Genomic DNA, 143,698 nt, shown 5'->3' with positions numbered 1-143,698 from the left:
TAAGACTCCAGGGCTAGCACAATGCCTCTAATGCAGGCTCATGAACAAGCACGACATGAAGTTACAGGTCACAAAAAACCTAACCAGAAGCTTGAAATTTATATACAAGCCTACTACCCCCTCTCAGCCTTGTGCTCCATGCGCCAGCTTAGAAGAAACCAGCATCACCACCCAGAGACCCCAGAGCTAATTTTCTCCAGCATAACAGTGCTGCAGCTTCAGCCCATGAGGGGTTGGTTAAATTACACAAAACCTCCGGCCATCCCACCCAGCTAAAGCTGTTAAGTTCCCTCGGGGTAAAGTTATTACCCCCTGCCCCGGGCTGCCTGCATTAACACTAGGTGTTCACTGCGCTGCTGAGGGTTGTACCCACAAACTCCCTCTTACCCAGCACCCTGGTGCTGTCTCAGGAGGGTGCTGGGCTTCTGCTTCCCACGCAGGCGCCTGACCTTCCCAAACACCACCCACCACCCCCCCCCAGAAATCGGGTATCCCTCGGGTAGGGCCAGCCTTTTGCCCTCGCACCCACCCGAGCGCAGGGGAACGCCGGGCGCTGCCAGCTGCGGTCCTGCTGCGGGGCTGGTGCCACCGGCGCGGGGAGCGGCGCGGGGACCCGCCGCGGGTGGCTGCAAAGCGGTCACACAGTACCACCTGCGGGGAGGAGGGGGAGTTGCAATAGGTGCCTGGTGGCCAGGAACACTGCTACTGCAACCCGAGGGGGCTTTGGTGGGCTTTAGCTCGCACAGCTGGGTTACCAGCTGCCTTTGCTCACTTGACAAGAAGTCAATGAGAAGGACTTTTTTTTCCTTAAAAAAAAAAGTGTGCTAGTATTAGCGCACTGACGGGAGAGTCAGCCCAAACACCACTCTTCCTGCAAAAGTGGAAAAGGACACACATGCTTAATTTTCAAAGGTGAGAAGAAATAGCCGCAGGTACCGTAGTGGTAGCTTGCAGCATGTGAAACGTGTTTAGGGACAGGGCAGCTCAAGCAAAAGGGACGCGTTTCTTTAGCTGTTAATTTGTGGTGCTTCCCCTAAAACCACCACCACAGTAAACCTAAATAGCTGCAGCCACAGCATTTACTGCGCATTATGGCATCTGCGAAAGTGCTGACAGGGACAGCTGACAACCGCTCTGCAATGTAATTCACACCATAACATCATCTCCCAGGCACTTGGATTTCTCATTGAAAAATTATGTGATGCTTTTTTTGGAAATCCAATGCCAATTTATTGATACACAGTCTGCAGCAAATAATGAGGCCTCAAATTAGCTTAATTTTTAAAAATATTTTCTTCATGCAAGGTCTGTCTCAATTCTTTCACTCGCCATGTTAAAAGTCAATGAATCCTTCAGCTGCAAGAAATGTGTTTGTTTTATCATTTACCTCTGTCTCCCCATGTGAGGAACTCACTCTCTGTGTAACATTCCTCTGACTCCAGCCTGCTCACTTTCAGATTTCTGTCCTGAGCAATTTTATTTGCTAAACCCTACACCAAGCCATAGCAGTCAAAAATTCTAACACTCAATAAACTCTTTTTACTTTTTTCCACAATACACAATGCATCTACAGGTCAAAGCCTAGCAATATGCCCTCTCTACAGCAAATATTTTACTTTACCTGGTCTGCAACCTCTTTGAGTCATGGACCATTCAGTTGCAAAACACAAGCCTTGTTCCCGGCTTAAGGTCATAAACACCACCGATTTCGCTATATCAAGCCCTATATAGGATGTGTCACATCAAATCAGACTTTTGCCTCACTAGATTTTAAATCCAATATAGGTGACAAAAATAATCCACGATACACAGAAGGCCTTCAAAGCCTAGGCTTTGCTACCGGCTAGCCAAGGCTGGGTTAGTCGCAGCTGTATCTGGTACCCACCGTCAAGGAGGCAGAGTGAAGCCCAGGTGCTATAACGTCACCAGGCAGCACAGGACACCGGTGCTGCAGGAGCCAGGGACCTCCTTGTCCAGCTGTAAATCGAGTGCTGGGGTTGACCCAGCTCTGGAATCGCAAGCTATAAACATGGTGATGGTCATTACATTATCTAGCCAGCTCCATTTAAAAAATAAAATAAAATTAATCTGTTAAATTTGTGACCTGGGCACATTTCTCTGTGCTGTTTAGATTACAGGGCACAGGAAAACAGTGCACAAGGTCAGTTCTTTTTGTCTCTGCCACTGCTCAAACACAGTCTTAGTATTGAAAAAAATTGAAAAATCCTCATTTTCACTCACTTGCCTGGACCGTACTTTGGGTTTCAGCAAGCAATGAGCATGCAATAAGCCACTAGAAACCTTGTGGGAGATTTGGTCTTTGGCTTGATGCTTTGTTCCCGCCATGCTCCTCTCTCTAAGGTGGCATCTTATGTCTGTAAACTGAAAAGAGTAAGAACAACACAGAGCTCATCTGCTTGAGGCTGGCTGGGGAAAGCTGGAGTGAGGATGTGTTGGCTGGGATGGTTCAAAATCCACCCACTGGGTCTGAAGCTCAGGCTGAATAACATGTGGGAACAGAGCTGGGCCAGAGGGGGAAGGGAAAGGATCAGTGAAACCTGCCCAAGCAGTGACCCGACCTGAGTATTCTATCTGTGTGCTTACAGAATGACCAGGAACTTGGACAGTGGTGTCTTTGTTAGACCCAAACTGGTTCACATTTCCTTTTACTAAACCTCACGTAAACAGCAAAGGGCATCCCTCAAGGAGCGCCGTGCCAGAGTTTACGAGAGTGCTTCCCTCTTGCTTGTCACGGGAGCCATCTCCTGTGGGAAATCATGCACCAGAGTCAGGAAACAATGAAAAATGGATGGTTAATTCACCCGCAAATGAACAGACTTCTCCTCCTTCCACAGCTTTGTACCAAAATCTACTTCTTCTACCCCTCACCGCCAGCTCAGTGCTTAAGGCGAAACCTCACCTTTTTGTGTCCTGGTCTGGTCCGCTTTCAGCATCACCCAAATCCCAGCAGAGCTGGCAGCAGGAGCGTGCGGCCAGCAGTGGGGGAGCAGGGTGCACCCCTTTAGCCAGTCTTGTCCCTATTACAGAATTGCATTTTTAGGAGGTTTTAAAATCTGTGACAAATCTGCCCGTGTTCACTTCGCAAGAGCACATGTAATACAAGAACTTTGCAAAACAGATGAAAATCATGATGCAAAATGGATAAAGAGGGTTTTAATGTTCTAATCACAAAAAACAGAGGTCCGGACATTTCCCTGCCACAGAACCAGAGCAGAACCTGCGCTTTGCAATCTGTCAGCACCCGGTAAAACACACTGCTGGGGCATCTGGGGCTCCTCCCAGCCCTTGCTCCCAAGTTACTGAAGTCAACTATGCTCTGAGAAAGCGGGTAAGGACTTTCCCCCGACCCCCGACCCACCAAGAGCAGCTCTTGGGAAGGAGCATGTGCTCAGTGCTGACTTTAGTCCATGTTATTTTGACACAGTTTGCTTTTTGCTGCCGAACATGACAGCTCCCTATATTGACACTGTATAGTATATTTATTCTAGTTCAGCGCAGTCGCTGGTCCATAGCATTTAAAGCTACAGTCCGTGTTCAATCTGTATCAGTTTAACATGCCAGCACCATATGGCATTCTGTAATCAGCTGCAGCATTGTACTTCAAACCCACTGCTGCATTTATAATATTATTGTATGCTGCACAAACACCAATATTTAGAAAGAAAAATGTCCTTTTTATTGGACTCCTGCTGATACCCCAGCTGTTAGCCAAAGCACGCAAAGAGTTTCTCTTTTTTGCATTCGAAAAAAGAGCCCGAAGCGTTTTTTTTAAATCTTACATCTGAAAGGTACATTTTGCCCTGCCCCAGTAGGTCTGTATGACTGAGTTAAAATGCGTTTTTTTATTAGATGAATTGCATCATTAAATTACATTATAAAAACTAAAAATGCACCATTAATTTTCAAAAACAATAGTAAATACATCTCATTTCTGATACACGATTCTGCATTTAATTTTTGCCCTGGGCCACATTTTTCTAACAGGCTCACTGTCTTCCATTATGCAGACTATACAAATGGAGCTAAATTGCTGAAGTTGGGGGGGATCGGTTCGTTGGGAGGAGGGAGATATTGGTCAAATGTCTAATGTGAAAATAAATGAATTTCTAATCGGCTGTTGCAAAAAGAAAAATTACTTTTTGATCTCGGCTCAGCCAAGCAAGAATCTACCTAGCTCGAGTAATAAGATACAATGGCATCGTATAGGATGCAGAGAGAGACAAAAGGCTAGGCAGAGAGACAGACAGACATGGCAGTAAATTATGTTAGTGCATTCAGCTCTGTACGAGTAGCATTTCTTAATTAAACGGGCAGAAGTTCCACAAAACTCGAGCCTCATTGCTGCAGGGTCTGCGCCATTAATGTAGCTGCGTCTCTGAGCACCCATAGATCACTGTGGTTTGGAAGGGGAAGCGAGCATTAGAGGGAGCGCATCCGTCCGTGTGGCAGTGGGTGAGCGAGGGGATGGAAGCAGAGGAGAAACAACGGTCGCGAAACTTCTACCTGTGCCATGAACAGGTAAGCCAAACCTTGCAAAAAGTCTAGAAAGCCTGGCAAAGGCCGAGGCCGTGCCTGTGTGTTCGCTGGCTGTAGTCTGCTGGGACGCCACGCACATGTCTGTCTGCCGACAAAGCTGCTTGCCAGCGAGTGCTCGGGCTTTCCAAACCAGCCCACAGCAGAAAGCTATAAACACCTTCTGTTTAAAAATGTCCTTCACAATGGAGCCCTGCACCCCAAACATCACCAAATCAGGGTACGAGCAACTCCCAAGGTCAACAGGATAGCCCCATCATGTCTCCTGTCCAGGTCTGAACTCAGCAGGTGATGTCCCCCATCCCAAAGAGCCGTGTCTGCACTGCCAAGGAACACAGACCGAGAGAAGAGGAGCTGCAGAGCCAGTCTCCTGAGGACCCGACATCCCCACTCGCCACAGCCCAGAGGTTTTTCGCTCCAGATTGGTCCCAGCCTTGTCCCATGGCCTAAATGCCCCTTAGTGGCTGCAGTCACATGCTTGAAGAGCGTTTTCCATTTCACTGGGTTTTATAGGAATTTAGGTCAGACACTCCAAGACATGAAAGCAAACCAAAGTGCGGTAAGTGGAGACAGCCAAGAGATTTGCTTCAGAAGCTCCTTCCTGACTCAAAGTACACCCCAACTATATGTGCACCCAGAAAGCCCCTGCCAACATCTCTGAGCAACTGAACACAAAGGAGAGATTACTGAGAGTACAGAGAGATAGAATTTAATGTCCTTCAGAAGACAGGCAAGGAAGACTCGGGTCCCAGGTTTATACAGCCAAGTCCATCACAAGTGTTTTATGAGTCATTTTCTTCTGCCACCACCTACCCCTATTAAAAATTACTGTGGTTTTTTATGGTAAGTATGAAACCTACCCAGTAAAATTGACAAAAGCCGTGGCATTTAGGACTATAACTATAGAATAATGTAGCAATATTATAACGTAGTTAGGGTTCAGTATCATTTTACACATAAAGAGGTTGGATCCTGCTTTTTGTAGGACAAGCACAGCACAGAATAACCGCACAGAATTACAGTGCTTTATATTTAACACTATAGTAAATTGTTTATGATTTATACTATTAATCCTTTTTATTACAGTAATGATGAGAGGTCAATGTAGAATGAGGCCCTGTACAGCAAAAAATCCTTTTTGGTCTCAACAGGCAGGTCAGGCTGTGTGGGAGGAGGGAAGTGAGCATGCAGACCGAGCACTGATGCAGTCCATGGTGCTTCTAATATTTTCAGCTGGTTTTATGTAGCTGGGACAAATAAAAAAAATAAGGGAAACCCTCAGGAAGAGAGAATGAAAATCAGAAACAGAAAAGAAAATAAGAAAAGGGCATATATGGAAAAATCCAAAGAGATCTGCTGCTTTTTTTGATCTCAATAGTTAGCTTTAATACAAACACACATTCATGCACGAGTCGGATGTTACTGTGAGCCCTGTCTCCCGGATCAGCCAGATGAGTGATGGTACCTCACTCTCGTAAGTTAACAACCATGCTCCTGCTCTCCATTCCCCCTCGATGCCAAGCAGCAGCGTGATGCACTGTTTTTATAATCCGCTAATGGATGAAAAATATTTACCACGTTACCCTCGGATAACCTCTTCAAACTGCGACAGGAACCACTTTGCTCCACACATCCCTCTCTGAAATCTTCTGTGCCAAATTAATTAACGTGCAACAATTTCACACAATAAGTCAATGATAGGAGTAGAGTAGTGTAGAAACGTGTGCACTTACCCTGTGAAATTTTCAAGGTTAAAAGAAAGAAGTCTTTCCTGCACCTGGGTGAGAAATCTTTAAAAAAGAAAGAAAAAGCAATGTGTCACAACTTTCTGGCCTCAGGAGAGCGCGAGGAGGGAAGGACCTGCTGCTGCTGTGTGTGCACAGTCCAGAGAGGCTTCTCCCAGGTCTCAGCTCTACTCACTGCTATAAGTAATAAATAAGCTCAGAGTTTTAAACCATGAGCTACTTACCATAAAATTCAGAGAGAAGCAGAAACCAGTGCCATTGCCCTGAAATGGTCAACAGCCTCAGACAGCAGGACTCAACACTCCACCCGAGCATCTGAAACAGCCAAACCTCCTGCCCCAGCAGGGTTATGAAGTGCCTTTCTGGGTTAAGAGAGAAACCTAATTCAATGTCATCCTGTATCAAAGAAACTTTCTAATTAAAGGCATTATTCAAATTGATACATTCCTGGAAAAAATCCCTGTTATAAATTATCAGCTTTTTCCCAAAAATAATTTTTTTTGAGTAAAATGTTTCTAACTCTGGACACAGGAGAGGGTGATGGGCTGTCAAAGGCGTCTGTGCGTAATCCAACAGTTGGGACAAATGAAACAGGGAAATCCTTAGGCAACTTGGAAATTAGTGGCCAAGATCATCTCCTTCTCCTGCCCTGGCCCCTCTGTAGGTCACAGCAGCGGGCTGGGACCGAGGCACGCTGATGCTAGGACAAACCTGAATGCTCAGCTCTCGGTGGATGGGGGGACCTTAAACACAACGTCTAAGTCAAATGCAGATGAAAAGCAGCTTCATAAAATGGCTGTGAAGTCATCTCAACCTTTCTCTGCATCCTAGCTGTTACAGCAAAACACTCTCCAAACTGCGTAATTTAAAATCAAAGGCAGGAATTCGTAAGTCATTAGCGTGGCAGCATACATACTGCCCCGCTCATTTACTGAGTGTGGAAGAATATTAAAGATGCAGAAAAGTATTAAAAACATTAAAGAAAAACCTTTCTACTTGTACCGTACCATGGCCCTATGAGCCAGAAAAACACCATTGTAAGATGTGGCTGGCTTTAGCACAGCAACTAACTTGCAAGCCGCGGTGTCTGGAATTCACTAACACTCTTCGCATCCCTCTGCTAGAAATTCTTCTATTGCAAGAATAAAAACCACCCACAAATCTCCTCCAAAATGGCTGGTTTAATACACACAAAATTATTTGCATTGTCTTACCAGCTCGCCGCTGGCAAACCGGGGAACAGTAGAGTGAACGTGGGTAGTAAAAATACTGGCAGAAAGTTACGCTATCTACACGTTCGAGCTAAACAAGGAAAGAAACGACTCTGTGTAGACACTGGGATGCAATAGCAGATGCATGAGCTGAATTTTCTCTTCTTCAGCTGAGGAATCTCATTTTGAAGATTTTCCTCAGAACCGCAATAGTTGGAAAATAAAAGGGGGGGAAAAAAGCAGGGGGAGTTGGTGGTTTTAGTTTGGATAAGGCTGTAAAGGCACACAACCACCTCGTCTGAGCCCCCTCCAGAAGGGCCCACAGAGCAGCCACAAAACACTTGCCCACACCCTTAACAAGCTTAAAGAGCTCCCACACAAAGCTCCAAAGCCGCAAACTATTGAGCACTGCAGAGGGAAGAAGAAGAAAACAATGGCATTATAAATTGCAGGGACTCTGACAGGCAAAACCGCCCCACTAACGCTGGCAAACACACCCATCCCGTGCCACTGCAGCTGCATCCCCTAACATGATTCCTTCCCCATTCTTACCCAGCAAACAGTTTAACTTGGAGGATGAAGCAAAATCTATCAAGGAAGCCTCTCAGATGTTTTCAATACCAGCAGAAGTACCAGAATATGCTGCCAGGCTCCTATTTCTATTAGCTAACACTATCCTGATATTTAGCGCTATGTTGCTGTTAGCTTTTTCAACCAACCATGACTAATTTTCTACAGCTCTGTGTAGAGGAGGCTGAGGGCAGGGAAGAAGAGTCTCATTCAACACTAAAAGTGGGAGAACAAAACGATGAAATGAACCCAGGACAGCAGAAGACACTTATTCATTGATGATTCTTCATTCAGTTCCCGCAGCGATGGGAACAAGGTGGATACCCGTAAGATGATATCACTGGTCCTGTCCTACAGTCCCTTCTGTAGATTATCAAAGGTCTTCCGTGAACTAATACCCTTAATTCCGTGAATTAATACCGCAAAACCCTTTCTGGAAAAGACATCCCGAAGTTTTACCTTTGTGTAACTCCCCATCTGAGTAGATGGCCAACTTACACATTTTTGATCTTGACAGTTCGATTTTAGCTTTATCTTATCCTTATCTGTTCGTAATACCCATTGCTTTTCCTTTCCCAAAGGAACACAAAATTTTTTGATCTTTTTGACATACAAGACTTCCCATTCTTGTAACCTTCCTAGGCATTTTTCGATAAATTTTCTCCCATTCAACCTTTTTTTTTTTTTAAACGTAGGTAAACTAACATTGCCATTTCCTTTTATCCAAGCTGGCAATAGGGATAATTCAGGCTAGACTCTTGCTGAAACAAAAAGCTACTTTTCTTTGCGTGGAGCACACAAACCCTTTCCACAAGCAGCCCACTAGCAGCAAAACCTTCCCTGTAAATCCCCCCTAAGCTGGAACCGACACAGAAGCAGAGACAGGTCAACAACGAGACGTCCACAAGCCCTGCCAAATTTACTCTCAGCCTTCTCTAAGCACAGAGGGCTCACAGCAGCCGAGCACAGCCTCACCAAAGCAGCCCTAAGGCAGAGCCTGGTCCCCCGCGCCCATCCCAGCTGGGCACAGAACACGTGCATGAAGCAGACGTGACGCTGCCGCCTCTATACATCCTCTCCGGGGACGTATAGCTGGTACCCTCACACAGCCTAAACCCCACTGGGTCACTGGCCTCTTGCACAAGACAGGGCTACTCATGCAAGACAGCCTTTGCCCATGAAAGGGTTTGCAGAATCAGGCCCTTCCAGCTTGTATGTGAACAGAGCTCTTCCCAGGTTCACTGCATCGTCATCGCATGTTAGGATCTTTGTTGATGCCATCCGAACCTACACATGCAGTTAATTCTACGTGCAATTCCTGATCAGCAGCCTCTAGATCACTAAATGTATTTATTTTTTTTAAAGCAGACTCTCTGTTTTAGAGTGCATACTAATTTCCCTTAAGCAGGTGCAAACTCAACCTGTTTATTATTGTTTCTTCGAATCCTTGATGGTAGTTGCAAGCAAATAAATCCAGTTAATGCAATAAAAGGATTTATTGTCACACAAATTTATGCCAACAGTTTAATCATAACACCTTTTCATCTGACAGACTTTCTCGAGAACAATTTGCCCCACAATTTGTCAGCAAGAAAATAGCCTTGTATAAATGCTGGGAGAAAATAAATGCTAATGTGCAGCACAGTCTTTCATTCTTCTAATTGCCCAGGGAGTTTAAGGGAGACAGACTTATTTACTCACCAACGGAAGTGTGCTGTAATAAATTATTGCTATTATGGGCCTAAATAAGTCCCTGACAGTGACAGAACCGAAGGTGGAGGGGAAGCGAGAGGAGACGATGATATCCTGAAAATGTACATGCCGATAAGTGGGTGTGTGAGGGCACGTACATCCCTGGTCGCAAGAACGGCACCGAGGTATTAATATTCAGGATCCGTGTGGGAGCCCTGGAAGACATTCCTCGCATGTTAAAGGGCCTCTCAGTGCTCAGTCTCTAAAGAAAGACACAGCAGAGGCTGTAACAGGAGTACCCTCCTCCCTGCCTTGCTCTCTTGCTGGAGGATGCCTGACCTTCTCCGGATCCACGCACCGGGCTGTGGCAGCAGCATCTTGGCAGTCCCCTCGTCTGCGCTTGCTTTGGCCCAGCCTAGAGCTCACTGCTCTCGGGGACGAGGTGAACGTCACCCTCTATTCTGGACCACCTGCACCAGTGCCACATTTGCAGCATCCTCCTCCTGCCAGCCGGGGGGCAGCTGTGGAGGCAGGAGCTGGGGGGCGAAGCGCCGAGGGGAAGGGCTCTCCCTGAGGTCAGAGCCTCCAGAGCGGAGCCCAGCACAGAGCACACAGCCACCACAGGCTTCCAGAGATCAGCAGCCTCGTCACACGAATCCAGACCTGCGTATGAACTTCTCGACTAGCCGGTTTCAGTGAGGGGCTTGAAAAGTTTATCTGCCTGCCTGCGCCCAGCAGAGCCATTTGTTAGCGCGTTCAGACACCACCGAGATACCAGAAATACCAGGAGGTGCCGTTGGCAAGCCAGCGGAGAGGTGAGTGAAGCAGCAGAATCAAGCAAAGACAAACCCAGTGTTCCCAGCCCAGACAGCTCCTCCTGGGGTCCCTGGTTGTACACCAGGCACAGGCATGAGCCGAGGGCCCCAAGCCTGTCCTTGAAATGAGATTTGCCTATTGCCATAACAACGGGCTGGTGTTGCCACAATAAAGACAAGCTTCGGGTATTTCCCCCCTCCTGTTATTATTATTTCTTTATTTTCTCTCCTTTTTTTCTTCTTTTCCTTGTGTCCCTCTCTACAAAGAGTCCCTCATTTCTCTGAAACAAATTGCCCACAGCTTGCTTTCCCATACATCACAGAGTGAGGACCAGGCCTTATCAACATTGCTCTGCTTTTCCCATCTATTACCCGGTTTGTTTGCACTTTTATCCCATCGTCCTTGCACAAGGGAGAAAACATCCATCATCTGTACATCTGCCAGCTGTCACGGGGCTGTCAGCACGGTGACAGCCAACATGACAAAACTGTTGTAACACTGCACCAGCTCTGGGGCTCTGAGTTGAGATTAAACAGCATGAAAGAAAAAATAAAAGGAAAAAAAAAAAAAACAGAAGTAGATTTAGCTACAGAGAGTAAAGATAAAAAAATTAGGAACTGCACTTTGTGCAGAGAAGTGGGGAGGGAGGAGAAAGCAGTAAAGAGTGAGGTGCGGGTGAGGGTGGCATGGGGTTTGCTTTCAAAGAGGTGGTGTTAGAGAGCTGGTACAACAGAGAGAACCTCCAACATGTATTTGTCATCTGGCTCAGCTGAACGTTCCTGGAGCAAAGGGGGTGCACAGCGCTTCGCCCCGCGTTGCCAGAAGCCAGCAGGTCTCCTGCAGGAGCATGGCACTTCTCGATGGGGCATCACTGCACCCCTGGCAGCGATCAGACAGCACAGGCTGGGTCATGGCACCTCTGCTTGCACCAGCTGCCACGATGGGTTTGTGGGGTTTTTTCTGCTGCTTCCTTTTCCCAAAGCACTGTCAGTAGAGCTGCAAGCCCCTCTTTCATGGCCACTTTCTTCCTGCAAAATCCTTCCTCGCAATTCCCTTGCAGCGGGTCCTTCAGTGCATACCCCTTCTCAAAAGGTCTGAGCCAGACAACAGGAAGGCTGCAAACCAAACCCGAAGGAGTATTTTTTTTTCAGCAAAGTTGTTGAAAACAACTGATGTTGCTAGCACGGCTACAGCCCCAGTGACAGGAGGTTGCTTTAGAGGGCTAGAACTGACTCCCTTCCCACCAGAGGACAAGTCATACTGACGTAAAACCCTTTGCCCCAGTACAGCTACCCCCAAATTTCATTACTATTGTCCAGCCATGCCCTATTTTTAAACCAGTACTCCTGAAGGGATCAAGATGGTCTGAGAACATCTACTCACTCACTCCTCACTCGGCTTGTACCTTGTTCTCCTCTCTGCTTTTCTTCACAACCTTTCAAATTAAGAAGTCCTTCACCTCTATCACCTGTTTGGCCACTATTAGAATAAAAACCAGTTATAAATCCTCATAATGGAAAATGCTCTCGTGTTGGAGTCAGGAGAAAAATCACCATCCATGTGGGCAGGGTTATTAAAGGTATCTTCCCCTGAAACACACAAACAGCGACGTGTCAGAGACATGAAGCATCACTGCCCTGTTCTGAACAGACAAAATGCACGGCAGCTCCTAAACTCAGGCTGCAAATAGTCACAGTCAGTTTGCTTTCAAACCTATAGGACTTTCTTTTCAAGCAATATAAAAATAGAGCTGCAAAACTAGCCCCATGTTTATCTTTTGTTGATTTCTAGTCTGGGAATATTAACTTAACAAATAGAGTTTCTCAGCTTGTACTTACTTTTCAGAAAGTCTTGTTTTGCAACCAAAACACCATTTATTCAGGGACATATCTTTATTAGTTTCATTCCTTCAGGACTTTTAAGAGGAAGGGGTTGAAGCGGCCCCAGCCCACTCTTGATTTTTAGCCAGCACACAACGTTTGCTGTTACAGCCTCCCAAATCCGCAATGCATAAATCCAACCCCGCTCTGGGAGCAGCACTCACATTCCCTCAGGAAGGTTTTTTTTGTCCAAAAATTAGAAGTCAACCTGGGCTTCTCAGACTGGGAAAGGGATGGTCAGGTAAGACAAGGGAAGGAAAGTTTAAGCTTATGGAGATCACCAGGCAGGTAAACGGGTGGTGGTAGTTCAGAGATTCTTGCAAAGCAGAAAGTGTGGCATCAGATGCCAAGACAGCCAAGCAGGGAGTCTACAAGTGGAAAAACAGAGGCATTTTTTTTCCATCACACAACATGTTACAGGGTGGAATTCATTCCCACATTATACCGTCATGAGCGTACATATGTTCAACTCAATAAATTCACAGAGGAAAAATCCATCAAGGGCCATTAACAAATGTGTTCCCTTTGGCTCATAAGTTCCTACATAATAGACTGCTGGAAGGACATACCGAGAGAAATATTATATGCACATACAGTTATACTGTTCCGCTTCTTGCCACAGTGGACCACAGGTCTGACACAGAGCAGCCATTTTTATATTATTTTTCAAATTTCTTGTTTCCATGAGCTTTTTAAAAAATTTCTTAGAAACAAAAGGCCTTTCAGTTTGATCTAAAAACAATGTTTCATCCAGCTCACAAAACAAATACTTAATCTAAATATCTTCAGAGTCTTTAAAAATATTAAGAGGTGAATAAAAAAGGGAAAAGTAAAAAGGAGTAGTTCATTTGAGACTGCAATGTCCACATCAGAAGTGGGATGAGAACTTGTGCGTCTGCATCTGATTTACAGTTAAGAAAGTTCTTGTTCAGTGTTTCCACCTAAGCAAGACCATCTCATCTACTTTTACTTTTTTATATTCAGAGATATGCAAAGTGCATCAAGCAATCAAGTACAAAGACCTTATTTAAAAAAAATATATATATATAATCAGCTTTTATCATATCATGACTCAGTTTTGATTGAAGTTTTGGAAACCAAAACCCTCTGCTCCTCAGAAAGCCAAAGCCCAGTAACTTGTTTTGTAAGGACAGAAACGCTGCTGATGTCAGGCAGAGGCTGGACCACGGCAGCTTCCCAAGGTCTCTACCTGCCTTCCTAGGGCTGGGGGTTCGCACCAGGCTGACTGCAAGAGGGCGGCTTTGCAGGTCTCTGCCTCCCTTTTGCTGTCTGAAATTTCATGCAACTGGCAAAATTGTCTCAAAAGTCAGTCCAGATGGATTAGTGACAAAAAGCATCAGCAAAGGTTACAGACAAGAGGGGAGAACTTGGCCAATCCTTTTCCCCTGTGCCCAGGTGCCACCACTTCCTCAGCATCATGAGGACCATATTCAGCCAAGCGCTGTGTGCATTTGGGATAGAATTAGGGATTCTGCCAGGTTCCCACTGTTTTGGGACTACAACTAACTGCAGTTTAGCCAAGGCCGTGCCTGACACAGTGGCTCTGTAGGAAATAAGGATTGTTATGGTTAAGAAAGCATGGTAAAGCTTGTGTGTTCCTTTCCCCAACTACTTCAGTGTTTCTGCTAAATAAAAATCCATTTTTATTCTTAAGGGAGCTGAGCGGAGAGATGTTGTTTTACGTCCTGGTTTTCGCCAGTGATGATGTATGTCCCTTTTACAAACTTATCTCTGGGTTTTTGCTCAGTTTATAAGCTAGGAGCAATCTTTCTTTCCTAAAGCTTCCTTCTCTCACAGTCTGGAGGAACCTTGAGATTTCCTGCCGGTGATTTAAAGGGCTATAATACTCGCAGGCTAGATTTGTTTTAGTGTCCATAAAACTCAAAAATTTCATAAAACAATTGGTGAAAATAAAATTACCAAAAAATGATGTACTGCCAGCAGACTGTATAATAGTTACGGGGGAAATGGAGAATATGATTCACTGGGGTATAAAAATGACAATGTATTTATTGCAGCGCAGTGACAAGAAACTAATTTGTCCCTTTTACTTTTCAGACAGGGCTTGAATTCCGATTTTTCTCCTTTGCCTCTGCTGTTGCAGGGTAGCAATATACACATTGCAATAGTCAGCTGAAGGGTCAGCCGTGGCCACAATGCAAGTGACTGTACCACTGCAAGAAGAAATAGCAATAATAGTTGCCCGCTGTAGAGCTAAACACTTGCAAAAGCTACGGAAATACTAACTACAAGCAGACACCTTTGGCTAAAATAAGTAAGCATTCAGACATTAATCCAGAGATCGATCTATTTGGGTGGGTGAAAAAGAATTAATGCTCCCAAACCCATTTTCTCTTCTTGAAGCCAAACCCTGCATGTCCCAGATGTTTTCCTCCTTAGGCTTCTCCAGAAGCTCATGGGAAAACAGACCAGCCTCAAAGAAACCAAAGGTCCGGAGCAAAGACACAAGCAGTGAGTGAGGAATCTGGCTTGAGGAGACACAGCTTTTGCTCACCTCCAAGTGTGTGACGCTCGGCGTGTTCCCACTTTTCAGCCTTCGGACAGTCTGGCCCTTTTTGCTCAGGCTGCACACTCGACATGGGGAGCTGGAAAACAGTGAAAACACATATTCAGAATTAGATCAGGAAATGTGGGATTACTCCCTGAAAAATGAAGTTATGCAGCTGAAACTATTGCAGCTATAAAGCAATGAAAAGATGCATTTGTATTTCCAAATTAAATTTGGGGGCTGGGAATAGGGACACAATGAAACTCAAACTGCTACAGAAAATTCAACACCAGAAAGTGGCGATCCCTGGCAGAATTGAGTCAACTGTACAGGCCACATCAACTTCAAATTCCTTTTTTTGGGGTGTTTTGGGGAGTCTCTCTTGCTTGAGTTGTGCTACCTGGTGTAAATAAACTCAAAAGATCAGATCCTGGAGAACAGACAAGTGCCCTCAAACCTGGGACTGCAGAGAGAGGTTCTCCCCGTCCCACAGCAAGGGTTATTTATGTCTAAATATCTGCTTCCTATTGACCACGGAGGTGAACGCAATAGTTCTGGTCTATGTCCCTTTGACATGTTAGCTCTATGTCATAAAGTGCTTCCCTGGCTGTCCCGGCTCTGGAAAGCCCAAAACAGAACAGGATTGATTCCAGGACTGTATAAACTGGGTTTTATGAGGCAAGCAAAGCAGCTAAACACATTGCCCAGGTCATTGTCCTAAAATGCACCATAAAAATGCTCTAAATTCTCTGTGTTTTAGGGACGGAATGAAAAGCTTACTTTTTTCCCAGCTTGCACAGGTCTCTGAAGTTAATAAGTTTCTGTGGATTATAAAACCCTAGAATTGGATTTCAGCACAATTTCAATTTGTTGTTTCGTTCTATGCTATTAAATATATTTACTTTTATGAGCCCCCTTACTCTCCTCAGTCCCCAAAAATACAGGGCACATCCTGCAATTTACTCCTGGCCCATAATACTCTAAGTCCTCCTGGGCCCCACCAAAGCCTGCTGAGAGCTCCTGCGAAATCTAAGAGGCACTGGACCAGTACACAGGCTGACTTTACAGGCTGATGCTCTGGGGATAACTCTAAATGCAGGATTATAACCTAGGGAAAGACAATAACCATCTTCAACAGCACTGCCTTTGGAAAAGGCTCTCCCCATCAGCCTGTACACACGTTGTTCTTAAACTGTAATCAGTATTGCACATTTTTTAATATTATTCGAATTTCCATCTTAAACACACTGAGGACAGGGGAAGGAGTGCATTTTCTGGGTCCTCATCAACCAAAGCTAGTGCACTGCACCCCCTTGTCTCTTAAGCTATGTGATTTTGGTGATTGGATATGGTGATTTCAACATTGCCATGGGCAGCAGAACATTACAGCAAACTCCATTGAGGTCAGGGTGGCAGAGAGAGAGAGAGCAGAGAGAGAGATGGATCAGTCTTGACAAAACACATTCTGGTGTGCAAAGTTTTACATTACTTACACCAGGAACCTGCAAAACAGCAAAACCTCTCCGCTTGTTCAGTCTCAGCAGTTAAAGACTCCACACATGCTTTCCTCCTCACTATTTCTCCTTAAATGAGAGATGCCAGATTTTCCTCTTAGAAAACTGCTTAGCAGACGTGTTTATTCAGTTATTGTCCTTGAGATTTTATTCATTTATCTGCTAATTTTGATTCTATTTTCCACCATAGTCCTATGAGAGAAAAACTCAATTCAGGCTCCTTCCTAGGCTATATAACCTGATCAGAGAGCAGTTCACATTTGACATGGGTTGCTGTTGCCAAAAGTAACTTATACAATGGGGGAGGAGGGGAAGGCCAACAGCATTAGTTTGTGTGTTAACTGCCACCCACATTGCTAATTTACACTTGGCCTAAAATCTGGGGAGGAAAAGACAGAGAGTTTTAAATTAATTAATTCAGCTACAATACGCAGAAGGCAAGAGTCAAAAAGTTGAATATTACCCACAGAAAATGCATCCCAGTGAAGCTCACATCCTCCCAGGTACTCTGCAAACACTCTATGGCAATTACTAAAAGCATCTACTTTGTCTCTAGAAAACCAAGCTTCTGGCACTTTTAAATATTCAGTCCTATTCCACCTAGCAGAAATACAGGAACTATTTTGTGACTGTTTCTAAGCAAAGGAAAGATTTAGTCATATGTTGTTTTGCTTTTTCCCACGAAGATGTTAAGATGGTTTTGATTTTGGATTGAGGTTTATTATTTTTTTAAATACAGTTGCTAAACTACAGCTGAATCCCAATAAAGCTCGTCGTACAAGACCGTGAAGCATTCAATTAACTTTTCCCTGAGATAAGCATCCTGAACCTGGAGCATTTTAGAGGTAAATTCACTATTTCTGATCAGTAAAATCAAGTTTGTCTGTGCTAGCATATAACTTGCTCTCCAGAGCAATAAAAAATAAAATCTAAATTCATTTTCACAATTCTCAGTGAAACCAGGAGAGCTGCCTACAGCTGGCACCAGCCTGCGGAGGAGCCCTGGCAGGGCTGGCAGAGGCAGCAGCACTGAGCCCCCCTGCTCAGCAGCCCCAGCATGCTGCCTGCTCAGCCCACTCACCATTCTCTCCCTTTTCCTGCTGCTTCAGGCTCTGCAACAGCTTACGGGACAAAAGAAACCTTAAGAAGGGGCTGTTTCAAAACTATTTCTTTGCTCTGCTGGCCAAGGAGAAGGCTGGTGGAGAGCCAGATGTTATCAGATCAGTATAATGAGTAGACATACACCATTTCTATCCCTGATGGAGGAGCTGGTTATTAGTAACATAACAAGGAAAAGGGGTTCCATCACCAAAAATCACAGCAGCCCGTGCCTCAGTGCGGTCCAGAATACCTCAAGGTCTACAACTGCTTTCCCAGGGGTTTTAGCATTTCCTTGTGCCGGTTTTCAAGAAGTACTTTTCCACTGCAGTGGGATTTGGGATGTAGTCACACCATCCGAACATGCACGCGGGTAGCTCAGCACGAAGCAAATCATTGCAGCGAGACACGTGAAGGTGGCAGAACCAAGCACATGCAGTGACTGAGGCTTGTCTGACAGCGAGGAGCTCACTCAGCCCGTGTACCTTGATTGCTGTAACTGATGTGACCAGACAAACTGGTTCAGGCAGGTAACATACCCATTTCTCACCTCTTACTATCCCATATACACCCTTCGCAGTGCCATTTCAAAGGACTTGCACAGAAGATACAAGCAGCGTGTGGCAAGTACATGGTGGATGCACTCTCCGTGGGGGATTGCAATGATGAAGTTCTTCCCTGTGCTCTCGCACTTGGCTGCCCTTTCTTCCTCCCTCTTCTCCCCTCCAAGAAGTTTCTTTTCAAATGTTATTGTATTTATACCATTAATGCCACCACCTGAGTTCCTCAACCTGCTTGCAACAGCCCTTAGATCACGGATTTATTATCCAAATGCCAAGAGTCTCGTTATCACTAATGAACTTTGGGAAGCAGGAGAACTCATACATGATGGTCTGGGTTTATTTACTCAGCTGGCATCTTTTAACCACTGAAAAATGTTACTCCTTTAAATCATGTAGCCCCAGATACATCTGCTCAAGGCCTGGTAACTCTGCTGACAAAAGATGTTGTGACCCTTCCCCAACACAGCCGATGACCTTCAGATATTAAACAGTATCCATTTTCTTAGACTTTGTCTGAAATTGATTTCATGTCCAGAAATCTGAGTTATCACAGTCTAAAGAAAGGAAATCTGTGAATTTTTACACTGGGGATGATTTTTCTAAAAGAACAGGAATACATGCACGTGGATATTAAGGTAAGCAAGCCATGCCTCCTGCCATCATTTAATTTTGTTTAAAAAATAAATCAGCTAATCATTTATCGCAGACAAACTGCTTAATTAATTTAGCCTCTTTCCAGCAGCAAGTCTTGTTTGCCTAAAGATCATAATTCCACAACACATGAAGCAACTTTGTGATTAAACAGGTAAGTGACACACCGGTGGTGTCACGTAATAAACATTTGCTTTGGTCAAAAACTGTGAACTTAATACTTTGATTTGCACATGCAAACTATTAGTTTGGGATATGGAATGCTGCTGCACACAACTTTAAACTTTATAGAAAAAAAAGCTTTCATACCAGCAGGATTTTATAGTCCAAATTTTCATGAGAAGTACTTGACAAAAAGGCGTGAACACAGCTGAAACAAATTCACTTAAGATGTTATACACTTCCTTAAGATTGCACATGTGTTTAAGAGTTCTGCTGGGCTATGAACCAAAAAGACAGTCACAGAAATCCTTCTTATTCACTCTGAAATTTTGTTTTAGTACTTCTGGCCCATCCACACGCAGGCTGAAGTTTCTAACAGAGATCTGAAACAACAGAGCTAATGTCCACCACAGAACTTTCCCCTTCCATTTACACAGTCGGGCAAGGCCAACTGCTCTCAAACAGATAAAAGGTGATGTGAAATGTCCCATTTCAGTAATACCTCACAAATTCAGCCTGTTTCTCTTCAGAAATCAAAAACCTGTTTTTTAGAGATCGAAAACAGCTTTCAGCGGTCTCTTTTGATGAGACGACCCAAATGCACAGACAGCTCGGACTTCTGATGCGGTCCAAGGGCAGCGGTGATGCTCGCAGGCACACTGAGCAGGAGAGCAGGCACTGCAGCTTTCTCACTGAGTGGAAGAGGACAATGGCATTTCTGTGAACAGCAAAAGTTCCCAGAGAAGCTTCTGTCAACACTTAATTATACCAATTCCATTTTCTTCACAAGTGTTTACAGTCCAGCAGGCTGCTCTGACACACAGCAAATCTTCAGCTAGCTCTGATTGCCTGTATGAAGTGTAACATGTTGGCTTGACCAAAAAACATACAGAAATGAAAATTAATTTATACCATTTTCATGCCTTCTTTAAAAAAAAAAAAAAAAACCAAAAAAACCCACCAAAACCACAGACTCGGTTAAAACTTTTCTCATAATGGCAGTCATTTCCCCTCCTTTTTTGACCGATAAACCACCATCATCATCCAAACCACTCAGTGCCACATCACCTCTTGCCCATCCCTTTAGAACCTGAAGTGCATTTCCTTGATTCCAGTTGCAGAAGTTCCTACAGCCACCTCCAGCTTTTCAAAGTGGAAATAAATTTGCCATGAAAAGCCATTTCCACAGCCCAGCATTCTGCCGCTTCGGCTTGCCTTGGATTTGCAGCAAGTGAAGCAACACAGGAGGAGGAGAGCAGTTTCAAGTATTTTTGTTGTAGTTGATGGTAGCTGCTTCCCAACTCCTTACTTAGAACTGAGTTTCAAAATGATAAAAATACAAGTGAACATCTTCAAATACATAGATTCAGATATATAGACATTTATCGTGAGTACAAGTTGTCCACCCCACCCAAAAAAGCACAAGCAGCTCAAAAAATAATATGGGTTTTGGGGTTTTTAACTTAAGTTTTTATTTGCCTTCTAGTACCTGAGGCTTTACAGTGGAGCCAGATCACATTTTAAAGCCATTCTCTCAAACCACAATTACTAGAAATGATTTAAAACAAAAGCCAAGATTCTCCTGCAGTCATTTGCCTCCAGGAGCTGCGACTATAAACCCAAGACCAAATATCTCAAGACTCAGTAAAAGCACGAGAGCAGGCAACACTGTCTCTGTTTCAAAGCATTAAAAGGTATTAAAAGCTCTGGTCACTAGAAGGTATAAACCAAGCACTAAAGGATCTGTGACTAGAGATCCTGTTACACAAATTGATTTGCCCAGCTCTAATTTTATAGGTAAAGCTCAAAAAATAGGTATGCCACGTAAAAGGTTATTGATCGATTGACAGGGGGCAAGTAACCCTCACATCAATGGGCAGAGGCGGACACGGTACCAAAAGCCGTGTGCCAACTCAGTGTGAGCTCCAGCAGCTTGGCTTGGCTTTGAGGGTACAAGACCCAGGCAGGTCCCTTGTTGGACTTCGATGGCCAACCTCAAGAAATCTGTTTGGTTTTCTTCTAACTACTCAACTTCTCTTGGAAGATGAAAAGAAAGGGAGACAGAGAGAGGAGAAAAAAAAGAGGGGGAGGATTTAGGACAAGATGCGTGTCTGAGAAGGGTTTAAAGGCTTCAGTTAAGTACAGGGGGAGTTGGCACACTCGGGTTTTATCGTCAATTTTATATTCACATAAAATTTTACAGCTGCAGATGACCCGGCATGCTGCCGTGTGCCTGGCTGTGACTCTGGCTGCAGGCGTGCTGGTGGTGACCCTCCAGCTGCCCCTGCTCTGCTCCTTCATCTCCTCATCTCTCTCTATAATTGATTATTTATCTAATGCAAGACTGAAATTAAATTCTTGTGTCGGTTTACTGTAAAAGGAGAGCAGGGGGCAGCAGGGATTGGAACACAGCAAATGAAGTGTGGATCTCCCTGTTTGGCACGGGCTATAGGACTAATCTCTGAGCCCTGACACGACTGATAACAGCCCCTGCTCAGTTGGGGATGTGGGGATGTGCCAGGAGGCAGCCCTGGCTGCCACGCACAGGGGCCAGTCCCCCTCCACCGCCTCGGGACCCTTTCCTGGTGCATTTGAACAAAGTCTGAGAAACAGTGAGAAAGTTGAATTTTGGGAGATGCTGAAAGCTACAGAGCCCACTCCCCTGCTTGGGGAAGCCACTCTAGATGAAAGGGGAAGGCTTTGTTTGTTACACCAGCAGCAAGGGCAGAGCACTGGAGGCATGGGCTTGCACAGGAGCAAACTAAAGAAAAGGAACCAAACCTTTTTCTTTTGCTGTTTCCCTCTCTCTCTCTCTCTCTCTCAAAATAAACACAGATTCAGTGTTTTGTGAATTCATATTGTTTTCTCTTAATTGTTTCAATCAAAAAATCATACCAATAAATTGGAGCGGGGGGGGGGGGGGGGCGTGGGGACCAGTTTCATCTTGACATTTGCAGAACACTATTTTCATACAAAATGACAAAATATTTTGAAGATGACTTCAGATAGCGAGGCTTTAAAATGGTCAAAAATAAACTGCTCTTCTGCTCAGTTTGGCCAAGAATGTTGATTTTTTTTTTTTTTAAATCCTGAGTCCTTTAACTCCCAAAACTACCACAGTGAGTTGCAAAATTAACAGACAGCCATTCACACAGCTTTCACCCCTTCCCTGACACCTTGTGCACCCAGCTGCAGCAGGAGAAAGCTCTCCTTGCAGCTTGCTCTTTGAAGAAAAAAACATGAAAGACTGGAGGGTCTGGGACAAGAAAGGATGACGGAGCACGGAGCTGGGTAGCTGGGGCAGGGCGGCACTGAGATGACATCCACCTCCTGTGGCTGTGGAGAGGGGACAAGGTTCTGGCCGGCACCCTACAGGCCTTTAAAGTGAGGTAGATGAAGGAACACATTGCACAAGTACAGAGGCTTTTCTCCTTTCATCTCATCTCTTCCTGCATTTAAACAATATGCCACTTAAATTTGTCTAGTAAAGACAGCAACAAAACAAGCAGGAGATAAGAGCTGTTTCTACAGAATTTATCATGGACAAAAGCAGGGTAAAGTCATTTTATCTCAGTGTATCAAAGGTGTGTCCATAAGTCTAGTCTCTTGTCTTTGGTCTCTCCAAAGAATACAAACCTCCTCTCTCCATGGCCCCAAGTCTGCAGTGCTGTACAGAGGTCCCTTCCTCACCTTACACTGATACACAGAAATATCCCATTTAATTACCAGAATACTCGTTACTATTACAAACTTTAACACCAAGACACATCTCGTCCTTGAGCAAAGCCCTTTAAGCAACGATGCTCATGTTGGCGGTGGGGTTAATCCAAGTTGCAACATCAGTATCCCCAGCTCAAAAGGAGCAACGCAGGCTGCAGATCCACAGTTCTTCCCCAAACATCATTAAGCTAAATCAGAGATGGAAAAAAATGAGTCATGTTGTTAACCGACTAACCTCTGTTTCCAGCTGGGAGAGGTAGAGACATTACTTGTGAAGCAGCTGCCTTAGGCATAACTGAGGTGGGGGTGAGGATTCAAACCAACTAATTATGGAAGTTTGGGAAATCAACTAATACTTTCCAGCGTACCGTATTGCTGTTCTGCTAGTTGTCCTGAGAATCAGAGCAGAGTGAAGTCATTGACTAGTAAAATCTTAATTGGCTTTTGTTTTACGCTGATGGAATACTCAGTAGTATTAATCACATCCTGATTAATGATTGACTTCAAAGGAGGATGCTTACTTCACCAGAGGATCTCCAAGAGCTCTGCCACCATTAATGGATTTTACATGATTCTCTATTTTAAAAAGAGCAAAAACTAGTTAAAGAGATGCTAGTGCCGTAGCACGGTACAAGGGAAAGAGCTGTGAAGGAAAGACAAGAGCCTTGACTCCCAGCTCCATACTGCACATCAGAATTTCTGGAGCTCAGCTCGTGGCATTGGGAATAAACAGCCAACCATCCAGCTTGGGTTACCCCCTGTATGTACTCAAAGTGCTAAAAATAAATCTGCAAAATAAAAGCTGCCGCCTGGTGCACCAAAACACAATGGGCATCAAATTGCATTAGAATGTTTATATTGAGGAAAATTGCATCCTGCAAACTTAAATTATCTCTCTCCTCCCTCTCCCCTCCCACCTGCCACGGCCCATTTCCTATTATATTTTTCTAACAAACCAATAGATGCTTGAAATCACGGAAAGCCATAAAGAATTGGAATCAAATTAAGTCTACATTCTAACTGCATTAGGTGCTGTCAAGCATAGTTTACTCACTCTTCACAGTTCTATCTAGAGGCTAAACAATTTTGTACCCTTTCTCTACTAATCAAAACTGATTACTCTGATAATGGACCCCTGACGCTGAACACTTTATGAAGGTAAATTATGCCATATCGAACAGGAAGGGGAATGGAAAAATCACCCAGAGATAAATAGGTCTAAAGATGCATCTATTGATCTCGTGCTCATTCTTTCTCTCTCTTTCAATGTCTGCAATGGCTAAAGGTTCAATCAATACTTTCAGTGCTGTAATGCCATCTTTTATAATACCATCATAATTGGCCGTTACCACTGCGTGCCCTCAGATTGGCTTGTGCCGGGGGCCTTTTATAGCCGAGGTCTTTTGTTTCTTCCCTTCCCAGATCACATAACTGAAGAGGCAGGTTAAATGTGGCCCTGGCATTCTCCAAATCAGGCCCTGCTGGTGCGCCAGGGCAAGGGGAGGACAGGGATGCTTGGCCATGAGCTGAAACCACTGTGAAATTCAGCCAACCTTCTTCTAATTCATTTACCAAGAAAGATTCAAGCACGAGCCTATGGTCAAGCCCATTGATTTTTGATTGTGAGAGACAACATACCTTTACTGTTCTGGAGCTTCAAAACTCTTCCTGTCCCCAAAAGGTGGGATGGCTTTCATTTACAAGACTGTTAGCAGTTAAGAGACTAGGCTGCTCAAGGGAAAGAAATGCTGCTTTGGTGCCTTCCTAGCATGAATTTCAGTAATTTTGGACTATTTTGTCAAAGCATAAAGAACAAAACTTCTTTCCATCCCCACCCCAGCAAATTTCCAGCAGAGTGCCTCCGTGGCCTTCCCCAGGATGTATTTAGGGTCCTGAGAGCTCAGAGTATTACAGGGAATACGGTGTACACCTCCAGAAAAAAGGGGAGGCAGGGAAAGCTCTTTGAGGGGTTTTGTTTTCACTGTGGAAAACTTGTATTTGTCCACTGGGTTTTGGCTGCATTTGTTTCCAAACATCCTCCAAAGGGCCTACTTGAGATACCATCAGTTCCAGTAGAAAGCTGGTGTTACCCCTGGGTAGGAACTCCTCTATTTCCAGTCCAGGCCCAGCATCTTCCTTCTCATACAGCTCTTTATTTACTGAAAGGAGACACGCACTGCTTTTTCATAGAAACCAAGAGCATGCCGGTCTTGGTAACACATTAGCTGCTTTTTTCCCCCGCTGCTCTCTCTGGAGCAGAATCAGAAGTGTTTGATCGTCTTGCAAAGGCCCCACCTTGCTGAACATGGCTCTGTATCAATGGTGGAAGCCTTGGCTATCAGAACAGCCCAAAGATCTCCCACAGCCAGAGAGCGCAATATAAGCATGAAATTCTCTATAATCACAGGTTAGAGCATGATATGAGCTTGCGCAGGCTTCAAGAAACCTCCTCTGGGGAATCAGCTGGCAAAAAAACAGATAGAAAATAAAAACAAAACAAAAAATCAACATAGAGCTCTTTGCATGGCTACATAAAAGCATATGCTCCATGGAATAAAAGTGACCCTTGATAAAATTCCTGCGTTGCATCCATAATTATCCCATAGAATTCCTTCATTGCATCTATAAATATGCCACATGTAACTCACACCTGGGAAACAAGAGCCAGACAATATGTTGTTGAGCTTTCTTGGTTCTAGATGTTTAAGTATCACTCAAAACAAGCAGAAGATTTGTTACGTCGAATACAAGCTTTACTACAGAAGGTACAAGCTGTGCTTTGCTACATGGCTGTGGCCAAAGAAATCCAACCCACACATTGATATGGTGATTTAGACTACTTGTTGCAAGTGTGCAGTGTTTAAAGACATCACAGATGACCTGTGTGAAACACAAATAAAAATACTCAATTAACAACAGCTTAGACTAGCTGATACTGGACTATATCTTCTATTTTGACACATCCAGACTTCTCATTTATTCTTCTCTCTATGTTGTAGGAATTAATGCCCCATTCTCCACCCTGACAAAACATTCAGTTCTCTCCCCACCCCTGTAAACCTCCAGGAGGCCAAAATACTTTGCACTCCACTAAAACAGGATAACTGACTCCAAATTAGACCATAGAAAAACACAGACGGGATCCCTCTGGGAGGTCAGCAGCACTAATCTGGGAACTTATACATCAAGAGCAAAAAAACAAGCGAAAATACCAGGAGGCAGGTAAATGCATATACACACATACAAAAAAAAGATGCATCAGGGGTCTATTTCCCACCCATCATCACACACAGCCTAGACAAGACCATGAAATGGGCTAGCAAAATCATTGTGCCCCAGGGGGCAACTGTGCTTTACTGCAGTCACCATGATGCTCAGCCAAAGGAAGGCTTGTTATAAAGCTATGTCTGCTGTCCCAATTTGGATAAAGGTTTCTGCCCTGAGAAATCTGGAATTGTCTTTGGCTCTAGGAAAAGAAAGTGACGGTTTAATCTAGGTTAATTCATTTAACCAACTCTTATGCCAAGTGGGATATTTTAGTTACCAAGGATGAGCAAAAGAGCTTGGATCAAGATCTGAGAAGTCTTTTTCATATCTCTTCAGGTCTCATCAGGAGATGATTTGCTTTCAAATTAACTGGCTTGTTGGTGAACATTTAGAAATCAAAACACAAATAACTGGTGCTCACAGATCAAACCAACCTTAAATACCACGACAGTCCCCACCCAAACCCTGTCAGTCGCCGCAGCCTGACACCCACTACGTGCAAACGCCTCGTGCCAGCAGCTGGGTCTGCCCGCGGATGCTCAGCAAGATGAATGTCCTCCTCTCCGAGACGAGCTACCTATCCCACAAATCACTGCTCTCTTCCCCCCGCACCTTCCCTTCCCTCTAACCCTCTTCCATTACTCATCCACTGGAAGAAAATGCAAAGAGTAATAATAATTAGACAAGTACAAATAGCCGGATGGTGCTATGGATGGTGCCTTCCACTAAATAACAGGCCGTTACCATACCAACAGCAGGACGAGTGCTGGTCTAACGGCCCTCACAGGCGCTCCGGCACTGCCACATCATCCGTTACCCCATGGCCGGGCTGGCCTCGCCGAGGCACGAGCTGCTGCCCAGGTCCTCGTGCCCCATCGGTTTAGGACCCGAGGAACCGACGTTTCTCATGAGGGAGCGCTGGGAAATTCCTTGCGTTAGCAGCAAACTAGGCGGTGGCCCAGCTTTGCTTTGGGAGGGGGGACAGGGATGGAGTAAGCAGTTATTGAGAGGAGGTGGACTCCAGGTCTAGAAGGGTACATGCAACTTCCACACTCTCACCTGCGCTTCTCAGTACCAGCAGACAAACTGCCTAATTGGAGTGTCCTGTATGGAAAGCCAGAAATTACAGGAACACTGGTGAACTGGAAGGGAGAAGGCTGGAGAGGGTTTGATGGCCTTGGTCCTTGCAACAGCAGGAGAGCTACTGGGTTACTCGTGTTCAGTGACACAGATCCAGCAAGGGGATCTTGCTGAAAGCCTTAAAGTGCTTGGTTATGTCACAGGACACAGGTAAGAGAGATCACCGAAAGAGAGACACCAGTCAGGTGAGGCTGAGTCCTTGTAACACTCTTCCGATGCAACGCACTTACAGCAACAACCCAGCTGCACGAATATGTGCGGTGGGAAAGGAAAAGGGAGGGGGGAGAAAAAGGGGCGGGAAAAAGGGGGGGGGAAGGGGGGGGAAGGGGGGGGAAAGGGGGGAAAAGGGGGGGGAAAAGGGGGGGGAAAAGGGGGGGGAAAGGGGGGGGAAAGGGGGGGAAAAGGGGGGGAAAAGGGGGGGAAAAGGGGGGGAAAAGGGGGGGAAAAGGGGGGGGAAGGGGGGGAAGGGGGGGAAGGGGGGGGAAGGGGGGGGAAGGGGGGGAAAGGGGGGGGAAGGGGGGGAAAGGGGGGGGAAAGGGGGGGGAAGGGGGGGGAAAGGGGGGGGAAGGGGGGGGAAAACGAGGAAAAAAGGGGGGAAAAAGGGGGGGGAAAAGGGGGGGAAAAGGGGGGGAAAAAGGGGGGAAAAAGGGGGGAAAAAAGGGGGAAAAAAGGGGGAAAAAAGGGGGGGAAACGGGGGGGAAACGGGGGGAAACGGGGGGGAAACGGGGGGAAACGGGGGGAAACGGGGGGGAAACGGGGGGGAAACGGGGGGAAAAAGGGGGGAAAAAGGGGGGAAAAAGGGGGGGAAAAAGGGGGGGAAAAAGGGGGGGAAAAGGGGGAAAAAAGGGGGAAAAAAGGGGGAAAAAAGGGGGAAAAAGGGAAAGCCTCTTTTTTTTTAAGAGTAAACATAACAAACCCCCACTGTGATCCTGCTAGCAAAGTTAACAAGTCAAGTTCAGATATTTTTGGAAAACGCCCATTGCAGAGCAGCGATGCTCTTTGAAGGTCAGCAGCACGCACCTTCCCACACATGTGCTGCTGCAGGGTGATCCCGGCAGATGTTTGATCTCCTTCATAATTTTTCCTGTCTGCCCAAGCATCTCAGCTGATGATTTCCTAGGAAGTACAAGTATAAAACTAACAGGCTCAGCAGAGTATAAAAACCGGCAGGGTGTGCAAGAAATACTTGTGCACCCAATAGCTGCTTGTCCGAGGTTCACTGAGCTTTTAAAAATCTTGATCATTGCTCCTAATTTAGGTAATGAAATCTGGTTGAAAGAAAACATCTGGAAACTCAGAGAGGCACAACTGTACCTTTGTGAAGGGGCAGAAGTGCAAAGGGTTGCAGTGGGGTTTCCTCCTCTTGCTGCTACACGTTCAAGCCTTCAACACTGGAAGAGATAACAGCAAAAGAAAAAAACCTGGAACTCTGAAGTACTGGTTACCAGTTTTCCTATCATGTGATGGGATGGGGAAATGGGGAGAGGAAGAAGTCAAACATTTTTTAAACCATTGAAAAATTATTTAATGAACAAACAGTTGTTCCATCTCATACTCTGTAAAGGTAATTTTTTTTTCTCCCCAAAGATTTTATTTAAGGTTTTATTATGAGGCTTAGTGATCATATATTGATTTAATTAAGTTAATCTCTCTTTGCTTGCTGATCTGTCCTTGCTACATATAAAATGGTCAATGTCCCAGTCAAAATTTGCAATACATTTCCAACAGTAACCCTTATCCATCAAAGCAAACACCATCTTCTGGTTTTAGCGCCTTCAGATACAAATTTTAGGCACAGTTGTTCCTACTGTCATATCGAAACCTGACGAAGCCACCAACTACTTTAACCTCTCTTCCCTATAGCTGAGTTACATAAATTCCCTTCTCCTCTGTCAGCTTCCTTGTGTGGATTCCTCTCTTCCCCCCACCCCAAAAACCTCCTCAGGAGGACCTGTCAGTTCCTGTTCTGCAATTATTCACAGTACACTTGCTTTTAGGACGCTACTACATCATCATTACAACAGGGATCTCATGTATACCTTCAGTTAGTAAGTTTGTATTTATTTCATCTTCCTTTCCTTCTTTTCTCCACAAGGGAGGTGGGCAAATGCCAGAGGAAAGACAGGAGCCAGGGGAAGCTGTCTTTGGGGGAAAAGGGAAAACAAACAAACAAACTAACTAAAAAACTAACAAAAGGTGGGTGTTCTCCTTTTCTTTCTGAGCCAAAAGAACAAGTCCCATGCAACTCTGCTTTCCCAATATTCAGGATCTTAACAACCACAATAAAGGCAGGTAAAAGAAAGTGCACAACAGTTTGTGTGAACAGATAATGATGCAAGTGCTAGGGTAATTATAAAATAGCTCACCAAATTAGCCTGAACAGAACCCCTCTGCTATTTCTGGATAGTTCTGGGACACTCCTGTTCTTAGGCACACTAAGAACTGGAATAAAAGGGCATTTTAGCAACAAAGAGGTCAAGCAAATCATTTAGTCCCTGCCTAACACTAACTTCTAAAGTATGTGAAACAACAGGGATATTAACGAATATCAAACAGAAGGAGTTACTCTAATTTGCTGCTTTTTCACAGTACAGATGAACATATTATTCACTTAAAATCCACATATCTGCAAGGAACTAGCTGAACTTGAGTCTAACCTCATTTCAAGCACTTCACTTGCATTCTGCATTTTTCCCCCACTGTTTCTATTGCAAGATGAAGCAAAAGACTTCCTCCTACCTGTTGCTCCTTCCCCTTACTTGGGGAACTAGTTCAGTACCCAGCTTACTTCAGATATTACCAGAACACAAGATATTACAAGCATACAAGATATACAATTCTATATTACTGGAATACAAGCAGCGAATGAACTTAATGCTCTACTTGACCCTGCTCTGCAGAGGGTTGGACTAAGCTGATCTCCAGAGCTGCCTTCCAACCTCAACCCCTCTCTGAGTCTCTGGCAGCAGCAATATAGACAAGGATGGAAGGTGACAAACGTGACACTGTCTGCTAAGGTGCAAGACAATGTGACTCTGAGATGCAGCTGATGGCACTGGAGAATCTGGACAGCCACCAATTTGAATATTTTAACCACTCATCAGTTGTGCAGGGAGTGCATTGTGCTTTATAGCAGCCAAAAGCCTGAAATACCAGAATTCAAGTTTCCTGCTAGATTTTTACACTAGCAATTCAGCTAAAAAGCCTGCTCTAGAAGAACCTATAAATCAAACTAGGGAGGTTCGATTTCAGGTGATGCTGTGTGTAGGTCTAACCTGCTGAGGAAAATTATCCAGCCCAGCAATTCTCAAATAATTGCTCCAAATTATGTCTTTAATTCCATGACTCTACAAAAAAAATTCACCACGCAGTCTTATTTTTCAAATTGGGACAAAACAATTGCAGAGTACTTTATTCTAAAATAGCTGGGTTGATTTCAGATCACAGTAAAGGTCTTATTTAGGCTCATTTATTTTTTCTTAGCGCCTACGCCTCTTGACAGACAGCAGTTTCAGTGCTTGCTCAGACTGAAGACCCCTGAAATTTTTCCAGCAGAGGTGTGACCTGAGTTGTACCAGTGTCAGCCTTTTACAATGAGCTTGTTACAACGAGCTGCTTTCTCTCAGCAACCTTTGTGGGCCATTCAGCGGTGGCTGAGAGACCCTGGGAGGCTGCCTACAGGCTGGAAATGACTCCTAGAAACGTATGATGGATTTTTCCATTTGAGTTCAGACTAGATATTTCCCAGTACAGAACAATCATCCAGGAACATCTCTCATCAAAAAACAGAGGAGGTGAAAAGACTTTCCTGATCCCTTTAATTCTAAGAGGAGAGGGGTTTTTTCTTTTTTTTACACATACACATCATCAAGAACCAAAAATGGAGTTCCTCCGTTTCCACTAGCCTACCACACAGCCTTATTCCTCTCTCTACTGTTACCTTTTCCAGACAACACTTTAAAACACCTTTAGTCTCTTGGCTACTACTTTCCTCTCTCTTTTCCAATGGTCCACTCACCATAAAAAGTAATTTTGAAGTGACTGCGAGTTGGAACAGGGATCTTCACCCTGGGCAAGTATTGCTCCCAGCCCCACAGACCTCCTCTCCTGCGAGCCCCAGCTCCACAGCAGCAGGGATGGTTCTCGAGGCACAGCAGAGCTGTGAGCATGCTCTCATCCAGCTCTGGGGCAAGTTTTGGTACCTGGGGTGATCAAGGATAGCTGAGGGTTGTGGCTGCACCAACCCACCAAGATGACCAGAACCTGCTTCAAAAAGCAAAAGAAATGAGGGCATCAAATTCTCCAGGCACAATTTCAGGCACTTCAAGGGGAAGGAGGCAGGGAATAAACACCTGTTAATTGAATTATTCGTCCTATTTGAAATGTCTGCATCCTGTGAGAGACCTGCTATTACCTGCATCTCTCAGCCACGTGCAATTAAGGGAAACCAAGCAATACAAATCGCCCCATCTTCCCTACATAAACTGATTCAAGGCCAGACTTAAAGCTCTGTGGGACATTGCTAGTGGATGTGCAGCAGTATCACTGCAGGAGTTCAGACAGACAGGCGAAGACAGGAGCACCCATTTAGTTTTACAGCCTGAGCTTTGGGGCATGACTCCAGCCTGAGATTCCCGAGCCGAGGCAGGTTGGCTCCCGCAGGGGTCCTGGCAGAGCTATCAGCAGCAGCTTGCAGAATTGCTGTCCCTCCCCAGCATTACTAGCTCCTCTTTTCTCTCCACTAAAAATCCACTCAGTTTTCAAACCCCCTTTTAATAACACAGCAAACCTTCATGCATCTCAGTTCCCTGGCTATGCCTCTCCACAAAGCTGCTTTGTCCCCTTTGCACTTAACAAGACGAAGAAGGTGGTTAACAAGAATTTTTGCAGATACATTTTATTTTTATTTTTAAGACCTTCGGAAGCCAGCTCATCTGCTCTCATGGGCCTCTTGCTGATACGTCTCACTTTATTAGTGACTTTGGCCTTGAGTGTCTCAGCTGTTTGATCAATACTGCAGGGGGTCAGTGATATTTTCTCACTTTTAGTGTCTCGCTGCCTTTAACTTTGTCACCTGATGAACAGCACTACCCCTGGAACGCTTATCTCGTATCGATTTTCTCCAGACTCCTGCTGCATCTCCAGCAGTCCCACCATTTCCCCCACTGTCACCACATGCCCATTTAACGTTAACTTATCCCCTTTCTCCCAGGCTCCTCATTCTTTCTGGGTCTTCCCCCCCCTCCCCCCCAACAGTAGATTGTCAAAAGACCAATCTCTCTTTGTCAACTGACTCATTGTTATCCTTCAGTCATTTATTGTTTGTCAGCCGGGCACCCTCTGGCCACCACTCCCTGCTGGGACGGGTGGAGGAGAGGTGCTAAGTTGAAGCAGAGGTTCAAATGCCAGCTGCCCCCCAGCCATACCCCCCTACCCAGGATGGGTGGGCTCAGATTTACCACGGGAGAGATACGCACAGGTAACAGGGACCCTCAGCCCTCCACTGCTGCCATGCGTTTCATCCCAGCAAGTGACAGCCCGTTGTAGGCTCCAGAAAGCAGCTTCTCATGCTTTGCACCTCTTGATACCAGAGAAGTGACCAATGGCTACCGAACGCTCCATTTTAGAATGGAGTAATGGTTTTAATACCACTGCTCATAACTCAGTCATACCTGATAGATGCCTTTGCTAGTGGAAAGGGCCACAAATGGAGCTGACATCTCACCCCTGGGCTTGCGCCGGGCTGGGTGGAAGAGTAGAGAAATGAGTGCTGCAGGTTTTACACCAGTAAGAAAGAAGAAATGGTTTCTTTGTGGGTTCTTCCTGAGATAAAAACCTTTTCAAAAGATCCCTCTATGCAAACTCTGTCCCGTGGAGTCACAGGCCTTCCCACTAGTTGAGCAAAAAGGCTCATAAGCAGAAGGTCTACCTTCTGCACCAAAAGTAAAAACTTTCCTCCCATCTCAGTAGCTCAGAAAGAAAAACAAAATTATTTTCACGTGGCATGGGGAAGTGAACAGTGCTGTCAGCATCTTCCAAATGTCTCTCTTTAAAATGATGTCAACTTAAGGACCAAAGGTGTTTTTTGGGAACCCTGCAAAGCACAGCCTCTTCTGAAGGCACAGGGTGTTTAATAACACCATACCTTGCTCTGAAACAGCTGGAGGATGAAGAAGCCTTTCCAGCCACGTCAGTGGCAGTAAGTAGCCAGTTTGAAGACTAACAAGGTGCTGCCCAAGGACATACAACTTATTCTGTGCTCAACATCTGAGAAATATCCCCAGGTACAGAAACAGCTGCTCCTCCAACCAGACTCATTTCCAGAGCTTTGGGATCTCACAGAACTGTTCACAACTGTAGCTGAGAAGTATTTTCTAGTGAGACAATCTCCCAAATGTACCTAAATTTAAAATTAACTAAGAAAAAATATGAAATAATTTGGAATAAAAAATTTCGTAGGATCCAAAACAGCATTTCTGATTTTGCATTCCAACACAAAAATACCAAGTAAAAAAGATGTTTCATCTGATACTTGACATTTTAAATTCAAGTTTACCAAGGGAAAAAAAAAAACACATAAAAATATCAATGATTTACACAGTTCTATTTCCAGTTCTGTTAGAGCCACATAGGTGGGAGTCCATTGGTTTCAGTGGACAGATCTAACAGGTTTCCATATTATTGTCCTGTTAACAACCCTCATCTTCAGCTTCAGAAGTCCTGAGCTCAGAGTTGCAGAGATGGTGAAAGGCAATTGCTTAGCTGGTTCTACTTTTACTGTAGATTATTGATTTGAATTGCTTCATTTTTAGGCAAATGGTATGGTGAGTTTTGGGGAAATGACTCCACTGCCTGTATTAATATAGAAATAGTCATCTGCAGTACTTAGTCCAACATTTTCCTGGTTTATACCTTTTAAAATGTTTATTTTCAATAAACGCATCACCCTTTAGCAGTTGAGTCTCTTCCTACCTAAGCTAAGATGACACAGTTTTCATCTTGCAGCTATGTACTACAGGGCCTGTTCTCCATCCCACCACAGCAAGTGCTGCAGGTCATTTGTCAGCACTCAGAAGGTTGGCCCTTCTATCTGACAGATAACACCACGAGGGAAAAAAAAATTCTTAACAGAAAAAACCCACCAACTCCTCCCTTTATCAGGGAGGTCCTGCTTGTTCTAGGAAATTCTTTCTACCTTGGGAGTCAGAGTGAGCCAGTTCTCTCTGATTGACTTCCCATTGCGTTTTGGTGCTGTGAGCATTAATGCTGCTGTATGAGCTTCATTTGGGCAAACGCTGCTGTGCTGCTGTGTAGGGCGAAGGGGCTGAAAACTGGTTCAAATGCTGCAAAAGGAAGATGGTGCCGTGACTAGTGAGTGGGGCCAGATCATCACCACATCTGGGGGTAAACCAGGAGGGGGGATTTATTTGTAGACCATCCAGTTGAACTCTCCCTAAGTAAGCTGGGATTGAGGTGAACAAGGTGATCACCACTCTGTAGATGAAGCAGCAGGGCTTCCCCCAAAACAGCAAACATGCAGGAGGGCCAGGGAACAATTCTTAGCATTGAAGGGTTTCACACAAGCTTGTTTTCCCACCAGGACTAGTGGGAAAGGAATCAGAGGCAAACAACTGCTCCACCCAGGCAGAAAACCAGAGTCCTGGGGAGTGGAAGAAGAGTGCAACGGCAAGTGCTGCAGAAAGCACCTCTCCCCAGTGCAAGGATGCTCCATAGATCCTGCCTCCTAACTTGCTTCTGCTGAAGCCACTCAGTCCCAAACGAAGTTATGAACAGGTCTCACCCACTCCTTTGCTCCTGAAGCGGATGAGGACAATAGACATTTCTAGGCAGCTTGTCCCACTCCTGCCTGTGAGCAGCTTTCAAAACCCCTAGGTCTTACTGTGCCTTCCTCCAAGCCATCCTAGAGGATGGATCAAGAGGGCTGAAGGGCCCTCAGAAACTCCCCAGCCCTGCACATCCCTGCTGAACACCGAGCATTTCCCTCCAGCAGCTTCCCCATTCTCCCATTCCTCAGTGAGGTGCAGCACGAACGTTGCCTGGCCAGCGCTGCGCAGCCCTCTCTCATTCTCCTGCATTAGAATCTCTGATTTAATGTATATGTGCTCTTCATTTATCTAACAAGTTTATTCCTTTGTCAGATGCGGCCTCATATCAGAGGGCTGTGCTAAGACGGATACGCGGGGAATTTACTGCTATAACAGGTTTATTCTTACACCAGCTATTCATTTATGCAGACTCCCCTCTATTTGGCATCCCTGTGCCTGAGAGGCGGCAGGCAGGCGGGCTCCTGCACGGCACCCGCAGAGCGAGCCTGCATTGCCCTCCTGCGGCCGGCCGCTGGATCCGAGAGCCCGTACATTAATCATAGCAGCAGGAGTGTAAAATTCAATTTTACCTCTCCATTCATTCTGAGATGAGTTGAAGGCCGGCCTTGTACATATAAACCACACTTTACTTCATCAGAACCCTGGTAACAAATGGAGTGTCTTCTTCGGGGAGTTTAACCATCAAAAAACACCGCGCCATTTAATTCCACGCGTGCCTAGGGTCAAAGAAGGAGCTCTTGGCATCAGCAAATGCTTCAGCCCTCAGCTGCGCAGTAAACTATGTTTTAGAGATTGTTCCTCAATACGAAATGATCAGTCCATTTATCTGCTAAAGCAGCCTGTCTCTTTGTTCGGTCTCCCAATATTTTTTCCACTGACCTGATCTGGACAATAAACCAAAGTCATCTTAAGATATTCACCGTTCAATTTGTTACTTGAGTGCCTCCGAGCCCGGCTGTCCCTGCTGTCAGCATCGCAGACTCCCCAGCCTTTGCCGTTAACCCAACTGCCTGTGCCGGACTGCCCTAACCCCGGGCCTGGAGCAGTGCAGCAGCACTGCCCGCTCTGCCCGGCTCACAGCGATGGGCTCTCCACTGGCGATAACTGTATGGGCCCAGCTACTGCCACGTCCCAAAGCCCTGGCAAGGTGTTTTGCCCAACGTCCCTCTCACACCAAATACACAAACAGCACTTGTACAAGGATTTGTGCCCCCCTGCTCCCTGGGGAGCTGCTTTTGCAGAGCTGCAGCCACGCTCCTTCCCCCAAGCCAGTGCGATGCTGGTCACCTTTTACAAGAGGTAGCCGATCTCTGCTCAGAGGGTGCAGCATGCCCCCCCTTTTCACCCTCACTTTCTCGTGGTTGTGGTGAGTTTTACCAGCTTTGACTGAAGAGGGCTTAGAAGCCCCACCATAGTCTCCTAAGTGAACGTTATCAACCACTGAGCCATCACACAGAGTAGCAATTTACGGCTTATCTGTCTCATTCTATAGTTATAATGTTGACAGTCTTGCAGCAGAGTGTGGTGCTGACATCCCAAGAGCTAAAGTCAGGAACTCAACATCCTTGCAGCTCTTTGCATGCTTATTAGCAAAGGTCAACGAATGGTGTAGCCACGTCCATCTCCCTCAGAAGAGCATACAGCTCATGCACAGCTGAATCACTGTTGGCTGTCAGCATCCCACTGGCATCCGAGTTCTGGGTTTCCAGTTTTGGAACTGGTTCACATACATCTGCATCAGCTTATAGGAGCCTTTTAGAAACTCAGTTCTGTGAGAGTTTTCACAGTACCCCAAAGAGCTGAGGTCCCACCGGGACTATTACCTCAAACTCACTTTTCCTTGGCTATCTTAGCTGGGTTTCCCACTAATGCCGTGTGGGAATGCCACGAACCTTATCCTTTAGCACCAACAGTCCCTTTGCATTGCATGGAAGATTAGACACCTACACAAGGCTGTGGTGTCCACTATAGGAGCCAGAAGTCCAGAAGTTAGACCTTGCAGATCCCTGACTCATGTTCAGAGCCTTTTCATGCGTATAGCTGTAAATAACTAATGCAAGTTTACACTACAGCGATGGAGGGATTTAATCTTTAAAGATGTTAAAAGAACTTCCAAACCACCAAACCATTCTTGCTACTCAGACAAGAAGCTGCCTAGAAAAGCTGCTTCTTATAATCATTTAATTTGATCCACTTGCCAGTTTTTATTATGCATTTGCCACATGTCACTACATAAGAGTTCCATATTGCCTGTTCAGCAGCACGTAAGCACCAAGATCTTAACAGCAACCTGCTGACGGCAGGAGCTTTTGCAATAGTCCCCACCTTGATTGCGTCACACCAACACTTCAGCCAAAACAACACGGGCACGCAGAAGCAAACGAGAGATGTTGCAAAGTCTCAAGAACAGCACTTTCATTTCATGGTAAAGGCCCAGTGAGTTGGAGAGCTGTGAGTGTGCACGTGTGTGTGCAGAGCGCGGCTTGGAGAGGTGAAGCCTAGATAGGTGGGCAGTTGCAAAGGCAGCTATAACCTTGATTTTGTTTTTCCAGAAAACTTTTCATTAGAAAGGTTTTGATCTTTTTTTCCAAGGAAGATTCTAAAACTTTATCCAAGCTTTGAAGTTTCACCCTGCTTCTATTGCTTTTTTTTAAATAGAAAGTGAGGGCAAGCAACCCTCATTTGCAAGCCTGCATTTTTCTGCAGTAGAAAAGCATGGGGAGGAGATACGTGGCAAACTGCTTTCTGCCACTCAGCTACGTTAGGAGAGGGGAGAGATGGAGGACTCCCTTTCTCTACTAATTTTCCTCCAGTGACCACGAAGGGGGAATTAAAGGGAGACAAGTGACACAACTAAACCCAAAAATCTAAAAGAGCAATTGAAGCGAGCAAAAAAGTGCAACTCAAATCAAGCACAGTGTTTAAAGATCAGTCAGCACTGAGAAATATCAGATGTCAGCAATCTGCTAATTCCAGTTTTAGAAAGAAGAGTTTTCTCTCAAAATGTTTCAGCTAGCTTTGGCGAGAAAACTCCAAACACACAAACCCACTTGCCAAAAAACATTTTTGCCTTCCAGAAAGCATCATGTTTGTGGGTGTCAATATATCTGACAGACGTTACAGTCTCCTACTGCTGTAAGAAATAAAATTTCACCATATTTATCCTTCAGTAAAATGAACTACAAATGGATTTACTCAGTGAGAGACAAAGTCAACAGCAAAATTCAGATGTTCCAGTTCTTTCTGTCTTCAACCAAAAACTCATTCCAGAACAAAATTCTGGAGGGAGGAGGCAGATACACAATGTTTATCTTCTAACTTCTGTAAAAATACACAAACCAGTCCACTCCAAAGCGGTCTATAGTACCCCTGGACTCCTTGAAGGTGTTTCTCCCTGGAGAGCCCACCTTGGGAAGGCCTGTGGTGGTGACAGGTGCTCGTGCTGTGCCTACCTCCACGGCTCCGCCAGGTGCCATCATCATGGCTTTGCCCTGGTCAAAGCTCTGTTAGGCTCAGCTCAACTCTCTTCTCACTGCACCTAATGCAGGAATTCTGGTAAAGCCTGAAATACCTGTCTTGCCAGAAATTATTGCTTGCTTAGGCACAAGGGTTCCTGTAAAGCTTCCAAACCCTAATGGGAACTTCACTCAAATCACTGAGTAGTCGGTTCTTATATATTTCAGCTTTCCTAGTCCCTGGGATCTCCTCCTACAATATATTTTCCCTCTGTATTCCACTTCTCACACAGACAAGACAAACTTAGATAGACTAAAAAGGACTTGTTGAAAAAGGAACAAGAATTAGGAGGCATCTGCAAAAAGCTTTCAGATGGAAAACAGCAAGAGGCCCTAGCGCAGATCCAGAGCAGCAGCTGTTCTTACCAGCCATGTACCTGCAGCCCTGCTCTCACCATTGCTGCCTTCATTCATCATTTAATGACAAGCATTTTCCACTTGGACTTCCTCTCTCATCTTCATAAGTCTTCCTTGTGGTACAGGACATCCTCAGGAGGCCTCCAAATGGTGCTTAAACTGAAAGGTGCAAAGATGAATAGCAGTAATGATACCCACAGGGTAACCTGCAGAGCACGTGAGCACATGCCACAAATCCTACTTACAACATAGCACCAGCGGGGACATTTTGAACAGTAATATCCTAGGGGTTCTTGAGAGGATTGAGTGGTGCAATTTACCATTTAAAGAATTTACTTAAAATCGGCTTTTTCCATGGATGTTTTCTTGGCAGGATGAGAACCAGAGTATAACATGAGTCTGGACAGCTGCATGGAAGAAAACCCAACTCGTGCGTGCTCTCAAGGCTAGGGGACATGGACGCCTTACGACTTCACCATGGCCACGTGGGCACCCTTAGCCAAATCAAGGGGGAATGACAGCCTGTTTGCTTTCACCACAGCGAGAGCACTGTGCGCTGCTCCAAACAAGAAGCACATACACAAGCCCTAATAACTGGCTCCATCGCTATATGGTGAGCCCCACAAGCTAGATCGTGTGTCCAAACCCCAGGCTGACTCCCTCTCATGCAGGTGCTCAGACCGGCAAGCCAGTTGTGAAGGCAGATTTTGTAACAGAGCCAGGACCTCTGGAAATGCTCCAGTGCAGCGGGTCCCATGCAGGCAGCTGTGGGAGGAATCGCTTTCTGCTTCTCCATCTAAAGTGAGAGGCTCCAAGGCTTCTCCGATCAATCCCTTGGCACTGTAACACATCGCTTTCTCATCGGTGCCTCTTCCTGGAGTGCAAAGGGTTAAATCAGCATCAGCTGCAATTTCCAAGAAACCAGAGAGATTTTGAGCGCCTTGCTCAGCTCTGAACCCCCCCACCAGTGTGCTGGGCTGCCCACCAGCCCTCTAGGGAGCTGCAAAGAGCCCTTTTTGGTATCCTGACTGGTCTGACAGCTCCTAATGGCCATCGGTATTTCATACTGTCTCAGCCTGTATTCACAGGTCAGAGCAGGACTGTGATCAATGCCTCACACAAGCGCTACCCCAGCCCGTGCCCGCACAGCAGCAGGGCCAGGTCTGTGTGCGGGACCCACCTCCCCTGCCAACGGCCGCCTCTGAAATTACAGCGGGCGTCTGGGCTCCAGCAGAGGAAGGACATTCCTTTCGGTGACAAGCAGCTTTTGGGACACAGTTTTGCTGATCTGTTTTTCTAGATAAAGTGCATCTCTTGCTTCTCTGCTCCTCTTCTAAGTCCTGACATGTTCCCGTCCCTGAAGGCATCTGCTAAGGTCTGTGCCCTGTCGTCCCAGGTAGCGAACACCCACGTGTATACCCACACGCTTGAAAACAGCCTTCGGCCTCCCAAAACGTTAATAGGCAAGGGGAAGAACAGGAGGGAGGCAGGATTAACTCTGCCTTACAAACAGATCTTGCTCTCAGCAGCAGGACTGAACACAAGCCCGGCTCTTTCAGGTCCTAACTCATCTGACAGGGTTCCTTCCCTGCTCTCGCTTGAGCAGGGCTGTCGCACGGCTCGTGGGTCGCTTACAAAACCCTGATATCTCACCAGATACCGAAAAGAGAAACAGCCGTTCTGTAAAACGTGGCTCATGGAAGATGTTTCCTGGCATCAAAACATTCTCTGTCTGATGGGATTATCTTTCTGCCAAGAGGCATCTGCAATAAACAACCTATTTCTTGGCCTGAAGGGAGCCAAGAAGCTGTTGTGATTTTTTGTCCTGCTCTTTTCTCCTGCAAGTTTTGACTTTGCCCAGCAAAGTAGTACGGGATGCAAAGTGTACAGGGAACCAGTGGGTGATCCCTGGGTCAGGTCTGAGACCCGCTGACCTTGCAGGGACCCTTGCAGGCAAAGGCTCCGCAAGCAAAGCAGGACTCATGCCTCTGCCCTGCAGGGAAACCTGCCCGCTGCCAGGGCATCTGCGAGAGACAATGGGAAACTGTGCTGGCCATCACTCACCCCCAGCATAGGAATCATCCTCCTCCAATTTCTTCCTGCAAAGCTCCTCCATCTAAGCCCTGTCCCCCTCCTGCCTCTCCCTGCAGCACCCAGCTTGGCAGGAGGAGAGCACAGGGAGCAACCTTCGGACCTGGAAGCCACCATGGGAACAGCGAGGGCGAGATCTGCAGCTGCACCCAGCTGCAACCATCTCCTGCGCTTACACTGTCAATAGCAATCAGGGTTTCCTCGCACGGTGCTCCTGTGCTGCTGTGCTCGCCGGGAACTGCTAAGGAGGACTAAAATAAAATCGAAATACAAATTAAATATATTTATTTCTTTTAAATTATAATTACGATTCTAGAAAGGAGGAAGAAGGGAGTTTTCCCAGGCAATTCTTGATATCTCATAATTGGTAACACAGCTAAATATAACCTCCGCATCTCAGAGCCTCGCAAAACTGCAGCCCTGCAAGACGACTGTGGAACGGAGCAGGCAGCCATTTTTCCATCCTCTAAGAGAAATCACATCTACCACGCTGCCATGAACAGAACGGGATTTTTTTTTTGCCCTAAACTGTCGATTTTGTTTATCACAATAGGAGCTAGAATCCAACACGGATCAGAAATTCCTTTGTACTGGATATGACAGCTGCTGCTCCGAAGCATGGACAAACTGGGAAGGAGATAAGAGCCAAGCGGGAGGAGGGTGGTCTGGATCCACCTACCTCCAGGGAAGCACACACCTAAGGACTGCCACACCAGGGCACCTCACCGCCTTCACCCTGTCTGAGCAAAGCCAGCAGCAGACGCTTACAGGAAGAAACACAGCACGTCCCTACCCCACACACGTGTCCCTTCACACGCTCCACAGGGCTGGACTGTATTTTGGACACAGACTGCTATTTTCAAAATACAGGTCATGGACTTCTGGTCCTTGTGCTGTTCTGAGCCTTGTTCACGTCTCCAGAGCTCCCCAGGTACTCCTGCAAGCAGAACTGGCCCCAGTGCATGGGTCACTTCCCTCCAGGGTTTTCAATTTTACCAAGTTTTGCTGGAAGGAGGCACTTTGCCAGTTTACCAGTATTTCAGAGAGGAAAATCCACATGGTTAATGCTGACTTTCAACCAAGTCAGCTTCACCAATTGAACACTAGAAGAACTTTTCGGTACACGTAACTCAGTTACAAAGCAAGATACGAAAAGAATACCAGTGTGGGGAAAGAAGAAAGGTCTAAGTAACCAAGAAGATTCGCAGCCTTAGACTGACACTTCAGTAATCTTCCAGGGAACACATTTTGTTAACGGAGGCCATTGCTCCAGCCTTAGGCTTTGATTCCACGGGAGGATCTCTGTGGATGCACAGAGCCCACGTGCAGGAATTTTGAACTTGAAGGATTCTATTAGCTGTTCATTTTCTTATTCCGAAAGTATTTCTAATAGCCAAGAAGGCCGCAAAATTTCGTTTGTTGAAAAACAGAGCTGTAGCAGGAAGTAGGACAAAAAAGTGAAAACCCCCTCTTTTAATTTCAACTAGGGTTGGTCACTTAGATAAGCTAAGTATAAAAGGCAGTAACAAATGCTGTCAGTCTCCTTGCAGTTTTAACACCCTCCCAACCCAGCACACTGCTGTACCTCCAGCTGCAGTTTACAGTAAAGGTGCCATTTCTTATCACTCGGTGTGTAATTGAAAAACCACTATTTATTGGTTGGGATTTTGGGTTTTTGGGGGGGCATTCTGTTCATTTTTAAACCAGTGGGGCACACAGCACTCTGGGCTTTTTCACTAATCTCTGCACTTCCAATACTGACTTTAGCCCATAGTCAGTGACAGCTTTTTCCTTTACCCTTTCTCATCCCACTTATCACTAAACTAAATTTAATGTCAAAACTGAAGAATAAGAAAAACTTTTATGAATTGGCCAATTATTTGTTCCCCAAGATACTACCACCTGAAACTGATGCCTGCCATCTACTGGCACCTTTCTCAAAATGCAGTTTTAAGCCAAAAACGCGCAGCTTGAGAAAGCTCATAAAGAAAGTTGAAGTTATTCACGGACAAAAGGAAAACCCTGTACAAGATCTCAAGGACAAAAGCTCTGCAAGTCGGAGAACAGACCAGAAACTGGACAGAAGGTCAGTTTCTCCATATGCCTCATACGTTCATCTTGCAACTTATTCTAAGTCCCAGTAGAGGGACTTACTCTAAATGCTGAGTTGTATTGTGGACTTTGCCAGTTGTTGATAGCACAGCCACTTGATAGAGAATAATATAAAGTTATGAAATTAAAGTAATAAACACTGGTTCTAAGATGCCTTCAAGGACATTGCTCAACAGTGATGAACTATCCCAGTAAGTGACACTTACCAGAACGACAGGATGATACCAGTTACCAATACACATTGATGCTCCCTAACGAGGGGGTTCTGAAGGGCTAGTGGAAAACACAGATACAGATGATTTTGCTTCGTAAAGAAAGCAGCTGAAACATAAGGAGTGATTTTGACAACCACATTTCAGAATAGAGTCACCCTTCAAATTCAAAGATGGTGCCTTGTCTCGGTGGTTTTCACCCCCAGCACGGCAGGGCGGGCGGCTGAGCCCAGCCTCGCACCCCTCCGCAGCGCTGCCGGCACCATGCCTGGGCTCCCGCGCCAGCAGCGGCCTGTCCCACGAACCAGCAGCCCGGTCCTCAACTCCAGGACTGCCGGGCAGGGGGTTTATCACAAAAGTCACACAAGAGGGACAAGTGCAGCAGTACTGGCTCAGCTAATTCATTCCCAATCAGCTTCTGGAAGTTTAGTTTCCCAGCAGCCAAGCCAGCAGCTCGGTAACCACCTGCTCAGCAGCAGTCGGAGGAGTCAACAAGCAAAGCGCTGCTGTGAGTCACCCCGTGAAGCGGTGATGAAGAAATCCTGCACCTATTTGCACCTTCCCTGCAGACACCTCTGCCCTTTTCTCTCCCTCCTTCCCTACAGCCAAGGCTCCCAACAGAATCAGAGAAGCCTAGCCCTCCCTTGTAATCAGCAATGTCTTCGAAGAATACAGCTGGAACCACCGAAACATTTCCAGTGTCTTGCAGCCCTGTCATCCCTCACGCAGAAGCGCTGCTCCAACACCCTCCCCAGCTCCGTCCTGTTCTGCCGTTTGCTGGAACAGGAAACTATTCACTGCTTCCACCTGCCCACCAGCCAGGAAAGATCTGAACCACCAGATCTAGAGCAATTCATGCAGACAGCTGATTCTGGTAAACTGCTTTTTTGGGTTCAAAGATGCGCGGTACCCGATTCACCGCTTTTCCCCAATGCCTGTCTGCAACGTGCTCATCGTAATACATACATAAAACTAACTCTGCTTAAAAATAAGTTACAGCACATCACCCTGATGTACCTTCAGAGAACACTGCTGTGTGCACGGCCCAGTTACATATCCTATTATATAGGCACGTGTATCATAAAGCACTGAGAAGAAATGAGTTACCTCTCCCTTATCTAGTTCCCCTTTTTCATTTCAGTCTTTTAATTACTTCTTTTTCTTCAGATTAACCAGAAGAGTTGTGACTGTTTTCCCATCCGCTTACCAGAATTATTTTTGATCTACAGGATGGGAAATATATTTCAATTAATATTGTCTTGGCTGAACTTTTATTCCAATTTAGCTTCATTTTATTCTATAACTGACAATACTGAAGTCATGAGTAGAAATACTGAAAGCACTTTCTGACAGACTCCAGGAGTATAGCTTTTTTTCCCCATAGCAATTTGACATTAATGGATCGTAAATTTACTTTTTAAAAAACATCCGTCTCCTTGCCAGTGGTGTCACGACTTCTATTTCAAGCAGCATTTTGATTCAAGAACCTAATATTTTAATCTCATTTTCTAAAAGCCAGGTTTAAAATCCTTAAACTGTTTTACAAACTCCTGACAAGCATCTTCAAATGACTCCAACCTCCCCCACAACAGCACCCAGACTGTTTACGCAGCAAAGAGCTAACAACAAGGCACAGGTGCCCATCTCCTTAATCAAAGTTACTTAAGGCATAATGCTACGTACAAATTTAGCAGAGCGCTGTAGGCCAAACTTTTACAAAGCAAAAAGATTTTCAGGTCTTTTAAGTTTTGAGTCTCTTGTCTTCAAACACCTTCAAAGGGTCCACACTTCTGATGCAAGCAGCGCTGTCTCTCTGAAGGTAACCTTAATCCAGACACGAAACCCACTTATTCCTAGCCTGCGCCTGCCTGTTCTGTGCCTGCCCCTCTGGCAACACCCCAACAGCGCGTTAAACTGCGAAAAAGACAAGTCTCCATTTCTGGCTTTGTTTACAAAGACCCATTGCACTCAGCCTTATGAAAGCACAATTGCTTGCAGCGTGTTACAAAGCTCGTACATCCCTGGGTTCTGAACTCAGTGGGAGTCACCATCATTCCAAGACAAAATTTTGCAGCTGTACAGCCAAGTAAAAGAACACCTGGAGAAGAGAGTTCTCCAGAACCACCGAAATGCTCAGAACTGGCAAACGAAGTGGCCATCCCCTGACAGCCCATCGCAATTCAGACCACTACAGTATCACCACCCAGTACGCTGGGAAACCACCCACCACTCAGGCTGAGGCAATGCATTCTCAAGCTTCCTTGATTCAATGGTTTTATTTTTCTTAAGAATACTTCCAGAGGACAGAGAGACACGGGCATTTTACAAGTCTTCATACTCAGTTCTTTCTCTGATCCTTTAAAAGAAAAAACCTGCAAATTTGATCTTTTTAGTAAGTGCCAACACTGCTCTCAGCTCTGGCTAGGAAACAGTCCCTGCCCCAAAGAGCTTCCACTCTAGGAAAGAGAGTAATACAAAGGTGAGGTTCACAGGGAAAACAACAAGGAAGGTGACACGGTTTGTCATGCTGCTGGTGCCATACAGGGAGACTGGTACATCCGTTCGTGCTGGCAGTCAGTACGCAGACACTGAGTAGACCACACATTGCACACGACAGAACATGTTCACTCTGCAGGTGTTTGGAAGGGAGAAGGTAAAGAAGCTCTCCAGAAAGTTTTCAAGGCAGTCCTGTGATGAGGAAGGCATTCGTTCTATGTAGAAATTTTTGCCTATTTACATCCTTTTTTTAAAAAAAGAAAATAAAATTATAGTCAACATGCCAAAACTACATTCATCAAATCAGTCGCCTTACAAAAATAAAATTTTCAAACCATGTGTTTCCAAAATAAATATCAATAGGGTTGGGAAAAAATAAATACATGTAACCAAGCTGTGTTGTTAAAACACAAAAAGGTACAGTTCCTTACTGAACAGTGGCCATGGAGTCCCGATTAAAGCAGCAACTGTTCAGAGCATCCTTCTCTTACAGTAACACATGAAGAAGAGTCCCAAGCAGCAAAGAACAGATTCTTAATAAAAGAAATATCTAGGACTGTGTTCCTTACGGGAGAGTACAGAACATTTTCATCTTTGCTGAACGACAGGGGCGAAAAAACAGTTTTCCACGACAGACCCCTGCTGAAATTTTCTGGTACTGCCAAGCCGTGAGAGGCTAACATCCCTTCTCTTGTTAGGGAAAAAAACGAAAAAGCAAGCAGCCTCATCTGTGAATTTGATTGTTTGTGAACACACGTGTACGGTTCCCTGATTGAGCAAAAAATGAATCCTTCTTTAAAATGCTGAGCTACTCTTCCTCCCCCTCCCCAAACAGCAACTCTGGTGTACGGAAACAAGACATAATATGACGCTGCCTACAGGAGGACTGCTGCAGCAGCGGGAGCCAGGGGCAGCTCGACCTCTGGCAGCAGACTTTTACTGCTTGGGAGCACAAGCTGCACCAGTTCGGGATGGTCCAACATGAAACCAATGCTTCCATGGCAGCCCCTTGTATTTCAAGGGCTAATTCATTGCCCTGAGCTCCTGCTGTCAGGAGTCAGTCTCAGTTTGGCCGGTAGTAGTCACAGTGCTCTAGGTAACAGGAGGCAGGGGACCCTATTCCCCACTCTCATAAGGCAGCCGTACCACACCAGGAAATCAGTTTCCTTCTTGAAGGTTTCAGGTTTTTGTGGTCCTGTATGTCCTCTTACTTTTTAAATTGCTTTTCTACCTATTTAAAAGGAGCAACATGCCCAGATTAACAACAGTGGTCAAGTAGGCAGAGAATAAAATGTCCACAATGCAAGCTCTACGTAGGTTTACAATGTACTGGTCATGCATAAACCCCTACAGATCCTGGCAGGCATTTAAACATTGAAGTCGATGTAAGATCAAATTGCTAATGAACTGACTGTTGAATGGACTGTAACCAGCTTGAAATCACTGGTAGGTTCTGCATCTGATGTCATGTCAAATCAGTGGTCATCTACTTTAACCCTTTTTGCTTTCAAGGAAAGATGCTGCAAGAAAAGAAGAGAAAAGAAAAATTGCTTAGCATATACACAATTAGAAAGATATTCAACTAGAATGCTTTCCGTCTTTAATGCCAAATTCAATAAATTCTTGTACAAATATCAAAGACCACCCTTCCCAAGCTCCAATTGTTACTGATATAGTCAAAATAAACCTATGAAATCAAAAACCCACATGTATCCCCAAGTGATATTCTGGCTTGGTATAAAATACCACCTTCTAGTACCCCTGTACTAACTGCAAGCATAGGAACAATTTCCCACCGGAAGCAAGTTGCCAGAAAGGGACATGTGCTCCCAACACCACACGTGCAGAAACACCAGGAGTACATACATGAGGCACAAGACTTCATATACATATGTATATATTAATATATACCTTAATATATTAGTTACTTATACGTTAATATGCGTTAATATATTAGTTACTTATACAAGTAACTAACGTATTAACACTGCAACTTCAGTTGCATTGGACCTGTGAACCTTCACGCTCTTAAAGAAAAGACCTACAGAAATGTGAAAGGAAAACATGAAGACAGTCCTGCAAAATTCGGAATGAGACATCATTGACTGAGAGCATGATCAAGCTGTAGAGGAAAATCTTTTCACAGAGAATCCTATTCAGTTGTACTTTGTTTTTAACTTGATACAGGAATAAAAATTCTCATATTTCAGGAATCTCTTATTAGCACAAAGACGTATCTTTCAGTAGAAAAAGGGTCTAAATGTCTGTAAATTAGCAGAAGTTCATATGTATTGCAATGGCTTGCTTATTCAAATTTTACATGTGTAACTCAAAGCTTTACACAACGGGAATATTTCTGATTTTTAAACATTTCATAAAGACACCCAAGCCTTTTGGCTGAGAAACATAACTGACCAAGCTGGAAAAGAATTTTCCTCAAAACCAGCACCATCCTCCAGAGCTTCCATTTATTTTCAGATGTAGGCACTGCTTAGGTCATGCTGCAAACTGAGTTCATCTCTACCAAATCAAAAGGATGGCAATGGTAAAACTTCGGTTCTGATGCAGTTTCACAGAATATCTACAACAGCGGTAGTACTACCTTGAAAAACACGTTCTCTCAGTCAGTTAGGTGGTACTATTCGAGACAAGCCTTCTTCACTTACAAAAAGCAACTCGAGTTTTGCCTGAACAAGTCGTCGAGTCACGCTCCCCAACACCTACCTAACCTAAAGGAAAACCTCACCCCAAAACTGAGCCCGTGGAGAGGTCATATCATAATGGGGCGTTGTGTTGTGCGTGGGATGCTACAACACGTAAATATGTGAGTCAAAAGGACTAATTATTCCAGGAGCAGATTTGATACAACTGGAACATCGGCTCATCTCCTTTCCACACCACGCTTGCAGAATGTCCAACAGCAGCTAGAGACTCAGGGGTCTACCCTGCAGGGGTCATTACTGCCTGTGTCAAATGCGTTATAGAGAAAAAAGCAGGAAATATTCAGCTACTGAGTATTTATAGATGGCAAGTGTCGGGATAACCAAGATGAATTATCCAAGCTCAACACAAAAAAACCCAACCCTCTCAAGGCTATTACATGGACAGATGCCAGTGCTGCCATACACTGTAGCCACACAGGTATGTCCTAAGGTGCTCCGTGCACCACAGTGTTTTTCTTTTTTCCAAAAACCCCAGGAAGTAAAAGAAAGCAAACATCAGATTCTCAGAAGAGTCAAATAGCAAATGGGTAAATCAGAAACAGCCATTTCTGCACCACGGCTGCTCATAAGCACGAACAGATCTCTTGTTTTGCATAGGTCTGATATGCAAGTGCACTGTTTCACTTCACTAATTCATAAACATAACATAAAGCTTGGTAGTTGCTAATCTCCCATGGGAAATTCACCTGCAAGATCACTCTGGTAATCTTGCCCGTACCGTATTTACATGCAACGTGGTATCAACAGCTCCTACATAACTAACATTTAGATTTTATTTAATATTTAATATTTAATACCAAGCCAGTTCTCAGAATGACCAATGAATAAGTCTAGATTGACGGATTCACAAGGGACAGAGTTGATAAAGGACAGTGATAACTATTGAAAGATACTTGTAAAGAAAAGGTACGTACATCACACGCAACAGAGCTTGCAATACAGGTTTGCACAAACGGCAGCTGTTCTTTGCCATATCAGGTTTGAACAGATCAGAGCAAATTTTTTTCGCAAAGGCTCCTCTAAAATTATTGTGGAAAGTATGACCACTGCCTAGCTACAGCGCTGCTCAGAGAAGTGCTACCAAGTGCCTGGGTTCAAGTCTAAAACGGTTGAAGGCTTCATTTACCAGAGCGATACACTATTTTGTAACTTTGAGATCATGTCTCTTGGCTGGATAATAGGGAAAAACCCCCAAAATTTTCATGCATCAATTTATTATCCTCTTTCTTTCTGTTAAAACTACTACAATGAACAACACTAAATTAATTTTTGTACCATTAAATAGACAACAGCAAAACAAACACTTAAATAGTTCAGATACAAGAGCTGCTAATACAGCAATGGTACCGTTTGGGCTTTATGCCGATTCCGTACCGTTCCTTGCTGGTAAAAATGAGGTGCCAGTTCCAAGAGCCATGCAGATTCAACGGCAGTCACATCTCTCATGTAATATTTAGCAGTCTGTATGACTTCATTGTAGACTACCCTAGAAGAAAGAAAAAGGACAAAAGTGTTTGCTATAAAGCAATGAGGGAGAGCGCCGATTAACAGCATACCTAGACAGTTTCACACGCATGCTGCCAGAGGTACTATTTACAAAGTGGCAAAAGAGTCTTTAAGTTAGAATACAGCCTCTTACCTCTTTCCCTCTGGTTGCTCACAGCACTCTACACTAAGACAACCTTTTGACTGCCATTGAAAAGACCTTCACATAGTACCAGGGCACATGGATGGAAGGTATAAAAGAAAGAATATTTCTTATAATGGGGCCAAGGGGGACTTGTAACAGATGCTTTGGAAGAGAGAATGCAAGTTACTCTGTGATATCATGTGATGTCAAAAGCACCAAAACCCTGGACCCATAAGAAGTAGGGTACGAATCACAGCATGACTATCTGCAGACAAGTAAAATAAGTATTAGAGGAAGAAATCAGCTTTAATGCCTGCCAGAACAGCTCCTGGTAAGAGACTCACAGCCAGCCAGCCACGTGGACTCAATCCCTGCTGCCAACATGGGCAAACCTATTTCTGAAGTCACCCTTCAGTAGGGAAAGCCGTTTTCACCACAGAGGCACAAACCCACACACTGAAGGCTTCAAAACTGTAAGTCATTATCTGCCTTCTATACACAGCAGTGCTGCAAACCCACAAAGTTTGTGTGTCTCATTAATTGGTATTTTGCTCTCAAAAGCAAAGAGGAAAACGTTCAAAATTCTCTAATAACTAATACAACTAAAGAGAAATCTGAGGAAAACAAACAAGAACGAAAACACACTTTATATAGACCTGTAACAGACAGGGAGTTGAAGCCCTCAGTATAGGATGGGTGCCCAGGCAGCAGTAGCACTGAAACTAGGGGTGCTCAGTAAGTTAAACTCCTGTCTTTTAGGATGCCATGAGCCAGCAGCATCTTTAGCCTGGCGGTGGCAATACCACGTGGCCTTGGAAGACAGGTTTGTGCCTGCTCTGCAACACAGGGGTCCAAAGAGATTTAAGTCCAGAATCAGGATTCCCAAAACTCCTCACAAACAGCAAACAGCAGCCTCAGGGGTTTGCCAGTTAAGACTTTCAGCCAGCTGTCTGCAGTTCTGCTTTTCTCTGTGTCTGGAAGTGGCCAAGGCTGGGATGGAAGTTCCACGCTGAGGGCTCATCACCTAAAAGCTGAGCCCTGGAGAAGGTGTGTGCTGGAGCAATGAATTCTTCCAGGACTCTCCACTAGACTTTCTTTCCAGATTAATTTCTTCTCAATTTATTCTTCTTACTGTCTGTCACTCTCCCATAACGTAACCTCTTTCAAGGTTGTTACTTACTGTAAGCTAGAAAATTTCAGTTTACTATTTCAAACAAATTGTGTTTTATTTTTCATAGCAGTGGCAGGAGGTTTAAAAACACCTGGCAAAACACGAGCAAATCAGGCTGGTTTCAGTGGCAAAAATTACTTTAGCTACACTCTGCTCAACTCGGCCCTGAAGAATTGGCACAGTTAAGAACTAGTGAGCTGGACTAATTTTTATTTTGTGAGCCAATGTAATTGACGGCTAAGTGCCAATCAGTTACACTTCTGCAAACCCTGCACAACAGGAGGAGGAGCCCAAATTCAAAGATATCACGGTGACACTGGCCAAGTTTATCCTTCAAAGTCTCAGCAACAGGCAAAGAAGGGCAAGAGCCCAAATACTTCAGGTCGATCATGCTGACCTGGTAGTTAGAAACACATTTCTAATTGTTATCTGAGCGTCTTTGACACACAAATGGAATTGTAATTTCCCAGCTAATATGGAAGTAGAACCACTTCTTTCCTCAATCTGCTAGACAGCCATAACTTCTCTCAGACTTTTTGCACCATGCATTTGACATGTCTGCCCTCTCTTTGCAAGCCATTTGCAACTGCACCTATTCGACAGGACATTTACTGAATAAGCTTATTAAAAGTAAATTAATCCTAGTTCTACCTAGGTACAGAGACCACTTGGAAAGCAATCTGCCTATTAAAAAAGGGTCACCTGACTCTGCTTTCCAGCTTCTGCAGGTTCTTTTGACCGTTATACGTCACACTACTTCCCTGATATGAATACTGCCTACAAAAAGACGCAAAGAAAATACCAATTGAATTCTCTCTGTGGGATCCACAACCTTCCACATCTATGCCCCAACTGATGGACGAAAGTCACTCATGAAAACGTCTGGATGCTGAGAATGTCTTCTTGTAAAGATCACAAAGCAAGTGAAAGCAGCATTAACTTACCAGCGTGGAGGTTTCTCTGCATACAGCACTGAGGTGGGGTGGATATGAAGTTCATGGTCATCACGGATAGTCCTTGAAAGCAAGACACTATTTCAGACCCTGTGTCTATTTATTGCTTACCATTTGGTTCCTTTCATCCCCAGTAAGAATGTTTAATAGAAGGCAACAATGAAAGAGCTGGAGTAAATAATGAAAAACATTTGCATTTAATGAACAGGCTTTCAGATGAAAGCAGCCTTAAATCTTGGCCAAAGGAAGAAAAGATAATGTAATGTCCTAAAAGAGTTCTATCTCCATTAAATGAAAAAGGAATCTTTGAGGGGTTTATTCAGTGCACTGGGAATGCTACAACAGAGACACTGTACTCACTTGTATTACCACAAGCTGCTTACTGTTAGTGACACCTTCCTACTATCAATAACTCTGACTATTTGTATTTGCCAAAGAGAAGAGACAAACATTGAAGCAGTTTGAAGATACAAAACTTCAAATATTTAGTAAATCAAACTCTATGTATTTGTTATTGCAGGTGTCTAGAGAAGCATCTGTGTGTTGACTACGCTTAGATGCATCTGGTCAAAGGAGCTTTTAAACTAAGCAACAGTTATAATGAAGATATTGATTGATAGATAGATAGACAGACAGACAGACAGACAGATAGATAGATAGATATTTACCTATAAGCTCCAGTAGAGTGGAATTTAGCTGCGTTCGCAAAGAATCCAGAAACTATGCATCTCAAAACGGGATCTGGATCACCTGAAGAAAAGAATTTTTATGTAAAATGAGTCAATGGAATGGCAAAAATCCCTAAAATGCCACTTAATCATCTCAAACAACTTTTCACACTGCATCAGGCTTTGACAGCAAAGGCTTGAAGGCAGGCAAACCCTGCAATCTCTTTTGACTTCAATTTCACAGCAAATCAAAATTACTACGTAAAAAAGTACTGTTGCCACCAGTGTCACCATGAAGACAGTTTCACAGTCCTTAAAGCAACCTTGTGTGACAGCTAAGCACAGGTCTGATTTTTCAGAGCAGTTAGAGACAAGTGCTGAGAAGTAGTCGTGGCATCCGTGCACACACAGCACAGCTGGAAATCAGATCCCAGTGACTGTACATCATTCTGACCATACTAGAAAACAGCTTTATGAAAAGTCAAAAGAGGGAATAAGGTGACCTATTTATGACTCTTTTGTAAGTCTGTCCATTAAATATGTAACTAGTGGTGACAATCTCTTGCTGGAAAACTTAACTAATGAAGACTGGACTAAATGTTAATTGTAAAAATGGGCTAAAATGCTCTTCTGCAGTCATTTTTAGGAAAAAAAAATCTGGTTTTAATTAACATTACTTTTAAGCCAGGAAGAAAATATTTCAAATGTTACAAAGAAAGCAGGAAGCAGACTGACAATTTGGAGACTACCTTCAATGTGTATTGGACAACAGGTTAAAAAAAAAAAAAAAAAAAAAAAAAAGAGAGATTTTTCACCTTCGCTGGACTTCTTTGGCACTTTAAAGCGGACGAGAAGCTTTTTCAGCTGCTCTCTTACAACTGAAGCTCTAACAAGCCCTTTGTAGTTCAGAAAGTGTTCCTGACACCACTGAGAGCTCTTGCTGTGCTGTATGGTGAGAAGAATAGAAAAAATTACAATGAAATTTCATCAGCAAAACAAAACACAATCTCTTGGATCATGTAGCCTTGTTCTGTTTGCATTCTGTCTCCTACAACATATTTATGGTGGTTTTCCCTAAAAATTACCTATTTACATAGCAACCAACAAGGGTACGTAACACCAGTAACTATAACATGTTTCAAACAACATTTAAACAGCAGCAGAACAAATGCCACAGGGTATTTTCACACAGATGCGCTTCAGTTCTTCATGTGGTGAAAGAGAAAAGCACCAGTCATTCCATTCTCACACACAAAAGCATCGTATCATAAACTGGTCTGTTTTCAATCTCAAAATGTAAACAGCCTTTTCTGTACACCGTTTTCACTCGTTTTCTCTGTGCAAAGAACTGTATCTCCAGAAGCCAGCACTTACTCAAAGAGCCTCTGCAGTTGGCCATTTCTAAGACAATTAGTCAGATATAAAATTTAAATGGCAAAATTTCAGTTGGTGCCTGACTGATTGCTTTGGGGTTGGGGAGAGGGAAGTCGTCTTTCAAACCCTTGAGTGGCTATACCGCTTCAACTCAACACTGCTGCGAATATATTATTACCAAAGTGCTTTATACACCTCTCCCGAATAGGTATAGCACTTCAAAACCATCAAGTAAAACCTCAACTTACACAGAAGTATTAAGATTGGTGTTGAACCTTAGGGTAAATACATAAGGTCACTGAAAAAGAGGATATGATGATCAATGAGGCAATTGTTTAAAAAAAGACTGCTAGATCTAGATGCAGTTCATAGTCAGCAAAACTCTAAGACATCTATAGAAAAGATGAGAGAAAATGAATTTCATCTGGAATTTGGATACCTGCTTTTCCTAGGCTCTTTCAAAAATGCCAGTCTCTTTGAAAGTACAGTTGTTTATCGATAAGACTTCTGTGCTGTACTCAAACCAAATTCTTTCTATTCCCTGTTTAAAAGAACTACAGAAGGTCTGTGGCAAAATATGACCAGAATATCTTTTAAAAACCAGCCTTATCACTTGGTAAGCCCTCAGCTTTGAGGATGCTTTACCCAGAACTTCCAGAATCAGAACTGAGGACCTCAAGTGTTTCCCTTTCCTGCAAATCCACATACACTTACTTTGACAAAGGCTTCATAAACATTAAGCATAGTGAGATGATCACCTTCTTCCACAGCAAACTTTCTGTGTTGCCTGGCCTGGAGAAGAAGAAATATATTTTTATATGCAGACGGCTTTTTGCAAAGATCATGTCCAATATGCTCAGTTCCCATCATCTCTGTATTTCCTGGTGACTATTGAAATTCTTACCATATAGGGTAGTTCCTCTAGGCAACAGCAATATTTTACTATCCCACCTATATTCAGGAGCACTTCTAAAACTGAAATTGAACCCCCAAAATCCAAGACAGGGATGCATTAAAATTAGGCTACTGGTACCTATTAAGAATTTGCTACATCCTAATACCTTCTTTTTTGTTCCTCTTGAAGGAAGTGGTGTTTGGGGAGGCTTGGCTCTTTTGGCAGCCCTTACACTGACCAATACTGGTTTATAACCTTTCATGTTTCTGGTCCTCAGAAGGAGGCTTTAAACACCAGTAAAGGATTCCAAGGTTCCCCCTGTTATTCAGTTTCTTCTTTTACCTATAACCAACAGGTACAGCTCGAGACTTTGCTTCATTTTCATATAAACTTGTGTCTGTAACAGGTATCAATAAAATACTTGGCAGAAATCCAGAAATGTGGAACTAACAAAAAGAAAATGAGACATAACTGAACTTACAGCCTGAGCTTTTTGATTTGGAGGGATCACAAAAATGTTTTGAATCTGCATCATGGCAGCAATTGTCAAAATCTCCTGGGAGCAGCCAAAATTTCCTGAGGAGTAAGTGCAGAAATTCAGTAAAAGAAATCTTCCATTCAACTTACGCCCATAGAGAATAAAAAGAAAAAGAAGCAGAATTCATTTTTATAGTATATAAAAACAAAATACCTGAACTCCTGATTTTTTTAGTATAACAGTGAATGTTTTTACTGGAAAACTTAAAAGACAAATGCATTAGACTTATTATTTATCCGAGAGGTCCAGGAGTTTAACCAATTCTTTTCACCAAACACCTTACCAAGATGAAGCATACGGTTTGTTTCAAGTTTAGCAAACGTCTAATGCTACACTACAAGAGGCAGTGTCCTCTACTCATCACAAGACTATGAAGAAAATCTGATTATTTTTTTTCCTACCTGATTCCAGAAGCATCTTTGCAAACATAGGATTCAAAGGAAACTCTGCTATTCTCATTCCAAGAGGCTCTGTTAAACGGCAGTGCATATCCAAACCTGCAGCACATTAAGAAATGTAGCTGTGAGACACAGGCAACATAGCACAGAAAGTTTCCTTTAAGAATTTAACATGTACTAAAGAGCAGAATTACGAGATGAAATGTAGCAAATGCACCTATAGGTTGCTGAATGTATATTAAACTAAGCTTAAAGGCACTCCTCAATATCCATTTACTCTCCCATGGGTCACCAGTATTTTTTTTTTCCAAGCATAGGTGAACACACAAGTTTCTTCATTTTGACCAAGATCCTTTGCTACGGCCAACGATTTAGAAAACATGCCGTCAAAGACAATGCAATGGCCAGAGTACTACTTCGCTGTTAGACTTCTGCATCTCCTTTTAAAGTATTTAGCACCACCTTTCATGGGGGAGAATCACAAGCTGACCTGAAGAGACTAAAAAAAAAAGGGCATAATTATGGAACAGGCATAATTGTAGAAATAGGAAGCACTGCTGGGGGGTGTGGAGGGGTGGCAGGGTTTCATTTTTCTGAGTCACAGCTGCTTAGGTCATGAAGAAAAACAATTTCACTTTAATACAACGTAAATTAGAGATGTACAGCTGATGAAGATTCTCCACAGCTTAGTCTGCCTCATGCGTCAGTAACTAAACTGCCAGCCACGTTCCAACTGTAAGGTTTTTACCAGAGACGGCACAGCAGGTAGGCACGACGGCTTGCTTTTGCATTCCCTGTTATCCCTGCGCAAGCCTGCACGCTTACCATTTCAGTTGTACGGCTTCCTACAGTCAAACACCTGCAGTAAGGTTTACCCATGCAAACCACCAGCTCATATTCTAATCCAGAGTGCTATGCTGAAATTTCAGGGAACAATTTCAATGGAAAAGTATCTCCTTTGCAAGAGAACATAATAGAACTAAAAAAAAAAGAATAAAGATTCAGGAAACAATAAGAAGAAAAGAGCTCACTAAGAAAGGCAGCAAAGAGTGCAAATTGAAAGAGAAAATGGCAAGTAAGCCAAGTTGTATGAGGTATGACAAGAAGGCAGAGCACAAGAGAAAAGCTACACGAGGGACTAACAAGAGCCAAATAATAGGACTTTGGGGCAGTGTAGATTGCATAAATAACCACAGCAGAGTGGACTGAGGAAACACATCTGTGGCCCATGCATTATATCAACATCTTCTTTGTCAAACTGTGTGGTGGAAAAAAAGCAGTTATACTTCAGCAATGTTTCACAGAGAAAAGCAAACCCACAAATCATGTCAAGGAATGAGACCTCATATAACTCATGCCAGCATACCTAAAACCTCATATACCTCTATCAGGTGTTTACTTTCCTTTATCATTTGATATGCCATCATCTCACTTATTACGACAATGTAGTAAGTCACTCACCACACCCCTACACTGCTCAACAAAACCTAATAGGCATTTCACATAATGTCACAATATTTTCCTCAGAAACAGTCACAAAAGGCAGCTTATGTGAAATGATGAAGTAAGACATTTAAACAGTCACAGAAACTGTAAAAATTGAAGTATGATAGCTTTCATTTGATCAGTGCAAAAGAAGAAGTTTAAGTGCTACCATAGTTAATAGCTTAGAACATGGTCTTTCATCTACAGAAAGACAACCGCGTTCCCAAGCAGGAAAAAGGAGAAATTACCATCTTTTGAACTTCTACAGGTGCATCAAGCCCAAATCCTTCAGCTTCTGCTGAATCCTACAAATCTCAATGCAATTTTGCACAGATGTGTGTATATATATATGTGTACACATAAGCTTGTGCACAGATGTCTTTGTAGCAGTAAGCCTGAATACACACAAAAGGCCTGCAATGGATACTAGTTTGGAACAGGTAAAAATTTCCTTGACATAATCTTCAAAGGAATCACTGTATCCATATATATATATAGGAAATTGGAAATCTTAGAAAAAGATAACTGCAAAGATTTTTATTGAACATGCTCAGCAGAGATTGTTCAAGTACTGCGGCACTAAAGTTTCAAGTAACAACCATTAGTATGTGATGGGCCGAGGGATTAAAACACTGTTTTAAACTTAGGTAGAGTGGTCATTTCTGATAGGTGACAATTTACAAACAAATGTTCAACAAAACCTTGGATCTGAAATAAAGCTAAACATAAAGCCACTTTTTACCTGCTTATTTACCTCCTAAGTTATGCTTCAAAACAGTAAACTCCAACTGACAACTCAGACTTTCAAAGCAGCAGCAAAGGAGAATGCTGAGAAGAGATACTCCTGATTTAATCAGTTTGCATCACTGTGAAAATAATCAGTCTAAAAACAGCGCTGTGTTTATTCAACAGAACTATCTCAACCTTAAGAGAGCCTACTCTGCAAAAGCTTCTTTGTTGGCACCGCACTAGCACAATGGGGTCCTGACCCCAAAGTGCACACTTGCATGCTGTTACAATGCAAATGATGAAATACATGTTCATACTTGCATAAGGGAAATTTAATCCTTACTGCACCTGCAAACGCTTGGGCAGCTTCACCTCTGCAACTTGTACAAAATCTCCATAATAAACCACTTAAAACCTTAAACTTCAGCAAAAATTGAAGAGCAAATCCGCGTATCACACACATGCACACACTTTTCTTTCCATCTTGAACACCAGCCTCAGCACTTCTCTGCTTTGCTACAAAAGCTGGGCCGCCAAGAGAGTAACAGCTCTGTACTTTTCTGTGAAGCTACCATGAGCGTAGCACTTCTGCCAACACATCAGACAGCTAATCAGTGAGTTTATTGACCTTTCCTCTCCATTTCCCTAGGGTGGTTTTGGCTGTGAATTCATCTTTGCAACATGCTTCTGAGCCACTGGTCCTTGTTCCAAGCTTGAAAAGGTTGCCAAGAACCACGTGCCTCCTTTGCAAGATGAAACTGAATCAGCACAGAGCAAAATCATGGCAAGCAGAGAGTTACAGCTCCATGAGAATAAGGAGAGCAGACTGCCACAAATTACAACACAGCATTTGCAAGTGATGTAAAAACAGCCACAAACGTCTAGAAGCTTCCAAAACTTACACAATCTCCTTCACACTACGCTTTTCCTCATGTTTACATTATGGAGCAAATATTGTTAACTTTGAATTAACTACAAACACTGTGCTAAAGTAAAACAGAGATTCATTTTGATTACTTGTTCTTGCATCAAGTTTCTGTTTTGTTTAAGTTTGTTGCATTCAGAAAGATCAAATAGCTGTCAAAAAACTCAACAACATAACAGTTCTTCCTATAAACAAGATTAGACAGCGTACATTTCACTCCCCACAAGAAAAAGGAATTGAAAACTGTGTACAAAAATATTGCTACAGTGTGATTTGAGCATTATAGGAATCCCACAGCAGCATAATGAATAAAACCAAACCAAACCAAACACATTTAGAATGCTAAGTTATCTCAAGTTGGAAGGGACCCACCCACAAGGATCATCGACTCCAACTCTGAGCTCCTCACAGGACTACGTAAACTAAACCATATGACTAAGAGTGTTGTTCAGACACATTTGAGAACAAGCTGTGATTACTAATTCAAAAAACGTAATAAAAAAAATATTCTATTAAGTAACTAAATAGTAGAAAAGTACTTTGAATTCTGCTCTCAGGGTCTGTTACACTAGCTATTTCTTCTTTTCATTAGAAGTTTCTGTGTACCTGTTCATTTGTCCACAACCAGAAGGTTCAACACTAAAACTAGAGCAGACTCTCCTCACAAGCTGCACACAAACGAGCTCCCATGCACCTGAAAGCACGAAGAGCCAGCAGGCTGTGCGCTGCGACACGGACACGGAGTGTGAGAAACGCAGCTCCAGTTCACCCGGGAGGAAACGTGCTGCTTTAGGAACGATCACGGCTGCATCACGTAGTCACAGCTAATAGACTCAGAACAGTCTGACTTGCTCCAGGTTTGATCTTTGTCTCAGCTGCAGGACCAACACTAACATCAATAGCGCTAGCACTTCTTCTGTTACCCCTGTAACATAGCTATAAATAAAGCAAAGCATAGTATTCTCACCTCCTAAAGCATACAGCAATTCTAAAGCTTGCACCATTGACTGTGCAGGAGGTGGCTGTGAAGAAAAAAAATACGCATTGTTTAAAGTCATCATCATAGAACACACGAGTTTTCACAAAACTTCTTAGATCTTCCTCTTTCACAAAACCCTTAAGTTCTAGCTACCTACTATTCTACTTAGGCAAAATGAAGAAAGAGCTCTGACTCTTCCTCTCGCCCTTCCACTGACCACCAGTGCTGCGAGTCAAACCCCATTTCAACAGGCTGAGCATCATTACTACGGTGCTCTTAAGACCCGAGCATGCTTTGTCCAACAGTGATGCCAGCAGGGATCAGAACAATTACTTAACTTTCTCTTCTAATGCTACCATGAGAGTTTTTCAGATCAATGTGAGTAGCTAGAAACTTCACAGAAACCAAATCTAAAAATTGAAACTGCTATTTTTAACAAGACAGACAAGCACAGGTTTAGTTCTGCAGATACTTTTTTTTTTTTCCCTTTTTCTTCATAAATTCAGTGCAAAGGGACTACAGATACAGTTTTGCAGAATCTCAGAGCTTGTCTGTCTAGGTCTTTCTCAAGAAGAAACACTTCTAACAGCAAACTCAAGAATATAGTCATCGTTTCTAAGTTGTCACACACATGACTTGCACTGGCTGATTCCCAAAAACATACTTTGCTGCCCGATAGTGCACAACGAGTTACGCTTTCCAAATGAAGGGGGTTACTGGTTAATGGTTCTGCGGGTTATCAACAAGTCATCTACGGACCTTTCCTCGCACAAAGGAAAGGACTGACTTTACAGCCTAGGACTCACCGAAAGAAAGGGGAACCTGAGCACATTGTCAATTCCCAAAGCCTTCAGCTGCAAGATGACAGGTGCGAGGTTACTGCGCTGCATCTCGGGAACCGTGGACTTCGGCAGCTTCTCAAAGTCCTCCTCTGTGGTGGAGAAAACAAAGCAATTCGGGACTGAGTTTCAGTTCCCACTCCATGCAGTCAACACGATAGAATCACCCCCATTTCAAGTTAAAATTACCACGTAGGAATACTTAAGGGGTGTTAAAAGAACCCTAACTCAAAGATGACCTTTCTCCAATTACTGCATTTTAAGATCCTTTAGGTTAAATAGAAAATTTGATGGGTTTGGCTACACTGCTGATTCTGTAGTTGACCTACCCATATTTTAATTTGAAATGTTATAAATTCTTCACAGAAATCTGGAAATGCTTTATTTCTCTTGTGTTTAATATTTTTATCAGAAAATAAAAGGCAGGGTGCAACAGTACAAAAAAGCTTGCCTTTTTTTTTTTTTTAAGAAGGGACATGGAAAAGTTCAAAACCAGCATGCTTTCAGTATCAGAACACTATTTTTAGTAACTACTCAAACAACAGGAGGTTTAAAAAGCATATTTAAAATGAAGACTAAGGACTGAAAAATAATTTATTTAACAATGCCTTTTTAAAAGCATGTTCACTTTTAAAAAGTCTAAGTCTGGAAAAATACTTTGCATGAGGTCAAAATCCCCGCACCTTCCATTAACCAACGCTTCTGCAGTAAAGACAAAAGGTACACGCAACCTTATGTTGATCTAAAACTCCAAATAAAGACAATACATTATTTACATTATTTTCACCTGAATTATTTTAGACAACCCTGTTTTATCTCTGCTCTATCTCAGATGTTCCCCAAGAGAAAAACAGTGTACGTTTTTTCTACTTTTGTCCTCTCACTGCACTTTCTTATTTTCTTTTTTTTTTTTCCCTCTTTTAAAATGTTTCTTAAAGCACTCATTAGACCAGCTCTTGAGCACACACAAATAACTTCAGCGTAGTCATGATTTCTCCAGTAAAATACTTAAAAAGCTATGTAAGCTTGGTATATGATGCAGCAGACATTCTCTCCTGATTCTTATTGGACACGTAAATTTATAGAATAAACCATGTCTCCGTTTAACGTGGCAACTGCTGGCAAGCACACACACATTTTGAAAGAATATGCTTGATCTCTGTAAGTCTCAAAGCTCCTGTAAAACTAGAGGGAACCTGAGGCACATGAACAACGGCAGTGCCTAACGGCAATGCCTTTTCTCATTAAACAGCTGAGAACAGACACAGTCGGATGGCGGCTTTCTGAACGCTGGTAGGTGGCCAAAAGATTTACAGTAATTTGTGTAATTTTGTTTATGTAGTTTTTGTACAGCACCAGGGTCATTGATTCAAGGGAAGCATTTGGGGTTGGCACCTATCCTATGAAAAAAGGGACACAAAGAAGTTTTCCCTTGGTTACCTAAAGGATTTACAGAGCCTAAAGGAGACTTTAGTCAGAGAACAGAGCATCATGGCGGGTATTAGAAAGTGAAGCAACTGCTCAGAAACCAAGATCATAAAGAGACAAAATTCTTGGTAGAGTCGCCAGAGCTGCATTAACATTACAGGTTTGCAACTGCTGACAGTCCCGTAGCACCTACCCTGCTCAGTTTGTGCTTCTGTTTCATAAAAGGATTCAGTGTCCAACGCGTAGCACATATGAACAACGTATTTCTAAACAAGCCAGATGGATAATGAAGTGAAATTTCTGTCTCTCACTGAGAGAAAAAAAACACCGCTTTTTTTGTTCTGTATCTAACACTAAAACCACTGTAACACAAAATGCAACTCACACCAGCAAGTTCACTTCCCTAAACGTGGGATTACTGACCTGTATAAAGTCTGTAACATTTTCCGGAGCGGTTCCGTCCTGCACGCCCTGCTCTCTGATTAGCCGAAGCTTTAGATACCGGTACCACCACAAGGCATTCGATGGCTGTTTTGGGGTTATAGGCCCGGAGCTTCACAAAACCACAATCGATTACAAATGCAATTCTGTGAATTGTGATGGAGGTCTCGGCAATGTTGGTGGCTACTATCACCTACAGATACGGACACAATGAGGATAATGCTGTGAACGCCCCAATCTCAACTACACCATCAAGCCTTAGCACCAGTGAACCAGGACTCCCAATACACGCCACTCGAAAGATCTCAGATCTGACAGTAACACACTCTAGGGTAGAAAAAGGGTACAGTACATGCAGCAGAAAGAGCTGTCAGCTTGAAATAAGCTCACTTTTTAGAGCTTCACAACCACTTTCTTACTCAAATTTATTCTCTCTTCATAAAAGAAGAACTTGGCAGTGTTTGCAGAGAAAAATCATTGGCACTGTTTGCAGACAAAATCACTAACTGACCGTATATCAATGTTCTTACATAGCAAACTAAACGTATTTTCTTTCTGCTTCTCAGTTATATTGAACTGTTACTTGTGACACTGGAGCGAGGCAGGGGATAGGAGAGGAACAGAGTTGAGTGAGCCTTCCACGTTCAGTATTCCTGCAGAAATACACTTATATCTATGTCCTAAAACATTAAAAAATAATTGTTCCCAGATGACAGAGGGAAATTTAATCCTTATTTCACCTGAAATTAGAAAAGTAAATCTTGGAAGTTAATTGACTAACGTCATAACCTGGAGAGAAAAGAAATATTTATACTCAATGTTCTCCAACACCAGATGAACAATTTGACTTGTTAGACTCCAGCAGGCACAAGAATGATAACAAGCCACCCCTGTGTAATTCTGCCAGCTTATCTCAGCCTCACACAGGTTCCACCTAAGCAGAAAGCACTAACCACGGCCAATTATATACTTGTGACATTAAATATCTGAACAAGACTTGCAGAAGTCGAAACAAAGCTTTTTTTCTACTAAAACCAAGCAAGTTTTAACTTGTTTCTTAGGTGAAAATATAGCACTTGACCACTCTGTCACTAATTTTTCCATTACTGGTGGTAAACAGCCGTAGACACTTAGACCACCAAAAGAAATAAAACCAGGTAAAAGTAGATGACTTCAGAGTGTAAGAAGGTGCAACTGGATGTAGACAAATACAAGGTTGTAGAAAGACTCTTAAAAAAGTGAGAAGTTGGTAAGGTAGACAAGAGTTAGGACTGACATGTCTAGGACTAATCAAAGATGAAAAGGGAAGCCAGAAAACATGTTCTTGGTTCCCAGCTGGAAAACTGGCAGGCAGTGTGAGGCGGGGCAGACAGTGCCCCTCAATAAGCGTTTGCAATAGCCTCATGATGAGAACCCGATACATACAATCCGTAACGCAGGCACCCTGCTGGGTGGTAGCGATCGAGACACATGCCTTACCTTCCTGACACTGTGAGAAACTCTCTCAAACACTTTCATCTGCTCAGAAGAAGGCAGTCCAGCATACATGGGGAGAACGCGGAGGTGTTTTTTCATTCCAGTGCGAGAAAGGGCCCGAGCCTGCTCTATGAGCATAGACACAACAGTCTCCACTTCCTCCTAGAGTCAGAGCAAGACAGGAGACAGAATGAGAGAGGTTTCACTTTACTGTCACATAGCTATCACCTATATAGAAAAAATGCACCAAAATAATATCATTTTAATTGTTCAAACTCCAGGATCTTTGGACTAGCTCCTTCAATTCTGTAATATTCTTCATAAATTGCTATTCACAATAAATATATATTTATATAAATATTTATGTTTGTTGTTATTTGAGACGATGTCACACCACAAATACATGAGCAAAATCACAGGGAAGGACCGAACAAAGCTCAGGAGGAAGCAGGCATATATTCAACTTGTGAGAGCAAAATCGGAGGCCAGTCTATTTTGACAGTGCAGAATGCTGTGGGTCTTGATCAGCAGTGACACAGTAACAGCATTAACACCTATTGCTCAACTTCACATTTCATCGCAGAGATCAGCTGTGCCATCTCACTCTTGAGCACAGACAACAGAATGTTCAGACATCACCTCACGAGCCAGCCAATTCACCCTTCCAAAGTTAAATCAGTAACGGGGATGAAGAATTTCTTTTGAAAATATGCAAGATGTTACCGAAGCTCTTCAAGGTAGCTCCTCACTGGAAAAGTGGTAAACTACCTCCCATTTACTCTTTTCAGCTGCAAAGTGAGCTGACAGACATAAACAGAGCAGAAGAGACTAGTAAATTTTTATCCCATAGCAATTTGTTTTTCTGTCAAAGACTTCAGATGTTAATCCCAACAAATACAAATTCCATTTGCCTTAACAATGACTCACTGTCAATTTTAAAACTTTGTAGGTGTGACTAGCACCAAAACCCCCCACACTATTCCACTTATCAACAAGGCTGAAAGCGTACAGCATTAAACGAGAAAAACCATCATCCATCACTAGCTTTGATAAAACCAGGCCATACATTTTCTACAAGTCTTTGGGACTGGCCTAACTGTGCTCTCATCAATGCAGAAATGTTTGTCATCTTTAATGAGATCAAAGTAAGCACAGCTAAGGAAAGCAGGAGACCGAGGCGGCTTCGCAAAGCACAAAAAAGGCTCATGTCTATACCTGACCAGTTAAAAACGCCAGTATATCACCATCATTCTCCATCTGGTGAATTTTCATTGCAGTTTCCACAGTTGATTTTATATAGTCTGGAACAGGACTACGGGGAGAGAAAATAGCAGAGACATCAGCAGAAAAACAGGTACAGGCTCCTCACTCCCAGAAGGAACAAAGACAGCGCTAGCTTTTGGACACTACACATCAGTCATACCACATTTATTTCATGGCGCACCCTTGGGAATCAGCCTTCAGCAATCAGCCTTCAGCAAGCTTAAAAACAAGTCTGCTGCTACAAGCAATATCCAAATGTTTCCCAAATTGAATGTTACACCTCCTCACCATTGGTCTGGGAATTTCTGAGCGCTACCCTAGACAAAAACGATACCACAGCTACACACTCTCCTAATCACCACTGACAAAATCAAACAGGAACATACCTCTGTATGTAAAAGATGTCCACTGGAAACGTTCTCCCCTCGACAGTAAGGATCACGCTGGTATCTTTGCTGGGGTCACCGGTATCATTTTGATTAAAGAAATCCCTGAATTTCTACATTAAAATAAAAACAAACACTTTCAGTCTGATACTTCTAAGAGTTGAGGGAGAAACCTAAAGACATGAAGAAGTTAAATTACTGATTTGCTGTAGAAGTTTTGGGTAGGGCTTGCATATTCTCATCCATTTTTGGATGAGCAAGTAAATTTTACAGCTCTTACTGAACACCAAGATCTAACTTTGTAAAAGCAGAGTTTGGCTGATTTATGTAAGTTTTGATTTATGTGTTGCGAGACACCTTCAGAAATTTAGACGTATTGCCATGAAGTATTTTAAATATGTCATAGCAAAAGAATGAATATTAAGAACCCTAATAATCCATCTCAACTTTTATGACCATTATAGTGATACCATAAGCCTTCTGTATTTAAACAAATGTTTATATAGTCGTACCAATCATTTTGCTCCTATTAACTTATTTTTACATTAACTGTAAACTGTTTGAAACGAGTGATTTCTGGCAGGTAAGAGTTTGCAAAGTATTGCAGTGTTATCTAACATAACGTACAGAACACTCAGCAGCACAAACAATACCAAAGCACAGCATACTATCAAGATTTGTGGCATATGATATTTGCCACTAAAGGAAATCTCAGTACATCGACATCTTCAGTGCTACACGCGAGCTCTCACCACCACACCTCAGGAAGGACACAGTGGAGTAGGAAAAGGACAGAGAAAAGCAATGAGCATGACAAAGGAGATGGAGTAGCTGCCTTATGAGGAGAGACTGAATAGGCCCCGGACCTGCTTGGGGAGCAGAAGGTTGAGAAGACACACAGCAGAGGTTTACAGAATCAGAGGTGACAGATAAAATAAATGTAAATGGGTTTTTGTTTGTTTTTTTTTAAAAAATCCCACACTACTAGCACTGGCAGGTCCTTGATGAAACTAGCAGGTTTAAAAGAAATTCAATAAAGTGCTTCATTATATAGCAGGTGGCAAACTTCTGAAAATTGCTCCTGCATGATGTCCTGGAGACTTACAGCTTCCGTCTGCTTCATCAAGCAGATTCAAAGAGAAGTTAACAAACAGCAGGTCCATAAACACAGACTAGAAGGAAACGGCAGGAATGTACTGTCTTGTACCTCTGTTACAACCATGGCAGATGCTGAGGCAGCTCAAAGAGGACAGAGCCACGGCAGGTGGACAGGCTCACATGCTCTCCCTAAACAACATCTCCTATCGCTGCTGCTGCTGCTGCTATAGACAGAGCACCCCGCTGGTTGAAACAGCGCTCTGATCTAGGAGAGCATTCCTTCTGTTCCTCCTCAAAATTAAATCGATGGCATTTTTAGAAGGTTACACAAGTTTCCACAGGCCACAAGTCAATGAGTGAACTACTAAGATCTCACGGAAATTAAAGCTACTCATTTATCACTTATTTATTATTATTTTTCTGGTCTATGGTTGTCTCAAATTATTACTATCAGCAAAACAGAGCTAAACCAATGTCGCTTACTAGACTAGATTAAACCAAGAGACTATCTTTTTATACAACCATACCAACAGGAGGAAAAAAGGCATCAATATATGAAAAGCAGATTCATCTTTAAATTCACTTCCAAAAAAGTTTCCTAATACAAAATGAGATCCAAACACAGCAACCAAACTTCAGCGGATTTTTTTCCTGCACCTCCTCTCCTCTTCACCCCTCAGATAGCAGTAATCACAGAATCACAAGAAGCAAGCAGCACAGAGAATAAGCTGTATACAAATAGAAGTGGAGCTGCCACTTAGGTTCACTTCATTTCAAACCAAGTCTGTAAGCTGTACCTCTGCATCCAAGGTGGCTGAAGCCACAATCAGTCGAAGATCCCCACGCTTCTTTTGAACCTAGGATAAAGATCAAGAACATGCAGAGTAAAAACCAGTTTCTGAGATTAAGACTAGAACCAAGTTTTAGAGCATCCAGATTACCAGTAACTTCTCTTTAAAACTACTTTGAGACTACGAGACAGCTGACAAACTGAAGCACCCAGATCACGCCATAGATCTAACAACCTGCTGACTGGAGATTTATATATTCATTTTAAGGGCGTTCAGTCTGTAATCATTATGGCTTACTCTTAATTTCTGGTGGGAGTCAGATCTTTAGTAGGTTGAAAGTTGACAACCCCCTATCAGATCACTTCACATGATCCTCAGCAGCAGAATGAACACCACCTTCTTGCTAATATCATCTAAGGAGACATTTCAGCATCAGGGAGAGGAAACAGAGGAACCTCAGTGTCAGGTGTCTAAAGTAAATAGTTGGGTATGTACAATAGGCTGTAAGATAAACAAGGAACTAGAAACCACCCTCTCTCATATGGGTTCACTAATCAGCCACCAGGATCAGAGGTTTAACAAAAAGGATGAAAACGAAAACAGTTACAGAGAACACTAAAAATAACAACCTTTTTTAGTAAGCCAATGGCAATATCTGTATAAAGAGTCCTTTCATGGGCTTCATCCAGCATGAGGACACTGTGAACAAAGCAGAAAGGGAAGATTTCAGAAATTGTTTGATTAACGCTAGAATCAGTGTCTTCCTGTCTTCTAGAAGTACCATTATTTGAAATCTGCCGCTGGACTGTTACTGTTTACATCCACTTAGAAAACTGTAAGTTGAAAAAAGCGCAGCAACGAAGTAGGGAGAGAAACGTAGCTAACACCACAGAGCACATACACGCTGCTCTTTATTCAGGCTAGCTTTCGGAAAGGGGTAGAAGAAACATGGTCTACCTTTACTGTACTGCATAGTTTTCTGGATACCAGAATAGCCTGTGTTTGTTGTTGATTTTTTTTATTTGATTAGCATCAGAAAGAGAAAAGGAATTTAAAAGTAGTAAATGAAACACTTCAGACTCTGTGAGGCCCATTTAGCTTTTGTTCCAAAACCACAGCACCAAATCCAGCTGGGTTTGGTGTTCCAATGATCAACTGGTTTTCTAATAGTCTTTTAAACATAAAGATGTCAAAATCACACAATCATTTTCGGTCTTTTGGTACTTAATTTATAACACCACCTTGGTCTAAAAAAAAAAGCAGTTTACCAAATTACACTTCAGCAAGCATTCATTCCATCTTTCCTTACCTGTATCTTGTTAATAAAGGATCAGCCATCATCTCCCTCACCAGCATACCATCAGTTAGAAACTAAAAGGGAATGCAAAGTAAAATGTAAAAAACCACCTCTACCAGGTAGTCTTGATTACCCATGTGATTTTTAAAGACTCTTTGCTAGGCTTTTGCCTGAATTTTTCCTTGCCTTTTATTTTCTAATGATCTATTAAATTGATCAATTTTCAGCTATGGAAGCCAAATAGGTATTTCTGGGTGCTAATCCACAGATAAGGAGAGTGATTGCTTTTTAATCAGTATTGAAATTATTTTAATTAGGGATTTTTGTATTGAAAAAAAGAAAAAAAAAAAAAAAACAGACGGGCACCACTGGAACGTGGCAATAGAAGTTTCTTTACTCTCTTCTGTAACACAGCTAAATCTGCTCTACCCATAACATCCTGTGTGTCAAGCCAGTCTGGACCCTCTCAAAGTAGGCTACTTTATGTCTATCACACACTTCTGACCAGAACACAAACTTTAACATTTCAACAAAATGCAACATTTTAATTCAATGCTTTCTTCCTACTAGCCAGTGGAAACCCACCACCTTTATGTAGCCATCAAACAGTAGTTTGACCTGGGACTCCAACCGTGGCCTTGAACTAGGCAAGAACTGGTGTGCACGGTAAAAACCTCCAAATTTCCAACCCCAAATGATTAATCATCACACACACACAAAAAAAAAAAAAAAATCCAGCTGCATTTAATCATTTAATGAACAAACATCTCCATGTCTTTCACTTTAAAAGGCTCAGGAAAAAAAAAAATCAAAAATTAAATTGTCTCATTGCTATTCCAGCATAACTAGAGCAAACTCATCTGTACCAACACAAGCAACACTAATATTGCTCACAGCACTAAAGAAGAGCTGCAAAGCTTGCTATTTAATCCACATCAAACCACTCCCAGTTAGCCTATTCATCTCATGTTTTATCTGTGCTTTTCATCAAAAATCTATTTTTAGAGTAGTGAGGATACTTTAGCTGTGCTTCACTGCAGCCTTCGCTATGACTTTGGGCGAGGTACCAGGTCACACTAACACTGCGCCAATATCTGGCCATACCTGCCTTGAAAACCTCCTTTAGCTTTAAGATGGTGGCTGTCAGAGCAGCAGACTAGAATACATACTCATTTTATTAATGTTTGGACAGCCACAGCCATTTCAAGCGCACTTTTGGGGTACCCACCTGGAAAACTGAAATGCTATCTATTCTCTTTACTGGGCATCACAAGGTTCTCATTAGTTTTGCAAAAGCACTTGAAGAGGTTCAGCTAGCCCTTTCAAAGTGACCACATATACTGTTCATGTTTCACCTTAATTCTTGTAGCCTGTGGATCTGTGCAGTCATCAAACCGAATACAATATCCAACTTCATGCCCCAACACTGCACCTCTTTCATCAGCAACTCGGCCTGCAACCTGAGAAAAGAGATTCTTACAAAGAAGAGAAAGCTCACAGCACGCTTCTTCATTGCGTCACTATTTTGTCCATAGAAAACTGACATCAAAACAGGAACGGAGCTAGTGCTTCCAAAGAATTATTTGTTCTTGTTTAAAGACAAAATTCTGTCCAACATAACAGCGGTAAATACTTTAGAATGGTTTAGTGTAACTTAATAAATCTATTTCACGCTGCTCCTACTCAGGAAAGCTACAGAAGTACCTTTCTGTGCTAAGTACTCCAACAGACCTACAAAGGCAGCCATTCAGCCAGTCACAGCGCTAGGGAAGGACCACCCCCCAGCAATTGCCAGACTGCAATTTAAGGACACAGCTGGCATGCAAAAAGGGAAAGAGGACAGGGATACGGCACGCAGCAAAAAGTTATTAACTAAGCTGATGGGTCCCTGAACTTACTCAGATTTTTTTTTGGTTTTCAATAAAGATGCTACTCTACTTTTCACAATACAGAACCTTCTCTGCAGAAAACAGAGAACTGGCAGAATAATTAAAAGAAGCAACAACTGTTGGAACAGTACTGCCCTGGGCAGTTTTAAGCCAATAGCTCCTCTAGCTAAAAATCTTTAGTTATTCAGACTTATTCTACAGAATATTCGGTATTACCAGGCCATGGTTTCAGCAAGCTGCAAAGACATTTAATAGCTAAAGACACAATAAAACTCCACAATACATATATTAGTCCTAGTAGAATTCCAAGAGCAAGCTACTTTCAGTCATTTCAGTGACACTCTAAACCGTACCGACAGGCAGTGAATTCAGGGTTTCACTTGGAATCTTATTACTCCATCAGCCCAAGCATTCAGAATAATTGTCAGCATGGGTAACACAAGCAGAAGTTCAGGAATTTCTGAACTATACCTTATGCCTCTGCAACCACCTATCTTTACTTGTGACAACCGCCATACTCAATAAGCACACTTATTAAAATAAAAGATCAATTTCAGTTCAAGACAAAGCAATAAGTCATCAACAATATCTCTCATGTCCCTGCAACAGCCATATGTCCAGGCAGTTTGCAACAGCATTCTCGAAGGAAAATCCCACTGTGTGTCTATACTAAGCCCTAACTGAGTAATCTTTATTTTAGCCTTAAAAATGATATGTTAAGACATCAAAGGGAAAAGAGAAGCAAATTTGTCCTCAGAAATCATTGCAGTACACACAACATCTCCTCTAAAACCGTGCACTGTCAGCTGGATGTCCTATGAAGGAGAAAAGGGAGGACACTGCAGGCAGACTGCCCAAAGCACAAGATGCACATCACTGCTAGAGACTGTTTCCTTAACCGTGTTGGATCTGGTCAGAGAATACTGGATGAGACCAAACAGCGAGTTGCACAGCTGTTCAATCTATTGTATTTTTACCAGAGGCATAAGCTGATTTGTTGCAGATTTAATACATTATAAAGAACTGGAAAATGAGGGTTACAAAATGGCACCTCAATTTTCTGTACAAAAAGAATGCTCCAGCAGAAATTTCAGCCCACCAAGTCAGTGTTTGGCAGCAGTTATGAAGACAAGGAGCTGGATACTTTCTGTGCAGACTGTTACCAGAGAGTGCAAGTTGCTGCCCTCAGCATCTCCTCTTCTTCCTCTCATAGGAAACCTAGCTGACGTTATACTCTAGACACACTATGTATATGAAAAGATTTCTCACAATAAAATTGTTTCTTCTTTTCCCCAACACTCTTACAAGGGGAAACAAACAAATGAAAATACCCCTACAACAACAACATAAAAAAATATTTTAAAACCTAGGTATGAATTGCTAGAAAGAGGTACACAACCGCCTCTTTCTTCTACCCACTATATTACTCTACACAGACTTACATTGCTACGGTACTTTGTGAAAGAAGTTAAGGGCCACACGAGCACAATTCCAGTCCAGAGTCAATCATAGCTCAACCCTGTGCAGCCCTAACTTCCGTACGCAGGTCTCCTGACACCGCTCAACTTTATTTCAAAGCTTCTACATCTGCAATTCTGGACTTGGAATCTTTGGCAAGACCTATTAAGCAGGTTGAAGTCAGCATACAGTACCAGCAATGCTGTGAGGAAGATAAGCAGAAACATCTGTTCATTCAGGAGCTCATGCGGCTGCGATTCCTGATATTCAGCAAACTGCTACTAAACTGGAGGTTATAATGACAACAAACTGGGAAAATTTGGACATAGAGAAACTCACTGTAACAGCAGCAACCCGACGAGGCTGCGTCACTCCAACAACTCTTCCTTCGGCTGTCCAGCCAGCTTCTGCTAGGTACTGCAAACAAGTATCAAGGACAAGAAAAGAATTGGCCATGCCGGGATTACAGCAGGGTGTTAGTTCTCCCCACTGTGTGCTTTTTCCCGGTTCTGACACTAACCGATGCACGACCTCAGGCAAATCAGTTACTCAGAGATTTTGTGCATTACTAATCTCGCCATTAACACAGCACAATACCTACCTCCTAAGCACATATGCTTTCAGAAAGCATCTAAAAGCAGTGCTTTGGGTCTCAAGTAGTTTTGAAGTACTTCATTCTTTTTTTGCTCTTCTTTATTTTACAACCTCTTTAAGAAAAAAAGCTAAGCAGCACAAGGCCTGCACTCCCAATGAAGCAGATGACATTCATCATTAGTCTGACATTTTTCAATTTTAAAATCAAGAATTAACTTCGAAACATTTTCAGACTTTTTTTGATTCCCGTCACAAAAGAGAAAATTTTACAAAACGACAAAAAATACAATATTCCAAAAATTTCCAAAAGGAAAGGTCATAGGAAAAGCATACCTTTTCTCCTTCTTAAAAACATATACTCAATAAAATTTTAAACATGATTCTGATAGAGTAATAAACATCTACTATAGCACAGTGACTACTATTTGTACTGACATAAACTTATTTGTTGTGTATGGTCCTTTCCTGTGCTGGAAGGAGGTTTCATAGTACAGATATACCAGCTCCTGCTATTTTCTGCTTATATTTCTCTCCTTTTGGTTACACACATGAGCACAGGTGAGTTCCATTCTCACAGCACAATTCTGGGTTGCTGGTTTAAGGTTTCATGTAAAATCCCCTGAGGGAATACCTGATTTTACCAAGTTCAACAGACACTTACTTGTGGAATCTGCGTTGATTTCCCACAACCTGTTTCCCCAACAATTACCAGAGTTTGATAGTTCTCCACTAAATAAAGTATGTGATTTCTTAGCTGAAAGAGAAGATGACATTTAAGTATCAAAACCAGATGCATACAAAAATAAGAAAATACTTTAAATGACAATATTTACATAGCTAGCAGACACATATCTAGACATCTGCCAAAAGCTACACAGTTCTTTGCAATCTATAAATGACATGTACAACATATGGTAAATAACATAAATCTACAAAGCCCGTGAAACCACCAGTAACAGTTGTCAAACAGGACAATCAATTCCAAACTAAAGAGAGCAAGGTCACAAAATTATTCTTTTATGTTGTAAAGCGATTCTATACTGCTCTTTCAAAAAAAAAAAAAAAAGTCCTAAGAGCCAGACACCACACAACAGATATAATACACCAAAAAGAACTTCTGTACCTTAAAAACAGGCAGCTTTTGTCTTTGCTGTTCAATAGAAAGGGAAGCATAAGGATTATAGATGACGCTTATGCCACTGCTCTCAGCAGGACTCTGTCTCTCCTCTGAGATACTGACGCCAGGACCTTCCGTGCCTAGATGATATAAGTTCATTTTAACAGGAAGAACACACTTCTGCCTACCGTATCACAATACAACCAAAATAAATACGTTCCTTACAAAGAGGAATCATTGGCAGCAGCATATATGAAAAGATTAACTTTTCTGTGAAAATAATAAAAATATTAACTAACAGTAAACATGCAGAAATCCTTTCAAATTAAATATATATCTCCTGATAGTTGAAAAAAAAAAATACCTGATGTGAACAAGTACTTGAATTTTTAAAAGAAGATAAAGGAGGCAAAAAAAGCACATAGGAAAAATATACATCAAGATCTTGGGAACTTTCTTCTTTTTCTGTGCAACAGTTCAGACATACCTTCAATACCCTTCTCAGAAGTACGTCCACAGATTTTAAGCCAGTCAGACATGTAACAGAACTTCCCTTGACTAACATCAACCATAAAAACATTGAACCTTGTCCGCTCATGAGACATACCACTCGCTTTGGATCTGAATTTACCTCAGTAACTGAAACTTGATTTATTCCTGCTGCAGGTTACCATAAAACTACTGACAACCAAAACCGCTGAATCATGCAAGTGAACTAGCAACAAAAACTCATCTCAATAACGGAATGTATCATCTCCAGCTGCAGATCCAACTGGGAAAGTCTGACAGCAAAGAGACAGATTCTCCCATTTTGTAGGATTTGCTTGTTTGGGCTTTTCCCACTTTTTTCACTGTTTAGAAACAGTTAGTCCCTATTCAAAGCTGCCAAGCAAGTTTTAGAACAAATTGATCCAATTTCAGCAGTGATTAGCAATGATTCCAATAACTATTCATACCCCAACACAGATGAAGAAGTTAAGAACCAGGGTCTTGAACATCTGAATATTGACAAACCAACAAAGTTAACAGATATTGCTTCTCATCATCCAGGGATTTTCTTTCACATTTTCTATGCTTCTTTTTTTTAGTACACTACTATCAACATATTTCTATATATACATACTGTATATACACACATATCGCTATAATATTCAAACGATTAAGAAGCTGTTTGCTAAACTAATCTCAACTCTGGAATAGCACGGCAAACCACAGCATACCACAACACAGTGACCCATTTTTAAAAAAATCACCAAACTCAGACCCACCAAGCTCCCCTTTGGGGTAAGCGAATGGGAAGGTACACACTGCCCAAACCCCGAGGGAACGACCGCAGAGGCACAGCACAGCCTTCTCGTCCAACACCCTGCTCGCCACAGGGTCACTTACAGCAGGCTGCTCAGGTCCTCCTTCAGTCGGAGACCCCACAACCCGCCTGACTGCTTGTTCCAGAACCTGATCACCCTCACAGTAAAAAAGTTTTTTCTCATGTTTAAGCTGACTCTGTTGCGTTTCAGCTTGTGTCCATTGCCTCTTGTACCGTCAGCAGGCACAACCAAGAACAGCCTGGCTCCATCTTCTTTACACCCTCCACCAGGTATTTATATACATCAAAAAGATCCTCCTGAGACTCCTCCAGGCTGCCCAGTCCCAGCTCCCTCAGCCTCCCCCTGCACGTCACATGCTCCAATCTCTCAATCACCTTTGCGGCCAGTCACTTTATGGCCCTCCTTCACTAAGTCCTTGTCCTCCTGGTGCTGGGGAGCCCACAATCACCCCGATCTGGCCTTCCCAGTGCTGAGGGGAAGGATCACCTCCCTCAACCTAACGGCAACGCTGTCCCTCACACAGCCCGGGGTGCGAGTGACCTTCTTTGCCGCCAAGGCTCAGCTCGTTGCCCACAGGACCCCAAGGTCCTTCTCTGCTGAGCTGCTCTCCCCGGCGTGTGGCACCCAGGGGTTATTCCCCTTCGGGGGCAGGACTCCGCATCTCCCTTTGTCAAACTTCTTGGGGTTCCCCTGCGCGTTTCCCCGGCCAGACGAGTCGAGCCCCCCCCCCCCGCAGCACACCCACCCGGCGAAACCCCCACCCCAGGGGACTGAGGGCGGACTCCGGCCCCTCCCCTGCCACGCCCCGTACCGGGCAGCGCCCGGCTGGGGTCACAGAGACCTCGCCGCCCTCCAGGCCCCGGCGGCGGAGGGACAGCGCGTTTCACCGCTGCCCTCGGCGTCCAAAACCCGTGCGACCCCCAGCAGCCGGGGCCAGCGCCGCGGCTTCCGCTCCGGCCCTCGCCACAGACAGCCCGGCAAGGAACCCCCTCAGACGCACCCCCCGCCGCCGCAGGACCACCGCTCCCCGCACCCCCTCACCCGGCTTCCAAAACTTCACCGGTCCCACGGGCGCCGCCATCTTGGGGTGAGAGGGCAAGCGGAAGCGGCGGAGCTCACGTGACGCGCCGGCCGCCGCCGCCGCCGCCGCCCCGGGGGTCGCGCCCAGGCCCGAGGCGGCGCCTTGGCTGGGGGCGCCGGGGAGAGCGGGCCGGTGTCCCGCTGCCCGCGGGAGGCGGAGGGCCCTGAGCGTTCCCGCGCTGCGGCGCTGGGGGCGAGGCGCGAAGTGCTGGAGCGTCGGGCGCGGCAGGAACGGCTGCCGGTGCCTTGCGGGGCCCGCGGGCCCTCAGGCACACGGAGGTGAAGCTGCTGCGGAAACCGGGCTGATAAATCGGCCTGGAGTGGGCCTGAAACCCGCCCTGCCCCCCCGCGCCGAAAGGGAAGCGAGGCGGGTAAGGCCGGCCCGGGGGGTGAGCCTGAGCCGAGCCCTCCGGGTGCTGCTCCCGGCACCGAGTGACCTGGCGGAGAACCTGGGGCTTAAGGAGACGGAAAGATCTTCTCCCAAACGGCCTTGTCTCATGGATGAAGTAAGGCTGATCCCCTCCCGCCCCCACCCGAAGGGTGCCTCCGCGCTACGGGCGCCGCGGCTGCTGCACTTCGCACCGGGCAGCTGCAGGGCTGGAAAGAAAAGTTACAGCAACCGTTCCCCCACCAGCGGTGCCCTGCTGCAGCCTCAGTACAGCCCGTGAGGTTATTAGTGAATCGAATTCAGCGTAGACTTTAAGTTGATTAAGCATAGGCTGGAGTAAAAAAAAAAAAAAGTAATGAACACCTTCTAATAAATTTAGTAATGCTGCCAAAACCTCATGCTTAAGGAAAAAAAAATCTAATCCCATTTTATATTCTTCTTAATCATTCTCATTCTTCATTAATAACTTGACGGGCTAGCAGTGATTCACAGACTGCTCTTCACAACGCTGCACCTCCGTGGTCACTTGTTACGCTAAGTCTCTAGGAACCACTTGAAAAAAAGAGGTTATTTGGTTATAATTAAAGACATTCTAAAAATTCTAGCTCTTTATTTCAATGTACTTTTCAGATGAAGTCCACTCTATCAAAAATAAACACAACTCTTATCACAGTATTTTGTATCATCAATATATTAGTAACCGTCGAGAATCAGCCCTACTAATGGCACACGGAAAGAGTTGCCTATTAAAGTAATGAGATGAATAACAAAGTTAAAAACTTACATTTGAGAAAACATACAGATATTACTGTGAAAATAAAGACTGCACAAACAATATTTTGCATAGAGTACAGCACTGTATGGGTTTCGTGTTTATGGAAAATGTAGTTAAGAATAAAAATTCGTATTTCAGATTTCTTTACATCTGGATAAAAGTTAAGACTATTAAACTATGGAACATTCACAGGTTAGGAGAGTCAGAACTATCACACTTCCATGATTGCAAGCGTGGAAGAAAAAGGGGGCAGACCAGCTGTATCCTAATCAGTACATTATTGCACTCTCCATAAAGACCACTTTTGGAAGCTCCACGTGTCCAATTTAATGTCCTGCTGACAACAGCAGAGACCTGCAGCAAATTCCCCAGCTAAGTTTTAACCTTCCCCTTTGAAGCCCAGAACCCACAAGACACTTATACAAGCATATACTTGAGGCTTTTGCAGTAGCAGGAGCCTCAAGAACAACTTGAGAAATGGTACCTTTCCCTTTGCCACAGCTGCCATGGCTGGACTAACAAGAGTTTCTGCACTGGCAGGCTGCTGGAACTTGAGTGCCTCAACGTACAACTGTTTGGGAGGATAGTTTATTCATTTGCTGTTTTTCTCTCCAGAAATGAATGGATTTTTTTTAAAAAAATCAAGCTTGCATGAAACCTTGAACAGTTCTATTTCTGACTTTCATTTTATTGCATGTCTGGTGGAAGGAAGGCTTTTGAGAAGTAGCAGCAGCTTCACAGATTTCAGATCTACTCAACTTTTCCCATAAAATCTGACAGCAGTAGCAACCATAAAGAAACCAAAAAGTATATACAGTAATGCCAATAAAACGGTCTCATTTGGCTCTACTACAAACAGAGCACACATTTATTGCCTGATGTCCAACAATCCAAGTGTTCTTGTAAAGAAAAGGTCATTTGAAATTCCACCATTGCAAAAGCCTTGTTCACCTGACACGTTAACTCCTTCTGCCTAGCAGCACAGCTTCGTGTACAGAAGATGTAACACTTGAGGACTAGTAGCATGGTACTGCTCTACTAGTTTCTAGATTATGGTTACTTCAGTTCTGTGTCACGAAGCTGTTCGTGGAGAGTTTGTGCAACACAAGACTAAGCTTAGGCTGATTTCAGAGCCGTACAGCAGTCCTGCTATTCATCTTTGGAAGACTTAAGCAATATTATTTTCTATACCTAGATTCCTTAAAAAGAGGTTTGAGCTACTGAGCTAAGACTGCTAACCCATCAGCTTAAAACATGTAAGAGTAGGTTGAAACATGAAAACCTGACAGGAAACTAGAAGTCAGCAATGGCTTTCCAGGTGTTAATAGGTTTTTTTTTTAAAAACCAACGACATCTGAGCCCAAGACAATACCATAATTGTATCTGTTGATCTGCATTACAGTGCTCTTCAAACGAAACCACAATTCCAGTATCACTTTCTCTCAGTTCGAGGTTTAGTTCCCAGCTGCTCTCACAAACATCCTGTAAGACAGTACTGGACATGGACGGCTGGACGTGGTGCTCGAGGTTCTGCTTCTCGCTCCGAGCGAACGTGCAATTCATGTCTCTACGATCCAGTGTGGCCTCATAACTAGAGAGACGTTCCTCTTAGTCAGTGGAGGGGACGCATGCATTGCATTACTCGACACGTAGGCTGCCTCCCTTGAGGCATGCAGCCAGCTTCGCTTCCTTTTAAGATTTCCTACGAACGCTCTAAGATACAAAAACTCCATTCTCAGGAAGTTTTCCCTGGTCACGTCTCTGGAAGCCACTGTTATCCTGACCAGCTGGTCCAACACCTTATTCTTCTTGCAGCTGGATAACTCTTTGAGGTTGATAGGCTTTGACCGTGCATAAAGAATCCGAAATTCCAGGTCAAAGTGTGCAACTGCAGGGCCTGACAGGATCAAAATGTTGCTGCTGTTCAGCTTCCCATCTGTCCATGTAAAACTAGCAAAGGAAGAATGAGAAAAATCTGAGTTAATTCAAAATAAATAGTAAACAAAGTGTTAACTGAAAATTCTCTATCATCACGTTCAGTTAAATCATTCTTACAATCCAAATGATGAGCAGCATGCTCTTTTCAGGACAAACGTTACACACAAACTGTAATAAAGAAAGCGGTTTTGCAACATGGCTGCTTTTCCTTTCCGTGTAAAGAAATCCTCTTAAGCAACAGAAAGAAATGGGCACTTGCCTGTAGGAGCCTGTTGTCACTCTAATGCCATCGATTAACATGAACTTTTCACGGACTTTTCCAACAATTTTAGCACCTGACCTCGTGTAGTATGTGTTCCCCGTGATATTGCGAATTCTCATCAACTGTTAAAGACATGGCAAGCATCAAAGTTACATGATTGCATTTAAAGGAGTAACACACAACAGCAACGCTCACTGATGAAGGCTGCTGTGCAGTGGCACAAGATTCACCCTCTAGCAATCAAATGATAGTTTTGTCTTGTTTTAGTAGGCAAAGAGGTGGCATTCAGGGGCAAACCCATGAACTGATTGTGCAGAATGTGACTGTAAAAACTCCTGTTGCCTAATCTTGGAGGGACCCGAACTCCACAGACTCCTGAGAACCTGCTTCTCCATCAGCCTTCAAAGTCTTGGCAAGCCTGAGCAACTCCAGTCATGCTTTAGGAACTGGACATTCCTGCTGCATTTCCTGGAATATTCCATTAGTATTTGTGCTCAGAAAGCACCTGTAACATGCACTTAGAAAGACTTCAGTTTTTCTGTTAATTGCCTTCTCATGCAAGAATCGTTAAATCTTCCAAGAAAGAGCTAGAGCTACATAAACCCATTTTAAGTTGTGGCAGCAGGCGTAATAGTTTCTTCTTTTGACAGCTCAAAGACTTCAGTCATAAGAGGATGAACTCTCCATCCCTATAAATAGCACAAGGCTCACCTTTTCCTGTTCCAGGTCAACTCCCAGATCCTTGCACATTTTTAGAAAGTGGGAAAACGAGGACTGATCTAGAAGGATATATGCTTTTACTTGCCGCTGGCTACAGGCTTCCAAGAGGTCTTTGAAGATATCGGTGTCTGTGAAGGAATCCATAACCAGGGCAATCATCTGCAACAAGTGTCAGAAGAAATCATTAGGCTGTTTCCACAGCATCCCAAGGGAGATGGCACATGAGGAATCTGACTTTCAAATTAAATATTTCCCCCCATTTTTTTTTTCCTGGTGGTTATGGAACATGGTAGACTCTTCTGTGATACAGCATATTCCTCTGTTGAACACAGGGCTGTTGAAACATTTAACAGACTTGTAAGAAAGAGAAGAGAAAGGAAAAAATAACTGATTAGAATAGAGTTCTGTGAAGAGAATGGTATTTTGGGAAGGGTGATAACTGAGTACAGTACACCAAGGCACAGGAGACACAATATACATTGGCCCTTCACTGTCGTCACTTATTCATGTTGCTGTATAGTTAAAAAGAAAAAAAAATATTGAATTTATGGACAGAAATTGTTGTTAAAAATTATTTGCCCAAATTTTATTGTCGCTTGACTGATTTATAGCAGATAACATAATTTAAGATTTTTATTATGGCATTGTAGAATTTAATTTTTTACTACAATTTCAGCAGCAGATATAGAAGCTTCTTTTGCCAGGATCTGTGTATTTTTTGTTCAATAGATATGAACAACCTAGCCTGAAAGCCTGTTGTGGAAAGACACCTTTTCTCTCTCTAAAAATCAGAGTTCATCATTAATTAGCAGCAATGATAGCTCCTGCATCTATTCAGTAGCACATTGCTCATGGTTTTCAATTAAGGCTGTACTAAAGCCTTCCCTTTTTTACTATGTAACTTCACCTTCAAGAAAAAATTACAGAAACCTGAGCACATTCTCCTTTCTGCCCAACTCTAGAGCAGTGCCAAGACCTACGAAGGCAGAGGCAGACTCAGCACCTCTCCAAAACCCTCAGTGAGCTGAGAGAAAAAGAATTTTGCATGAAGAAAAGAAAGACATTTTGCTGTCAGTCTTCGTCAGCTACGTCAGTAACTTTTGGTGTAACAGGAGCACCGAGTTGATCGTGGAGATGTTTGGGGGGCTGAGGATATCCCTGAAGAACCAGAACAGTAGAAAACAAATGCATTGCTTCAGGCTTCTTCCTCACCCTGAGGTATGGCAAAACCAGGGGTCTAGTTCTGTGTTAGACAAATTTGGTCTCCAGTTCCTAAGCAAGAGGGTTTTTTCCTGAGAACAGATGTCTTTTCCTCAAAAGCACTGCCTGAAGAAAAAAGGTGAGCTTATTTCAAAAACGGAAGTTTTCCAGAGTCTTTCAAACTTTTCAAATATGAAAGTGAAAACAAAAATACAATTCACCAGTGCCCGACTGCTCTTTACACCTCGCCTCCCTATCTAGGATAAAACTGAAGCTTGTCTTTTAACGTCTCATTGAGATTCTCATGATATTCCAAGCCAAGATCTGATTATTCGCCCAAGCTCCTTGTGTAAAACCCCCCGTGAGAGCCAGCTCCTGCCCTCGCAGACCTGTGCCAGGGGCTGAACCCCTGAGGTTCGCTGCGGACCCGCTGCTCCATCTGGAAGCAACGCCTGCTTAAAAGGGCTGGGAACGTTTTAGATCTATCGCTCCCAGGTGCCAACTCCTCGAGCGAGCTCAGGGAGGCTCGGATAGCACGGACTCGGTTTTCATCAATCTGGGAGTAAAAAAAGCTTGAAAATGATGAACCTACTGAAAAAATAAATACAAAAGATGTGGGGGGACAATAACAAAATAGAAGAGTGAGTAAAATCGGGAGTTTATTTAAAAGTCAATGAAAGGGGGGAAGGACGAGGTGGCTCTCAGGGAGCGGTGCGGAAGGAGGGGAGCGAGTCCTCCCGCGCAGCGGGGCGCAGCGGGGCGCAGCGGGGCGCAGCGGGGCGCAGCGGGGCGCAGCGGGGCGCAGCGCGGGGCGCGCACTCACCTGCCGGGCGGAGCGGATCTGCCGCCGCACCGCCTCCTTGCAGCCGTAGAGGCTCTCCCCGCAGCCCGGCTGGAAGTGAGCCTCCACCCGCGTCAGCCCGCGGAAGGCGCCGCTGGCGAAGCCCGGCCAGCCCAGCTCCAGCGCCGGCGGCTCCAGGTCCGAGCGCTCGGGGAAGTAGGTGAGCGAGGAGGCGTCGAGGGAGGCGCCGAGCGACGGCTCGCCCGCCGGCTCCGGGCCCGCGGCGGGCGGCAGGGCGCCCCGCGCGATGGCCTGCACCTCGGGCTCCGAGAGGAAGGGCGGCAGCTGCTCCCGCCGCAGGAAGGCCCGCAGCGCCTCGGGGCCGCCCGCCACCAGCTCCTCCAGCGCCAGCCGCTGCGCCTCGCTGTAGGGCCCGGGCGGCCGCGGCGGCCAGCGCCCGGCGCCCTCCTCCAGGCACTGCGACGGGTTGGCCATGGCGCGGCCCGCCGCGGCTCGGCAGCGCCTTTATAGCGGCTCCGCGGGCGGGCCCCACGCGCGGGCGGCTCCTCCACGCCTCCCGCCCGGCGCCGGGGCAGCGCCCGGCGGCCGCCCCGCGGGGAGAGGCCTCCGCTCCGCCCGGGCCCCGGCAGCGGGGGACTAAGCGGGGCTAGGGCAGCGTCGCCCACGGGAAAGGCACGGGTGGCCACCCCCCGCCCAGGGAAGGATCCGCAGAAGCGCAAACCTCGGCTTCAGCGGGGAGAGCGGGCACAGCCCTCGGCCTGGTCAAAAGGCCCCTCCTGCGGCTGGAGAGGGCAAACGGCTCTCCCGGACAGACGGCTTCGCTCCAGGCTGCTCTGCTCACCCGGAGCGGCAGGAGAGCACCAGCGAAAGGGGAACTGGCACCCAGGTTCAAAATGCCAAACAGAAAACAAAGCTCAGCGATGACCAGGTGAAGACCCCCCTGGCAAAAGCCGTTTATTTGTAAACTGTTTCTTGTTCCCGTGAGAGTGCGGTAACAGCTGCGCAGCGTAATAAGGTTAAAAAGCACACAGAACAAACAAGTTGATTTTACATACGTTCAAGCACTGCTGATCACGAGCTCTTACACAGACAACCCGAGATGGGTTTTGAAGGTGTATCTTGGCGCCCTCTGTGCAACTTGCTTCACTCCCAGTGTTCCAGCTCCAGGCACGAAACCACCTTATCTTTTTAAACAAGCGCAGACAAGAGGGTTTTTTCCCCTACCTGCACCTCTTTGTACATCTGACTTAAGAGTTTTCAGGAGGGAGTGGCTGCTTCGAAATACAAGCTATAAGAGCAGCTAACCCTCTTTGCCCGTATAGATTTCAGAGATTGACATCTCAAAGTCGGTAGTATAAAGCACTGCTCTCTACACTGAAGTTGCAGACTTGTTTTGGGTATTTTTCTGTTCATTAACTCGTTCATTGCTCTTTACAGGAATATTCAAGACAGCAGCTGAAATGTGCCATCTGCTGGGCACACGTGCTGTGAATAAGAAGGAAATACATTACCCAGACCCTGATTTGACTTGGCAGAGTTCGGAGTCTGGTTGGTCACTGAAGTACTGGGATGCACATCTAAACAGGAACAGTACAGGCTCAGAGAGAGAATACACACACTACTCAGAAAAGCAATCCAGCAAGCACAGACACACACAGCACCACTGAAAAACAGCCAGGTAATGTCTCTGCAAAGCGACTTAACCCAAGATCCATTTAATGTTGAAATGTATTGAAGAGTATTTTCAAACGCTAGAGTGGCACTTCAGCTCCTCAAACAGAGTTAGTGGTGGATAAAGGATAAACAGAGAAGGAAACGCAGAGTATTTCAGATAGGACAGTCTGAAGAGAAAAATGTATTTTTCACTCTTACACTTGCTTAGCAAACATAACCCATAACATTTTGCAGTACATTTGTGAGTTTACTTTTGAACAGGGGCTTTGTCACGTGCCCTGGGAGATCGTCTCACCTCCAAGTTCACTCCAAAGAAGGAATCTGTTTACAAGTCCCTTAACAGAAGCAAGATGGTTCAGACATTCCTAGACCGAGCCAGAACTGGAAGCTCATTTTAAGACGAAAAGTCTTAATTCTGTGTAACAACTTGCACAAGAGGCAAGTCATCCCAAAAGAGAAGTACAACAGGAATGCTGTGGCAAGACACTGACCTCCAGATACCACCTCATCTCCCACTCCCAAGCACAAAACCCCAACACTTCAGCAATACATTCCCATTAACAAGAGCCTTCCAGGTCCAATATAGCTGAGCTGTTAGTTTCGAATACTAGAAAGTTCTATCAGGGCTGTACCTAAAATGGGTACAGCTGTCTTGGAGTGCTAAGTTGCTACTTCCTGGTGTTGGTTGTAAAAAGATGCTCTTCGGAGGATGTGTATATACACACACTTTTATATATATATATATATAATGTATCTACACACAAAGGCATGAGAGGATGTCCAAAGGGAAGAGCTAGTTGGCTCAGTTCATTTCAGGAGGTTTAAACCATGGAAAAGGGATACAGTTGAAGATAAGAACTTGCAACTGTTCCAACAGACCCTCAACTTCAGTGGAAAGGTAATGCTATGTATCCCTGAAGTCAGACTTGGAGTAAAATTAGCTTCATGGCTCTTTATAAAAGTTGCTTCCCCTCATGCCAAAGGTAAAGCAGAAATAAAAGACAATATTAAAAAGAAAAAAAAATATTTGAGTATACCTTGATGCAAGCTAAAGATCCAAAGCTGCTCTGAGCAAGAACCGCCTGACAGATTTTTCCAAGTTTGCATTAAATAAAGCCAGAGCATTAGCAATCCTAGAAAGCAGTAATAAGTTTACTTTTCAGGTTAAACATCCAGAATTAAAATGAACCTCCACCACTCATGCATAAAAGAGGAACATGCAAGTAGTTACAGTATAAACAAACCTCTCTTCTTCTATTGTTTAAATTGCATAGCATAAAACAAAGTGCTGGAAAGTGACATACACATGTATTAGAAAAGCTAAAGTGCCAGAAGGAAGTCTAAGAATCAGCGGGTACAAAGTGACGGCAGTTTCAGACGGCAGCTTTTGCGTTCTGCATCCAGTGCAGTCGTCATTTGTTCAGGGAAAAGAGGGAAACATCCCGGAGGCTGCGCAGGCTGGCGCTGATGTCACGCCTCTGTTTGAGATTGCATCTCCCGCTGTATTGGGTCACGTAGTTTTCAGGCTCACGTCCCCTCCGGGATAGGATACCCACCATGTGGCTAAGCTTCGACCTGATAGCGGAGTAGTGGAATTGCCTCTCTTTATGCAGTTTTTGGAAATAGTCTGCCCGATGACTGGTAGAATATTCAAAGGACCGGAGAGAAGACAGTGAGCCGGCGGAGCTTGCAAGAGAGCACTGGGACGATGACGAAGACAGCGATCGCAGACTAGAACTCGATACAGCCTTTCCAGACAGACAAGAGCCTTCTTTTGACAACTTTCTGTGAAGCAGGGGTGTTTCTGGGTACTCATTTTCCTTTGTCTGGGTCACTGCAGTCTTCAGCAAGACTGAAGTCTGAGTGCCCATCATTCTAGCAGCGACAGAAGCCTGAGTGCCAGTTTCTGCCGTCGCAGCACTGGTCTGCGTGGCAGCGTTACACGTGGTCGCTACAGGCTTCCCTTCCCACGGGCCGGTTTGAGTTGATGCGCTTTTCCGTTCCACTGTGGCCTCTTGATTGCTGAACCACTCCTCTTCAGAGAGGCAAGAATACCCCAGGTTACAAGGTTTGCCTCCAGGAGTATCTCCAGCCACATCTAGTTCTTCCCACAGTTTCTTGGGAGTACTAGACAATCTGGCAAATTCTGCTCTCAGGTTGCCTTCCACAGTGTACTCTTTAGGGGACTCGACTCTGTTTGCCAGGTGATCAAATATCCCACTGTTCCTGCAGCTGGATGGCCATTTCGGGCTGATGGGCATCGACTGGGCATAAAGAATCCTGAACTGGAGGTCAAAGTGTTCAACCACTTGACCTGACAACAGCAGCAAGTTACTGCTGTTCAGCTTCCCGTCAGACCATGTGAAACTATTGAAAACAAACCAAAATTCACAGTTAATTGCCAGTGCATTTCAACACACACAGTTACAGGCAGCAAGACTCAGCTTGGAAGTGCTGTGCATACGGAAGGTGTACAGTCAATAGACTATTTGCTCTCTCTTCTTCAGGAAGAACTCTATTTAGCCATGGCCAAGTGCTTTGCCAGCAACAAGTTGTGTAAAACAGTTTTCCAAAGCTGTTTACAACTAGTCCACTGGCCATTGGCATTCACTAACACTAGGCGAACAGCAATGTTTATTAACTTTGACATATAGAAACTCCCCCTTTCTATAGCTTCATCAGGCACCAGCAGACCCCAATACTTGCCTGTAGGAGCCTGTTGTCACTCTAATGCCATCAATTAACATGAACTTCTCATGGACTTTACCAACAATTTTGGCACCTGACCTCATGTAGTATGTGTTCCCCGTGAGAGTTCGAACTCTCATCAGCTGTTTCAGAAAAGAAGGGAAAAAGTAACATCAGATTTAAGTTAACTTCCAAAACGTTTTGATTAGCAATTATACCTAAAAGCAGCTACGCACACTATGAAAGACAGGAATGAACTGAACTTCTTTACGTTGTCTGCCTTGGAGTGTTGTTAGTTACACAGTGCTAAATCTCTGTTAGATTAGGAGAGTCTGTGGAGAGAACAGCCAGTTCTAAGAGTGTTTCCCCATGCCGAGAAACTCTCACTGGGCTGAACATAAGCCTGGCCAAGCCAAGCCATAACACAGTCATGTCAGCCTATATTCAGAGGAATTAAGTAAATCACCTGGGTCACATCATCCAAACCCTTTCAAAAGAAAGCAGCTGTGTCTTAGGAAAGAAATGTGACGTTACCAGAGCTACAACATCCTTGAGCTTCCCGTGTTTCCCTTTTCCTTAGCAAGCAGATCCTTGAGCTGAGAATAAAGCTACTTAGATACTGCAAAATTAAAGGCTTGAAAATTGTTGCTTCCTCAGGACAGGGATCACAGTGTGCACTCCACCCAGCGCACCGGGCTGTCGCACAGCATGGCTGTAGCTGCTGCATACATAGCGTAGGGTAGTCGATGTGCCTTTTCTGCACAGTTTTCACTGAGTTTGTCAGCAGTTTCACATGTTGGATTACAGACTGTACTGAAACCATGCGATACTGAGCTCTGATCTTCAGGAGCTGAGAAACATTTCAGAAAATCCCCTTTTATAGTGGTTATCAAACAGAGAGGATGCTTTAGTCTTTCAAGGGAGTCTGATGTTTTATAGAAGGGTGTATTTGATATCCATAACCATAAACTGTACCACAAAACACACCCACCCACGTTTAGTACTTACATTTTCCTGCTCAGGACAAACTCCCAAATTCTTGCACATTTCCAAGAAATGGGGTAGAAAGTCCTGGTCAAGAAGGATATAGACAGGGACTTTGCGGTTGTTATAGGCATCCTGAAGGTCACCAAAGATATCAATATCTGTGAAGGAATCCATCACAAGGGCAATCACCTGCAAGAAAAGTGACAACACTTGGTCAAGGGCTTTGTTTTACACAAGGCCAGATCACTGCCCCCCCAGCCATTTTCTCCTGCTGCTATCACCAAGGCCAGATGCACATTTCTTTGCCCGGCTGTGCAGGCCCTGGCCAGTTATAAAAGATCTCTATATTCCCACAATGTTTCTGTAAATTCATTGTGCCCTGCAGTGCAAAGTGTAAGCCTGAAGATGTTTTCTTCCTCACATCTGCTGCTGCTTTTGTACGCTTTCACAGCCTGCTTTCCTACATAACCTCCTGTAATCTGGCCTTTCAGTACCATTGGGGAAGCTATGACAGCAGAACTGGGAGTCCAGACAAGCCATCCCCACTCCTGTTCTCCCAGTGTGGCACACCTGCTGCAGATAGCCACTGCCTGCAGGAGAATTAGCTCCGATGGCTCCTCAGCTGAACATCTCACAAACCCCGACCGATTTCTCTTTGGTAGGAAGGGAATACTGTCCCTATATAAGTCACCAAGAGATAAACTCATTCAGTGACAACATATAAACTGAATACACTATTTCCAGTCTCTTACTAGATGTATTCTGAGCTTCCACCCCATTACCTTCACAAGAAATCCTTCCACACGCTCAACTCAACAGTTCTTTACAGAAGGCAAATCCTAAAATGGGAAGATTTTCTCTCAATGGGCCGAAGACAAGACGACAGCCTCACACATTTACGAACAATCTCTCCAGCTAATTCAGAGCCGCACCGCATGCTGTTTTGGTGCTAGAATTATCACCCTTCAAAATGAAGAAAACACATGTGTGTGGGGACACAAAGGCATAAAGGATTTGGCTTCATGATTTACTTTTCTAGTCTTTTTATTAGACCACCAAGGAACACTATTATACAACCACTGCAGGTACCTGGCACCTGTCCTTATCAGATAGATGAGGCACCCCATGCACTGCTGCACGCACCCAAGGCGTATATGCATGCAACACAGCTGCTCTGTGTGTGGCGTTGTCTGTTCTCAGAGGAAACGTTTCCCACAAGGCTAAGCTTTGCATTCCCACCTGTGCCCTGCTCCCTAAGGGACTGGCTCCGTATGGATGAGTTCTCGGGTATAACACACAGGGACATGTTGGTATTTCTCGATAGAGTTTATGCTTGTGCTTCTTAGGTGTTCTGTGCTTTTCTCCACCCAATCCCTTGTCTAAGCATAAAGGGAAGATAAAGAAAATAAGATGCTTTTGACAAGACCAGATGAGTAAGAAAGAAACACCTGAAAACAGAACTGTTCACACTAAACCCCTTGGAAACAATGGTGCCTTCAAATGACTACTCAACTATCAGCACATTTGAGTTCTAATCCCAGAATTAGCAGCTGGAGAAGGAATACACCTTTACTCAAAATGAGCAAGAGTACAGTTATGTTTAGAGAAGAGAGAAAAAACCCTTTTCTCTGCGCTCATCCCTCCAGGATAGCAGAGGCAAGATGGCAAGTATCTGCTTTAGCCACTCAAGCTAACTGCGTTTGAGTGAGCCGAGAAGAAAGTTTTCCTGTTCCTCACACTCATCCTAAGAACTCGGAGGTGACTGAGCAATATTGCACAGCATCTGATACTCAGTAAATCATAGGGGGTCAAAATTTCTCTCCCTTCCACAAAAACAACCCCTGGATCAGGCAGTGACAGGAACGGCTTGCCTGGCTCCTGGCTTGGTGTGAGGGAAGGCATTTGGCAGGATGCTACAAGCAAGAACATTGCAAACAAAAACAGCTTTTTGAAGAAACACCTGTTTTCATGGAGCTTGCTTGAATCACTAGCCTGGTCTCATTTACCTGATAAGGACCATTTGAGAACAGAGCTTCCTCTGTGACCGGTTCTGGCCAGAAACCCATCGTTCCCGTCATCCCCACACACGCCCTAGGTTTCCGCACTCAGAAGGGGGCAGAGCTCAGTTGCCGATTCAGGTTGTGCCATGTGTGAGCACGTTACACACAGAGCCAGGGATTGCTTCACCTGACCACCTGAAGAGGAAGCTACACATTTAAATTTTAGCTAAGCCAATTGAATGGCAGCTAATGGGAAGGGTGGTTCCCTCCTGGGGATTACAGTTGGAGGCTATAAACTCAGGTAACACGAGGAGGTACAGAGAACAGTTAGAAGTTGTAACGCCGCATGATTTTTTAAGCCATACTCTGCATCAGATCAAAACCATCCGCTTCTGTAGGAGGGAAGTCGTGCTAAGAGCAGGTCTGCACATTACTTAGGGGCAACGAATGAGGTGAAGACAGGAGATAAATCAGGGTTATCTCCGTAGATAACCTTTTATACAGGAGACCTTTTTTGTGTCTTTTAAAAGACAGTAGGAGGTTTCTGCAAGCCAGCCTGTGCAGAGCACATCAGTAAGGAGCCTGGAATAGGACACCTGCTTTGAGTACGAGCAAGATCAGCTCGAATCCAGCCGGTGGCTTGGTCACGAACAGCAGCAGCGGTTCTGCGTGCAGTACTGGGGTACGGGGAACTCTTGGCCCACCACCTCCAGAGCAAAGTACCCGGGAAAGTGAGATTTCAAGGGTGTCGCACACAGATGCGCGCAGTCAAGATGAGAACCGCTCGTTGTGTATTTACTCGTCCTCCGCACGAAGCTTTCTTTGCTCGCCGGGGGGTTTTAAAGCCGCCTGGCCTCGCTTAGTGTCCCATGAAGGGGAAGCTCATCGACACCGTCGCTGAGTTTTGCTCCCGTTCGCAAACCCGCCGGAGAAGGGCCCCGGACCGGGCGCAGAGCGGGGCGCTGCCGCCAGGGCCTTCACCCCCGGGGCCCGCGACCGCTCCCCGCCGCCGGGGCGCACTCACCTGCCGGGCGGAGCGGATCTGCCGCCGCACCGCCTCCTTGCAGCCGTAGAGGCTCTCCCCGCAGCCCGGCTGGAAGTGAGCCTCCACCCGCGTCAGCCCGCGGAAGGCGCCGCTGGCGAAGCCCGGCCAGCCCAGCTCCAGCGCCGGCGGCTCCAGGTCCGAGCGCTCGGGGAAGTAGGTGAGCGAGGAGGCGTCGAGGGAGGCGCCGAGCGACGGCTCGCCCGCCGGCTCCGGGCCCGCGGCGGGCGGCAGGGCGCCCCGCGCGATGGCCTGCACCTCGGGCTCCGAGAGGAAGGGCGGCAGCTGCTCCCGCCGCAGGAAGGCCCGCAGCGCCTCGGGGCCGCCCGCCACCAGCTCCTCCAGCGCCAGCCGCTGCGCCTCGCTGTAGGGCCCGGGCGGCCGCGGCGGCCAGCGCCCGGCGCCCTCCTCCAGGCACTGCGACGGGTTGGCCATGGCGCGGCCCGCCGCGGCTCGGCAGCGCCTTTATAGCGGCTTCGAATCCAAACAGCGCCGCGCCGCCGCCGCCAGTGGGGGAGCCGCGCCCCGCCCCGCGCCCCGGTTGGCTGCGGCGGAGGCCGCCCCGCCCGCCGCCCGCCCGCGCCGTCAGGCCGCGCCCGCTTCAGCCGGGCGGGCCCAGGGGGAGGCGCGGGGCTGGCGGAGCCGCTCTCCGCTGCGGGGGGGAGAGGGGCCGCGCAGCCCCTCAGTGCCCGGCCTCCGCGCCGAGCGGCTTCAAGGCCTGTCCCAGGCCCGCCCCGTGGGAGGCCCCGGCCCGCACCGGAGCCCCGTTCCTCACCCGCCGCTCCTGCCGTCCCGCCAGGCGGGGCTGGGAGGGTGGGAGTGCTTTCGCCTTTGCGAGAATCAGCCCCGCCCTGAGAAGGACCCTCTTAATGAAGTGCGTTAACGAAGGCCAGGACTGATGCCTCGGACGTGATGAAATCCAGGAACGGCCGTTACAGTTGTGGCCTTCCTCCATGTCCCCATCCCAACTCACTGCCAGCTGCTGAAAAACAAGAAGTTACACCTAACCCCTGCCTCGATTTACTCTTCTAGACAATTCCTGGCTGTACTTGCAGGCAGAGACACAGAGGCAGAGTCCCGAAATGTAAGCCAACTAAATAAAACTCATTTTTTGTATTATTAAAAGATTTAATATAATTTTTAAATTAAAAAATTCAATCTCTAATATTAAAGACACTGAGTCAGGTGCTAATACTGTCAGACAAACCCTTTTGGCATGAGTTTTACATACAAGTTAAGATTGTATGCATTGCTTCAACATGTTAAGAAACCATCTTTTCATACTTAGAATAGCAATAAAGTCAATTCCGTACAATATCAAATATCCTTTTTTAAAAAAACGTTTTAAATATATTAGACTCTGATTGCCAAAATGCCATTTTATACACAAAGCTACTAATACAATATACAGTTCTTACATTATCTTTTTTCACATAAAATACATTTCATCAAGTTCTATTTGTACACCGTTTACTACTGATCAATGGAATTACAAGTTATTGCAGAAGGCTTGCCGTCATCGGTTAACATCCTGTACATGCAGCAGCCACACCGAGCTGTACCGGGGGTACCGACACTCCTGCAGTCCGTTCTCACACTGCGATCTCTGGGCTGAAGACGCAGAAGTGGCAATACTAAGGCCGCATCTGCACTGTTTAAAAACCCGTATCTCCCCTCCAGCCACGGGCGGAGATAAGTGCATCGGTGTAGGTTTGGGAACGTGTGTCTTGAGCAGAGTCTCCTCTACTACAGCTTCCGCAGTTGAAATATAGCAAAATACTCCAGGTCGTAATTGTGCCATGGCAGATGTTCCCTGAAGAACCCAGCAGCACACAAATTGTACGGGGGAACCGAGAAGTCCACTACCAGTTTGGCCAACATGAAACCAGCAGAATAAAGCTGAAGAACAACCAGGGACAACAAGTCTGTTGTACAGCCACAGGCAAAACAAAACAAAAAAATGTAAATATTAGGTGTGTTCTGTAGTAAGAGGGTAGACCTTGCTGCTGCAAGTGTGTTCTGACTTCTGCCTGTAGAGAACTGCTGTAACGAAGTATGTCGATGTCATTTGTTAAATTAGAATGGAGATGCTGCACCTTTCTGTGTATTCAGAAAGGGAGAACCGGTGGTGAGCAAAATTGAAAGAGCAAATAACAACTTCAAAATGTGACATGCTCTGAACTGTTATCCCCTTGTAAAATAGTCTTCAAAATAAGAACAGCACTGTATAGTCACCACAAACCTTCCAGAGACTAGTTACCGAGTTACCTTTAGCAAGTGTGATAAGGCACAGAAATATCCAGACGTAAGGAGAACAGCTTCCAGCCGGTAGACAACAGTTCATCGGAGACCAGTGCTATTGCTTTCTCGGTTAAGATATTCCTGTTTCATGGTCTTGCTGATTCAGTTTCAGCAGAGAAGATTTGGGTCAACAGAGCTCCAAGATTAACGCAAAAAGACACTGAACAGAAGTTGTAATGCCATTTGGGAGCCTGTAGGTGCTTTCAACCCCATGAAATAAGACCCTGCTCAATAAACTAGAGACTTCACTGCCTCCACAGGGTATTGCAGTGATTCGTTATTGCTATTGCCCTGCCATGCTCTTCTCCTTCCCTACCAGGTTCCTCACCCACGTGGTTCTTCATCACATCTGCAAGATGGTACAGAGTCACATCAGCTAGAGTCAGTTCTTCCCAAAACTGGGAGGGTTTTAAGAGTCTGGAGCACCACAGAAGTGAGACTAAGTGGGCTAAAATCACATCACTCGGTACATGAAATACAAATCCAGGTCTGACGTCAAACAGATCCCAGCAATGGTACTTAAGCCCTTATCTAACATTTCAGTGCTGGGACTTTCTTGGTTGAGCTCAGTAAAGCAAAGACACTATTTCTGAGAGACACCTTTTTTTTTCCAACTAAAAAAAGTCTTTCAACGTGGAAACTAAAGCTGCTCTCACCAACCTGTTAGTTTGCTAGAAGCAGTAAGACTTCATCACACAGGAAGATTTTGCAAGCAGAAGGGTTACTGTCACGTGCAGCTCTGCCTGCAATAGACCTGTCCATGCGTTCACGTTCTCAAATCATCTACAACCTTTCGTTTACTGCTAACAAAGTGGGCCTCTAATCTGACCTTGACTCTGTACTTAATGTTTATTGAGCCTAAAAATACTGAGCATAGCATAAAAAACACCCCAAATCTTCCTCTAATATGCCAAGTGCTAGATATGCCAGTCACAACACGATTTCTAGTTTCTACAGCTTTTTAGCAGTATTAAGAGCCAATGAAATAGCCAAGTGTCTTCTGCTGAGTACCTCAGAGCTTTCCACTGAGATGGCCTTTAAAACACACAGATATAAAAAACTACTGTTGCTGCAACACTGCTAAATTTTATACTGTGAAGCCCTGTTCCTAGAGGTAGGCTCCTACAGTGCACATGTAAGCATATCTATGTGTTTGTTATTCCCCCAAAAGCCTCTTTGTCTCTACAAAATATTTTACCAGAAACAGATTAAATACCGACTTCACAGAATTGCCCATCCCAGACCTACAACCAAATACTCTGCCTGCAGCACGAACTGCCAGCTCCTTCCCTGAGTGTATTTGCCAGTGCCCCACAGGCAGTGACCATTATATCCCAAGTGTCACCAACACATTAAGTGTCAATCCATCCTAGGTCACTCTTCTACAGCCTCTGCAAGTCCCACTGAGGCAACGTCAACCCAAAGCCTGTGGTAGATAAATACTCAGCATGGCTGTGAAACATATCCTGGAAGATTTATCAATTACTGACTCTCTTGCCTGAATAAGAATTGATTACATTTGATCAGACGCCGCTAGACTTCAGTGAGCCTGTTGGCTTACAGTGATAAAGCCAGAAGAGCGGTATTACAGACAATTTTACAATTACAATACAAAGTCCAATTAGGGGGATGTTTTGTAATCTACAACCTGTAATATCTTTCGCCCAATAGTAAATCAACTGTTGGTTTGCTCAAGATCACAGCTAGAGTGATGAGTTCCTGGAGCTTTACCTATAAACAGAGAGAAAAACCAACGGACTAAAAGCTGTTTGTCCAAAATGGACTGGCTTCCTACAGTTTTAACGTAATTAACAACTCTCAGGGAAAGCAAGCCTCAAACTACTTAACACTACTGCATTCAATGGTCTCCTTTTCATTTGCTTGGAGTTAGGCAGGATTCAGTACACCTGACAGCACAAAATTGCTCTGAGAAGGAAAAGGGCCTGACTCCTCCTTCCCTGGGAGGGAAGGCATCAGCTGGGCCCAAATTTTGCACCACTTAGAACCTAGCGGATAGCAGCACCAAAATTTGTTACACTGAGTGCAGAATTCTCATTAGGATGGATGTTGGGAGAGAACCCTCGCTACCATGGGAGAAGAGAGGCACATGAAAGATCATCTCCCCCCGTTCAGTGATACCAGGCTACACTTGCTGTTATCCCAAAAGACTTTTCACCAGATAATCAGAAGACCCACTGCTAACCACACACAGATGTGGTAAAGTCTGTCCGGTTACCAAATAATCACCTTTCTACTACAGAATGACTTTTAAAATCCCTTAAGGTTAAGTCAAGCACAAGAAGTATTTTCTAGTCTTATATTCAGCATACGCATTTCAATGACGGAGGAAGCCAAACCTCTCTGGTTCAAAACACACAAAGAAGCCCCTCTGCCTTTAACTGAACTGATGTTTTTTAAAAAAAGCAGATCAACTGCTACCATTTTCTAATTTGTTCCTAAAACTGGTGGGGCAAGAAATTGTGTCTTCAGAGTTCAAAAGAATAGATTGACAGCCTCACAGGTCCAAAAATATTTCACGCACAGTGTGGTTATGGTGGTGACCCACAGCCACCTCTGCTGCCTTGAGGAGCCAAGAACGAGGAGCCCAGAGCCCTGTATCATAATACATCCAGCCCCAGCGATGGGCTAGATTTGATGGGGAGCAGAGGGTAGCACTTAACAGTCACTGGCAGCCTAAGTCACCTTTTTATAGCCTAGAAAAAAAGAAAGGCTGTGAGGATTCCCACAGGGGGAGCGTATGCGTGAACTGTAGTGTTCATGCCTAACAGCCACCAGCTCAAAGGAAGATGGGTGGAAGCTGTTGCTTGGCTGAAGCACAACTACATGAGCTGGATTTAATTCACTGATGGTTTACAAAGACCCAAACAGACTTAACAAACTTATGTTTTCAGAGTCTGGAATTTAAACTGCCCAAGAAAACACATATTCATGGAGGCAAATAGTTACGTGTGCGACAGTCCCCCTATGCAGAAAAAGGGTTGAAGATTGGCAGTTACTTGTGCAGACACAACTCGTTAACTCAACTGGCCAGTTCCTCAGAGCTGTCTCCCGCGGGGCACTCTCCTTTCAGCCTCCCCAGGTATGCACAGCCCTAACTTGCTGAAGAGCCACTGCCAAACCCCCAGGTTATACCGTGCTCGTTTTTCTCAGACAGTCTGTCGGAGCCAACACGAACTACACCGGTGCTGGCGTGCCAACCGCTCGACAGCAGAGAGGCTTTGCTAGGTACTGCACGGCGCTAAGTGACTCCCTGACACATAGCAGCACTTAAGTCATCTTCTGACAGCTACTAGCCACCGCTGGTAACTTCAGCATGGGAGCTGGAAAACAGTCCAAAAAACCCCTCCTGCCCTGCTGCAATGTTCAGCTACCAAAGCAATGATTTAACAGTTATCTGTCAGCCAAAGACTGCACGTTAATGCAAGTGTCGTAACACCTAGGGAGATTAGAAACACTTTCATGGAGTTGCTAGATTAGTGTCGGCAAGCCTTTCCTTCTCATCCCCCCCGAGCCCTGTGGTTCTGGAAATCCAGAAAAAAAAAAACCAAACAGAACGCAAAGCATACTGCCCCTAGTATCTGTGTTGAGCATAGAGAGTAAACAAACAGAATCAATAGGAAAGGGAGATCAGCAAAAGTCTTTTCAGTTTTAACAAATTAAGAGTCTAAATAGTACAAATAAGTTTTTTAAATTACTTATCCCAGTATAGACCTTTGTCAGTATTTTATTGCAGTAAAATTCTATTGCCAGGGCCCCTTATTGCAGCATCAGTTTTAAAGCCTATTGAGTGAAGCCTGTTCCAGGAAGAGTTCTGCTTCAAACCTGACGGCAGTCTGTGGTGACAACTTCACGCGAGCAGAACAGGACCCAGTGCACAGTTTGTGATGGTGAGCCGTCGCTGCAAGGAGATAATACCTTGCAAACTTCCTAAAGCAAGCGCAGCACCTATGCTTGCTTGTTGCTCAGGCCCTGTAAGTGCTGGATCCAGCTATATGGAAAAAACAGCTCTGTCCACTCTTGCGAACCCCGTGTGGGGGTTGATCTCCCCTCCAGGATATATGCATCACCCAAGAGTGAAAATTCAGGTCTGAACTGTCACCTTCCAGAAGCCTGGTGACTTACAGCAAGAGGCTCAGATGCAAAGATTTGAATTCAGATCCTTTCTTTGTTCCAAGGCATCTCATGACTTCCCGAGGACAGGGAGGCAGTGTACCATACCTTCTTCCCCGGGGAGCAAGACTAGGGTGACTCTTTTTACATCATACTGATGCACATCCCTTCCTCTCCCAAGAGCCTTGTACCACCTGCGTCAACCGCAATGGAAGTAATTGGCAGGGTAAAGTACGATTCAAGACGAACAAGGCCGCCGCAGTCAGGATGTCCATAACCAAATTCTCCCTTTGGAATGCAAACAACTTGGCCACTGCGATAGATCCAACCAGCCCACCTGCATCTTGTTTCCTCTGGAATGAGAAATAGATGAGACTAGGAAATTCGGCAGCACCCATGCACCTTCTCTTCCATTTCCTCCATGGGAGCTTTGAATTTCAAGAGGGGTGGGTCACCACTGGACACTGTGTAATACACTGAGGTCCCATTGGAGCTGTAAGGAGAAGTCCTGGATCCGATTAGGTGCGACTTGGCCTCACCCCCATTCTCAGCAACTCCTCCCATGCCGCTGCTGAAGTGGGTGCTGAGGAAAGGGTGATTGAGGAGTTTGGCTGCAGCCCGCTGCCGCTTAAGTTCGGAGAGCGTTTGATGGTTATGCTCCTTGTAGGCACCCCAGAACTGCTGCGTGTCAGGGAGCCCGGGGTTGCCGTAGGGCAGCATGTGGCCTGGGTTACTGTCAGGGTCAGCGTGCATACTCCAAATGTCCCCGTTGGAAAAGGTGTACTGGTAAGTGCTGGCAGATGCCATGAGTCCATTCTGGAGGGGGATTTCAGTGTCACACTGGGTGCTTTTGTTTGCTAACTCCGGAATGAGGGAAGAGTTCTCCAGCACCAAATTCTGTAACAAGAAGACATGAAAGAAGAGCATCTTCCCCTGTCCCCCATAGCACCGTTCATCCCTGTGACAACTTCCTAAGCCTGCTCACACTCAGCCTTTTCCACCAGACAGGTACTGCAGCACAAACATTGAATTCACTCACTAACAGGACCCTATAATGCTGTGAGCCCCAAGCAGGAGCTGGTTCCCAACCAGGAACATGGAACGTTAACTCAGAAGGACTCGCACACAAAACAGCATAGATAGATAGGCATATTAATATAACATGAGAAAAACCCAACTAAAACCAAATAACTGCCAAGCAAGATTACGATTCTTTTGTGATTACCAGTTTGTTAGCTGTAAAGAGAAATGCACACACTATTTTTTCTGAACTTCTTGGTTCACTAGGGCCTTATCTCAAAACTATCTATGCAGTTGTAAATCCAAGGCAGTCTTTCCACTTGAGTGGGATATCCCAGTTTATGCCAAATGAGAATTTGGTCTTTTGCTTACATCTGATGGATGAGGTTTACAATTTTATCAGCCGCCTTCCATCCCAGGGCACCCATTGCTATTGAACCTGTGCTACCAGCCCTCCTTGGTGACTCCCATAATAAAGAAGAGATTTCTTACAGGGTCTGTATTCTCCTGATCAGATCGAGTCTCTCCGATTTCTCCAATGAGACCCGAGTTTCTTCCTTCTTCTGCCGCCCCCAGTTGCTGCCAGACGATGGCCTCTTTCTCACACTCCTTCCTGTAAAGGTTTGTTCGGTCGGAAAGGCTGGCCCTCCTCACCACCTTCCTGTGGGACAGGGAGAAAGGGCATCGAAGCGGTGAGCAGGACATGACATTTCCTCTTACCCTGTAGCTCTTCTCACCTCCTCATCACACTTCACAGCCTCCTTCCCACTGGAATGGAATGTGAATTTAACTTCCTGACACCCACGCAAAGCAAAGGCACTAGTGTGGATATTAAAGGTAGGAGGAATTTTAAGGAGATTTAAAGTAGTTCTGAAAATCTCCATTAGATCTCATACAGCTCACCTCATGGATCTACTCTGCAACCAGTGGAGTAAACGTAGGGGGAAATGGCCCATGGGCTGTTTAGGGAGTTTTGTGGTCTGCAGGACCTCTTATAAAGACCTGTGCAAACTGTGTCTGAGCACAGCATCTTGGCCGTGAGACACATTATTGAGAAGCTCAAGTTAACCCACTTGAAGCACTGATTCTCCCACACCAGTATCAATGGTTTAACAGGGTAAATTCTCACCACTTTGTCCTCGGCTCAGAGAAGTTCTTAAACCACACAGCGCAAAGCCATTTTCCCCCCAAGAAACACCACCTCTTTCTAGTGAAAGAACCACTCTTCAAAGGAGCTCTGCTTTCAACAACCAAAAGGCAGCTTCCGCCTTTCAGAGTCCATTCAGAAAGGACAGGTGGGTTGTTCTCCGCATGCCGACCACAGGGTGCTCTGCGACCACATCCAGGTGCCCAAGCTAGCACACGGAGTGACCCACAGGGAACAACGCACTTACCCCCGGCTGCCAGTGCTGGAGGTCCTTCGACTCAGGGAGGATTTATGCCTCATCTGAGACTTCATGATCACATCATGTTTGTGTTTCAACTCCAGAAGTAACACTTTGAATTCCTCCTCTTCACACAGATCTATGGCACAAATGAAGCCATTAATCTGACAGTTCAAATGTGGTACCATTAACATCATGTAACTAACTGTGCCTTCCCAGAATATACTGAACTACAAATGCTAGAAGGAAAAGAAGGGAAATTTAAGCAGAATATGCTTAGGCACATTAATCTCTAAACAAATTAGGGAGGCAGAATAGTTTGTACACCTAAACAGGAACAGAAAACAAAAGCTGCTGATTGTGACGGGGGCTCAGCTTTGCAATGATCCAACTATTCAGCTAGGTTTTGTCCCCTGTCTGCAGCATGCTGTGCCTTTGCCCATAAAAGGGTGAGATACACATTGCCCACTGTATCAATGCTCCAAAGTGGAAGGAAAAGAAATTTCTGTCATTACCAAACTGCAGCTTCCCTGAATTCCGCATTTTTACTTAAGCCTCCAAAATGAAAAAAAAAAAGTGCAGATAAAACCAGACCTGATCAGGACAGAAGACAAGAACTTTCAACCTTCAAAATAAGGATGTACAGATGTTTCAATTAAGGCTCAGAAAATGTTTTGCCAAAAGAAAACGTGGCACAAGGTTATAATACACATTTTTACTTCCAGTCTGCTCCAAGACTTGTGTGTGCTTTCTCTTTCCTCTCCAACCCCTTACAGCTTACCACGCTTCATTGCATCAAAGCAAAGTTAGGCACCCAAGTCTCAGGGCTGCACTCAACAGCTGCTCAGGTCCAAGACTACAATGTAAGAGCAGGGAGACACCCAGCCACAGGTACAGAGTGATAACAAGTGGAAACACACAGGAGAAAGACTTGGTGCTTGAGAAATAGCTCCTTTGTTTTCATGAGCAGAAGGAGCATTTTCAGAAGTTACAAAGTAGGCGCTTTTAAACTTCAGTCCCAGTTAAAGTAACTGCAACTTTAATTCTAAAGACACCTGAAAAAGTGACATCAATGCTTCTGAAAGCACCCTGTAAAGACTCCAGCACACTTAGGGGGAAAAGGTTTTCCTAGCTATTTCTCTTTTTTTAAGCTTGGTAAACTCACCTATTGGCATCTCATCCAAAGATGTCCTGGCACTCAAACTAGCCCCATGGGACACAAGCAACTCAGCCATCTGCATCTAAGGAAAGGGAAATAAAGCCGAGTTGATGGAGGTATTTTAGGCAATCCCTTTCCTCCTCAAAGCTGAAAAGTTGGAATAAGATAAGAAGCAATGGCACACATACTCGACTCACCTCAAATTATTCTGGTATATGTGTGATGTTAAACACTGTTCCTACCATTCAACTGCACAACCATACTCTCCCTGAACTTTCTTAGCAACAGGTTCATTTTGGAGACCGAAGGGCCTCATCTAATGCTGTCCAGAGAGTCCAGCCCTAGTACAGACTTCTTCCATTTGCAGAGTACTCCACAATTTGTCCAGGCAGAAAGCACCATCACCTTCATACATGACATTTGCAACAAAATCATTACCTGTCCCCAGAAAGCAGCAGCGTGAAGAGGTTCCCAGCCGTCCCAGTCCTTAACATCCAGGCTTGCCCCCTGGTCAAGAAGGACTTCAGCTGCATGCAAATAACCATTGGCTGCAGCTATATGCAGCTAGGAGATAAGGAACAGAGCATGAACCACTTGCAACAACCATGGTTTTATACAAGTTTCAGTGGAATTTCTTGCATAACATCTAGATCTGGACAGGCAGCACATTTCACATTTGGCAGATGCCATCTGCCTGTCAAAAGCAGGTTGTTCCTGTTACTAAAACTTAGTATTACCTGCATGTAATTCTGTTTGGAGAGGAAACTGCTTAACAGTTCTTAAAATAACTTACACATATAGGTTAGAAAAATAATCTTTTCACATTTTAAATCAAGGGCTCTTAAGTGCTTCCCAATCTGTAGGGAAACAGCACCATCAAAACACAAGCTACAGTGGAGAACATCATCCACCGCAAACTCTGCATTCCTCATGCCAGAAGAATGTCTCCTCTTCCCCACTTAAGTGCTGTGGATGTGATTTTTTTGATCGAGTTTTCAGCCTGCTTTAGTCAGGACTCCCTTCATGCAACTGCACTTCCACTCACGCTGTAATTATTTTCACCATTTGAAAATCAAAAACATTTTAATCCCTGGCTACTTTTAGTTAAGGGAATATGATTTTTCAGATATTGGCTTCCAACTTTGGAGATATAAATAATAGTCTCCTTTAGTCCCCCACGACACTTCATGTCTCTGAAGATTTCCATAATCGAGGTCTGCTGTTGCACCTCTGAGCAAAACATTGACCTATGCACTACTCTGAAGGTATGAACTCCACTCAGAGCTCATCCTATTTCAACTGTACTGAAGTGGAGAATGAAAGCTTCTTTTCAAAAATTTCCATGTGGATTCCACCACACAAAGTTAAACCCTCATCTGGAAATAAATTCTAATGCTTTCTGACAATTCAATTAATTTCTACATAAATCTTATGGCACTGGGTCATACCCTCTAGAGGCCATATGAATTATCAAGGAATCACTTGGGGGTGATGCAAAAAGGGAAGCCAAGAGGTCTGCTTAAATTTATGTATATAATCCTTGTTAAAGGGGAAAACGTGTTAAAAAAATAAGCTGCAATAAAAGCTTCAGTCATCCAAATTTATCTTGGAGGGAATCTGCCCTCCCCTTACGCTTCTGGTATATGCTGTAGGTGACAATTTAGATTCAGACACCTGAATGCACTGCCATGGTCAGGCCATCAACCCAATGACACCAAGTGGCCTATATATCAGTTATGTCTGGGCCCTCACATCAAATGACCAAGATTGTATGGAAGTCCCAACATGTACGACAGTGTTACTGAACTTTGCGTAAGTTGGGACTGCTGTAAGCAAGGAGTTCAGAGAAAATTTTGCAGGTGAAAAAGAAGGGAATAGGACCAGGATTGTCCAGCCTTCTCTGTCCCTGTCCAGTCAAATCAGATGCCAGCTTGCTTTGTACTGTACATTTGTCCTGGGTGCTCTCCTGTGCCCAGGGGCAGATGCCATCCTACGTGAATAAACTCAGCACTCCGTCCACTCTGTATGAGCCAGATGCTATGCAAAGCAGAAAGAAGAGGAGGCAGAAAGTCTCCAGAGTGTCCAACACCAGATCCTGCTCCCATGAAAACCAGAGGACTTTCAAGTCTCCTCCGTGGGAGTCAGATCAGACTACAAGACTAGCGAGAAGCAAGAGGTTACTGGAAGGTTGTTCACTCCTGCTGACTTCTGGGGAAATGGAAGTGCTATGTTCTGCAGCTCTTCATTGTGGGATTTCTTGCACCTTTCTTTGGAAGCTGCTGGTACCAGCCACTGTCAGACAGGACGGAGGAGCTCAGCAGCCTTGCTGCAGAACCTGAGCTTCTGGACAGCTGACAGGGTTCTCATGAACAAGGGATTTGCGTCAAAAAGCACAGGGTTAGGCACTAAGTTATGTCAGCTGTATTTATGGACAGAGCCTGTTCCTATGTGAAAATTAATTAAAACAGGAAAAAAGATCAAAATAGCTTCCTTACTCCTCTTAGCGTCTTGTACATGTTGATTTTGTGTAACTCCTGCCACAGGGCAGGTTTCATAACCTACAGTCAAAAGTGAAGCCACAGCAGTTTCACTCACCAGTGTAGCACCTTGGGCATCAGTCCTGTTCAGGTCTTGTCCAGTGGCAAGTATGTCATGAATGTCACAGATCATGACCTGCTCTGGAGCAGCCCGCATCTCATTGATCCTTTCCTGGGTAATTCCTGTTAAAATTCCAGTTAGAGAGAGGAGTTGGAAAGGGTCTTTGTCTCCACTGGTTGAGTAAAATTAGACTTAATTCCCGGTTGATACAGCCTCACATCCTTTTCAGAGGCTATGTAGCTGAGGGGACCGACAGCTGTCCTTCACCCTCATCATTATTTAGGAATCAGAGAAACTGGACAGAGTCAAGCTCCAAGAAATTATGCCACGCAGCAGCTCTCTGCTTCTCTCTAGAGGCAAATCAAGAGCTGAGAAACAAGGTAATTTTTAGCACTACATTGACCCATTTTTGTATTTTACATGAACTCGGTCTCCTTACCTTGATAGGCCATGCAAGTCTCAATGACATCCAGAGTTGGCTCATCTTCACAGAGGTCATACGGCATGTTGCCATCTGCATTCACTGCCAACAAATCTGCTCCACTGCAAGGAGAGAGTGGCGTTACACATGAAAGGACCTCAGACATCCTAGAGAAGACAGTGCCAAACTCTGGGATAAATGCTTAGCAAAAAATAACCAGGGTTTAAAGTTGCCCAAACGTTACCAAGATTTATGTGAGATAAGAAAGATTTGAAGCAAAGCCATGGAGCTATGAATGGGGAAGATAAATTCCAGAAGTGGATGAAAGGCAGCATGTTACACCTCCTTCATGGGCTGTGGGGCACATGAGCAACTGAGCCACTCCTGTCCTCTCCTGATCCTGACACTGGACAGACTGGCAGCTTCTCAATGATAGAAGCAATTTATTTGCTGAATTTCTCTATAACAGCACCAAACAACTACCAGGTGCTTGTTATCTGGGCATCTGGCAGTCCTTCAATGAAAAGTTCACAAGGATCAGAAAAGTTGGGAGAGAGAGGGGCTGAATGGCGGAGGAAGCCTTCCATCTAGCAAGGGCACACTGGCAAAAAATAGTAATAAAAAACTATCCTGTCAACTGGTGAAATTTTCTTTCCAGTTGTCCAAAAGCGCTTCTCTAAGTGCTCTAGTGACCTCCAGGAGGTCACTGTTTAGAAGTAAAATTGCCAGCTAAACTGATCACTGTCCTCATATTCCTACATAGTAGAAAATTTCCAGCACCTTCTCAACTGTGCCATTTTAGCTAGCTATTAAATAGTTTCAGCTGACTTCTGGTCTACCTCGACAGTTACCAGCCTTGGAAAGACAGCAGACAGTGTCCACTTGCATTTAGATTCCTGTTTGTTTCTTTCTTTTTTTCTCCTCTGCTTGAGCAGAGCAAACTACATTGAAATTCACATTTGCAAAGTACCAGCATTAGTTTAATCAGCAAATAAAAAAAGCAAGACACTGGACATCTTTTGTGGGCTACTTCCTGTGATGGTCTCCAAGGGTTCCAGGTCCCATCACCAGTAACATTGCCTTCAAAGGCAGTGTTACTGAGTCGTTTGATATGTGACACCTCCTGTAAAGGACAACTTTGGTTGTAGCAAACAAAATTCAATCACCCCATTCCTCAATAGTCCAGGGGAAGACTGTTTCTGAGCATGGGATCATAACGTTAGGCTCTTAAGAGTCCAGATTTGCTGGAAACCACTCAACACAGAACAGTCTGACAACTAGGGCCATAAACTCCGTTCCTCACCTTGCCACCTGTCCCCATGGCACTCCCTTATCTTCAATTAAGAGTCAGGAATGCACTATATTGTTCCACATTTGTTTGCTCCATTTTTATGCCCCCCATCCAAAAATTTCCTAACCTAAGTGGGAACATCCTCCAAGGGATGATTGTTTGCATCTTCTGCTCCACTTCCTTCATTATACAGCCAAGGAAGAAGGGCCAGATTTTCAACGTTAGTCTCCCAGATGACAGCATTACAGGGAGAAGTCTCCCTCCCCGAGAGCGAAGCAGCAGCGGGCACTGCTGTGTAAGGCAGCATGTTAACGCTCCCAAAGCACACTCTGCTCTCTGCACCGTCACTCTGGGAAAGGGAGGAGAGGGCTCCATCCAGAGTCAGGGCTATCTGCTCCAGACAAGACTGACAGCCGGTGCTCATGAAACGCTGCACATGGTACAGCTCAAAACCCATCTGGGTTCCTCCTCCTTGCTGGCCAGCCTAGAAAAGACTTGAGCTTTAGGGCCTTGGTAAAGTGAAGCGGGAGGTCCAGTGCAAGCACTCTGTGTCACACCGCTGGGGAACAAACACATTACAAGAAGCTAACTGGCTACTAATTAAGAGCCAGGAAGATGGGTCACAAAGTTCACCCAAGTATTTGAGCTATACAAACATGCTGCTGCCCTCCTACATCAGTGTCTCTTCGACTGTGGCTGGAAGACCTGAAATCGTGTTTAAGAGCTTGAGGGTGGATCCTGATGGCTCCTCCTACTTCTACCCATCCAGCCAGCATGGTTCAACAAGCACAGACACGTACACACCAGAATAGTGGCAAATTTCGCCCCAGTGTCCAGAAGCTTCATGAAACCGACTCGAGTCACCTAGGGTTTTACTGTGTCTCCCCAGCCTTTCTGCTCTTCCTCCTCCACCCCCTTCTCCCCCAAGCAGGAAGGAGTCCCATGAAGAGCCTGAAAGCAGGGAATAATCGCCACTGCTGCAATATTGCGAGGTACTAAGCAGTCTCAGTTTCCATCCACAGAAGTTGTGGGGAGAATCAAATCTGCAGAAAGAGGCACAAAAAGCCACCTACTGCTGGATGAGGATCTTCACCAGGTTGATATGACCACATGTAGCTGCTGCATGCAACGGAGTCCACAGCTCGTTGTCTTTTGCATTGACATTGGCCCCATGGTTGAGGAGAAGCTTGACTATCTCTTCATAGTTGTCTATGCAGCACTGGTGAGGAAGAAATGCAGACAGATTGTTTTTTTTAAACTTTGGAAAGACGAGGCCTCATACCTGCTCAGTTTTACCAGGGTACCTGGATGTGGAGCTCTACTTTATCCTGCACTGTTTGGCAACAAGCATCTCCAACAGAGTTAAACACCAAGCGGGTCAGAAAGGCATCATGCAGAACACCTGAACTGGACAGACTGAAGGTCACTGGTGTTTTACAGGGACTTCTGGTTTGGGGGCAGAACCAGCAGGGAATAATAGCAAATATGTGCACAGCTTCTGTTCCACTGAGTCTTCCATATTCAAGAGCAAACATAGCAGAAATTGAGTGTAACCAGTATAACCACATGCCAAGGGATGAGCTGACAAGCTGACATTCCCCTTTCATAGGGAAAATCCCACACACTGGCATGTGATGAGTAAAAGTCTTCTCCAGCAGCTCACGCTGCCTACCACAGTTATCTGAAGAGATGTTAAGTTGGACTCCCAGAATTATGAGGTACTTCATAGGGCACTTTTCATTTCTTGAAAAAAATCAGCATCCTTGATGTGTTTACACCAGTGCCAGAGGCAGCACGCAAGAAGTGCCTCAACCGCTTTCCTTTGGGGAAAGTGGAATTTACTCTTTGATCCACCTCATGCTCACTTCTTGGCATGAATGTGCGTATGATAAAGTCACTAAAATAACGTCCATTATTGTGCAAGAAGCCTGCTGGTGGTCTATGCATTACTGCAGACCCACACAGGAGACTCGCAGCTCAGCACTGCAGTATGGGCTTGTAATGGGGCTGAATTACAACCCACAACAAGCATTTTAGTGGCTAAGTGACAAGGACCCTTTATGTATTTCTATTTCTGTTTCCTATTTGTAAATGAAAGTGAGGTTAAAGCCATGCCTGTCACACAGACAAGTTATCATAGAAGCGTAACTGCACCCTTCACTGGAAGCCACGGCTCTAATGGGCAATCATGTTCACTCAGAAGCTTCTCTCTGTTTGGGGGATTCAATTAATTCTAGTGGATGCAAAGTTCCCAACTCAACTCCCAAATGCACTTTACAATAACCAGTCCTTCAGTGGGCAAGGTGGGATTCTCCATGGCTTCAGTGCCTAGCGGGGAAAGCAATGAGGCTGTGGGTGTTTCTCTGTGTGCAGAATAACATCTCTTTGGAGAAGTGGTGGGGACCTTTTATTCTTCTGGAAGCCAGTTTGCATTTTTAAGCAAACATCAATCCAGCTTTGAAGAGAGCAAGCGACTTGCAGAAGAATCCAAAATCCCAAGTCAATGGGAGTATTTACAGCAAGGGCTAATGGCAAGAAAACCACAAGTCCCCGTTCCGCCCTCAGAGCAAGCGTGACAACCCTGCTACTGTTCTTCGCAGCAGCAGAGGCGGCAGCTGCCAGGCACAGTGAGTCCCACGGGCCTTCTGCAGGCTGGTTCTCCTCGTGCTTTCGCACTGAGCATCAGGACTCACAAGGAGCGATGGGAATGGGGGCCTTAGGAAGAAGAATAGAAAACCCCTCATGGGATCTGAGGAAGGACACAGACTTACACAGCGCTACAGCAAATCTGTATTTTACTGGTGACCAGCTGCTGCCATCTCATGCAGACTTTTGGAAGTCACTGAGCCTACAGAGAGCAGAGCAGGCTCTCCAAACATCCTGTGCATCGCTTATTTAAAATAGTTTCAAAACTCATGAGTTGCCAAAGTCTCTAAATTTGAGTTAATCTGCTTTAAGAGTTTACAGCCCAGCTCTGCAAAGATTAAAGGGTGGGAGAAATCTTCTTCATGCCCTGAGCTCTTACTATCACTGAACAAAGTCTGGGATACGGCAAGAGAAGGGTTTGATCTCAGTTTGCTCCCCAAGAAACAGGATCGCCAGCACAACACGGTGAAGTTTCACTGCTTTAACTGAGCAAAAAAATGAAACACAAGAGCTCTCTCCGTTTACCCCAACAGGTCTGCTCAGAGGGCAGCGGGAAGATGTGACAGTGTGGAGCAGCAGGGAGCTGTGACCTCCTCCCACACCTCACCTGATGCAGTGCAGTTAATCCATCTTCATTGCACAGGTCTGGGCTGATGTTGCTCTTCAGCAAGTAACACACTGTAAGGGAAGGAGACAGGAGGAAAGGAAAGTCAGACCAGTAATCCTAACACATCTCTTGCTCCAGCTAGCCCTGGCCAGTTCAAGACAGAGGCAACCCGCACCATCAGGGTGTTCCAATGCGGGCAGAGCTGCAGGAGACCTTGCAGCCAAGAGCCCAACACTGGCATGAACTGGCAGCCGCCACAGTGCCAGCGAGAAAAAAGCCTTCTTGGTTTTATCCAGCAGAGAGCACCAGCATACAGTTTTACCCAACTTCCTTCCAAAGGAGACTGCTACCACAGATATAATTTTCCTATGGTTGTGCTGGAACAGTCTACATTTTTATCTTGTGCTTTGCAACATCTGAGTACAACCTCTGCACACTGCAGCCCGGGGGAGCCCATAGGTCATCAGCGATTTTTGGGTCCTGACTTACGACTGTAAGAGAGATCTCTCTGTGGGAGAGATGAGGTCTTGCCTCAAGAAATTATCAATCTGGGACGAGAAGCCCAATGCGTTCAGGGGCCTCCCACATCTAAAATACACCAGGGCTGCTTTGGACACTTCGCATGAGCTGTTGGGTATTTGAAGAAAGCTTCCCAGAAGCTTTATTTTTTAATTGCTGCTTTGGGGGGAAAGGGTAAGATTTCATTAAAACGCAAATTTCTGAAACACATGAAAAGTCGTTAGCCTCTAGGTGAAAAATGAAGTTTGCTCTGAGGTACAGATCTTGCACAAGGTAATAGCAATAAGTCTGGCAGAGGACGTACATTAACAGCAATGCAAGGAACTCTTCAAATTCAACACTGCTGACAGACCTTGCTGATCTATACCCATCTTCTGTTGTTTACTTGCTAATTCCCTGCTTTTTCTCCAGATATTTTACTACCTAATGCTTTTCCCACCTCAAAATGTCACTGACAGCACAGTCACAAGCCTGAGGTTCATAATCATCTCCCTGGGGCCAGCATAGCAACAGATATTCAAGTCCCTTCTTATCTGATGGCAAGGACGCAACCATTAAGTGAATCCACAGCTACAAAATAAGGGACATTAACAAAGCTAAAAGGGCAATAACCATCTTCAGAGCTGGCAATCAAAATGACTGGCAAGCCTGATCACTCCCAAAGCATCCTGCAGTCTCTGCTTCTGCTGCTTTTGACTGATGGCTGTCCCACTGTTAGAGGGAGCTCTTTCCCCAGCACATCCAGAGGGAAACCCATCCACAAGGCTGTCCCTGGGGACGAAGCACTTCTGGCATCCAAAGTAGAACATGGAAAACATGTCCACAATGACATCAATGGTGATTTACGAAGCTTTGTTTAAAAGATCTGGCAAATGCACTCGCAAGAAAGGTAAATCAAAACCAAAGTGAAATTTTGTTTGGACGCCACTGGTCTGATGTTATCAAAAAGGCAGGCAAAACTGGACAAAAGTGAAATAAACCACTTTATATCACAGGACTGTTGCACCCAGCTCAAAATGAACGCTGGGATTTACATTTGCTGGAAATAATTTCAAGGCATGGACACCTGCTTGATGAAACCGATACAAAAAAAGCAGAATACAACAAAGAACAAAACTCATCCCCCACTGCGGCAAGTCCAAAGAGCGAGTTTTTTCCAGCTCAAAGGCCAGTGCAGGAAGCTCACGCCTACGCTCAGCTCACACCCCCCGACACGTGCATGCTTGACAGTAATAGGAGCGCTGAACCCCAGCCAGTATATCCAATTTAATCACTGTGCTTCTACTGTTTCTGACCAGCCCCAAGCTCCTGCTCTCCTAATCCAAGCTGAGTGATAGGTGGGTCATTCACCAGTGGGTCTGGTTGTCTCTCTCTTACTTCGGATGCTCTGCCATTAGGGTTTTAATTAAATCTCAGTCATTTAAGAACCATTGTGTACTAATGACATGCAGCTCCATAAACATGTTTCGCCTGATTATGGAGAGACAAGTAGATGCTGGCAGATTAACCTTCTAAGTGCTGTCCCTCCATGGGAAGAAGCAGTAGCATAAATCCCAGCTTGTTATGGAGTATGGGGCTTTGTGTTGAAGGCTCTGTGATCGTGACTTGACAGAGCTTGCAAGAGTCGTTGAAGGGTTACGATTCAGGAAAGGATTTATTTTACCCTAAAGCAGCTTTGAATTCTCCACTAACACCTGCAGCAGCCCTCATGTTCGCAGTGCACCTCCCCTTGGCTCCCATCTGCCCTCAGGACTGGCTCACCACAGCCCCCAAAACATTTCCCAGTATCTCCCAACACACTGAAGATGGACAACCACAAGACACCAGAAAAGAGCACAGAAAAGCCAAGTGATGAAGCTAGGTATGGCTGTGGTACTAATCAACCAGGCAAACACAGCTTGAAGAAGAGATCAAACTCCTTTCCAACCAGTCATAAGCTGAAGATTGCATCTCGGGGGTTGGCAGGGAGAGCACAGGGCTCGGCAGCAACGAGTTCTGGCTCTTTTCTCTAAAGTCAGAGGGATGTTGCCTTCAGTACTCCTCATGCTCCAGACAACAAATCCCAACAGCTAGGCAGAAGTCTCTGAGAACTGCGATTTCCTATTATGTACATCACCTTTTACAAGCAAGGGGATTTACCCAGCATCCCACCAAGCGTGCAGCAGAACACATGGACATGGACAAGTGCCCAATGCCCACCACCCAGGAACAGCCCTTCCCACACGGCCGGCAAGAACAAGGCCTCCCTTCTGACAAACTTCAGGACAAGTGTGCGCTTGCGGGTTTTCCAGCGCCGTAAGAATAGGAAGGGGGGAGGGGGGCACAACTGTGACGCCTTGCAGTGCTGGAAGCCGGACCCTCAGCTCCAGGGCTGTGGCACTGCCACCAACCTGCTCCACTGCTTAATGCACAACATAAGGGGCAGAGATCTGAGCAAGCAAAGTGCTTCTCTTCAAGGCTGCTGGTGCCACACGCCTCGCTGCAAAGCCCAACACCTTCTCCTCCCACCTCCAGGCATGAGTGACGCCGTACAGGCAGGGAGCACACGAGTGACGCCGTACAGGCAGGGAGCATACACTGCAGCTCGCAAGGACGCAGATTAATCACTCTACGCCAGCTGATCACCTTCTGTTGGCTCAAGCCTCGGCACCCCACTTGGGAAAGGAAGATCCCCGCATATGCACAAGGTATAGCATGGAAAGGGGTCCTCTGCAAGCCCAGGTCACTCCGAGCCCAACAGAATGGGCTTTTGTGGGTCACATTGGTGGGTTCAGCAGGTGGCAGCCTCTACTTCAACACTTCCGATTAACTTCTTAAAGAGAGCTCAGTGCCTAAAATGCTGAGCTCTTTAAAATCTGTCCTTTTTTGCCTGTAGGTGGGGGGCAGGTGGGGAGAAGGGGCTGGATGCGTAGATATACTTCATTACATGTCAAGCACAAGTTGTGGGAAGCAGTTTCAAATGCATAGCAAATGAAGGAATGAAAATTATTACAATAAGAGCTGGGTGAACAAATTGTGGTGAATAATTCATTGCAAATTATATTAACTGAACAATCACTCAAATGAATTTTCCATTATTCTGCTTGCTCTGCCTATCATTGAACCTCTCACACACCAAGATGGTGTACATTAATCTTCAGTTTATATTTTATCATTCACATCTGTGCTGTGTTAAATGGAAAAAGCTCCACAACAGCTGTGAAAATACATCATAGGTTTTAAGTCACCCTCCATCACATGTCCTGGGGCAGCCTCAGACAGATTCTCCTCCCCAAACACACAAACCCACTTCTCAGGAGCTCCCTCTCCTCCCAAGCATGTCCAAGCCTCACCTATTCTCTCCAAAATCTGTAAATCACAGGGGAAGAAAAAAACCCACCACTGCAAAGGTGGAAAATTCAATGCAGGGTAATCAGCGCTCTCACCTGAAGAAATATTACAGTGCTATCGTTTGTCATCGATGTTACTTTCCACTGAGTTTACACTAGAAACAGCTCTTCCAGAAAAGTTCCTAGACCAGATGAAGACTTTTCTATGGACAAAAAAATACCTTTGTCAGTGCAGTTCCTCTTACGTCAACAAGCTACACCACAAAATTCTGGATAATATTACACTCCCATCTATACCCAGCATTTGCATACCTCAAGTATTAATAACTCATAAGAGAAAAAGCCAACTGAAACTGATACGGATACCAGGGAGGGGGAAAAAAAAAACCCAAACACACACCTTTTGGATAGGAGTTCCTGATTCCTCTCAAAAATATATAGTGAAACTGTCCATACTGGCAAGCAGGCTTACCTGTGTGCTCCAAGTTTACATACACACACAGGCCATTAGATTTTAAAAATCCAGGTCTATCTTGATCCTCTGCACTCAACAATTTCTTTTTGAAAATACAGAAACTCTTCTAGTTCATTTTCTGGTTCTCAGGCCGCCTTTAAAAGCTGTTATTTCACTGTGGTCTCTAGAGCAGTAGAATAATTCTTGTATGTTTCTACCTGATTTCACTGAATAAAATGAAGAGAAGTTTCCCTTGGATTGATAAGATTCATGCTTTTACACGTTGCTTCTAGTTACTTCCACCCAAACATGGCTTTAATTAAAAACCCAGTGTAGTGGAAGAAACTCTTCCCAGCATTACTGGTAGCGAGATACTGGTGGTGTCTGTGCCACATAGGTGTGTTGGCAAAGGTCTAGAAATACTGATCCCCAGCCTGCCAGGCGCGGCCCTATGGACGGGCTCAGCTATCTCAAAGCAACATTTTTACCGCTATGGTTTTGCAGGGATATTTATTACACAGGAGAAACATTGCCAAGAAAACAGCATGGAAGCTATGAGCGCTCTGCCAGCAAAGCATCCCGCTTCCTAACACAGCATACTATGATAGTCATGTTTAAGAGCAGTAACAGGATGAACTCACTCAGCCTTATCCTCCACTCCCTGCAATGTACAACTGATAGCTCATCCTAGTCCATTGATAAACTCTGCAGCACCCTAAAGCTTCTTGAAAGACAAAAAAAAAAACCCACAGAAAACCAAACCTCATAGTCAGACAGCTTCAAACACTTAGTACACCTAAAAATAAATATGGCCCAGTTTACCTGCTGAGCTAGCAACTGAGACATCCCATCGTGATTGATCACCAAGCTTTCTCGACAAGGTTCAAGGCCTGTTAAGACACTTCCCACACAGTTTATAGCTGGGCACACACTTTCCTTCTAACATCCCCACAAAATCTGGGAAGTCTGGAAAGAGACCAGCAGAGCCCCATCTGCTTTGTGCCATATTCACACGGGCAGGGATGTTTCATGCAGCTACACTCTGCCCAGGTCCTGCTTCACTCAAGGAAAATCTGCTTCTGATTTTGATGCTTCTTGCTGAAGAGGCCATACCCTTCCTTAGCCCCAAGGAGCCTGCTTCGCGTGGCAGGCGCTTCCTGCAGAGCTTGGGGCCTGATTCATACACATTTTATTCTGACAGCGAGCGAGAGTTGTCAACAACTCATACATTCAATTAATGCATAGGGTCCAATTCTTTCTCCCCTCTTTGTATCTATTTCAGTCAATTTTTACTTTATGCTTTGACCCCTAGCCACCACTGTAGTACCAGCGCACCAAGAACAACACTGTAAGGGGACAGCTGCCAACATCTCGGATGAATGGGCCACAGCCAGGCACCCAAGCCCTACTGCACCCCGCATTTTTCTTGTTCTGCATCTGCAGGACTTCAAGCTCTGATAATCCACTTAGCACTAGTGATGCTAAAGCATCTTTCTTTAGTGGCTGCCATCCACCTGGGATTACTCAGGTAAGTAACAGTGTGCAAGTGACCCATCTGTAACGCAGCAGAAACAAAGCCAAATCCATTTCAATAGGGAAAATAAGAACCAGGGGATGCTGCCATCTGACAAGCCTTTTTAAGGATGTAGCATCATGTTCAAAAGAATCCTCATCCTCTTCTCCTGCTCAGACTAACAGTGAAATTGGTCCAGCCAGGAGATACCAAATACATAAACGAAAACTAAAAATCAGAGATTATTTTCTTGTTTTTCCATTCTTCATCTGTTATTGGAAGAATAACTAAATAATTTTGGTATGGTTTTTAAACACATGATGGCCTTTAAAAGGGATGAGTGTTTTATATAACCTTCAGGCTCAGCTGCCTTCAGCAGGATTTCTGTGGGCAGGCAGCCAGAAAAGCAGATTCCCCAATATCAGAGTGACACCTGGGCTGCCAAAGAGCCACTTCTCTCTTTAAGAGGCATTTTGGAGAAGGTATTCAAACGGTGCTGATTTAAAGAGCAGTAACAAAAAAATTAAGTCAGACTTAGGGAGGTATGGAACAAGGAGGACATGGCCAAGTTTCCCAAGGATGACTCAGAAGCTGTGGTGGTCAGCAGAGCAAGGCTGGCTTTTAGGGTGTGATGGTGCCGAGCAGAAAGCACTGACAACAAACAGAGGAAATTGTCCTGCTGCGGTCAGGGCTACACGAGCCAATGGCCCGAGCAGGGAACACCAACAGAAAGCAAGGGATGAGGGACAGCCATGTCCTCCAGCAGCGGCTCGACAGGAACCTGCATCCCCCATCTCTTGAGTTCGCACCTGAAATGTTGGGTTTGGTGGTGCAAGCAGGCAAGCAACCCATCTTGCTTCCCTTCGTGTTTCAGGCAGGGTTAGACAAAGGGCACCTACAGAGTCAGTAAACGCTCAACCATGACCTCCTGTTGTCCTACTGCTCCGGCTACTTCCAGCTTTCTTCCTACAAAAAGCTTCTCTTGGAAGTCATGACAACACATGCAAATCCATCCAAACACAACATCAAAGCGTTTTATCTGAATAGCACAGAGGATGCCACTTACATACCTGTTTAGAAAATACTTTTGATGTATTGGACCAAAACCTATCTACTGAGACATGCAGCAGTCATCACCTGTGATGTCTATACTAAGCTTATTAGAAAATAAATCTTTCAGGGTACCAAAAAGGAAATGCAGCAAAAAAAATTAATTGGCTTTAATAGAAATTACAGCTTAAGAAGTGTTTAGATAAAAGGGAGCAATGGTGTCAGGAGTAAACTTTTGCAGCTGTCCGAGTACATGAAGAGCTTCCCCAGTTGCATTAACACATTAACATAACAGGTGATCTGAGGAGCAGAATTGCAATGTGCCATCCCCCCCAGCTCCACGCAGAGCCAGTATTTGCAAGAGGATACTCTAATATGCAACGTGTAACAGGAAATAGTTCATATTGCCATTTGAAAGTGTTATTAGGTTCCAGAGTCAACAGCCTCTGCTCCAGATCGTATTTCAGGCACCCTATGGCCTCAGCTAAGCAGCTGTACATTGACCTGAACCACATGAATGTTTTTTAAGAGTCTCAATTATAAAACAGGAAACTTTCTATTTAGAGTAATGGAAAAGAGGTTTTGGTGGAGGGGTGGGGAAATGCATATCTGCTTTTCAAGCTGCCCTGTACCAAACGATTCCCCGCTGCTGATCGCAGCCCAGGCTCTCCCCTTCTCTGCTCCTCAGCCTGCCCCACTCCAGAGACCCTTTTTCTCTGCTGTGCATCTCTAACCTTGCCCTGGTCTTTAGAGAAGCTCCAGCTGCTCTGGCTGTTTCGGTGCCTTCTCCACCCTCAGCAGCATCCACCCTGACCTCAATCAGCAGGTTTTAGCTCCTCCTTCTCTAAGTTTGTCTCCCTTTAGATTAGGATGAGTATATCAGGGATGAAGATCTTTAAGAGATACAAGACCAAATCACATCCTTAGGCCCCCCTCCCGTGGATCACTGCATTCACGGGACAGGGTGCCACATAGCCAAGGCCTAAACCCCTGCGTAAGGCAGCAGCGCGGTGTGCCAGGACACGCTCTGCCACGCGGCCCTCTCCAAACCAGCTCTGTGTGACACGGCAGCAGCAGGAGCCGGTGCCACCCCCCAGGTCACACCCAGCCCAGATGTGTCTCGCACCATTACCTCACACAGGAGACCATGGGGGGCAGGCCAGGCGTTAGTGTAATCTGCTACAACATCACGCCCTGCTCCACAGCACTGTTTCTTACTGGAGATGCTGCATTGCCACGAAGTGCTGGAAGGGAAATGTCTACAAAACCAGAAAGTCCTCCCCTTTCTTTTTTTTTTTTTTTTTTTGGTCAAATAAAGAGACACTGTGGTTTCCTTTCAAAAAGCAAATGTTATAAGAAAGAAAACTTTCACACAAGTTTAGCAGCAAACGAAACTTTAGGAAAAGAGCATTGGCTGATCCTCAGCAGCCCTTCTGTTTTTGCAATTTGTAATTATTCAGCAGCAAATTTTACACGATTCAGAGATTTGAATTTCAACAGAGTCTTTCATCCAGAGATCTCAGCAAGCGCTGCTGCAGTTAGCAGAGTGAGCTCCAGGCTGTCTCCCAGGATTTTACAATCAGCATTCGCTTCGTTTCACAGATGTGACATCTCAGCCTGAGTTAGACCAAGACTCTGGAGGCTCGGTTTTCTTTGCCAAGGTCACACTGGCAGTCCGTGGCACAGCTGTGACAGTGCCCTTAAGTCCCAGGTCCCAGCTCTGCTCTTTAAGCAGAAGAAAACTCCTCTCCCCCCATCCTCTCGGTTGTTTAGCCAAGAAGAACTGGGCAAAGCAGCTGAAGTCTCAACGCTAACAGCTTTGGCGGCAAGCAGACCCCAAGGCAAACCTTGTATTTGAGAGGTCGGTAATCGCCTCTATAGGTATTTTGAAAAGAGAAACCAAAGCTGTGGCTCGGCAGCAGCTCTCAGCTGGTATCGCTCCCCCAGGAAGGTCTCCGGCACCTAGCTCGGACCTGTTTGCTGACCACATCAAGGACCTGGGCCGGGCGAGGAGAGCCAGTTGCAAGAGGTGGGGCAGCAAGGTCATCTGAAGGGCTTGGAGTGTGGCAGCACACTTCCTTTAATTACAAATCAGGAATGATGCTGTCACCAAGGTGGAGAATGAAGCATGTTTGGTCACCAAGCCTACATTTCACAACCACCCCTGATGTCCACCAGCAATCCAGCCAGGACAACCTCTTTTTTACCTCCCCTCTCACAAGCCCAAGTCCCAGAAATTTGAAAGTTTTGGGGGCTGATCAAATCCCACTATTCCCCCAGAGTTTCAAACCACTTCTCCTTTAAGCTTCCTTTCAGCACCTACCACACACAGACAAACCACACAGTCTAGAACTTCTTTTCCGAATTAACAAAAAAGCACATTCGATTTGCTCCCCAGGTCAAACACCTCCAATCCCAAAGCAATCCCCAATGTCGAGTGTCACCCCTGTACAGCTGCTGCCTCGCAGCGCCCGCGACAGCCCGACACCAGCATGGGGCATGGAGGCAGCGGGCAGCTGTTAGGGACCAGCAGGCAACTGCACGAAGCACCCCAGCTAGTGGCACACTGCCCCTTGCTGGGACCTGGCCAGGAGGCGCGGGTGATCCTTGTACCACCACGTACCAAACAAGGGAATTTCCAAGAAATACCTGTGCACCCCAACTCCCCATGCTGCAAATTTGTTTTCAACATAACCAAATGGATTAGAGAGCCACATGGACTGCTCTCCCAGCCCCTGGCAACCAACAAACCCTTGTCAGAGAAGTCAAGAGAATTTATCCGTGAACATCACCAAAGGTATTCAGCACTGCATGGAAACCAGTTCATCTATTTAGGAGTTGAATCAGAAGTTAGCACCTGAGCTTGGCAGAAATGCAGGTTTTTCACAGCTACAGTAATGCTCGTAATCAATGAGACAGGCCTGACAGAAGGTATATAAGAAATCTATGTGATGGCTGCTGTGCACGGAGGACACTAATCCTCCCAGCAAGGGGCTGAAGCCAGAGACCATCCACCTCGTGGGCTCTGGGCCTGATCCAGTTGAGGATGGTCTGCTCAATAAAGATCACGGCATAAACTTGCTGCAGGTTACTAGTTGTGCAATTCAAATTAAAGACCAATTATCTTGAGCATCCAGGTTAAAAAAAAAAAAAAGAAAAAAAGAATAGTGGACAAAAAGTTAATTTCCTTAACATTTCCTAATTTCATTGAAGAAGGTTTGAAATCCCCTTCCACAACTCCTCAGAGATTGCACAAGAGACCTTAGGTCGAAACAAGTGGGCACGCAGTGATACAACCTGGGTTGGTCTACAACCCAACTGTCAAGTGCTTTGCTAAAACAAGATCACCTTGTTTTAACAGATATTTCACCTGCCCCACCACAAAAAGCTGACAACTCTCAAACTTCTCCTGTCACAAGTTCTATGTGATTTCTGCTTCCCACCACCTCAAGTAGCAGGAGATGAGCGTTCCCAGGATGGATGATGCAATATAGCTTCATGGTTGCCAGGAGGTTAGCCCACACAGAAGCAGCTTGAGAGCTTGACAGGTCATTTAGACTTTTCAGAATGAAAAAAAAAAATAAAATAAATCCAACTTGTTGCCTTCACCCACCCCTGCCATATCCACAGACACCAAAGCACCAGCCTCATGTGAACTCAAAACAAGACAGCTTTTGCTGCCAGCTCTGCTCTGCTGCGCTTCCTCCACTTTGATGCAGTAAAGAAGGAAACTGTGCACGAGGGCGGGAGCGCTTTCCTTTTCAGCGAGTGGCTCCTTCACTTTCAAAAGCCATCTCAGTCGACTTAAAACTTTCATCTGCAGAATACAGCTCGAATTCAGCAAACCCTTCAGATCAGAGCTGGGTGGAGACAGAAAACCAGCTCCCTCACAAACTGCTGAGGAGTCGTGTACGTCATGGCAGAGGGACAAGGATGGTTCCTCATGGGAGAGGAGCTCTGGGGTCCAAGCCCACGGGCACAGCTCACACCAGGGATTTCAGCTCAGGATTCCAAACACTTACAAGACTGCTCTAACAACCTTCAGGGTCAGTCTAGGAGTCTTTTACTTCATGTAAAGAGGAAGAGAGATGAAATTCTCCTCCAGAAAGTGCTTTGCCTTAGCGCCTCAGACAGGGTCAATAGTGTCTCATCCTGCTTCTGAGATAAGCACTTTAGTCTTGGTGCATACAGTGATTTTTTTCCTGTTTATTTATTTTGCTTTGTAGTCACACACTGAGCTTATTAATACTAACAAACCACGCATTTTTTAATTTTGTGGTTCAAAGTACAATTCCTTCAGCTCCTATGCTGATTTAAAGCATCCCATTTACCACAGCAGTACCTCTGAACACTGAAGACATAACCCCGCAATGCTGGGAACAAGGACTTGCAGTCAACAGGGAGCACATAGAGAGCACAATATATTCCACTTCTCTCCCTTCATCCCTTCGAGAGGTCTCTTGTCCTGGAATGAAAGACCCTATCCAACTCTACACGTTAGTATTGAAAGTCAAATGCCTCCCATATCCTCTTCATCAAGAGTCAGCTCGGAGGAGGTACAGTTTTCCTTTCTGCAACAGCGGAGAAGAGTTTCAGTTTGCCAAAGTACATTTCACTTCCCAAGAAAACTGCAGTTTTCAAAATAATTAACAGTCATTAAAATTCCCCATTAAGTTTTGCCATTAGCAATAGCAGGACCATTCTCCTCTCCACAGTGGTGAAAACTCTGCTCACTTCTATATTAAAACCAGCTTTGTTAATGAGCCATTTTATTCCATCCTGTTTGCTTATGAGAGCGCTCCCTCACCAGCAGATCCCTCACATCAGGGAGTTTTTCATTACATATTTAACACTACAACAGCCCAAGCATCATGGGCCACCTTTTAGCTGTCGCAGTGCAAGAAAGGTGACATCCATCTTCTGGGCTTGAATGGCAGTCTGCCCTGTACTCACTGCATCCCGTACACCTACCTATGGGCAAATGGGGAGAGCGCTCTCCTGCCACGCTGCTGGCCATAGCTGCTTCTGTGCAACGGAGGAGAAAAGACTGTGTGATTAAATCACCTAAAGAAACCCCACACTTTGAACATTAAGACAAGGGAAAAGCCAGGCTTGAGCTTTGTGTCATCTCCCATCGATTCCACAGTCTAATATTTTGACTTAAAAATTTATAGTAACAACAAAATGTTTTAGTAGCTAAACCCATCTTAGTAAGTTCATTAAAGTAATTAATGCTTAAGTGGCTGCTTACACTGCTGACAGCACTAATTACAGGTTGCAGAGGTGGATCCCAGTGACAGTGCAGGGAACCAGGAGTCAGTTCGAGGCTGTGCACGGTACTGGGAAGACATGCAGTCCCATGCAACCCCTTGAGCTGGATCAAGCGCTCCCCTGCTTTTTCCTGCTGCTAAAACCAACATTCAGTATCTCCAGCACTGAGCATAACCGAGCAACTTTGGCAGCTTCTGGTGAAAGAACACATATTTTTCTGCTGACCAACATCCAGCAGAAGAGGCCCGTAGCACCTTACTCAACACCCTTTTCGAGAGCAAGCCCTTCAAGAACGGGAGAGGGGCTGGCTAGCCAGGGTGACAGGGCCCTTACAGACCATCATGAGGACAGGAATCAAAGCGCTCTGGTTCCTGGAGACACCACAGACCATTTTATCCCTTGTGAAAAGGGGTTACACTCTCACTCACTAAACCAGGGGTATAACCTTCCTCACACAAGCAGTCCTGTCCTTTAAATACGGGCAGAGATCCACATACCCAGCATGACTTGTGTCAAGAGCACTTGTACCTGTTTTGGGAGATGCAGAAGATCTGACCCTCATTACTAGATCTGTGATCAATTCTAAGATCCCTCCTCAACTGTTTTTTGGTCCTACCTTTGGCTGGAAAAAACACAGTCTTACAAAAATTGATTTCTTTCCAAGCAGCTGTTTGTGACAAATGCTTCTGAGATGTTGCCCACATTTCACAGACTGAAGCAAATCCCACTCCAAGCCTCCACTACCACCTCAGTTAGTGCTACAACAGAGAAATCCTGTTTCTTTCTGTACATCTCATCATAAAGAATAATTCCTGGGGAAAGGAGCCCACCAGATCAGGAGCATCCAGCGAGGTCCAGATCTCACATGAGCAGTGCAACCAGTACAGTTGTATAATGGTAAAACTGACCTACAAACCTTGAACCAAATTCTAGCTATTCCCCTTTGAAAGGCAAGCGCATGAAGTCTGCACACTTCAGCCCTGGCTGCTGCCAGCTCTTACAGCTGTAACCTCTGGCTTGGCTCCACGCCCCGACAGGACCATTACCTTTCCTCCATCCAGCACACCCGGGAAGAAGGGGATCACCAGCAAAAAGCAAGTTAAAATGGACCCTGGTTGCACAAGTCGCATAATCTGTGCAACCCATTGCTAGGGAACAGAGCACATTTTGCTGGCCAAGATCTCCAGGTACTTTCAGCTGAAGGACACAAGAAGGAGCTGCTGCTCTGGCGCTACCTCTTCCACCTAACGGGACACTAGAAGCACTGAAGCAAAGGACAGTTTCCCAACGAACATGCATCCCTCGTAGATCAAATGGCCACATACGGTCCTCTGGGGACTGAACAACTGCGGGGGCTAAAAGGAGCAAGATGACAATCAGGCTTGGCATGAGGCACAGATAGTTTTCGGGACAGACCACATTAACCTCTTCACTGCTGAAGCCTTGCTCCCCAGCACGGCTGTTCCTCAAGAGGGTTGTTTCTCTAGACAGTTTCAATAAACCAAATTGGTTTGAGCTGTTCTGTGTCTGTAATGCACAACAGCATCAAAGAGATTAAAAAGAAGAACACAGGCACCAGGGATTTCTAGTAAATAAAACACCCAGAAAAGCAGAGATGAACATTCAGCACATACAGTCGAGGTTCAGATGAGGCCATCCCCACTGCAGGCAGAGAGGATCAAATCATGGCAGCTATGATCTTCAGAGTCACCATGCCATGGTGACAACGCATAAAGCAAAGCCGTCTCCTCCACCCCAGCACCAGCCCACCAGCACCAGTCACAACAGCCCTGGTCAGATGGAAATTCAGATAGACCTGAGCCCCAGAGCAGCTGGGCAAGATGTGCAAACCCTCCCTTGGATTTCTGTTCCGCAGTAAAATTCCAAGAGCATTAGAAAGAGGTTCTTCAAGGAACTGTGCGAGAAGCAGGAGCTCTTATAAGGAGGTTCTTACGTTGCCAGCAGTTTTGGGATGCTTTGCAACTTTCTGGTCCCTCCTTCCTCCACCCAGAGTATTTAAATCAAGGATTTTCTTCAGACAGCGGACTAGATTTGAATGACAAGGTTTCCGCAGCTTCTTGGCTGGCAATCCCTTCCTTTCTGATATTCTCGCTGGAAATAAGGAGAAATTTGCTTTTGATGAAGCGCATTCCCCAGGACTAAACCAGCAGCGAGAGACAGGGTCCAGGCTACGCTGACCCACTGACGGATCCTATTTGGCCACACTTCTGGATCAGCTCCTACATGTCTGTGTCACACAGGGTACCGTATCTCCCCACTTCCCTTTCACAAGAAAACAGCTTCATAAAAACTGCCAAATCCTGCTCAATTTATCACAAGAGAAAAACAAAACCAGCCTGGACTCAAGAAATGGCTCTCTGGAAGATGCCCCTTCAGCTCCACCTGTCTCTCCAGGCAGTCAATTCAAGGGCATTAATGTCAGCAGGAGCACAGTGAGATATATTTTAGACATCACACACAACTGCTGCGGAGAATAGCTCACTAAAAGCCTGATTTACTTAACGACCATAGCAGTAGCTTTGCAAAACCCGGGTGATTTCAGAGGAAGCCGGTGCCTTGCTGCCGCTCTGAGTCACGGGAAGTGCAGCACCGCAGCCAAGCCCCAGAGTGAGGCAGGAACACTGAAGTTTCCCCCCAACTATTCTTATCTTCTCTCACAGTGACTCAAGGCTCGTTTTCAAAACCTATTCAGAGCAAACAAACAAGCCACCGCATTCACTAAACCCTGCTGCGTCCGGGAAAGTGCTGTAAATCACATGCATAGACAGGGTTTACATGCAGAAGCAACAAGGAATGTGCATCTGCAATGATTTTATGGCACACCAGCATGGATAATGGTTTTGTGCTCCTAGAAACAGGTGATTTAAATTCCAGGGTGTCACAGATTTTAATCCTGAGCTAATTTTTCCTCTTCTATGCTCTAGCATACATCACCATTATTGAGAGAGCAGAACTCACAAAAATCAGATTTCCTGAAGACAGAGTACAAGAGAATTATGTTTTCTATGGCAAACCAGTTCAACAGAGGCTCAATAAAACATGATTGACAATTAGTGTTTTCTTCTTGACAGCTAGTAGCAATTGTCTTCTCCTTAAATCTAGTGCATTTGCCAATTTAAAACTAATCTGTCCAAAAATGAAACAAAACATCTGGCAAAAAATTCCCAGTGAATGTTGGCTAAGGTTTACAAAGTTATACACCAGAGCGTCACCTGCTACAGCATCAGACAACACTAATTAAGGTAGAGCCAACACAGCCTTGTGGAAAGAGCCATCAGGCAAATGGAAAATGGATAGGAATAGCTAAATCAGTTTAGGTTTCCCCTAATAGGGGTAGATCAAAAGAAAACTAACCTGATTAGGAGGGAGAGAGACACTGATCCAGATTCATCGAGCAAAGCAGAACAGCTATAAAGTGACACTTATGGTTGTTTTCCTTACCAGGGTCACACAAAGCAGCCCTCACGTACCAGCGGATCTGGCCCAGATTTACAGGCTAAGGGAGACCCTTTCAAATAAGGACAGCTTTCCTCCCCCCAGCTTACTTTCCCAGTTAAGCAGCTGTCCAAAAGAAAAAAAAAATAGGCCATTTAAAAAAAAGCCCCCCAGAATTTAATTAAATAGAGTAAGTGACGCTCGTTGCCTGTTGGCAGTGCCATTCTCCCTGCACCAGGCAGCTTGTCCTGATTACGGGCAGGTCGAAGCCACATTTGCCAGACCAAGGCTCTTGGCTCAGCCCGTTTCAGCCAGCCATGCAGGAAGGGGTTGGTTCTAGCACTGGCTGTGCCCATGCGCGGGTCCCCAAGCACCCTGCTCCGAGGGTGCACGCTGGTGCGGTGACACGGTCCCCGATTTGGTCCCAGCATTCAGACTACGGCAGGGCTTGTCAGCGCACATCCCGGGATGCTGCAGCGCTGAACCTTGCAGGAACACGATGCGTGCACACCCCAACGGCACCGCGCCCGCCTTCCCAAGGGAAGCCCAATACGGATCATGGATCCCGGCACCCGCACCAGCCAGGGCACCTGGAAGCCATCACCTCCTCCAGCAAACCCTCTCCCCTGTGAGATTAGCTCACCATTACGCACAGCTACCACCACTGCTTACAAGGGGCTAATTGTAGTTAAACACGGCGACTGGGTGACTCGCTGGGTCCCTGGGCTCCTGCTCCACCGGTCACTCATTAACAGCTACCTGAGAGCCCTCTGCCGTGCACAGCACCGCTGCCAGGCTCCTCGTCAGCGCCAGGGCCAGCTGGCGCAACCGCCTTCACAGCGAGACACACCCAGGCTGGCAGGGTAAAAAGCCCCACAGAGCCCCCGCGCTCCCCAAACCCCACGGGAACGACTCGCTCCCCAGGGGCGATGACAGCACAAAAAGCTCCCCCCTGCCAGCAGTCTCGGAGAAGGCTGCCCTGGCCGTGGCCCCACGGGCTGCTGCCAGTCCCGCTGCTTTCCGGAGCTGGCGCATCCCAGGGGATGCGTGAGCGCACATTTTCTTTCCAAAGCAAATAGCCTGCCGCAGCCCGTGACCCTTTTGCTCAGGTTAAATGCCTAAGCCCAAGTCAGCATTTTACACGCTCACTCTGTCCACTGCAAATTGTGACAAACCTAACGAGGTTCTTGTTGCTCCAGGAAGCTGTCCCAGAGCCAGGGGCAGGCTGCACCGCTTGGTCCTGCTTCTGCATCATGTGTATCCTGCTCTGGCAAGGAGACCTCCAGCCTTCCCTTCGCCTACCCCACAAACATTTCCATCAGCAGTGCTCTCCAGTTGCAGCTCCGTCACCCTGCTTGCCTTTGCTAACAGCCCTCGGACCTGTAACCATAAGATAAACTGCTCCTGTGCAGAAGACCCTTCCGTAAGTAAGACAGACCCATCAGGAACACGCAGAAGCTAGAGCACTCCCAGGTCCCGTGCATGGAAGGCATTCCTGGTTCTCCTGCTTCAGAGCCATCCCCTGTCCACTGTGGGAAGGTGGCCTCCCTCCCACGCAGCAGGTCTGCCACGCTGCAGGCTTCTACCACAGCTGTGGAGAATTCAGACTTCTCAACAAGAGCAAAGGGATGTCCACGACAAAACAGCCCGTGCCCAACGTCCTCTAATATTTTAGTGAGAGATAATAAATGTAGCCAAGGCTTTTGCATGAGTCTCACCACACCTCCCTGTTTGCGCACAGGTCAGACACAACCTGACACCTCCCAAGGAGCCAATATCGAGTTGGATGTTGTTAGGATCTAACACAGAAACTGCTTTGGGACAAGGAAAAACTGCAATACCAACTTTGCCCACTGCAGCGTGAACGAATATCGTTCTCTTGCCCCCCAGTGCCAAGACACCATGGTCTGTGGGTGACAAAGCTGTTAATTTCATCTCCCAGTTACACAGTAATCGGTGCTGGTTAACTCCTCGAATCAGCCCACTGGGTTTTGAAGCCCTCTCCAGGGTCCCAGCCATGGCATCTCAGGACCTCCACGTATGATGCTCCATGGAGGAGCTCTTTCCAGGGGGCACAGCAGAGCCAGGACAGCTGGCAAATGAGGTGCCACAGCACTAAGCAGCACATTGCAAGAAGAGGTTTTAAATAGACATGAGCAGCTCAGTGGGTAGGTAAACAGGATCCCCCATTTCTTTCCTGTTCCATGGATGGAAAACCCACAGCCCCTTCCTGTGGGAAACAAAAGGAAGGAGGAGGGTGGGGAACCCACAGCACTGGGGTGGGTTTCCAGAACTGGGTAATGACTGCCCCAGGGAACCACTCCTCCCTACAGCAAAGAGGTGAGACATTTCCACTGCTGCTGGGAACTTCTGGTGCTGACCAGGGCAATCCCCAGGGGCACAGAATGCCATGTCAGTATATTTTAATACCATAGGGCAGAAATGCTTAACTGTGTTAAGATCTTTACACCAGCATCCAACAGAAAGGAGCTGACCATTTTTCAGATGGATTCTGTATTCCTGAAAAGCACAAATGCATTAGGTGGCCAAACCAAACTGACTTCAGTGGAACCCGAAACATCCAAATATCTTTAGAGACCTGTGCCAAAATGCTCAGGGATTCACGAGAAGCCCCCAGTTTGTCCAGGAAGGCTGAATGAGCAACATGCTTCTGGAAGCTTTCAAACCCATGAGAACGATACAAGGATCAAGCAAAGCCAGATGGCCAGACCTCTGTCTCATCACACTTGCACTGCTCTGGGCACAGCTCCTTCCACCTCTAGCTGCAATTCAAGCTGTCAATCCCACTTCACAGGAGGAAATTAGCCAACAAATACTGTCCTTCAGCTAGAAGACAAGCCTTTGAATATAAGGGAAGCAAGAAATATTTCCTGTTCTCTTGCTCCCTTTAAGATAACTGGACAGATCAACGATGCAAACATTCCCATTACTAAAGACATGGGAAATCTTAGAGCACTGAGTGATACAATGCAGTGATGACCCAAACCTTGAATCCACACTATAGATTCAGTGCTGACCAGTACTCAAATGACAGTTTTCCTTGCTCTGAAGAGTGCTGGAAAATTGCCACAGATGAGAATATTTTGGGTCAGGGGGCAGAGCAGCAGCTTGTTCATAGCTATTTCACAACTACACGATTAAAGTTATGGAAGAATAAATTTACTGTGAAAGCACACATGGTATACTGCCTAGATGCCCTTTAAGATGAAATTTTAAACTCACTGGCCCTTCTAAGAAAAGCAAAATGGACTTCCAGCACTTCTCCATGACCTGCTGTCACCTACCAACCCAGACATGTGGTTTTGGCACAGCAGCCAGCAGCAGGTTGGAAGTTGACTGGTTACAGCCTAGACTGGAGTTTTGTATCACGTTCAGGACCTGCATCATTGTTTTGACAACAACAGCTTTAGGAGGAAAGAAAACCCTGTGATCAACTGCCTGACAGCCAGGAGGATGTCACTGCAGATCCACAGGGACTGTCCTCCTTCGCTGGAGCTCTGGCTCTTTCTAATGCCTGCTATTTCAGGCTACCAAACCAAAATTTTAATTAAGAGAAGAGTCCCACTTAAGTTCCCACAGAGCCCTGCTCTAGCCTTGCTAATGAAAGACAAACTGACAGGATCTGAAGTGAAAAAATAAACCAGGTCTGAAAAGTTCGAGAGTCACGGAAAGAGTCTGAGCTCCTAAGTAGGTTGAAACTCACTCTCCATGTGACTGCCGTATGACGTCCAGCCCCACGTTTCTAAGTAAGTTGGGTCCTGGTCTCTGTACAGCTGACGGACTCTCCAGAGGGTTAATCACAGCACCCCAGTTCGGATCTCACCCATCTCCTCTGACAACACATAAGAATCGAGCCCAAGGTTGGTAGACAGATGCAGAAAGTGCTCTTCTCTTCACATCCTTAACGTGAGTGAAATGGGTGTCCTTTACTGCAGGGTCATTGCTTTTTCCAACTCCAAGAGGTTGACAGCTGGTATGGATTTCCAGGTGACTTCCTTGTCCTAAGCCACTGGGCAGACCATAGACGTCCTGCAGCAATGAAACCTGAGTGCAGCAGAGCCCCTCCATTCCTGTGCAAGGACTTTGCGGTTTTCATTCAATAATATTCTGCTGGTAAAATTTTGCTTTTATTGAAAAAGATGATCTTGACATAGGGAATCCTTCAGATTGGGTAATTTGAAAGACTTCAAATACACCAACCCATCGCGCCTCATTACATTCAAGCCTTATCATTTCAACCGAAACTGGGCAGGTATCAGCCCTTGATCTCCAACCTTTGCTGCTCTGAATCAGACCAGAGGGGAAATACTTTGAAGGTGCCAGGATCTCCCCCACCCACTCAAAACGTGGATGTTTCCAGACAGATGTAGGTGTAACACAGGACAAAATACAAGCTGTGCGCAGATAATGCTTCTCTATCGCGGAAACCATCAGCTGCCAACCGGGTTAAAATAGGGCTGGTGCAACCAATGAGAAGGTTGTGAGAGCGACCTTCAGGTTAATTCCTGCACTAGCATCCCGTTTTAGAGGTGAAGACTATAGCAGTAGCGCTTAGGAGGATAAAAAAGTGTGGGTTTTTTTGTTTGGTGGGTGGTTGGGTTTTTTTGCAGTGGCGGGGGGGGAGATGGGTGTTGGGTGTTTTGTTGTTGGGGTTTTTTTTTTTTAGCTAATAGGATTTCTCTTGTCAGCCCAGGTAAATGCACATGAAGATAAATGAGACTTTGGAAGTTTCCCATTGCAATTCAGAGCTTGGTGCTCTTACACTCAAGGCAGAGACCACTCCTCTGTGCCACTTTGAAAGCAAAGCCAGGCAGAGCAGACAAGACCACCAGGAAAAAGGGAATTCAGATCAAGCTTGAAATCCTTGGCCAAACTGACAGATGCTGCAAACTGTTATAAAATGTATATGGAGCATGAGAAACACAACAGAGCAACTAAAGCCAGTTTCCTACATGAGTAATATTTACAGCCAGTCTTCCTCATGCTATGCTATCTAGGGAATCCAGAAGCCAAATTCAGCAATAAGCAGTTGCAAATTGCAGGGACCTCAGTGGAAACTGCATCTGCTTGCTAGTAGCTGCACATGGGCTCTTGTTCCCAGAATTAAAAGGAGTGCAGGGTGCTTGATTGCATCTTGGCTCTTGATTACAAAGGCATCAGCAGACAGAATTAAACAGTTTGCTTCCTGGCCTATTTAGCATCCTTTGGGTACCGGGTGAGAGGGTAGGCAAGGCTTAGGTGACATTTTTAACAGCTGTGCCAGAAACGGATTTATTTATTTATTTTAATTTTTGTCAAGACATTTGCAGTGGGTGATAACGTTGCCCAAAGATCTGGCCACGCTCCAGAGATTAAAAAAAAAACACCAAGCAGAGAAAGCGTGTGTAAAAGCAGCTCTGCACTAGGTTATAAGGCACCGCCTGAACCAGCTGCCATAGCAACTGCTATTAAAGAAAGAATTAGAGCATTCTTCACGGAAGTAGGAAAACTCACAGTCAATAAGCGTAAGGATGGGATGCAAAGCAAAATAAGGAAGGACAAATATAAGCACACAGGAAAAATATGCGGAATTGAATGAGAAGCAGGGCCACTTGCACAGGTATATGTGCTCTTGTGTTGTGGAGATGCCTATAAATACACTAAGATACCTAACGCCAACCTCATTAGCAAGCATTTTAGATACAGTTGATCCTGCCTTGGGGCAGGAGGTAGATTACATGACCTCCCGAGGCCCTCTCAACCTCTATTTTCCACCATTCTAGGAGGAAGAAATCTACACCAGCTGAGCTGGACTGAATCCAGAAAGGCAGGAATTTAAATCTGGAAAAAAAAGAAAAAAATAGATTTAATCCACTTTGCAAGTTCTCCTTGATGGGGAGAAGGGGCAGAAAGCACAGCCTGCAGCTACAGCTTACAGCCAAGTTCCTCCTGTCCAGAAACTATACCCAAGCACTGCGTTTTCAACTGCATCAGAGTAAAGCAGCCACGTGAGGTTTGGTCCTGCAAGAAGGCTTTCTTCCAAAAACATTCACTTCCCTACCAACATTCATTTGCAAAGAAGAGTTAGACACCTGGCTGCAGAACTGTGCTTTTGGTTGTGAGTTGTTTTAGTTTTGGGGTTGTTTCACTACTTCTTTTTTTCTTTTTTTTTTTTTTTTTTTTTTTTAAAAACCACACTTGAAAACAGAATGATGCTGCAAAATGCCAGGTACCAGTAAGCTCTCAGGAGTGACTATGCTAATGTCTCATGTCCTTTTCACAGAATTGGATTAGATATCACAACACAGCACTGCAGCAAGGCAGAGCCTTGGCTATCAGAGGTCATGGCCAAGGTAGGAAGACAGACCATATTTCACCCCGGGTTGCTGCTGCTTATTACGCAGAAGATACCAGAGGTCCCCGACTGAGCTGCTATTTATGCTCTCTGGTGTCTCGTTATTGGAGTGGGACAAAACACACAGTTAATCGGAGTGTAGGAAATAGCACACGCCTGGAAGGCAGCCAGGCAGGCAAGAAACATGTTGCCTGCAAGAAAGCCCATGTCACAGCTCTCTGGAGCAAGGAGCTGGCATGGAAGAGCTGATACGACAGCCTAGCCGTTATCCCACTGAGCAGGCAGCCAGGCGTGCTGCCTTCAGTCCTCGAGCCAACCCATATCCATGGCCATTGCTGCACTTCCCTGCCTTGGTCCCCCTTGTGCCGATGGCAGGCTCTGATCCCCCCAGGGAAACCACAACGGCAACCAAGCTGGGAAGTTACTGGTTAGAAAAAGCCACCGATACATTAGCAAGTATTATCAGTCTCAGACTGGGAAGTTCTGGCTTTGACATTTGGCAGCAGCCATCCAAGGCCACCTCGATGCCGTTGGAAGCAGAGAGCCAGGACAGGGAAAGGAAAGGTTAAATGCCAGCGATTTAGCACTTCACTGTACGCACAAACATCCCCGGGCACCTGGTTGAATTAAGGTCCTATCGATAATCTGCCTTTGGCTGACAAAAGTCCTGACATTCCCGGCGAAGGCGGCCATTGCATCCCAAGCTCTCCCTGCTGTGATTTGGCCGGCCAGGGTTTGCAGAGCAGATGGTGACCTTACATATCCTACCTCCTGCACCTTGCATGCACAACCCTGAGAGTTTCAGCCTTTACTCCCCATTCCCAGATCCCCTTTAGAAAGGCAATACTCCTTCCTCACGGTTGCATTGAGAAGCAACCACCGACAACAGTAATAAACCAAGAAATACCCAGTGTGCATTCAGGGTTACATGCAACCAAGGAGACACTAGTTCCGAGCTGCCCCTCCAAAACACGTTGTAGCCAAATTTTAGAAGCCGATTAAGCAATTTAAGCCACTTCTGGTAAGAAACAAAATCTGGGATTGGCAACAGTCATTGGCCAATTCCTGTTTGATCTCACACACCTTGAATCCAAATGGACCATCCTTACTGCAGGGACAAGTAGTTCGAATCCAATGTTTCTTCATTACCTACATTGTAATATCTTGTAATACCGTTACAAGATACATAAGAAATATTTGCAGTGGTATCAGAAATGGCGGAAGCTGGAACACATGTAAGAGCCAGAAACCAAAACGATGTGAAACTAGCCCATTTCCATCACGCAAGCCAAGAACACGCACTCTGCCAAAACAAGGTGCAAGCGGAAAGATGTGCCCACGGAGGTGAGGGTGGGCAGCCAGGCCTGCAAGAGGTTGGCAAGGGGATATGTGTTCAAATTTTGATCAAAAGAATTCCAGCCAGGATCCCTACATCACCGTTTCTCAGCACAGTCAGTCAGAGTGCATTTGCGTGCACGTTTTCAGTTCTTGTTTTAGTCAGGAAAAGCAATTGCTCACTGCATGGGGCACAGGAGGCAGACTGCTTGTGCTGAGCCTTGCTGTGAATTGAGAAACCCAAAAGATGCAGAATTTCTGGTCTGTAGGTATGGAAAGAGCAAGCAGTGGTGTTCAGTGCATGCAACAGCCAGCGCCCCAAGAACGCACACACCCCGATCCTTCCGAAAGGGATTAAGAAGAGGCTTGACCCACTGAAACCAAAAGCTCTTCTACAACAGCTGGCATCACATTTTATAAAATCCATTCTGAAGTTAAGGAAATGTCTCATTTAAAAAGTAAAGTATTTCTGAACAAATGTTTTTGTTTAAAGAAAGGATTTGAAACAAAATGTTTAAGTTGACATTAGATTTGGGGAGGAAGGGCCGCCTCATCCCCGGAAAACCCGAGGTGGACTTTCAGCATTAATTTCTAAACAGAAAAGCTGGCATTTCAAGCTCTAATGGAAATGTAAATAATTTTCCCACTTGATTGAAACTCCAAGAAGTCAGGAAAAAAAAAAAAAAAGATATTATTTACTTGTTATGACAACAGAGAAAGTTGCATATTCAATATTGCTCGTGCTCCCAGATGCCAGCTAGTTAGCTGCCATATGCAAGCCACCCTGCATTGGCATCACATCCAGATTGCGTGAAAAAGCCAAGTTAAATGTGGCCAAATATGTGAATCTGCTTTTGGAAGACATACCAACCACCATTAACAAAATTAACAAAACCCATCATTGCCAAGGGCTCCCACGCACAGCTTCCTCAAGAGGGCGGCTTTCCTTTCCACACCTTTGGAGTTTAAAACTCAAGAAACGCCTTTGTTATTGAAGAGAAACTTTTCATTTCTGACTTGTGTCATTCCCCAAACATCCAGATATACACTCAGACTGCTGGTGATAAAAGAGGAGTTTTTTCCAGAGCCCTTCAAAGGGCATGAAACCCAGGAGAAAAATCTTCTCAGACAGATAAATGCACTTACTTATAGACTCGGACACAGGAATCTCATGTAAAAAGCTTCAGGAGACTAATAATGTGGGTGGAAAATTAAGGCACCTCATAAAAGGTTTTTAGTAACAAGGGAACAGATCACATCAACTTGGAAAGGTTAAAGAAAGCAATTTATAGACACTAATTAGGGCCTCTCTTTAAAATGCCTTTGCAAATGACAAGGTTGGTTTTATTCCAGAAAGGTGCAAAGAGAGTGCAGTAGGAGCTGCCTGGGGATGGCTCCTAAAAGGGTTCACCACGCTCCTCATTACCGCACATTTACAGCGGATTTAAGGGTCAGCATGAAGGGAGACGTGGGGGGTGTATTTATATGTATACACTGTGCAATACTTATACCCTCCCTGGGGAAGTCTTCTCCACACTGGCGCAGGACCTGGCGAGCCCCAAGCTTGCGCCTGCTGCTCTGCTAACGGGAACCTTTTTGCTGGATGCCAAATCCAAGGTCATCGAACCCGAGTTTTCATTCACTTTCTGGCTCACCAGCCATTAGGATCTGCATGGTTAAACTTGGGCAGAAACACTGTTTTATACAACATTCTGGCTCTGACAAAGTTCTGCTTGCAGGATGAAGTGCCAGAAGGACTTTGCAGCGATGCTTTCCGGAGCCACAGCTCGGGAAGCAGCGGGTGCCTGCAGGGAGGCAGCTCTCATCCGAGATCAGGAGAAAGCAGGGCACCTCCAGCACCGCTGGAAGGTGAATCAGTCCTTCAGGGGGTTTCTTTCTCCATTGGTTCGCTGAAGGGAATGCAGCTCACCCCCCAGCTAACGCTAACACCTCCAGCGTCTCTCATTCAAGCGGGAGCTCCCCCTGCAAACGGGCCAGGTGTGCAACAGGACTTCAGGGCAGCAAATGCCATGTGTCTGTACAAGCAGCCACTTTACTCACCTCTGGGATCTCTTTTTTCGATTTACAGAACACCAGCTCCTCTCCCGAGCTCTGGGGCTGCTTTTATAGGAGCTCAGCGATGTAGAAAGACCTGGACACGACAGCCCTGCAGCAGCCAGGGCTGCTTTCATGGACAAGGTGCCACCCTGGGAATGGCGGGACCAGCTGTCACGGTCACTCAGTGGACTCGTGATGGTTCGTTTGCTGTGATCTCGAAGTGCAAAATTAAGGCAACCATGCCAAAGGGGTTTGCTATGGCGTCCCTATGGTCCCAGGTCCAGGCAGCGTCCTGCCGGTCCTGATGATCGTCATGATTCTCGGTGGGGGAAGCTTCCAAAGTTTGGGTGCTGAGGAGCCCCTTTTCATGCCCAGTAGCACCCCTTGCTCCTCCTCCATATCTCTGCCTCTTCTGAGCTCCATCGATGCCGATCGATCCTTCTTGATAACGGTTCTCAGGCTCGTCCCTGGCACCGGAGAACGGCACGGCACTCTTTCGCCAAAACAGAGCCCTCTTGCCTCTGCAAGGCTCCCTCCTTCGGCTGTTATCTCCCCCCACCAGGTTTCTAGAAGGGAGAAGTAGACAGCATCTCTATCCTTTGGCCGTTTCCTGCCAGATGCAGCTCTCGTCCTTGCTCTGCCCAGGGCACAATGACCTTACAAGCCTGGCATTCCATTCCCAGGATCAGCAACTGCTTCTCAGGCAGGCCGCTGCAGGCTCATGTCAAGACGTTAGCCTAACTGTCGGAGTCCATATTCCTGATGACAAAGTTGAGACAATGCTGTTTTCGGACCAACTCTTACACCTGCCTCCTCCCCACAGTTTCAGTCCATCACCTTGCAGGATGGCCTTGAAGGGCGACAGCCTTGCAGTTAGTGTGGTAGCTTATAAAGCATTGCTTTACTGCGGTAGAAAGCAACTCTCCTCCGCAGCCATTAGAACAGCCCAGAGGTCACATACAACTGCTGCTCCCTGTGAGCTCTGTATGGACAGTGTCCTCCCCTTTGCACCATCCCCCTGCAACCAGCTCAGATCGTGCCTAGAGCTGAGTGAGGGCTTGAACATATTTCCACTTGAAACAGTGGCTGCACGATGCCTCTCCACAGCACACCCTTCCCAGCTCCTCCGCAGGGCAGAGCGGAGTGGGTCCAGTGTGGCAACTGGGATTGCTCTGTCCTCACTCAGAGCTCACCCATAAGCCATCTGTAGATATTTCAGCTTTCCAAACCAAAGGTCCCAGCCAGCACGCTGCAGCCCAGGGGGTCCGCTACCCTTGGTCTGGGGTCGCTGCCCGTCACCTACTTCTCCCCAGAGTGACTGTCTGCTCACATCTGCCACCAGCGTGTTAGCAGTGTGCTCCCTACCCTGGTTCTGTCAGCACAGATCCAAAGGAGCTTTTAATAGCAGCTTGTTTGTTAAGCCTGGGATATTTTGACAGATCTGTTGCAGAAGATGCAAGGAGCAAGCAGGCAGGAGCCATCACCCCTTCGCAGCTCCTGCCCACGCCGGGGCTGACACTCCCTAGGAGCCCTTGCCTTCAGTCCTGCTTCGCCACCACACTGAGATACAGCGGTTCTGCAACACGCCCCGTCACCCACTCATGGACTCAGCCATAGACAAACCTGGGTTTCTTGCATGGGAAATAAGTCCTTTTCTCCAAGGCTGTCCCATTTGTAGAGCCAGAGAGGTCACAGGCTAGCTGGGAAGCCAGGGTGGCTCAGCCTGGTGGCCATGCCATCGGTGGCAGAAGGAAATGGGGATGAGGGAAGGTGCCGCAGGTACCCGTGGGTGCACAGGAGTGGAGCAAAATGAGCACTGCTCTTTCAGTTACATCTGGGCAAGGCGCAGGCAAAGGACGGTGACGTTGGCACGTCCAGGTCCTCAGGAACACGGGGCTGCTCCCTGAGGAGCAGGGCAGGGTTTTGCACCCACCAACTCCATCCTACAGGGCTCAACCCATCGCCTCCATCAGAAGGTTAGGCCACAGCACAAGACGCCTTCCCAACAATGAGCTGACTCGCTATCCAACTCAGCTTTCTTCTCCCCAGTTTTATTGCCCGGCGCCTATGACCATACCCTCTCCCACTTCAGGAGTGGGAATGTTAAAAAAATGCAAAAGTACAGAAAAGTAATGAAGAATGGAAATGGCACACCTACTCAGAGGTAGCTCAGAGGTGACATGTGCCAGCTGCACCCCCAGCTCTCTAACCTTCCTCATGCTGACTTCTCAGCTTCTTAATCGCTTCTATTTCACCTCCCCCTCCACTTCCCCCATAGAAACAAAAGATGATTCATACACCGAAATAATCACCTGGGACCTCCAAAAGCCCATGAATTCCCTCACTTTGGCCTAGGATGCTTGATAAGGAATTTTCCCAGTTTGGCATCTGAGTTTGACTCTGTCCCCTCCTCCCCTTTATACTGGTCCCATAGCACAATGCAGGCTGAGCAAGGGCAGAACCACACACTGTATTTAAGACTTAAATTAATTGACCACAAAACAAACGGAATTTAAACTTGAGGCATCTGAAAAATCCAGCTACGCAGTGGAAGCACCTGTGGCCCCGGGGATACCACCCCTGCCCTCTCCAGAGGGTGAAGAAGTTGATTTCCCACCAAGCAGGGAAGTGCCTTTATCACAACTGGTGTAACCAGCACCACATTGGAAAGAGCAACTGTTCAGAACAGAGACCTGCAGCAATGGATTTTTCCCTTACAGGAGGAAAGGAGTGAAGTTGTGAGCTGAAAGCTCAATTCCTGCACTCCCAACAGCAAAGAATTCACGTCCACACGTGGTGCACGGCCGTCCTCCACAGGACCTCTGACACCAGTTTGTTAATGCCACTGGCTGAACACCCGCCAGCCCTGCCTGCTCACTGCCGTCAGGGTGCATAACTACCGTCCAACAGTGCTGTGTTTGCAAACACCTCCGCCATTTGTGTGTCTCTCGCAAAATAAGAAAATATTTCTAAGGCAGACAGTGAAGGAGTTTTCCTCCTTCCAAACTGCCCAGATCCAAAGCCAGAAGTGCAGAAAGCCAAACTACAAGGTTGGGCCTCTCGAAGACCTGGTGGCCCCATTGCAGTCTCCAGCCCAAGTGCAGAGCAAAGGCACCATCACCGCATGAAGAGGAGGATGATGAAACGCTCGTTACCCACCCCAACTTTGTGATCTGTCACTTACAGGTGGGCAGCTGACTACAAAACCCAAAGCCATACCCTGCCAAGTATCTGCCAGCACAGGCAGGGGTGATACAAGTCATAAACCTGTCAGCTCAGGTAATGCCAACAGCCACAACTTCACAACAGGGCCCTAGTTGGCTTCACTGCTGGGGCTCTCCTAAAAGATTACAGCAGCTCAGACTGAGAAACACAGGTTCACTGGAGCAAAGAGCTGGAAGCAACTGTTAAACCTTTAAAGCAAGGAAGAAATAAATGAAAGCCATTTCCAGGACATTATCACAGGTCTGCTCTTTCAAAGAGAGGCTACAAATGCACACAAAACCACAGACACACAGCAGGGCTTGGCAGACACTCGTAACGCACTGCCCAGGCAGGCATCACTGTCCACCACCAAAGCGCTGCGGTTCCCAACAGGTGCAAAACACGCACATGAAGACAAGTTAGGGTGCACAAAAGGCCTTCTCAGGAACAGGGACATGACTTTGGGGAGATTCCTCACAAAACAAGACAAGGTCCTTGCCTTCCACCCACATACCATGCAAGTATATACTGCTTCTTGCAATAGATGCTGGAAACTGGAGCAGCATTCACTAGCAGAGATGCAACTCAACCAGCCAGGTTTCCTAAGCATCTCCCTTCTCTCTGCCATGCCAAGGGATCAGGAAGATCATACCAATTTCACTACCTGGCAGAGCGGCAACCCCAAAGGCTGCTCCAGGTCTTCTCTGAGAAATGTTTCTACTCCTCTGCAAAGAAATAAGCTCTGCCTCCCCCAAGCTTACAGGTTTTCCCCCTGTGCTGTGCTGAGTCCAACGGGAATTGACTTTTACACCTTTTTTTCCCCTCCCTTCAGATCTTGAAGCAAAAGCAAAGCACTTTGATCAACTTTGAAATGGTGCAATTAAACCAATTTCTGAACAATTTGCAGTTCTCTTCTATAGGGAGCATTAAGCAAAGCCACACTTTTCAGCATTTTGAACAGGGAAAAAATTTGTATATCCACGTAGCTCTCAATCCATCCCCCCAAGCGGGGGAAGCTGAAGAGATTTACACTGACATGTAAATCCCTGCGACAGACTTCTATAAAACCACTAAAAGAGGCACGCCCAGAAGGCAAAGAAGAGTTTCACACCTTCTGTAAGTAGAAAGTGTGAAAAGGAAAGAGATGAAAGCTGCCTCCCTTTCCCTGAATCTCGGTCATAACTCCTGCTCTATCCTGGCATCGTGCGCCCACTCCTGATGTCAGTCTCGGTAACACTGGTGTCACACAGTGCTCTGAGGATCCCAGAGCTACATCAGAGATGGCAACCATGTCAAGGGTAGCCCAGTCCATGGATGTCAACACAGATGCCTCTGCACACCACAGCACTACGTGGACCTCACACATAGCCAGACAAAGAAATTGTCAGACACAAGTGCCATACCTTCCTCCAAGTCATTCCTCAGAGAAGCCTCCAGCAGAGCAACACTGGCTTCAAAAGACACTTTCTTCCGGTTAACAGCATTTCTTTTCTTTTCATGCTTCCGCTTCTTGTGCTGCATCTCCTTCTCATACTGCGCCCATTTCTTCAGCTGCTGGGCCCTCCGCTTCTGGGCTGCCCGCAGCCTCTCCAGCGTGGGCACCTTATCCAGCAGCTGCAGCTCTGTCAGGAGGTCCACGTGGGCATCCATCACTGCTGCTGAGGGAGAGGGGGTGAAGGATGTCCCAGCGGGAAACGATGTCCCACCGCAGGTCCTCTGGATCGCAGCTGCCTGATGCTATACCAGCATCTTAAGGCCGAGGTGGGAAGCGCCCATCGCAGTGTCCGATGAGAATATGGTGGAAACCTGAAATGAGGAGGAAAGCATGAGGGATCCAGTCTCATCATCCCGCACAGACAAGCAACTAAGACCAGCCCATTGGAAAATGTGACAGGCAACACCTACCGTCTCAAAAGGCAGCTCAGTTGCACTGTAATTGCTTGGTTGTTCTCACTTGGCCTTTGTGATTCCACCCTTCACCCACTCCAAACACCCAAGCAAAACCCTCTTAATTAAACACTAGTTTTAGTGTGCAGTTAATTCATACGTATAGTTCAAGGTAGTGCTCTCTTATAAGCAGAAGAAAGTCTTAATAAGCAAAGATCTTCCATAGCATTTGATATCATTCCTCAGACAAGTCAGGAGAGATTCAAATACTAAGACATGTTCTTCCCTCCAGCTGGCCCCTTCCAGCGCTACCATCGCCCCTTGTTACAGGTGTCCCCAACATGCAGCCAGGACTGCACTGCACTGATGCATGCCAGCAACCATCTCCCTGAAGCATTTTGGTCTCAGCAGCAAAACACAGGGCAGAGGGGACCGAGACTAGCGGCAGAGCCCAGGGTACCCACAGACACCAGACGAGGCCAGCCCAGGACAAATAACCCAGAAGTCAGAGGCCAGAGATGCATGGGCCTACCCAGGCGGTGCCCCGAGGCCAGGCAGGTTTTCCCAGAGGAGCTCTACCCACCAGGAGCATCATCCGTGCTCTTCTACTTCATCCATCGACCCCTCCTCACCCCAGCCCTAGGCCAAGGGCAGACGGACAGGATGCAGCTCCCAGGAAGACATTACTGCCTCAGCTACTGAAAAACATGTGGGTTTGTGTTCATTTCTCTCTTTCTTCAGGTTGTTTTTTTTTTTTTTCTACACCACACACTAGCTCATTCTGGCTTTGCTGTATGGGCTCCACAGCAACAAGAGCAGTTAAATCACAACCCCAGACTCTTGATGTGACCATGACATTAGAGACCCCTAAGCAGCGGTACCCACAGAGCAATCAACCAGGGGGACCCACAGGCAGTCACCCAGTCATCTGCTGCACAGGAGGAAACATCCCAGATTTAAGGAGCAGTCCAACACAGAAAGATGCTTTTGAAATAAAGCCAATGTCACCTCCAAATTGAATGAGTCCTTTCCAAACAGACCCGTGCAAAGCGCATCAAATGGCAAGATGAGCGTGCCAAACGGAGGTAAGCTGCAAACAACCACGTAGGAGATGAGAGCTCTTATGGTTCAGCCAGCTTGGGGAGGAAAAAAAAAGTTGATGGGGGGGGGCGGGGGGAGACCGTGGAGAGCTTAAGTATTCACAAGCACCTGAGAAAGCCCCAACAGGGCAGCTGAAGCCATTCCTTGCTTAGGTCTCTTGCTCCAAAAGAGAGGAAGCAACAGTCTCATAAGCAATGGATGCAAAGCATCTATGGGAAAAACAGCAGTAGAAGAGAGGTAGCTAGACCCAGGTGAGAGACATGGTAAGGATACCAAACCTTTCCCCATCCAGCCAAGCCAGGAAAAGCCACGGTTCATCCCTCTTCAGAGCATAAAGCAGCCCAATCAGGGAGGCATTACCCTGAGGAGCTGCAGGGAACTGTCCATGCCATGCAGCCGATCCACCACATCCCAGTGAATTTCACAAGGTTGAGACATCCACTCCTTCCAAACATCGCTACAGACCTTCCGCAGGGGTTTGACCTTACCTATAAATATCTCGGCAGACTGACAGCAAGGCACGCCGTTTCCTCTGCGAGATAATTGGTTCGAGAAACGAAAACAAACTCAGCCAGAGCACACAGGCAAGTCCTGGGCAGTTGCTTTATCCAGTAAATGGCCAACAGAAGGCCAAGGGCAGCTTCAGCAGCACCTTCAAACCTTATTTTGAGGGTTTCAGGACAGACCTGAGCAAAAAAAAAAAATCCTCTTCCATCTCATTAAAAAAAATGCTTTAGTTCCACATAGGGACAAAGCTAAATCCTTGCAAACTTTTTATGAGAGATACTACATAGAAATTCAAACACTTGCCTGAGATGGAAAATATCAATTCATGACTTTAACATGCCACTGGAAAGCGAGGGAAGTGTGCCACGGCTCCTCCATGGCACAACAGCCCTGCCCAGCTCTCCCTGGCCCCTGCCCACAGCCCCCAGAAATGCTGCCAAAAAGGGCTGCGTAAATGCAGCCCATTTTCCAAAGAAGCTTTTATTTTGAGGCAGAGGCATTTTCCAAGCACACGTGCTTGGCGGGAAAGCTCTTCACCACCTCTCGTGAACTCAGCTCTGCACAGTACGGCTTCTGCCCCTTGCAGGCATTCCTGGGAAGGTATCTTTTTTGGCAATCTCTGCTCCAGTAACACAGGCTGCAGATCTGAAGCCCCATTTACAATACCTCGAAGGAGGGGAGATAAGGGCAGGAAATGCCTCTCAGCATACCACACGCGGCACTCCCACCCTGCTCCTTTTCCAGGCCACTTCTGCCATTGTTCACTGAAAGATGAACAAATATTTTCCAAAACACACCTGAAGTAGAAACAAGGACCTAATTCTGCAGGTTTATTAAAGCAAAGAAACCTTATTTCAGCATTTCCCTGTTTACCCAAAAAAAGCTGGAAGCTTTCTTGGTGGCATTTAAGACTGCACCTTGGAAAGAGCAACAGGACACTGATTTATAAGGAGAGGAGAAGCGTGGCTTGCTCTGCTCGCCCACATTTCAGCTTTCCTGCATGCAGCTCATCCTCCAGCAGCTCCCCTGCTCTCACAACAGAACAAAAGGGAGATTCAACTGGCCTACAGACAGGAATGAGATGAAGAGGGGAGATCCACAAACACCAAGAGACAAATTCTGGAAGTACCCGACACCAGCATTTCCTCAAACAAACCAGCAAATGAACCTCTAAAGGAGCAGAAAGATCACCCTGAGAGGTATTCCTGAAGGGGATACAGCTCAACTTCTCCCAGACTTAAGTACAAGTCCCCGAGCACCCTCCAGAGACCCCAGAGCCTCAGAAAGACTTTGGCTCCATCACTCTGTATGCCTGTTTGCTGATGACCTGGTTTCTTCCCTGTACCGAAAAAATGACACATTGACTTCTCATTGCACAAACCGGTCAGTCTAACTACAGCACAGTTTCAGGCCCCAGCATTTGTTTACCTGCAAACAGACACAGGAGCTGGCTGTGTGGGTGTCTGGGGTTTGCAAGGCATCGCATTTTGGTTTCTGTTTTATTTAAAGAAGAAAAAAAAAAGTGCCGTTCCTTGCGTTCGACCAAGCTGAGTTTCCATGAGCTCAGCAGATCTGCCTGCCACCGTGCCGAGCACATCCTGCCAGACACACGCGGCCCCCGGCTGCGCCAGGACAACAGGCGACTATTTCAGGGGCCAAAAGGAAGGTGAGCCGCTCGCTATTGTACTGTGCTCGTGCCATCACCGTCCTCGCAGCGCTGCGGCAGAGAAAGACCTGCTGAACCATGTCAAAGATCAGTCCCTACAAAGGGCATGCAAGTGTTGGCAAACACAACTGTTTTTTTTAAAAAAAAAAAGTTTGTATTTCCTGTACGTTTTGTCTCACCTTAGTACAAGATTCATCTCACTACACTCAAAAGGACTTTCAGGGCACTGGTTACTCACTTGTGACACAAGAAGAGACAGTGAATCTGTGAAGTGGGAGTTTACTGAGTCAGCAACAAGCTGCCTACTCTGTACCACCAACCCTACCTCCTATACACACACTTCTTCCCTTTTCACATTTAGAGGTTGGCACTTGCATCCCACAAAGGAGAAAAGCGAGTGCACTTATTTTCCTGTTCCAGCACACACTCAGATCTGCGCCCCTCAACCTTCCTACAAGCATTCAACTTGCAGACACTTTGCCATAATACTGCAGAGGTTGGAGCTGGATCCATTAAAACAGCCACTCTGCTGAGTGATGCTGAAGAGCCTCCTTGTCTCCCCACCAGACGATGAAGTGGGAGCTAAGACCTGCAAATCCTCCATCACATCTCCTCAAGGCACTACTTAAAGCACAGCATGACACTGAAGCAGAACACAAACACTTACAACAGCTCTTCACTTAAGTGTCATCAATTGACTTTGGGTTTATTCCACTTGAAAAAAACAAACACAAACCATGGAAGAGCAACCCTTGAATGGGACACCTCGAAATAAAATAGTTCAGCAACTAGAGAATTCTAAGTCGTGCATCTTTCAAGCAAAGGTAAAATTCAAAACCCAGGTATATGAGCAGCCACTCCTGAAAGTCAAGGAGATTGTTCTCATTCACTGGATTGCTTGTGGGGAGGCACCTGCAGGATTGGGCCCAACTGATCAGGTGAAGCGTCTGTGTTCGCAGCGTAAAGTCGAGTCAGCGGGCATGAAGAGCGACAGAAATAGCCCTCTCCTCCCCAACCCCAGATAATCTTCTCTCTGCTGGAATTGGAAGCCAAGCACCAAAGCCTATAGCCGGGATCTGAGCGCATAAGCAACCTGCAGAGGCGGCTCCCTGATTTATTTATTTCATTAAGAGTCAACTCCTGCACCACAGCAAGGTGAGGAATTGCCAGATTTATCTCTTTTGCTTCCTACGAGGGCCAAAGCAAATCTGCGCTATTCCTGCCCCACAAAATCCTAGATGACCAGCCCATTGCAGCCCTTT

The 143,698-nt window shown here is 45.4% G+C and overlaps 4 protein-coding genes across 5 annotated transcripts; all 4 read right to left on the bottom strand.

Moving 5' to 3' along the window:
- Window positions 1–45,567: 45,567 nt before the first annotated feature.
- Window positions 45,568–76,697, bottom strand: DHX35 (DEAH-box helicase 35). Its single transcript, XM_086474618.1, has 22 exons — window positions 76,658–76,697; window positions 74,295–74,428; window positions 73,833–73,925; window positions 72,917–72,994; window positions 70,586–70,690; window positions 69,243–69,304; window positions 68,563–68,632; window positions 67,940–67,999; window positions 66,045–66,157; window positions 65,611–65,707; window positions 64,399–64,557; window positions 62,902–63,112; window positions 61,018–61,142; window positions 60,200–60,254; window positions 56,097–56,192; window positions 55,639–55,733; window positions 54,977–55,054; window positions 53,704–53,833; window positions 52,889–52,970; window positions 52,212–52,283; window positions 49,814–49,952; window positions 45,568–47,263 (listed from the first exon to the last, which is right to left on the bottom strand). The coding sequence occupies exons 1-22, from the start codon at window positions 76,695–76,697 to the stop codon at window positions 47,219–47,221; spliced, it is 2,139 nt and encodes a 712-aa protein (XP_086330744.1). The 3' UTR covers window positions 45,568–47,218.
- A 2,623-nt stretch (window positions 76,698–79,320) lies between these two features.
- LOC104342047 (protein FAM83D-B) lies at window positions 79,321–83,255 on the bottom strand. Its single transcript, XM_086474833.1, has 4 exons — window positions 82,803–83,255; window positions 80,771–80,938; window positions 80,057–80,181; window positions 79,321–79,809 (listed from the first exon to the last, which is right to left on the bottom strand). Exons 1-4 carry the CDS (start codon window positions 83,253–83,255, stop codon window positions 79,419–79,421), a joined length of 1,137 nt encoding a protein of 378 aa, XP_086330959.1. The 3' UTR covers window positions 79,321–79,418.
- Window positions 83,256–85,788: 2,533 nt separating this feature from the next.
- On the bottom strand, window positions 85,789–91,607 carry SACK1D (scaffolding CK1 anchoring protein D). Its single transcript, XM_086474826.1, has 4 exons — window positions 91,155–91,607; window positions 88,152–88,319; window positions 87,162–87,286; window positions 85,789–86,822 (listed from the first exon to the last, which is right to left on the bottom strand). Exons 1-4 carry the CDS (start codon window positions 91,605–91,607, stop codon window positions 85,868–85,870), a joined length of 1,701 nt encoding a protein of 566 aa, XP_086330952.1. The 3' UTR covers window positions 85,789–85,867.
- A 6,372-nt stretch (window positions 91,608–97,979) lies between these two features.
- On the bottom strand, window positions 97,980–138,925 carry PPP1R16B (protein phosphatase 1 regulatory subunit 16B). Of its 2 annotated transcripts, XM_009959496.2 has the most exons (10): window positions 138,679–138,925; window positions 108,732–108,802; window positions 106,552–106,697; window positions 104,206–104,309; window positions 103,764–103,888; window positions 101,607–101,732; window positions 101,175–101,250; window positions 100,019–100,148; window positions 99,117–99,285; window positions 97,980–98,501 (listed from the first exon to the last, which is right to left on the bottom strand). In XM_009959496.2, the coding sequence occupies exons 1-10, from the start codon at window positions 138,923–138,925 to the stop codon at window positions 97,980–97,982; spliced, it is 1,716 nt and encodes a 571-aa protein (XP_009957798.1). The 2 variants fall into 2 exon arrangements, with proteins under 2 accessions (XP_009957798.1, XP_009957800.1); XM_009959498.2 differs by lacking the exon at window positions 101,607–101,732.
- Between the last annotated feature and the right edge of the window lie 4,773 nt (window positions 138,926–143,698).

The sequence above is a fragment of the Leptosomus discolor genome, chromosome 17 (assembly GCF_034619465.1).
Source record: "Leptosomus discolor isolate bLepDis1 chromosome 17, bLepDis1.hap2, whole genome shotgun sequence".
NCBI classification, from domain to species: Eukaryota; Metazoa; Chordata; class Aves; order Leptosomiformes; family Leptosomidae; genus Leptosomus; species Leptosomus discolor.
The sequence above is the reverse complement of the archived record's forward strand: the minus strand, read 5'-3'. Positions and strand labels throughout refer to the sequence as shown.

Coding starts and splice junctions, on each gene's coding strand:
- DHX35 (XM_086474618.1), bottom strand. CDS start 76,697: ATGGCGGCGCCCGTGGGACCGGTGAAGTTTTGGAAGCCGG. Junction 64,558..65,610: donor TGGCGTTTTTAACTGGTCAG/GTATAGACATGA, acceptor CTCTGACTCTAG/GAGGAAGTGGAGACTGTTGT. Junction 47,264..49,813: donor ATCGGCATAAAGCCCAAACG/GTACCATTGCTG, acceptor CTTTTCTTGCAG/CATCTTTCCTTGAAAGCAAA.
- LOC104342047 (XM_086474833.1), bottom strand. CDS start 83,255: ATGGCCAACCCGTCGCAGTGCCTGGAGGAGGGCGCCGGGCGCTGGCCG. Junction 80,939..82,802: donor AGATCCGCTCCGCCCGGCAG/GTGAGTGCGCGC, acceptor CACTTGTTGCAG/ATGATTGCCCTGGTTATGGA. Junction 79,810..80,056: donor GTGACAACAGGCTCCTACAG/GCAAGTGCCCAT, acceptor TTCCTTTGCTAG/TTTTACATGGACAGATGGGA.
- SACK1D (XM_086474826.1), bottom strand. CDS start 91,607: ATGGCCAACCCGTCGCAGTGCCTGGAGGAGGGCGCCGGGCGCTGGCCG. Junction 88,320..91,154: donor AGATCCGCTCCGCCCGGCAG/GTGAGTGCGCCC, acceptor CTTTTCTTGCAG/GTGATTGCCCTTGTGATGGA. Junction 87,287..88,151: donor TTTGTCCTGAGCAGGAAAAT/GTAAGTACTAAA, acceptor TTTCTGAAACAG/CTGATGAGAGTTCGAACTCT.
- PPP1R16B (XM_009959496.2), bottom strand. CDS start 138,925: ATGGATGCCCACGTGGACCTCCTGACAGAGCTGCAGCTGCTGGATAAG. Junction 101,251..101,606: donor CTGCTGCTTTCTGGGGACAG/GTAATGATTTTG, acceptor CCCTTTCCTTAG/ATGCAGATGGCTGAGTTGCT. Junction 99,286..100,018: donor TCCAGCACTGGCAGCCGGGG/GTAAGTGCGTTG, acceptor CCTGTCCCACAG/GAAGGTGGTGAGGAGGGCCA.